This window comes from Myzus persicae, unplaced genomic scaffold (genome assembly GCF_001856785.1).
Source record: "Myzus persicae strain clone G006 unplaced genomic scaffold, MPER_G0061.0, whole genome shotgun sequence".
Lineage (NCBI taxonomy): Eukaryota > Metazoa > Arthropoda > Insecta > Hemiptera > Aphididae > Myzus > Myzus persicae.
Window position 1 is genome coordinate 162,176 of NW_019102974.1, and position 144,179 is coordinate 306,354.

General features: G+C 29.6%; 9 protein-coding genes across 22 annotated transcripts in view; 6 read left to right on the forward strand and 3 right to left on the reverse strand.

Moving 5' to 3' along the window:
* Positions 1-24,270: 24,270 nt before the first annotated feature.
* Positions 24,271-32,009, reverse strand: LOC111033510 (synaptogyrin). Of its 3 annotated transcripts, none has more exons than XM_022314274.1 (5): positions 31,485-32,009; positions 26,330-26,567; positions 25,479-25,618; positions 25,246-25,357; positions 24,271-24,416 (listed from the first exon to the last, which is right to left on the reverse strand). In XM_022314274.1, exons 1-5 carry the CDS (start codon positions 31,587-31,589, stop codon positions 24,391-24,393), a joined length of 621 nt encoding a protein of 206 aa, XP_022169966.1. In that variant the 5' UTR covers positions 31,590-32,009; the 3' UTR covers positions 24,271-24,390. The 3 variants fall into 3 exon arrangements, with proteins under 3 accessions (XP_022169966.1, XP_022169965.1, XP_022169964.1); XM_022314273.1 differs by having other exon boundaries at positions 25,234-25,357; XM_022314272.1 differs by having other exon boundaries at positions 25,210-25,357; positions 31,485-32,008.
* Positions 32,010-35,136: 3,127 nt separating this feature from the next.
* On the forward strand, positions 35,137-38,858 carry LOC111033508 (phosphoribosyl pyrophosphate synthase-associated protein 2). The gene is made up of 7 exons (XM_022314271.1): positions 35,137-35,363; positions 35,433-35,552; positions 36,948-37,057; positions 37,119-37,297; positions 37,559-37,837; positions 37,918-38,064; positions 38,125-38,858. The coding sequence occupies exons 1-7, from the start codon at positions 35,287-35,289 to the stop codon at positions 38,281-38,283; spliced, it is 1,071 nt and encodes a 356-aa protein (XP_022169963.1). The 5' UTR covers positions 35,137-35,286; the 3' UTR covers positions 38,284-38,858.
* Positions 38,859-43,583: 4,725 nt separating this feature from the next.
* Positions 43,584-68,792, forward strand: LOC111033511 (myosin heavy chain, non-muscle). Of its 6 annotated transcripts, none has more exons than XM_022314277.1 (31): positions 43,584-44,316; positions 51,218-51,374; positions 51,455-51,582; positions 59,669-59,692; positions 59,872-59,895; positions 59,957-60,049; positions 60,111-60,273; positions 60,395-60,538; positions 60,609-60,976; positions 61,060-61,230; positions 61,295-62,080; positions 62,159-62,418; positions 62,486-62,702; positions 62,770-63,099; positions 63,186-63,309; positions 63,370-63,578; positions 63,661-63,789; positions 63,865-63,997; positions 64,076-64,254; positions 64,328-64,561; positions 64,625-64,810; positions 64,896-65,090; positions 65,152-65,316; positions 65,802-66,229; positions 66,299-66,441; positions 66,504-66,693; positions 66,775-66,892; positions 66,953-67,116; positions 67,207-67,352; positions 67,456-67,528; positions 68,514-68,792. In XM_022314277.1, the coding sequence occupies exons 1-30, from the start codon at positions 43,969-43,971 to the stop codon at positions 67,479-67,481; spliced, it is 5,982 nt and encodes a 1,993-aa protein (XP_022169969.1). In that variant the 5' UTR covers positions 43,584-43,968; the 3' UTR covers positions 67,482-67,528; positions 68,514-68,792. The 6 variants fall into 6 exon arrangements, with proteins under 6 accessions (XP_022169969.1, XP_022169973.1, XP_022169967.1 ...); XM_022314275.1 differs by having other exon boundaries at positions 43,585-44,316; positions 66,296-66,441; XM_022314281.1 differs by lacking the exon at positions 59,872-59,895.
* A 567-nt stretch (positions 68,793-69,359) lies between these two features.
* Positions 69,360-84,975, reverse strand: LOC111033518 (intraflagellar transport protein 20 homolog). Of its 3 annotated transcripts, none has more exons than XM_022314293.1 (4): positions 84,787-84,975; positions 69,890-70,021; positions 69,670-69,824; positions 69,360-69,581 (listed from the first exon to the last, which is right to left on the reverse strand). In XM_022314293.1, exons 2-4 carry the CDS (start codon positions 70,014-70,016, stop codon positions 69,465-69,467), a joined length of 399 nt encoding a protein of 132 aa, XP_022169985.1. In that variant the 5' UTR covers positions 70,017-70,021; positions 84,787-84,975; the 3' UTR covers positions 69,360-69,464. The 3 variants fall into 3 exon arrangements, with proteins under 3 accessions (XP_022169985.1, XP_022169986.1, XP_022169984.1); XM_022314294.1 differs by lacking the exon at positions 84,787-84,975 and adding an exon at positions 72,300-72,719; XM_022314292.1 differs by lacking the exon at positions 84,787-84,975 and adding an exon at positions 72,264-72,719.
* On the forward strand, positions 72,826-74,330 carry LOC111033517 (28 kDa heat- and acid-stable phosphoprotein-like). Its single transcript, XM_022314291.1, has 5 exons — positions 72,826-73,006; positions 73,146-73,369; positions 73,440-73,570; positions 73,639-73,790; positions 74,085-74,330. Exons 1-5 carry the CDS (start codon positions 72,997-72,999, stop codon positions 74,141-74,143), a joined length of 576 nt encoding a protein of 191 aa, XP_022169983.1. The 5' UTR covers positions 72,826-72,996; the 3' UTR covers positions 74,144-74,330.
* LOC111033516 (tRNA (cytosine(38)-C(5))-methyltransferase) lies at positions 74,327-77,253 on the reverse strand. The gene is made up of 4 exons (XM_022314289.1): positions 76,969-77,253; positions 76,714-76,903; positions 76,347-76,641; positions 74,327-75,550 (listed from the first exon to the last, which is right to left on the reverse strand). Exons 1-4 carry the CDS (start codon positions 77,021-77,023, stop codon positions 75,104-75,106), a joined length of 987 nt encoding a protein of 328 aa, XP_022169981.1. The 5' UTR covers positions 77,024-77,253; the 3' UTR covers positions 74,327-75,103.
* LOC111033513 (fatty acyl-CoA reductase wat-like) lies at positions 83,692-97,471 on the forward strand. 4 transcript variants are annotated; one of them, XM_022314286.1, is made up of 11 exons: positions 83,692-83,733; positions 83,851-84,020; positions 84,085-84,178; positions 89,653-89,913; positions 90,479-90,624; positions 91,560-91,669; positions 93,828-94,020; positions 94,701-94,848; positions 94,980-95,104; positions 95,657-95,917; positions 97,143-97,471. In XM_022314286.1, exons 2-11 carry the CDS (start codon positions 83,869-83,871, stop codon positions 97,219-97,221), a joined length of 1,569 nt encoding a protein of 522 aa, XP_022169978.1. In that variant the 5' UTR covers positions 83,692-83,733; positions 83,851-83,868; the 3' UTR covers positions 97,222-97,471. The 4 variants fall into 4 exon arrangements, with proteins under 4 accessions (XP_022169978.1, XP_022169976.1, XP_022169977.1 ...); XM_022314285.1 differs by lacking the exon at positions 83,692-83,733 and adding an exon at positions 83,744-83,769; XM_022314284.1 differs by having other exon boundaries at positions 83,699-84,020.
* A 4,461-nt stretch (positions 97,472-101,932) lies between these two features.
* LOC111033515 (fatty acyl-CoA reductase wat-like) lies at positions 101,933-108,533 on the forward strand. Its single transcript, XM_022314288.1, has 10 exons — positions 101,933-102,213; positions 103,207-103,297; positions 103,375-103,623; positions 103,748-103,893; positions 104,023-104,132; positions 105,717-105,909; positions 106,588-106,714; positions 106,809-106,933; positions 108,046-108,300; positions 108,384-108,533. The coding sequence occupies exons 1-10, from the start codon at positions 102,101-102,103 to the stop codon at positions 108,478-108,480; spliced, it is 1,506 nt and encodes a 501-aa protein (XP_022169980.1). The 5' UTR covers positions 101,933-102,100; the 3' UTR covers positions 108,481-108,533.
* A 24,558-nt stretch (positions 108,534-133,091) lies between these two features.
* The window catches only part of LOC111033512 (fatty acyl-CoA reductase wat-like), a 14,759-nt gene continuing 3,671 nt past the window's right edge, over positions 133,092-144,179 (forward strand). The window contains exons 1-3 of one of the 2 annotated variants that reach the window (XM_022314283.1): positions 133,092-133,219; positions 141,328-141,486; positions 142,999-143,092. In XM_022314283.1, coding sequence (XP_022169975.1) covers positions 141,329-141,486; positions 142,999-143,092 — 252 coding nt within the window. In that variant the 5' untranslated portion in view covers positions 133,092-133,219; position 141,328. Of the gene's footprint in view, positions 133,220-137,421; positions 137,741-141,327; positions 141,487-142,998; positions 143,093-144,179 lie in introns of those variants that run through there. The other variant, XM_022314282.1, reaches the window with a different exon arrangement.

A 144,179-nucleotide genomic window follows, 5' to 3' on the forward strand; every position in this document is an offset into this window, starting at 1 on the left:
CGTTATTACGGTGCAGGCGAACAATGTACCCAAGTTGCCATTTCGTATGCTTAAAATTCCCAGTAGTATCGACTTATGGTAATCTACGACGTGGAGGAGTAAACCCGCATTATATAGGTTGTATCTACAACCGAAAACGCGGTATAGGCAATTATTTAACCATAGCAAATAAATACGCATTTTAGTGTATTGCGTTTTAAATGGTTTTTCAAACAACATTATACATAAAACGAAGCACGTATACGCGGGTTATAATCACAACGAGCCCGTAATGTATTTTATTTTTTATTATTATCATTATTATTATTATACCTCGCGCCTGTCCAATTAGCGGTTTCGGTATATTTTTTCGTTCCAATAATAAGAATAATAATATCGAAAACATGATTTTTTTAACCCCAAGTCGCAGCAGTATTCGTCAATTAAATAAAATAAACGAACAAATACTACTTTTGACACTCGTCGTACTTACTCAATGCGTATAAATAATAATAATAATACACTTCTGTGCCGCACATACCGTTTGTCGAATATATATATATATAAAGAGAGAGAGAGAGAGAGACGAGTAAAGTACGTCAACACGTGGATCGTTACACGTCACACAATTTGCTAAAACAAACGCGTCGAGTGGAAAACAGAAAAAGGAAAATCTCTCTGCTCCGACTCCTTCCAGTTTTCGATTACACGATGATATTATTATTACTATTATAAAGTCAAAGGCGACAATGGCCTCTTGGGCATTTTATCCCAAAAAAATGCGACACGTTTGGACGCTATTTTTTTTTCTGACGTCGCTCAACACGTCTTGGTGCACCATATTACTCATACTATAGTATATATAGTAATACACTATAAAAATAATAGTATAAATGTTTTCGTGTGCGCAAAGTAAATAACTTTTTTATGTGAATTTTATACAAACTTATGGTTTAGAAACTGCATATCATGAACATGAATTAAAATATTTTGAAAAAACTTTATTAATGTAAATCAAAAAACGCCCTTCGATACGCGTCACTGTGAAATGGGACTTGTACGATAATTTTATCGCAAAAAAACCCGATATCGCAGACAACGTCGACATTGTAATTTTGGAACATTTTTTAAGTTATTATTAATTTATTTCTAGAGTACCTATGCTATATGCTATAACGATGAGTAGTCGTGGTATGTCGTTCACAAAAACTTTTCGTGTAAAATAATGAAATATTTATTTAAATATTTTAGTATTCAGTCTTTTTTTTTTTGATTATAAACCTGCCTACCATATTGTAACCATTTTATATGAATAAGATTCGTAAATATAAAATGTTAAAATTATTTTTCAGGCTGATCTTTGGGAGGTCAGAAAACTTTTGGAGAGGCCAAGTCCCTCAATTCTCATCCAATGTATATTATATGCATTTCATTATTATGTTTATGCACCCCTTCTTGGATCGTCGGTTGACATTTACATCAAACCACTCCTTCATCACACTGAAACTTGTATCACAAACTTTCAGGTAAGATTTAAATGAATACGATGAATAGAAATAAAGATATTTTATTTTCACGCATGCGCTTTTATACTATTTTATAATTTTTCACAAATCACAGTTGACCACTCACCATTTGGTGTATTTTAGTTGTGCATAATTATTCAATGTATTTAATTATAATGTTCTTTTTAATTTGAAATGAGTAGCTGTTAATATTTTAATTAAAATAGAGTATACATAATTATAATTTCATAAAATTTAATTTATATCATATGTACAATGTACTTACTTACTTTATGTACGTGTATCCGTGTAAGCTTTCGGTAATACTAAAAAGGTACTCGGACATAAATATTAAACATAAAATAACAGCGCTGCAGACTTTATGGAATTTAATAAATTCACCGGTATTAAAATTCAAGTTTATTTTCAATCTTATATAACTCAATAAAAATGATGGTTTAAAATATTCCAACAACTACATGTCTAAAAATTAAATTTGAAAAATTCAGCTCCGTATAAATCTGTCTTTAGAAGCTCATTTACCTTAGTGATGTGAACAAACCCTTTATTTCATTTTGTTCACCTCGGTATGATGTGGTATTAAAATTAAAAAACAACGACAAATCAAAACACGTGATAAATGGTTCTGACCGCGTCTAAAAAACATACTCGCTACGATACTGAAAGTACAACATATTTTTTTCGACGGTTTTTGGTAAATGTTCTGTGTGATTGTCTGTGGAGACTACTGAACAATTCAAAATACCCTCTTTTAGTAGGTCATCTCGATGATAATTTCTTTGTATAAAGACACTACTGAAGCACAATACATTCCGAGCTCCTTATTTTTCCTGGAAGAAATATATAATAGATTAAAACGTAATAATGCTAAATATCACAATATACACTGAACACATTGTTTGTATTGTTGCGTCTTGGAATTTCTTTTTAAAAAAACTGTTTAATATAATAACCCTGTATGGCTGTTATATACAGCTAATGCGGTGTATTAAAATTAATCAAGTTTTGTACTTTCAATTACAAACATTCTAAACGCTCATAGGTTAAAACAATAACAATACTAATCGATACCATGAAATCAACATAGTTGATAGAAATGGTATCAAAGCATATTTCCCGTGATTATAACATACTGTACTCTATATAGTGTGCATAGTATAATTCATATTATATAATCAAAGTTACAGTAAGAAAATAGTTTGACTTAATATTATATTACCTCAGGTATTTTGTTACTTATTGTTTTTCAACCTAAACTGAGTGACAGAATCGTTCTGAAACTTTAAATTGCATTGAATAAATTGTCGTCAAGAAAACGCACGAATCGTATAATGTCATCGAGAACACCTGTGGTGCGCGATTCGGGGGGAGTGGTTGCCAATAATTTTAACACCAAATGAACAATTCATAATAATATATATACACTACGTATTTTATTTTATATTGCGTGCGTTCTACACGGTGCAACATTCGTGTCGTATTATTTAGTTTTTTTTTTTTTTAGTTTTCGACCATCAAATTAATCAAATTGCCTGAAATTTACGATTCAATTTATACGATTATATAAATATTGCATATATATATAATTTGCTGATGTCGGTGGGGTCGAATGGAGGTTTGTGGATCAAAAAATGTTGCCCGCCACTGACGACCTCCACTACATTGTACGGACGTACTACTCGCTGCTGGATCTGACCGTATACGGAGGATTTCCATTTTCTTCACACCGGCGAGATTAGACGGGTCGGCTGCAGGATTTCGACGACGCCGCCCAGTCTTTTTTCTAATTCGCGACGAGAACGCATCGAGTAACCGTTTTGCATTTAATACCAACGGCGACGTGTGAGAGGGACCGCCGCCGCCAACTATCCTCTATATTATATAGATTATACATGTATAGAGCTGTCCCTCGCATTGTGGTTGCGCGGAATCCCGAAACTTTTTCTCCGTTTTAGTATTCACACGCGGTTTTCCTGTTAAAGTATCTGAACCATTACGTACAGCTACGCAGTGTTTCCGGTCTGTTGGCCGTATTTAATTACTCCGCTGCGCGAGCCCCCGAGAATGATGTTAGAAAAATAAAAATGACTTTTAACAAAACTTTCACGTCTTTATAATATACACATGCATACATTATAGTACAGCGTGCCGGAGAAAAACGCGCGGTTGCCGTCGCCGTCATTCGTGATAATTATTCAAATTTCTGCCAATTTTCCGCCATCAATTTATGGTTTGCCATTTTCCTTTGTCGACGTGAAATGTAAATTTCACAGTGTTTGAAATCTAATTGTCCTTTGAGCGGTTGTCGTCGTCCTTGCCCATTTTATGTCAACTCAAACGCCAAAAGAAAAATTCAACAATATTTTCTTTCCCTCATTCGTATATTCACATAAACCTACACAGACGGCAGAATACATTTTGGCTAATAATATTATGTTATAAAATGTGCTTTGTACAAAGTGGTAGAAATGATCCTCGGGGAAAATAAAAACCAGGCTAGTTTATAATACGAGTCATTATATTATGTGAATCATCGTTGCAGCGTTCCCAGCCGAGTTGATAACTGCACTACCTACCAAAACAGTTTTTTTTTTAATATTCTAAAAACAAAGATAAGATTAAAATACAATATTATAATGTAATTTTTCTGGATGCATACAAAATACAACAAATATATTTTTTCTATATAATGAATAATAATATATTCATAAAATATCATTTTTTTTTTTTTTTGATAAAAATATTTTTTTTTTCATATAATAGCTAGAAAATTACATTTTGTATTTTGTCTATAATATACGCTTGAGATAACACAAGTCAAAACCAAAAACTAGCATGATTGAAAAAACACACGTTACACGTATATTCTTTACGTACACGTTAAAACTAGAATGTACTTAAAATAGTGTCATGAACAGTTTGGTTTTCTTCGAACAATAATCGTTCAAGAATATTACATTTTTCAAACAACCCACGCGTAGCTGGAAACCGAATATGACATTATTAAATTATTTCTAGATTTTTTTTAGAGATTTATGAAATTTATCAATATACTTCCGTCCTGTAGGAAAATTAATTTTAATTTAATGTTGGAAACAACTGTGCTAATATTTTATGTAGATAATTTGATTTCAAATAAATTAAAATACAAAAATGCTCAAAGAATTTTATAAATATGTCTTTCTTACGAAAAGCAAGAAGAACTACATAATACAATTATTAAACGTTAACTACTATTAATCTTTTCTGTATTTTTAAATGTTAATATTTAATGCTTGAAAACGATCAATAAATTCATATTAGTATAATATAGGTACATCTCGTGCAAGCATTAATAAAAAGCTACAAACTTAATAAACAGTTTTAATAATTAATTTTGAAATTTAAAATGAAATCCAGAGCAATGGTACATTTACAGATTTTAAATTGATTTTAAACCAAAAAAATTCAATTGTTCTTTTGAAAATGTTTTTATTTACGTTTTTTCATAAAACAAAATATACAATCGAACGTAAAACCTGCATACATTAGGTATTACTATATTATAATACTATTCACAATGTTTATAATAGGTTGTTGTTATGTCTATATTCTATGGTTTTTATACATTGTAGGACGTAGGTGTTTGTTTATTATTTCATAATTTAAATTTAGATTAATCTTTCCCTGTGTTATCACTACTACCGTGTGCAGGCGTCGATCCGGTTATCGGCCACTGCCAAATCATTCGTCGGGCAAACTAGAATAACTATCAAACAATAATAACCTTTACGGATTAAATGTACAATAGCCAATAGCTACCTATTGTAATACTTTAACATCTACGTTTTTAATATTTATATTAATATCTCCCGTCCAAATTAAAACATCATTTATTGTTAGTTAATATTATGAAAAATACAACAAGACGATAAAGCTTGAAGTTTTTGTGAAATAATTGTATCTATAATTTGTTTAACTCGAATGCATATTTTAAAATATAAGGTATAGGCAATAATAAGTATTGTGGTTGCACTAATAGTTTTGCTAATAGTCGTGGCGTAGATCACCCATTTAACAAATCAAGAGATGCACGAGGCACGAGCCTTAGTGGCTTTGTTACGGTTCGTAAATGTGTAGGCTTATTCTGGATAGTGAGCGTTCGTTATATTATATTACATTATTATCTTGTCGGAAAAGACCAAAATGGTTGTATGTAAACATTCACTACTGTACGTACGTCGAAATTCGATAATAGTATCGCTGGCAGCAGCAGGCGGTGTCAACATTCAAAACATTTTTTATTGGATAATGTTGAAAATAATCATGATGCCAACTTTCCATCACTATATTAGATACATTTTTATTATCGCCTAACCAACAGAACTTGTTTGCTGGGTTTCTTGATGTCACCGTCCGCAATAATAAAGACATACGACTAAATCTGATTATGTTGCCACGGCTAAAGTTGTCTTTAAATTGTGTGCTGAAAAATGGCTCGGAGTTCAAAACAAAAGTTTTCTCTGGCCAAAGCTTTGAAGATAATGCACGAGCAAGGATTCTAGATGTTGATCAAGATTATATTATGGATTCCAAAATTGTTTTAATGTTTTGGCAGTAGTACTAGAAAATGTAAACTTAACAAGTTGTAAAATCTTCTTAAAAGGTTCAAAAAAAAAAAATACATTTAATCAATAAATTCAATTTTTAAAAATGATGCTCATAATATTGTAGTTGAAAAAATAAAAAAATTCCATTTAATTCTAGGTGGTGGCAACATAATACTTTTGTGATGGCCCATCGGCTAATACTTTAATACTTTACCACAATGAATTGAATTCTAAATAACTTTTCAAACTCAACTAAAATCTCAATGAATTAAACTTGAATAACATAACAAATACCAAGTATACACTATTTATTTTTATTATTAATAGGTATTAATGAATACATAATAAGTATCATATATTCATATAAACATTATTAATTTATAATAATTATTCTGTAATTGTTCAATTAATCATCCTATGATAATTTATTATTGCATCATCTCACTTATAACAGTCGTCAAAGTATCTTTACCGGAAGATTTCTTAAATCCGTTATCCGCAAGCCATATAATCACTGTCATCATTTACACATCTTATTGTTCTTGTATGTAACAGATGTTGGCTTAAATTATGAAGAAGAAAAAATACAACATAATATAATCATAATAATAAACATTGTAATTTATTTTTTATAAAAACTCACGAGAAATATCTTGCTTAATATTATTTTGATAATTTCCGATTAATGAAAAAACTATAAGAAAACCTAAACGTTTAAGTTTAAATTCAAAAATTAACTTAGTAGATGTCAATAATCTATTTTCTGCGGTCCTTCGTGGACCGTAGTAAAATGTAAGCAGGTAATACAAATTTCTGAATATGATATGTCGTAATTAATATTCGTAAAGTGGTTGAGGGGGGATTCTCGGTAAATTATAATATTTTGTATACACGGAATCACTCCAAATTCAACTCAGTTATGGATTGCAAATTGCCAACTCGAGATTCACCATCATAATGACTATAATAGTCGTTTCATCAAACAATCTTCAGTAAATTCAGTGCAGTGCCAGTGAATATACGATTATTATTATAATTATAGTATGATCGTGTTTATCAATCTGTTACCAATTACATATTGAGGTAGACGAATATCATAAAAACAAATTATCTGATATCATTAGGTTACAGCTCAGGGAGTGCAGCAGTAATAAAGCACAATCATTTATAAGAATTGATATGTTTAGTATATACAAAGCATTTAAATTAATTTTTACCCCTCTATAATAATTTTTGTTTAAAATATACAGTAGCATTAACGTTAATAACAATTGGACAACATTTGAGCTAATGAGTTCCGATTCGTGTAAACGTTCTATGATTATTGAATAAACACAATATACATATTATAAATACAATTGTGTGTCACACAATTATACAACTGAGGTGTTTCTCGGTGAGGCCAATAGCGTTTCTCTGCAAGGAAATAAAATACAATTTCTAATTGAATACATAAATATGTAAACTATATAATTATAATATTCGAGGGTATAATACGAATTTTATTTATACATTTTCATAGGCAGTTCATAGAATTGAGTATTGTGACAACAATTGCGCACATACGCTTTTACTGCTCATAATGCGATTCCAAATAAAAAAATAAACTTGTTTCCGATTCTGCGAGAACGCGACGGCGAAAGCCTGAAATGACCGAGTTGTGCTACAAAACGTCTTTGTCGTACATTTCACCGATAACGTTTGTCGTCTTCAAACGGATGTAAGTTGACGACTCTGTCAATATTGAGCTACCTACCTACTAAAATGTAATGTATGTTTAAAAACTTTACTTTAGTTCTATATTTTCGAATATATTTTAGTAAAATACGAACTAAAAAAAACTAGTCTTACATTCACTGATTGCCCCAAATGGCGTTAAAGCAATAGTTTACTACCAGGTGTGGAGAAAAAAATCTCTTTCAAACTGTATCTAACTCTAAGTGACAAGTGCAGCTTATCACTCGTCACTGGGAGTGATAAGCACTTGTCCGAAAATGATAAGTGTGGTTATACGGTGGTTACCCTGTGACCAACCTGAGGTGGTGTTGCATAGCAAGTCGAAGGATATTTTCGTTTTTTTTTTGTCCGAGCGCAGTGCAGCGAGCGAGTGGCCACGTGGGTATCACTGTAATTAATTTCAAGTTTGGAGTCATTGATGACTCGTTGGTTTGGTATATACCACCTATATGGTGGTGTAAGTCGTGATAATATATAAACTTCATTTTTTATTTTCCGGACAACTGCATCCAACTCGGTGACCGGAGGCGAGACTCGGTAGCTCGGGATTATCACTAGGCGGAAAAGATAGTCGGTGGACCGCAATGCATCGCCATCCCGATACTCTCCGTGGTTTTCGACGTTAATGGTGGTTATTCTGGAAAATAAGTACTTAAATTTCCCGGCGGCGGCGCACGACGAAATCCGAATTTAGTTTACTCGCAGTTCTTATATTATAGTTCAGACTTCAAACACTAAATAAGAGCAAACGCGTCTACAAATCAAAGAGTGTCGACGAACGAAGAATATTATCAAAGATGACTGAAATGTTTCACTTACCGAAAATGACGGACATACTGCAAGTACCAACCCGGCGTATAATAATTATTGAAGTGAAGAACTCGTTTTGGGGATCTGTTCGATTGGCCTGCTTGTTCCGGGGGTACCACCTGAGCCGCGCGCAAAATTCCACTCAGCCGTCGGTGAATCCTTTCCATTTTCGGAGTTGTTGACAAACCGACGATTCCCAAACGGAGGCATTTGACAGTACTCTTTCGACAATATCGTCTACTATCTTGTTCATCTAATACCATGATGTATTAATTAATGAATACTTAATATCTTCGATGACCTCTCCAACAGTTCTAGGTTTCGATTTTGTCGGATTCGTAAACTGCCATCGTGTTTTCCTCGCGTAGTGTTTGTCGTCAGAACTATGAATTGCGAGTGAACTAAATTCGGATTTCCTTCTACGGTGTCACCAGAAAATTTAAGTATCTCCAGACGTCGAGCACAAAGTCATATTTTATGACTAGCCAGTGAGTACGATGATCGTTCTAATCGACCTGCATTAGAATTTCGGGAGGTACCATTTATTTGTCCAAAGATATTATGTACCTACTTAAGTATAATATTATGTGATAACATTTCAACGATAATTCGTGTTTTGGTTTGTATTATACTGTACTTTTACTTGTATTTTATACTTTTAGGTAAAGTATCTTTATATATGTATATATATACTATTTTACTTCATTCAATATCTAAAACTCAATAATCATATTTTTTCTAATGAAAAATTGTTTTTTTCTACCATTATGCTGTTGATTAAATATACATTATACATAGTATATATTATATATAGCATACTTAATCAATGATTATACTATATTTAATATGATAACGATCTGAAGCTGTACGCCTATACATATACAGTACTACATAACATCGCGTTCTACTATCATCACGATGAAAAATTATTATGATTTGTGTTCGCAGGTCGGACACGAATTCATAGATTGATCTCGACTGAGGGCCTTATAATAATGCATCTCGCCATGCGTGTCAGCGTGACTTTGTTCGTCTACAAAGGTCAGATAAGGCTTCTACGATGTGCCGATAATATGGATTCTCATAGTTCACGGGTCTTTAAACCCAAATTCGTAGAATGTACGAACGGCGACCACACGATATGCTATTATATCCTCGATTTACACATATTAAACCAATACGTTTAGTTTTCAATCTATCGACCTTTTAAGTTGTATAATATATTATTATTATTATAAATATATTAGAGTTTTACGTTTTAGACTGATACCAACTTAGGTAATTTGCGCCTCGCGTTGTACAACAGACTGCTTTAGGCTATCTCGAGTCGGCCGCCTAACCATAAATGATATGTATGTTATCGAACGTGTCCTGACAGACTGATCAACGTAGAGCCTAAACTCATATAATGGCCGAAACTTGAAATTTGCACGGCACCTCCCTACTACCGTGTAAGGGTGAGTTAAGAAAGGATTTTCTAAAATTCGCAATTTAACATAAATTATGATCCTTACATAATGATTTTGAAATTCACGATGGAAATCAAAATATTTTTTTGTTTAAAAATGGCTCCTGCTGTAGGTAACAGATGATAATAGCAGTAGTAGAAAATTAGTATTCTTTTTTGTATTTAAATGGTTATTGATTGCCATTGGACGGATGAAGTAAAAGCATGCATACAATCGTCGCATTATTTATTACTTTGAACAATAAAATTATAAGACCTATTATGGATGTAACTTAAAACAAATAAGAGAGTTGAATGTATATTTGTAGCTATTATATATTCAAAAACTACTGAACTAGTTTTAATAGACAATTTTAATTATTCTTAGAGATGGGTATCAAGATAATTTATAAAGAAGTTCGAACTACATTTGAAAATATACCAAGTGCTATATACAATCCGCCTCAAGCAATTTGTCCATTTCGGTCCAATTAGTTCACAAAGTGAGGTACAACGACGCCGATTTTCCCATGACTCGAAGTATAGGTACACTAAAATCAAGATACATATTACATCTAGTTGTACAGCTCTATATATACAACTACATTTTAAGTTTTTTCATTTCTTCACGGGTGAAGTCGGGTTGCCATTGGTAACAGTTAATACATATATATACAGTTATTATACACATAAATGTACGTTGATTTATCTGAAGTTGATAGACTCAAAAACTACTGGACCGTTTTCAATAAAAATTATATACATAGGTTCCTTGACATTTGAAGGGTGCTTATAGGTTATATTTTCAACCCCTATAGGTAACTTAAGGGTAGCTCACACATACGAATTGGTGTGTCTCACGAAAAAAGAATATATATTTTTGTATATTTAAATTGTAGTCAATGTTTATATATTATATATTAATACCCATATATTACTATTATAATCAGTAGAAATATGGCATTCAAATTTTTCATAAATATATTTATACGAAAAAAAAACAAATTTTTGGCACCGGCAACGTAGGGCGGTATACAGCTAGTATATTATAATAATTACGTCCGTAACGCAGAAGATTTTTGACGGTATTTTGTCAGCTGCAGCAGCGACTAGGTGTCGCCAAGTTCCAGAGCCAGCTCGATCGATCGTAAGTGCCCGTCAGGAATTTGACACGACGGCTGAATATATTCTCGAAAGTCTTTGGTGCACCAAAAGCAGACTTTGGAGATCCCCGAGGTCCTGTCATATTCGCACCGTCGGTCTTATATTATGTGAGGTTTCCGCACCATCGCCGCCATCTTCCGATTTCCTAGGTCAGTATACGTTGAGACATGGGTGACTCATGAGTCATGAGACTTACGTACGAATCCGGGAAAGTGCACGAAAGACCCAGCCCGTTACCTAAGTACTTAACCACTGATACCAACGGGACTTACTGTGGTAGCAAATTGGCGCAATGGTAAAACGTACCGAGCGAAGAGAATCTACTAAACAAATCTGAAAATAAAGAGTCTTTGGCCAGGTGTGTGCAGTAGCAGAACCTTGGCCGAATAACGGAATCAGTACTGACGCTAACTATACTATAGTAAATTTCAGACTTCTATATTGCAGCCTATACACCATGTAGAAATGTACACAGCCAAATCGAAAGCTACGACTTGACAGCAGTCAGCCGCCGCTCACCCAACCCACTGCAACAGTGGCGTGTACATGACGGGAGGCTATAACCGGTACCGACGTCACGGTATATGCAGACTTGCACCACCAGCTCACGTCGACCGGCGGGTTGGCGATGTTTGGCTGTATAAATTATGGTAAAATCCGGAAGCCAACGACAACGGATAAAATCGGCAAACGACTAGAGTGGATATGGAAAATAATGGACCCGACTGGTAACGGCGAAGTAATAAGGAACGAACCGCGATGGTTGTTTACGCGACGACCGTTGTTTTAATTTATAAATTGTAAATCAATAATAAATCATAACGCTTTTGAAAGTAGCTCGGCTTCTATATGATTCAATAAAGTACAAAAGATGTTTTTAACGCTTAGAGTTGCAAAAGCAAAAAGTATTCGAGAGTGTTAGATTTCTGTTTTTCTATATAATTATGCTAGGTATATTATTCTGTGTGACTATAATTGTATTCCTGCGTTATTTGTTAAGTGCGCGTCCTAACTTTTATACGACTTTGATAAAGTTAAGTCTGAGGCATATTTTAATGGCTTATGAGTGTTCAATTATTCATACGGCAAAAACCTTACCAAAAAAATCATTCAATCGGTATAATTATAAAACATCGAAACGAAACTGATGTTTAAATACCGATTTAGTTATCGATCGTTATTTTGGTAACCACACAAACGGATTACAAACGGACGAATGAACGGAAAGAGCGGTCGCATAAGAATTTCCTTTAAAATGTTAACAATATATATAGCGGTATAAAGTTGAAAACTCTGCGGTGAGACGTGAAGCTGTGATACGCTGGATACCACACGCGCGGCGATCATCGTTAGAAACAATAAGCTAGGTCACGGAACTTAGGTCTTCCAGAATGTTCGATTTATAGCTGACTTTGTTACGAAAGAAAATATTTTATAGTCATAAGACCATATCATATTATTATTATTATGGTAATAATTCATGATTCCAATTATACCTGAATAAAATACCTAAATAAAAAATATATATAATTTGGTATCCACGCCAACGAGTTATTGGCTAGACGGACTCACTGAAGTTGTATACTTGATCATTCCAAATCTATCACCAGAATAGCAATATCAAAGCCATAAAAAGAGATGCGAAAATCGCGTTGAATGTTCTGTGTATTCTCCTCTTAAAATGCGAAAAAAACCATATAAACCTTAGAAAATCGTTTCTGTGTATTTTTTATGTCTTCGTTTAAATTATACGTGCAATTTTTACAGTTTCACTCGAATTTTTTAGAAACCGTATAAATGAGCAAATGCATTTAGAGGAAACCATAAAACTAAAAAAAGTTACCGGCAGGCCATATAAATACATGGAAAAATTGAGTGGTGCATTTCTGTGGCTTCTCTATTAATACAAAGTGGTATATTTAATAATAAAAAAAGAAGACTTTTTAAATAGACATACAAACTCTGGAGTCTGAATAAACGCACTGTTTTGTACTAGCTGGAACTATATTACAGTTTATTTGTCAATAAAATACAAAGACAAGTAGAAATACATATAACACACAAAATAAATTCACAGTTCAATATTTGTTGACAAATAACAGCGTTTCAACTTATATTGAATAAGAAATTATGTTTTTTAATGGCCGATAACTGTAAGAGATTGTGACAAATATTTTACAGATATTTCAGTTACAAATAAGGCCAATTAATAATAATAATTGGACAATTTATTAGTAACTAACGAAAATTTTAGGTGCACTAAGTAAAAATTAATATTTGTTTTAGAAAAAAATGTATCAAAATCCAATTTTGCTTTTCTTTTCATTTCATTTCAATATTTAGAGCTGTATAAGAAGTTATTATTATATCTAAAAAAAACTGAGGAAGTACCTACATAAATTTTTATTACTATACATAATGAACTTACCTTTTTTATATGTATTTCAATTCTTATTATTATTTGGTGCACATTGATTTATTTAATTATATTTATTATATCAGTTATATTATTTAGTATGAAAAAGTAAAATCTATATAATATAAATATGTAATTAAAATCCCCATCAAAAACCTAACTTTTAAAGACCACTGGACCAAAATAGTCATCTTATATAGGAAGTGATATCTACATTGTGGCCAAGTCTATAAGCTTTTTATTTAGTCCATAACCACACTTCACTTCTACTTTCATGAGCAACAATGCACTTTTATTTTCATCAGTTTTACTAGGCCAGTTTTCGAATTGGCCACTTGAGCGTTTTGAACACCTGGCATTGATACCCAAGTACGATCTTTTCAGTGTCGACATTTTTTTAATGATGCATAAAACAGACTTGGTCACAATGAAGATATCCCTATACCCCTATACTCCCATATACCTATTTTGATAGGCTGACTCTTTTGGGAAGAGGTCTTCATTTTTTCATTTCTTCCGAGTTCTCTGCTTTCCATCGGCCACTTGTTAGATCGCTAGGAAACTGGCCAGGTTTTAAGCAATAAAAATAAAAGAGCACGCTTGAGCATTGTGCCCATGAAAGTAAAAATGAAGTGAGGTTATGCGCTAAAAAAAGAGAAAGTTTGGCCACAATGTAGATATCACTACGTCGATTGAGCTGCCTTTTTTTGTCAAGTGATTTTTAGCTAGGCCTTATATTAATTTTAAAGATTAGGTTTTTGATGGCGATATACTGATATGACTTTGTATTGGTTTTTAGCTGAACCGAAACGAAAAGATAGATTAATTTTAACACGGAGAAGTCAGTAATACAACTTTATAGTGGTATATCAAAACAACCTAGGCAATGTTTGAAATTCCATTTCACGACGTAACGAGCTGATACGTTTATTATTTGTTTTTTTTTTTTTGGTTTGTCATAGTAAATTATTATTTCACGCATTTAGAACTTCCCTCCCTAAAGTGGCACTAATTTTAAGAAAATCAGAATTTTTAAACTGTTTGCTTTTTTGTTCGACATTTCACGTTACTGCCTGTATGCAGGAAGTGCTTATAATTTTGATGAAGATTGAGTCAGTCAGTCAATCAGTCAGTCAGTAACACTAATGTTAACTTTGAAAGTCTTCCATGTTGAAATGGCCTAATATTATTGGCTCAATGTTTTAAATTATTTCATACCTTATCTATTTTAGCTTAACCAATGATTCAAATTTCAAAAGTCGAAACTAGAAAGCAGATATATGAGATATGAGAGTGGGAAAACCCGTCTGAATTGATTCATGCATAAAGATAAAGATACACAGCATGCTGGTTCAACTTGGCCGAATATTAATAACCAAGAAAAAAAAATTGAAATACAATATATTATAACTGTATTACAACTTACAAGACATGTGATTCACTGAGCCTGATGAATATCATGTAGAAATACATTATTTACATCGAATAACATTAACACAATGATAATAAAACGTTGGATACAACTAGAATTTCAGGTATTATTATTATTAGAATAGACACATTTAGAATGTCCTACTATATAGATTTCTACAAGTTACTATTCGTGACTCAAGATTTTAAATCATATAAAAGTATGTATCCTTTTAAAAACTACAATTATTTGGTACTAATTGGTAGTAGGTATGTTATGCAGAGCACAAAATTCTCGAAAGAAAAAGAAAAAGCCCAAAAAAGGTATAAAATGACTTAAATCAGCTGAAATTTATATATGCCTTTACTATACTACCTTTAAATCAAACGGTTTGAATTATAATATGCATTACTTACCTAAAGTCACGCGATAAACCAGGCTTTAAATTACGACAGAAAGCCACATCGATTCCATCTTAGAGAAAAAAATTAATAAACTAATAATTGTATAATTATATAACTTTTAAAACCATAAACACTGAATTATACGCAAATTCCAAACATCATAAAAATATGGGTACAACCAGAGGTTCATTTTACTATAGTGTCAACAACTAATAAGAAACTCCCAATTAGTATATAATATGGTACTTAGTGCTTTATTCGGCCGTTAGCACCAAAATTAGAAAAGGCGTAACGGTAGGCTAACCTAACCTACGAAATCATACTTAAAAAACATGTTCCAGCACTTACATCACAAGGATATATACTATACAGTATACACTATGCCGACGTCAATGGTTCTAAAAACGTTATTTGTTCACAAAAATGAACTTCAGAATATTGTTCTAGGTATCGTTACAATTATTGTGTATAGATTTTTTTAATATGTTTACATACTGCAAACTCAATTTCAAATTTTAATTCACAAAATATTGAATTTATATTTCATAAAAGCCGTTCGTTCAAGACTTCAAGCGCACACAAAATACTTTTATACGAGATGCTCATAAAAACATATACACAAACGTTTAGAGCAAATTTCCAAATTTGTTTTGGTGTGAACACTAATAACATATACGTTTCACAACCATTATGGCATTTATATACTGTCAGAAGTAAGATGCCATGATTTTGAACGAATTTCACGATCGTTGCAACAATCGCATGCGGTACACTATAACGTCGAGACTCGCGACCCACTTATATACGTTTCTTAACAAATGACATTTATAACGTTTTAAAATTATTTTATTATTTATTTTCCTTAACATTTTATTAAAATTGCTTTTGTCGAACCCTTTAGAAATGGTTTCTGTATAACAGTGTAACGCCCTCTCTGGTTTATATTATTGATTCATTTAAATATGCACTTATATAGTTGAGTGTACCAAGTATATTATTAGGAAACATATAAGCGAAAAATGGGGAATAACTTATTACAAAAAAAACTATGAACTATGGCCCAAATAATATACATCAGTTGATGTACAACTTCTACATTATAATGAACTTCCATTTAACAAAATGTTCTATTTAACTAAATATTTTTTCGAACCAAACCAGATTAGAATCAACTGTGTTTAATTATATTGAACAAATTCCTCTGTAATAATACGAATTTTTTTGTAACCTTTTAGACCTTGTAATTCGAAAGTTCCACTGCATTAAAATAAATTATGCATTCTTTAAGCGATGTTGTTCGTTGGATGGGTATTAGATTTAATCAAGCGCATATTATATTTGAATTTTGAGTTACGATTAAGATTTGTACAAAATCCGTTAACATCAGAACATTCCGAACATAATTTGTTTAAAACACTTCATTTGGAGACGACAATAATAATTACATCGCAGATAGTAAGACACCGAAAAAAAACCATTTACGATGATTTATTATGTATTTATTCGGTCAGTGAAATGTAAAAATATTGACTCGTCGCAATCGTTAGCTGCAACCGATAGGTAAATGTTTTGCTCGTGGGGTAATACGTTATACGGCTAACGAATGTCGACATGTGATGTGATTTATTCAGATCAGTATAAATTGTATATTGAACAGTATACTACTTTCTTTGCACATTACAAATGTTTGTTGTAACATGAAGTGATAACAAAACTCAATAAAGTCACTTCGTTAAACTTTGAGATGCTTTCGGAGGAAGAAAGAGAGTGCATACCTATTACCTATGCGGGCTACAACTTGTGAAATCTTAAAACTAATTACATAATAATATAATATTATTATTTTGAACAAAATTAATATTGTCATGATTGATATAGGTAGGCCAAGTGTGCGCAACATTTAACTTTCAGTAACTAGCCGAAGTAAATCATGCGTTGAGTTTCACAGGTATTTATAAATAATGTTCTTAAAAATGGTAAAAGTTAAGTGATATTCATATTTTTAAATTTTGTTTTTTTTTAAGCGTTATTTTATAGTACAAATTTGCATATCATTTAAACCTTCATGCACTAAGAATATATTTTATACAATATTATATTTTTAATATAGTAAATATTAATAAACGTTTAACGTAGTTTTATTACAAAGATTTTAAAACCAGGTAATCAATCAAAAATATTAAAAGGAATGATTGACAAAATAATTTAGTACCTACCTCTATACATACTTACTATAATATTATAACATAAAGGCTCGCGTTCCGGCAGTATCTACACAAAATAAAATACAGTGAACTTTCGAAAAGTTGACAAAACATCAAAATATTCTCTTATAAAGCGTACCTATATTAGAATATTATATTTTATGTATATATTGTATTCATTACCGTAGAGGGTCGAGCAAACAGAGCCACTGCTAATACTCTATATTTTTCGAATACATTATAACCTTTATAAAAGTTGCCGTTTAATGTCACAGCTTATAATGGGCAACTATGTATTATATATGATTATGAATGTCAATGGATCGATTAATTTAATCGTCAGACTGTCAAACATAATGTTTAGCAAAACAAATTGAATAGAAAATAATTTCGCGTTAATGTTATATACGAGCGGCATGTGCGCTTATTACCAATTGCAATTGTATAGTGTTCGGGCGTTAAGTTTATATAATTTATTTATTTTAATATTAATATCGGCCACTGCAGTGTACCTAATATTTAATCTTTGATTATATCGTACGGATGAATTTTCGAGTCAAATAATATCGCAGATTGTTATTGTTTTAAACGCCATCGCGGTATATTCGCATATAAATATTATTATTGTTTTAAACAAAATATTTCGTTCTCGGAGAAGTTACGATTGAAAGTCGAAACAATTATTATTATTATTATTATTATTATTATTATTATTATTATTATTATTATTATTATTATTATCACTAACACAGATATAATATTAAACACTACGGCTGCTTTGGATTATTATGATTCGATATGGTATTATAAAATAAGATTGTTGCGGATCAACAGACATTTCTAAGTGTAAAATGGAAATCATTTTAAATGTCACCGAATTTCAGTGAATTGAATTCAATCACACGACCATATATATAGTTTGCACGATAATAAAATATGGCTTCAACCGTTTAAGTGTTCAACAATTATTTTTTTTTAATTTGACATAAAATTATTACGAATCGAATATTTTTATGTACCTAACAATATAAAATATTAGAATTTGGTTTTTAATTTATATCTCGAATAAGTAAAAAACGTGAGGACTGCGTATTACAAACATATTATTGAACAATCATATATAGATGGAAATATATTAAAAATAAATTCATAATCAGTGAGTGAGTTAAACATCACTTTAAGGTTTTAATTTGTTTATAAAAAATATAAAACATCTGAAGTTATAAAATATATTTAATTTACTTTAAACAAATTTTAAAAGTAGTATACAAAACGAATGCGCCTATACCTATATTTGCTTTTAAACTCGATTGAATATATCAACTGGGTAGAAGTTTTGATTTAATTTCAATTAATTCAGTGTAGCTGCTCGCCCATATTACCCATACGTATTTCGAATTCACTGAAATAGTTTTTATAAGCCTGCTGCAGTTGATATTCGGTCAAAACCTCATAAAATTGGTTATTTTAAACCACAGCTGTATAAGACATATTATATTACAGTTTAGCGTATTACAAATATTTGAAATATTTTATTCATTTTTGTTATTATATACTGATATTGGTTCAAATATTTGCTATTTTTCGACCGCTGAACCCAAAGATGATTTGGAGTGTACTGCATTATGCATTACTCCAACTGTCGGATCAATATAGAAAGTGCTGTAGACAATATTCAAACTTATCGAAGCGGAACGACAGTGCGGTGTAATAATAATATTTTTGAAAACACATTATATACATTTTGTTTCCGATGCACACTCAGAAGTGGTAAAAATTTTCAATTGCTAGGTAATGGGTATTATCATATACTATAAGAATTCCTTATAAATCTTACCTAAAATGCTTAACATCGTCAATAATAATTTACAAAAGTAATGTAAAAATTATGATTTCAACATTTCATCTTAAGTTATATAAAATATGTACCTATGCCTAATTGTAATAAGAACTACCGTGAAGTATAAATAATTAGGTTAACTTCCAAATAAGCCACCTTTAGTATTCGTTTTAAATTTAAATTTCATCATTCTTGTAATAATTTTTTTTTATCGATAAAAAAGACCCTCGGTAGCATAACCCATTAGGTTTACAAATGATCTAATTAATTTCTTTGTAATCATTTTATTGTTGTACTTATTATTATGATAATTTATAAGTATAAAATATTATTATAAAATATAATATATCACCGATTTCTGAAAAGGCAAAACTATTGTTAAAATTAGAGTAGTTAAAAAGGTAATAATTATTTTATTATCATGGAATAATGTTGTAATTTATATTATAGGTATTGTATTATTATAAACGATAAAACTATTACAGAAGTTAAATATAGTAATAAAGGTTTTCAAAAAAAATTGATTTTAATTACATATTATATTATGTGTTCCTTCTTTCGTGTCGTTAAACATTGACAGTGATTTTGGCTTAGTGGTAATTGCACGTTTCGGATAGGTTGTTACAAGGACGGGTGTGTTAAAAGTGTGCTGTCATTTTAAATCTAAAAACGATTAATCATTACAGTCAAAAACCGATTCCGAACGGAGCTCTCCGTGCAGTTATGGGTTTTGACCGTAAACATATTACTATTATAACAGTTCTTTTACGATTTTCTCGAAAATTAATGAGAATTTTATAATTTTGACAGATTTGAAGTACGATCAACATCCAGTTTCCGAGCATATTGCATATGCTGTACATGAAACTTTAAAAACATGTTTCAAACTTCCTAAAATGTATTTACTCCTTTAACCTGCTAAAGCTACTCTCTCTCTCTCTCTCTCTCTCTCTCTCTCTCTCTCTCTCTCTCTCTCTTTCTCTCTCTTTCTCTCTCTTTCTCTCTCTATGTCTGTCTCTGTTTACTCGGAACTGATAAAAACTAGTAAACTACAGTAACACTAAAATAGTAATAGGAGTGTAGGACTGAGAGTAAAGGCCTAACACGTTTCCATCATATAAATGTATAATATATTGTACATTGTGTATTTTTTTTTAATTTTAAAATAATGATTACTCTAGATTCAGTGAAATATTGACGTTGTTTTAATATTATATAAAAAAAAAAATAAAAAAAATGATTAACTTTTTTCTCTTGACTATATTATTATACTACATCTGACAAACTCACGGTTTTATTATTCTTACAGTAAAAAAATGATTTTTATTTTATTTCATCTAGGTATATATTATATTGTATTTATTAAAATGTGCAATAAACTGTTTTTCAGTATTCTATTGTATTTTAAATAAGCTTTCTGACTTCTGTATAATAGCTTTTAAACTTTTTTTTTTATTTCCAGCGAAAATTTCTCAGAATCTAAAATAAACATTATTGTAAAATTAGAAAAATATAATACATATTATTTAAGAAATTTATGTAGAAACTGTTTTTGGCAGAAACACGGAATAATTAAATAGGTATTTAATTTGGTGGATGTAAGATGTAACATTTATGTATCATATACATTATACATATTTCCTACATAAATTATACTATGAATTACACTATGAAATTTACCGACACAAAATATTGCTTCTCGAAACTTTTCGACACCGTCCCAATTATTGCTCATTAAAATGTCACACAGCAGGCAGGTCAACATTCACCATCAACACGGGCAACCTCGAATATTATTCAGTTATTATAACATTCGTCTTTAAACATAATATATAGTAAAGTACTAAATAAAATATAATAATCATTTTATAATTGTAAACTAAACACGTGTTTACTTATTGATAAATGATAATAATCTCTTGCAAAAGTACTCAAACTCCCAATATCACGGAAAATCTAGTATTTTACTCGTATGTTGGTGGAATTGCCGAAAAGGGAATGGGACACTATTGGTACTTATCGCAACTAGAACCTTATTAATGAAATGCGGGTATATCAGGTATAAGGTTATATGGTTTATTATTTATTTATTCATACATATTATATAATATACCATAAATACGTCGTGATAATTATGACGCCAAGTGGCTTAAAAAAAAAAAAAATAATAAAACAATTTTAAATAATGTGTACAAATAAGAACAAGAAAATTGACAAAACTTTAATTGGACCAAAATAATCTTAATCGTAATTCATTGGAAAAACTCAACACGATTGAATCCAAACATGACGTGGAACATTTGGAAAAAGTATAAGGTAATATCATTATTGTTATTATTATCTATTATTATTAATATTGAGAAATGAATAAATAGAGTTATGGCTATAATAAATAAATAATAATTTAACAATATTATTTTTGAAACATTTTATGCATAAGGAGTATTTGACTAAATACATGGAAATTATACATTTTTGTGTTCAAGAAAATATGGTATTTTGATGAATTTATAATGTAAGCAGATTTGCTCAAAGTTATTCAAAGGACGTGTTAATGAATTAACTGCATATTTATGTAACTGCGATAACAACAAAAATATGGATTTCTTAAAAATCTATTCTTTTTGTTTATATAATATATTTTCAGATAAAAATAGAAAATTACATAAAAAAGACCAACAAATATAAATAAATATATACCACATAAAATGAAGATCAATCGATTTCCAACTATGAAAATACAAAATATTTAAACATGTACCTAACATACCGTAGATGAGAAAAACGAATTGTTAATACCATATTAAAACCAGAATATGTACTTCCCGGATGGTCCAGTTGAAGAAAATATAAATGCTTAGGTGAAACTGCGCTTTATAAATTTTTTTAATTTTTAAGATTTTTATATCAACTCTCGTATCAAACTGATACGTGATATGTGTAGGACCTATTCTGTAGGTACCTTGTTCCCACGGGATAACTCCTTTAAATGTTAAACGTCACGAAATATCAGACTTTATCGGTGTACATTTTTTAATGTGATCACAAACTTCTAAGTTGGAAACTATGTTCAGCTACAAGAACTAATGACTTAAAGGTTTCCATAGTATCCCGGGCAATGAGCCACAACCGTTTGAAAAATATTTTATCAATTATCCATGCACTAGATAACACTTAAATTCTATCAAATAATAAATATAGAGTTTGTAAACTACAATGAGTAATGTATTACGGAAGGCATGGAGGTTTAAACTTTTGTTTCTTTTTATTGTCACAAAATAAGACTCACTTACAATCTGCATTTATAGGAACACAATGAGCAAATTATGTAAAATGAGAACAAAAATAAATAGAAGGACAGGAGATAGAAAGAATCCCATGAGGAGGGGGGGCACCCCGGAAAAGTGTAAAAATTAAAAATGTTTGTGCAAAAAATCAACTCTAAAAAAACTAGCATATTTCAAATGAAATACCAATATAGTCTAAACGCCATTGCTATTAAAAAATACTCTGGGATTAAAAAATTAAAATTATTATTTATCAATACTTTTAATTGAACAAAAACATTTTAAAAGTCGAATTACTTATGTTTTTTACAATAGGTAATATTTTTTATTCATCACTTGTAATACACAATTTCTTTAGGCGTATATTGTGAGTTGTCCTCTAATGTTGAAAACAACGTTATTTTTGGGTTAAGAAAAATTACATAATCGGGTAGGTACAACCGTTTCCGTTATGCAGTAAACTCCTCAACTTTCGAGGGAAAAAAATCATGAATAAAAATATAAAAACTCATTATTCTTGATCAAGACATCGAACACATCGTTTTATTAGCTATAAAGAAACATATAGGTAATCAAAACCCACAACATAAATAATCCGTATGCATATATATTTCTCATCACTTCAAATATATTTTAAGAAAAAAAATATATAATATATATGCGCGTCAACACTTGTATGTAATAATAATAATATAGTAATTATGTTAATATTAATAGTTGATTAATAATTTATATAATAGTATAATATATATTATAATGTTAAGATAGGTAGGTATATAGGAGGTATCTACCGACAAAATACTGATACGGCAAAACAGAAATGCGTTCGAAATAATCGCACAGAATAATTATTATATTGATCATGATGATGTATCTACTACTATAATATGATTTCTATACCTAGAACTAAATTCTAATATTGCCTGCGACATTTTGATATGGGTAATAATTGCTTCTATATTTATTTCGAAAAAAAATGTTTGTCACTTATATTTTAGAAAGAGAACATTATTATTATAGAGATTGATTAGAATAATGTTTGTTTTTTTTTGTACGTTACTTATAACAGTATAATATACATACACATATCTATGCATATTATGTTATGGAGCTTATAACCCCTAAAAATTGTATCGTTAAACTTAGCGCCATGATGCATTATTCTTCGTTTTTATCTTTCATCGACGCATGTTATATTAATAATTGTATTTAAAGAAAAAAACTATTAACAATACCAATAATTATTTCACATTATTTTTTACTAAGATTTACTTATGTTTGTTTAAATGGACAACAACAATAATGTATAGAATATTAGTTGAAAAATGTAATGATATAATAAGTATATCAAGAAAAAAAAAATTACATATTATCATAATAATTATTAATCATTTTGTTACAGATTTCAAAAAAATTGATACTACTCGCAACTATAACTATTCAATAAGATACGTTGTTTAGTTATTGTGAAGTAATAAAACCAGTAATACCATCGGCGATAAGTAATTTGGTATGTTTGGTAAAAACACAATCTGCTGGCATGTTCAGTATCATCGTTGAAAAACTGATTGTGTACTTAGTAAGCTTGAGTTTGATATTCACCTAGATTATAAGACAAATAAATAAATACAATAATTTACTATAGTAATAATAAGTATTTTTAAGTTGAGTATAACTTAATATGATATCTTGTAAGCTAATATAATATTCTCTCTTCTTTACATTTGACATAAATACCTCATACATATATACCTATTATAAGGCTGGGTAGGCCTATGTGAATGGGGATTTTCTCACTTTGGAATTGGGCCCTAACTATTGGTGGCCTCGAGGCCCAAGAAGGAACTACGTTCTTTTTTCGATGAATTGTATTTGAAATATTATACAATATATATTTTATGTATAAACATTTTATATAGGCAATTGTATTTTTATATAATAAATATTAAGTTAAAACTAAAAATTATAATTTTATTATATTGTTAATTTGTATATGCGAATAAGTAATAAAAAATGTTTGCGGAGAGTAACTAAATTATTTAAATAGATAAATGTCATAAAATTAAAAATATATATGTTCAACGAATTAGTTACTGCTATTTGTGATGTGGCATTTGAGCAATATTCGTCCATGGCCTTTCAAACATTTTCCACTTATAGCAAAAAATGGCTATCCGCCCCTGTCATATATTAACTCTGTCATATATTAACTAATAACTAGATTCAAGACAAAAAAAATATGAACTAGCATTACTCATTAACGGTTTCGAATCGTTATGAAGACGTATTAACACATAAGCCATGTAGGGTAATATGTATGTATGTATGGTGGTGTAAACAAAAATAATATTTATAATATCTAAATTTTGAATCTCGAAATTATATTAACTCATACCCGACATCTGTTTATTAAACGGACATTCATTGTTACTGTTATTTTGCGTTTCGTCGTATGCTCCAAACTGATCGGCTTCAAAAGATGATATAAATGCTGGATCGACACCCATATTATATCTTTGGTATGAGAAGTATGCAGAAGTCCCCTATAACAAAATTTAATCAAACACGTAAGTGATAAATGACTATACTGTGATGTGCTATACTATTATATTATTTTAATCAGTTGTAACACATACATGAAACACAAAATAATTTTGTACTTACCCAAGAAAAAGTAGCGAATAATGCAAAATAAATGGCAGTGGTTGGATTGGCAGTGCTAATTGAATCAGGGAAATCAGGTGTATTACCCCATGTATCAGCTAGATAAATGAAAAGTAAAAAATTCCAAAACGACCATAGACCTGAAATGCAATAACATATGTTAATAGAAGGTACGGATGTGATGCGAATATTTTGCCTACTTTCGCCTAAAAATAAACATGTTATTTATTTAGATACAATTAAAAGAGGTGATAAATTAAAATTAAAATATTAAATTGATCATTACTAAACGATATCTAACGTTTGACTTAGTATAATGTTCAATAGAGGATTTTTTAACTTTAACCACTTATTGAAATAATTGAATCTAGTTCTGCAAGTTTATGTAGAAGCAACTTGAATATTATAAAATGTTACTATATATAGGTGTATAATCTTAAGCGTCAATACTGAACTAAAATTACTTTCACCTTTCGAAAACAAAAATTAAAATAGTTAATCCATACTTTGTTAAATGATCACATTTGGTCATAGTAAAAACCTTAGGTGATAATGTCGCTCATAAAAATTTGATCTTTTTTTTTACATATTTATATGACTTACATAATTGTCAGATCTTATTGCTAACAATGTTATCTACCTACATCAATAGGAACCAGCGTAAAAACACATTTTTAATGTAACAAAATGGCGTATAGATAAAACGCAACAACAATTGTTGAGTTATTTTTAAATCTATTTAACGTTTATAAAATACTAAAAATAAATTATAGTAACTAAACTCTACGTAAGTTAATGATACGTGTCAAGAGTTTAGTTTTATAATATATTCGCTTATCGATTGTTCTTACACGAGAATCCAAGGTCGATGAGCACGTAATGTTTGCGGCTTTTTACCGACGGCACGTTTTCGAAATAATACTCGCCGCCGACAAATACAGCTGCTCCGATAACTGACGTAAAGCCCACCACGCCACCAATGTGACATCCAAAACTCTTAAGCTTGAACATGCATACTTCCTCGTTGGTTTTTGTGTCTGTAGTCCATGAGCCAGATGATGCACAAAAATAAACGATCAAACCAAACAACTAAAACAATTATATGACACAAAATAATTATTTAAAGATAAGAAAATATATAATATATAATTGATAAACATTAGTGTCGAGACAATAATATTATAATATACTTTGACAGTTTTTGGTAAAACTTAAGTTCTTCTCACAGAAAGTTCATCGCAGACCAAGTTGGTCACCGAAAACATGTATCTAACTGTTTAGTTTTGTTCAATTGTTTTAACCTACGTCTATACCTACCTAGGTACTAGTTATAGTAACTTAATTTGATGATTCGTAACAAAGGTTAATACTATTAATATTCCTAAAAAGGTAAAAATTTACTGTAGAGTCCCTCGGCCCTCAGTAAAATGGGTCAATAACAAATAAATTAAACTCAAAAAAGAGCACTTAATGAAATCAAAATAATTGTTGTATGTATTTAAATGTCTGTTTAGTATTAAAAACGTATACATTAGAATTGTTTCGTCCAAAATAAGATAGTAATATGTATTGATAAAAACTTCCCTAAACATCTAACTGAATAACTCATGATCATTTTGAAGATAAATGTAACTATTAAACTATGTAATATTTTACATACTTTCACCACTTTACTTTTCAAACTTAAAAGGTGTAACGTACTTAACTCGCGACTTTTATTATAACAAATATTATTTTAGAAAAAGCATGTAAGTGGATGTCGCTCTGCTGTACAATAAGTTACAAGTGGGTCACTATAGTGAATGGTGTTAAATTTGAATTCAATGATATAAAATCATTGTATGCGAAAAACAATTCTGAGCGAAGACTGTCAGTCAGTCTATAATATTACTTAGTAATTTAATATATATTTTGATGATATTGTTATTGTGATCAAAGTAATTTATTTTACTAGTAAGCATTAGTACTACGCAGTAGATTAAATTCATTTTTGCCGAAAAAACATTTGAAAAGTCATTGTGTGTATAAAATATAATAATATACTTTAAAAGTTTCAAGTACTTACGAATAATATTTTTAATTTACAACAAAATAACACAAATCATTATTCTTGGTAATTTAATATGTAAATTTCGTCCACATTAACACATAAAAAAACTAAAAAAAAAAACTATGCTTATATATTTTTAGACTTTTTGTTTACAGAATAGCTTACTTGTGTGGAACTTTGTTTTAAATGTTCAACTCTTAGCTAAACTAGTAAATTTTTTTTTGAAAATTGAAAATTCCGTAAACAGCTCAAAACTAGTTGATTTTTAAAATTGTATAAAGTATAGGAATTGATAATATAAACATATGGTGTAAATTTCAAGTATCTGTAGTTATTGGTTTTTAAATTACAAAAAAATAAAAAAATCGCTGTATGAGAAATGGAGTGAATATCCAATGTTGTAAAAATGTCAACTTCAAACGCTCATAAAAATTTAATTTGACTTTCCGGTAGAATTATTTATTTGTGATAAAGATAGATAAACTTATGAGGAATCTTGTATAACATTTTTAAATCTTAGATATAAAAAGAAAAATTTTTATGATTTCTAACTCAAAATAATTTACAAATTTTCGTGATTCTTACGAATTTTTTCAGCATTCTGAATTCAAACGCAAAATTATTGTGGATTTAAGCTCAACTTTTTTTTTAATTTCCACTAACAACAACTTACGAGAAACCTTGTATTAAATTTTCAAATTTTTGGATAGAGCGAACAATTATTTATCGACATTAGTTTAAAAAAAGTAAATAATCGAAAATTTCATATGATTATAAATAGTTCAACATGAGTCGAAATATTTAAAACAATTTATAGTGTATACTGTATAGTAAATGCTAACACAAACATTTAGTGAAAATTGCATGTGTCTATAGTCATTTTTTTAGAGTTACATTAAAAACTAAAATTCTCGGTATTCCTTATTTTTTTGTTTTTTTTCCTTTCGCTTTTGACAACTATTGTAAATTTTAAATTTTGACCTCCCGAATACACCAACTAAATTCACTTTCCTATGAGGAAAGTTGCTGTTTAAAAAAAATCGATCCCCCAAACTGTGATGACAGACACAAAAAAAAAATGAAAAAAAAAACTCACATCATTGTAACATCAATGCATTCATCGCTCCGCTCAGAATCAGCAGATAGTTCAATAGTTGAGATACATATTTTTTATTTTGCCAAAGAAAAATAATAATAATCATAAATATAATTCATATTTATTTTGTTTATCACAAAAAGTAGGGAAAACATAATATACATATTTCGAAATTCCGTTCATCATTATTTATTATATTTTATAAAATATATATATTATATACATTACATTTCGTACTTATATTATCCCTTTACTTTACTTAAATGTATTATCATTATTTTTTTTTAATTTCAGTTTACTATATTTACGATAACAAAGAAATTACGTCATAATGATAAGTAAAAACTGACCATATCCGCTCTCGCTCTTAACTATTCAATTTTTAATAGGTAGTGGTTATTTATACCAAACTTGCCTTATCGTGCTTTTAATCGTACCGTTTAGGTCAATACTTATATAAACAATACCTTTTTTTTTAAACTGAGAACCGGGGACGGATAACTACTTTCGCATTACTCCAACCAGGTAATCTATACCTCCTTGATAAGTTTTTTCTAACTATACATTATTGAATTAAAAAAATATATTACAAAGTGAATTTAAATATGCACGCTTTTTCAGTGTCTTGAATGCAATCCTCAAACCATTTGGTAAGTATTCATATATTTTACATTTCACCTATACAAAATATAATAATATACTGCCGTATTGAAATATTGTAATGATTTTTCATATATTTGGAGGACTATACGTCTATTATACTGTGGTTTGAAGTGATGATGGAGCAGTTGAAGGATATGATGCTCTTCACTTTTTTTTTTAAACTGCACGTCAATACTCTGCCGTTCACCTCCTACGACATTTGCACATCGATTCATAGAAGCTTTTGCAGCACACTCTTTTTCTGATAATATGTAGCTTAACATATTTAGTTTTATTTAATATTATGGTTTTAGAGGAGTAAGTTAGTATACCCGTGTGTGTATATATATACTATAATATTGTCTCCGACCATCTAACAAAATATGCTACAGTACTTATACAGAAAACTCCATCAATCAAAATCTAAATTAAATATAATTAAAATAGCGCTGTAAGCTATTTTTTTGATTATGACGTAAGCGTCTAAAGTCATATTATACAATAGCATAAATTATAACAACTATAACTGTAACTCCTTCGTATGATGCATTACATCTCGAAAATATTATCCTTTTTGAGTTGAACGACTGCTTCAGGAGTTAACATTTCAAGCTCCGATATCAATCGGAGCCACGATTTTGACTTTGCGTAGGCGCAGTGAAATTTCGCGCTATTATATGTTTCCCGTGTCGGATGCAAAGACATTCTATATACGGCATTATTACAACACTGCTGGTAATGTTATAAATCCGATTCCCCGCCCACTTATACATTTTATATTATTCTAATGGGCAGCCACATACTAACCTTATACGGTTATAAATGTTATAATAACGCGTGACGACAGCGACAAGCATCTGCGGATCATGATCGTACATGGGTCGACGGAGACGGAAAAAATATAATACGCGCGCTATAGTATATATCATATGTGTTTAGTATGCATATATTATTATTAATTATGAAGGCCCGATTTACCAATCCACGGTTCCAGAATAATGGATGGGCCCTTAATGGCCTTATAATATTTATATATAATATATATATGTATACCTAATCACTTCAGTATATTAATATGCTATGAGTAAAAAGTCGGGATTTATATATAAATCACGGAATGTGTTCTTAAAAATATGCGTTTATGCACCAAAAATGGCCGTGTTGCAGTGATAATATTATAATATGCCCGTTAAAACCATGTTTTTAAAAAATAAAGTTATTATTTTGGTCTTGAATGAAAATTAAACACGTTTCAGCTGCAATATATATTTTATTGATTTGTTGTTGATTAATGTATAACCTACCGTATCATTTCCATAAAAATAGTAAACCTGCCCATAGGGCATAGGTACTTGGTAAAATACAGAAAAAAAAAATAATTGCAGAGGAAGTATAGGTACTAGGGGGAGTTTATGTTTTGTGCTACAACTGAATTGACAGTCTTTGTTAAAATCTTTGTTTTCATTTTTTCGAATTTGCACGTCAAGTAACAAACCAGTGCAATATTCTATAAAAAAACCAATTGATATGACCTTGAAGATCTTGAAGTATGCACAATTAATAATATGCTGTAAAAGAATTCGCATTTTTAATCACTCTTTCATGAAACATGTTTTGTGCTTACTTGGCACACAATATGTGATCGAACGGTAAAAATATGTAAATGCACAATACAAATAACCCGAGCAGTAACCTAATGACGATTTTGCACAACACATTAAAAAATGTATATACTCTCGCGTACTTATGTACCTACTCGCTTATAAAATTATTCGTGGTTAAATCACGTAATAAAATATTAGTATTGAAATTTGAAATCTTCGTTGTTCGATAAAAAAGAACGTCGTATTATTAACACTATGTATACTGCATAGTGATAATTGCGTTTATTTCACTCACAAATCATAAAATATTTATATTTTTTTAAACTATTCGTACTTCGGCGAATATTAAAATATGGGCCCCCCTCCCACGTCAGACTGCAATAGTGTTTAAAAGTCGTGTAACGCTGAACGTCCCCACTCGATATCGGGCCCAGAGCAATGTCCCATATGGTCACGTCCTTGCAGCAGCAGCAGCAGCACAAGACATAACATATACTTGGCCCTGTGCTTGTATTGCACTGATTCACGTATATAACGTACGGTACACGTGTGCGCCTGTATACAGGCTAAATATTGTCAAAATATTATATTTTTAATATTCACATCGTACGTACCAACGACAGCAGCCTGACGAACACGTGCGGCTTGCGGACAAAGTTTTGGACGTTGAACTCGCCACCGACTTTGCCGGCCCCGTAGGCTTGCGGACCAGCATCCATCTTTGCAACGATCGACGACGACGGTTTACGATCTGTATACTATTATAATATCGTGGACGACGGCGAACCGAAACGTTCCCGGCGAGACGGACACGATACGCGGGACGGCCGACTTTTGCGCGATATTATTTGTAATAATTATTAATGAGGTCGCGGCGGCCAATATATTAGATATGATTGATAGACAATATTTAACTGTATAATAATATCACTATAGCAGCTGTGCGTACCTATATATTGTTATGATATTGCTCCGTCCCGTGTATAGTGTGCGGCCAGCGGAGGGTTTCGTTTCGTTTTGTTCCTTTGTTTTGGTATTTTTGCAGCTTGTGTACAAAACTCGCGTATTATCAAACGCGCGACGAGGCGACGGCGGCGGCGGCGGCGGCCAGGAGAGAGCTTTTGCCGAGATAACGGCGCTCATTGATTTTTCGACGACGCCGCCGCTCGTCTCGCAACGGCTCCGCGGGGGTGATGTTGGGGGGGGGGGGGGGGTGCAGGCGTGCTAGGCCACCGCTATCGTCGTTGTGTCCCGCCCGGCGCGACCACCCACCCCGCCGCTCGCTGTTCAATATATATATGTATAAATATACGTTGAAAATATATATTATTATATGTATCGTGTCAACGCGAGAGGGTTGCGCCTTAACGATTTGGGGTGGGCGTTCGCCGAAGCGCTCGGACGGCGGCGTCGTTGTCGTAGTCGTACCAACTTGCGGCCTCGCGGGTCCCTCTGCTGGCTGCCAACGGTTTATAACATAAGGCCAGCAGTTTTTTATCTGCGCTGCAGCTGTATGATCATCGCGCTGTGTTATCTAACTTGTACATATATATATATATACAATATACAAATCATTGGCGGATCTGAAGCTCGTTTATGACCGTATATAGATAGTCCTTGTTCAGGGGTGTCCGAACTACGCTGCACCCCCTCTCCCCCCGCACACAATCGGTTTCAGCCTGCAGATGGTATCTAGTTGTTCTATTTGATTCTAAGATTATATAATTAGTTATACACGTCGAAATGGAACTATAAGTTCAACTTTAAACTTTTAAATAATAAGTCTCCTCAATCTCCTCACAACGTTTTCTCAATAATGTATATAGGTATCGAACTGAGCATAAAATGTAAATAATTTTACCAAATTATGCTGAAACTGAATGTTTGCAAATGTTAATAAAGACAACAATTAAGGATGATGTACGTTAGGTTAGGTTAGGTTAGGTTAGTATAGTATCGGAAAATTGTTAATCAGTGGAATGAAAGGAAAAATATAAACTAAAAAGGCTAAATAAATCTTGAAAAAATGCAAAATATAGCACCAAATTTGGGTTTGTTGGTGTCTAATTAAATTGTGGGTTCAGGAGACTCAATCTCGTGTGTGTTTCTACTAATTTTTTTTAATTTCCGTGTGGCACGTTATCGACAATATTTGCAGCGTGCACGTGCAAGAGCGCTCCGATATTTATTTTACTCAGTCATTCAGACTTATACAATATAATGGTTATTTACAACTCATCTATGTACACGATCTGCACGCACACACTTAGGGAATTGCCTATTTTAAACTCCTTAAAAATGGTCGGTATCGAATCCCCTAAAATAAAATTATGTTGTACAAAAATAAACTCAACTCTTAAATTCACAACGTTGGTCATTAAACACTCGTTTAAAACACTTTCCGACCCTAATTTCCGGACTCTGGTTAAAACTCAGCGTATAGGTCGTAAAGCGTATATTAATTATAAACCACGCCAGAAATGTGCAGGATTGCACGAACGCTGCTCGGCTCGCATAATATTATTATAGGGCCGCAACACGTTTATGTAACTGAACTGTTTCTGTAAACATTCACTTTAATATAATAATTGTAAAAAAATTATTATATTATTATATTTAATACGTTCTCTAACAAAATGTGTGTTGTCTCCGTCTAGTTATCGCATAACATATACACGCTATACCTATGCAAATGCTGGATTTAAACCTTTAGTTTTTACTCACTTCAATTGAGTCCGAGGACTTCCCCGACCGGTTATAAAAGTATTATGAGTACTTAGGTATTTAAAATGTTGATTAATGTAGTACTACATGTAGTATTTCACATGGAGTGGCATCCCTAACCCTGCCAAATATCCGGCACTATACTGTGATCACTGGATATACTTCAAAAATACTTATGGACTAATTAATTTTATACTCGTTCAAAATGTAATATTGAATTTCGAAATTCTCAAAGAAAATATTCCGCTCCGTAGTCTGAAATTAAAAATAAATGCAGTCTTTTAAAAAAGTAAAAATATTGATTTTGTAAATATGATGATTATTATTTAGTGGTGGTTTTAAATCGTCTAAAAAAAAAAATATTTCCTAATATAAAGTAGGGTATTTTGAGATAATTGGTGTTTACCTCTAAAACATTTTGACTGCTTTGCGACCGCTCACGGTCAAATGAGTGTTTTTCCTACAGGACCACGTTCTTTTTTCGATGCCATGCATTTTGAATAAATTAAGTTTTCCGATTCATTATGTTTAAAAATAGTATGATTTGACAAAATATTGAGTGTATAGTTTTGAATATGTCTAAGGCAACTTATAAATCGTTCGATGCAAAATGTTTTCCTCGGATCATCATAAAAAAATATTCATTATTAGTCAAACGCCAAGAAAAATATTCCATTGACAAATATGCGTGCTGCAGATGAGAGCCCGCGGTCATACAGTATGGCAGTCAATGTGATTTATCTTATGCAATATCTCGTGTCAAAAATATAAAATAAGATACTTTGATAATTTTTGATAGTTACAATAATTTTTCAATTTAAGTAGCTACTTACTCGAGTCAGAAATATTTACATTGTGCGAAATCAATCTCTATGCGAATATCATTGTTTTAATGTTTTACCTTCAATGTCTGTTCAGTTTTTCCATATTATTATTGAATTCGTATGCACGACGCACGGTGACCCATATTATTTAGGTATAAATATAGTAAGTACTAAGTACCTACCTATAATTATAAATTAAAAATAATACCTAACAATTATGCAATTAAACCGATAACATGGCAGACCGTTCGACTTTTAATTATTGCGAAAAACAATTTTAGATAGGTAATGATTTTAATGTTATAAGTTATAACCATTTATCCTGTTATATAACTATAATATTTATAATTAATATCTACAGTCACGGATGCAATTCGTGATCGTATGAGTTAAGTTCAGTAACGTTCAGTATACCATGTACCGCGCCAAAGACAGTACTAAAATCTAAAAAGATGCACAATAAAAAAAAATAAAGCGGCGAATAATATAACAAATTGCCAACAATAAAGTACATTGCAGTATTATATCATTTTTATACACGACAATAAACGAAGGTCAAAAAACATAAAATATATTGTTTTGATTTTGATTTTTAAACAATTCATTTACAATCAACAAGTGCGCCGCCTCTGCTATCGCCATAACAATACAACGTCTTTGATCCCCGACGTTGCTGATAAAAAATAAAAATTAGGCTTATCAAGTTCATTTATTTTCAAATCGATCAAACCTCGATGTTTAATATTATTCTATAATTCTACACATGAGCCATTGGGTGTTTGCAAGTATTTCCGTCTAGTTGTCGATTTTTTTAAACAATTTGGAAATATTTAATACTTTTCGAAGGCGGCCAAACGTATTAATCATCATGGACATTGCTACATCGACGGATATCATGATAATTAGCGGAAATTCGCACCTCGAATTAGCCAATTTGGTCGCTCGGTAATTATAATTTATACACTTTTTTTATTTTCACAAGAAATGGTGTTATTTAAAATATTATATTCACAGTCGACTTGGTGTAAAACCGGCTCGTTGCGCCGTTTCTTATACCACAAACCGAGAAACATCTGTCCAAATAAGTGATTCTGTACGTGGAAAAGACATATACATTATTCAAACTGGTTCAAAGTATGTATTAATAATTGAATTATAATTAATTTGATACTAGAAGTCTTTTGTAACCATTAAATAGGAGGCAGGCATTGTGATGTAAATGTATTTGCCATTTACAATTATAAAAACAAACATAAATTCTCATAATACCTGTTGTACAACTTAGATTTTCCTTAGTTAATATAATATATAATATTCTATATTATTATATTATATATTATCACTGGGATTTTCTGGATTGTAAACAGCAGTTTGTTCTCATTTGAAAACACACGAGATATAAAATATCTGTTAAAATGTTGTGAAACCATCCATTCTGTATGATTGTTTGTTTTATTAACTGTTAGTTTTCTTGGCAATTTTATTAAAATTTGCTAAAAATAAGTTATATTAGTTGGCTGCTTAACAAATGTATTAACTAGGTGTTGACTGTTGATACTATAACAGTTTAAGGAAGCAAAAAATATTTTTCAAACTTACCATTGGTTTTATATAAAACTGAATAAATAAATTTACAAACAAATATTAGATATTAATACATAACACATATTTTTCCTAAGTAATGTTTTTTTAAATAACCGCTTAAAACATATTGTTAAGTACTATATAATCATTTATGAAATCTCTGATTTAAATGCTATGCAAATTCTTTAAACTACTTAAAACTATTGTTTTTTTACTTCACTATTGAAAATACTAAGGTGGATAGCTTCTATACTTGCCATTGACTTTGTTTAAAATGCTTATGTTCAAATTTGCTATAAAAAATATACTATTCAGTTATACTACTAATTGTTTTAATTTTGTAATACTTATTAATTAGTCAAATATTAACAATTCTTATGAACAAATGAAGCATTCTTAGAACATTAAATATTTATGTATTATAAGTCATATAAGTTATAATATTTATAATTATTTTATGATTGATTTTAAATATTTTTATTGGCTGATTCTCTGTATGATTATTATTGGTTCATTTCTAAGTTGATTACTTGAACCTATTAAAGTAAACTAGTACCTAGTATCGTTAAATATAATAATATTTGTATCATATATGCATAAAAAAAAGTAATAATAATTAAAATTTAAATGTCATAACGATGTAGTCACATTATTATTATAAAGATAGTACACAAATCATCAAACATTGACACTTGGCTCTGAATACAATTTTAATGTACACTGAATTATAAAAATATTTAATTATATCTCTTAATATCTTAGAGTATTTATTTATTTGTATTTTTAAATGATTACATTTTTACATCATAACTTTTAACCTTTATTTTGTCATTTCTCTTGCATATTATATGCCTTTTTAGTAATTACTAATTACCTATATTTAGCTATAAGATAATAATTATTTAAACCTTGTTGTATGGATTAAATTCTATGGAATTGTTTTAGAGATGTAAATAATAATATAATGGAACTCTTGATCATGGCATATGCATGCAAAACTTCTTCTGCCAAAAGCATTGTTGGAGTTATTCCTTATCTACCCTACAGTAAACAATGTACTAAAATAAAAACACTGAAAAAACGTTCATGATTAATTTATAATTGATTTTACTTTAGGTAAAATGCGAAAACGTGGTTCTATTGTATCCAAACTTTTGGCAAAGATGTTGTGTTCGTCAGGCTTAACTCATGTGATTACAATGGATCTTCACCAGAAAGAAATTCAAGGTTTTTTTGAATGTCCAGTCGACAATTTGAGAGCATCACCATTTCTTTTACAGTATATTCAAGAATGTGTAGGTTTCCAATATTCCAAATGCTAGTTTTAAAACATATTAACATACCAAATTGTATTACTAAACAACATACTAAATAATATTTTTAAATACAAGGTTGTTACTGTACATTCATAGTTCTATACTAAATCAAACTCAAGAACATAATACACCCTTTATGTTAAAAATATAATTTTATTATAAATTATAGTTATATATTTTTTTTTATTGAAAGAAGAATTAAGAATTTTTGTTAATGAACTGTTTTAAAAATTTAAATAGATCCCTGATTATCGTAATGCAGTGATTGTTGCAAGAAATCCCGGATCAGCAAAAAAAGCTACATCATATGCTGAACGTTTACGTTTAGGAATTGCTGTTATTCACGGAGAACAGAAAGAATCTGATTCCGATATGGTTGATGGAAGAAATTCTCCACCACCATCATCGTCTCGTTCAAGAACGATGGATGTTGGAGTAGGAGTACCACAGCATCCAGCCAAAGAAAAACCTCCTATTAATGTAGTGGGAGATGTTGGTGGCCGAATAGCTATTATGGTGGTCAGTGCAAAAAAAAAATATGTATTTTCAACAACATGATTCATGATGATTTCTTAAAAAAATATAAATGTTTTTTTCAGGATGATATGGTAGATGATGTTGCATCGTTTGTAGCTGCTGCTGAAGTATTGAAAGAACGTGGTGCATATAAAATTTATGTTCTAGCTACTCATGGTCTTTTATCTTCTGATGCTCCAAGACTTATTGAATCTTCGCCAATTGATGAAGTAAATTAATAATAAGCATGTTTAAATTTGTAATTAATACATTATGTTTATTTATTATAGGTGGTTGTGACAAATACAATTCCTCATGAAATTCAAAAAATGCAATGCCACAAAATCAAAACGGTGGATATAAGTATTTTATTATCAGAAGCTATTCGCAGAATTCATAATAAAGAATCCATGTCATATTTATTTAAAAATGTCACATTAGAAGACTAAAATATTTTGAATTGTTAATACATTACTTAATTGTGGTAAAATGAAGAACATAACAAATTAAATATTAAACTAATAGAATTCCAAACACTGATTTATTAACTTGAGTATAATATTTTGGATATAAGTATCAATTAAGTATATTTCAAATGAGTATATCAAATATCGCCTTTTCTTAAATACACCTTTTGTTTATAACCCTTATTTACTAAATGAATATGAAGAAAATACATTATTATTTAAAACAACTTACACATTAAGAATGTTAATAATTTCATAATTATTCAGATGGATTTTTGTGCCATTATATTTTTAAATATTCATATCCAATGATAAGATGTAATTACTTAAATTTATTTTAGGAATGTCCTCAACATTTTCATAAATTTAAGAGAAGATCAACATCAATTTGACATTAATGTTAAATACTTAAAAATATCAGTATGTTTACAAGTTTGGTGATTAATATTGAATGTATTTCAGCTCTATTGAGTATTCTCAAGTAGTTATTAGTCACAGTTTATAAATGTATGTGTTGATAATTATTACTAAGCATTAAATACCAATTTTATAAATTATATAAACTACAAATGTTTGCTTTATTGTGATTTTGATTTTTACAGTCATATTAAGATTATATTATTGGTGTACTTGAAAATTGATTGCAATTTGTAACATTTTGAAAAAAAATATCAGAAATGATTTGTTTATTTATTGAAATGCTTACCTTAAAGGTCTCTCTCATCATAGCATTTACACGTTGCAAGTACTTAAGTTAGGTTATATTGTTATATTATATAGTTCAACTTGTGTAATGTATTTAACACATTCACGGTCCTATATCATTGTACTTGGAAAAATGACTACAGAAAAAAAACAAAAAAAAGGAACATTTCAGTTAAATAACCAAAACCCACAGAAATAAAATTCAATATGAGTGCCACATAGTTGTACCATAATATAATATTTTGTTATATTGTTGGGTCTTGGGTACTTACTTACATACATTAATTATTGAATGGATGTACAATATATCTCAATAAATTTCATTTATACTACCTACCCAACTATTGACCTACCGCCTTGTATCTTAGCCATTACAAAAGATTAAACTTGAAAAATAATAAAGAAATTTAAAGCTCAAATCATTTGATTTTTGAAGCCCATATGGAGGAAGAAATGGAAAATTATATTATTATAATTTTTAAAGAATTAATTTAGTTGATTTATAATTTTGCTTTCAGATAGAGTTATAGGTTATTATAAAGAGTTCTTCATTTATATTTTTATTCTACGGGTATATATTTTAAAATACATTCAAATGTTTAGTATTTAACACTAGCCGGGTACATGTAAAATTGACTTCCAATGGCTGAAGTGTCTTATTACTTATCAGGTACTTATTATTTAATACTTTTATAGCGTTATTATTATAGTATCTATGCAGGCCTGGTTTGTGCTGGTGTAGTGATGTTTACAGAAAATTGGATGAACATGAAAACAGAAAAAATTGATACAGAACATTCAATCCACAAGTGGTTCTACTTCGTAAATTTTTTTCGTGTCATCACATGTGCATTAAGAAATATTTTTTTAACTTTATTTCTCGGTTGCATGTGTCCGGCTCATTCTTAATACAAGTATATGTCTTGCGACTCTCCGGGGTAAATCGAATCATTTAATAAATATTGCAATAATATATAAAACAATAATATTGTTGGGGGACGAGGTGACCGAGTGGTCTGACTCTTCCGCTGCGACGCAGCCGGTCGCGGTTCGATCCTCGGCCACCGGGCGGCATTTTTCTCCGGACAATTCGCGGTGACCGGAGAACAAGTGCTGCCATCCCCCACCCCCGGGGCATGGCAGAAACCTACGGGTGCCCCATTCGAAATTCTGCCAAAACAAACACACACGTGTTCCCCCTACCGTTCCAAAAACCTACAAACCATCAATACAAAAAAACCTACAGTACCTACTAATAGCTAATGGCCTCAGTTGCCGGGCTCAGGATCAATTAAAAAAAAAAAAAAAAAAAATAATATTGTTAGGAATACTTGCAGGTTTAGATGATTAGATTGTCATGGCCCATGGTCCATGGATTGGAACCGTCCTGGTAATTACCTACTTACTGTTCCTGTATCCTGGAACTGAAACCCTTTGAAAATGTAGGTGGAATCTGTTGGAACCCTTTTTAAAATATTCTAGAAAACTCGGGTAATTTTTTCAGTTGATGGCTGGTCGTTTTGATTTGTTAAATTTATATTTTGAGTACAGCGTGTCTGAAAACCCCTCGTATCAAATAAAATGATTCAATATTGAGAATGGTTTCTGGTAGAAAATTAAATCTATATAGTTTAAACATTTTTTTGTTTTTTGTTGGGGAGGAAGGGGCGTCCAAATTCTCAACACGAAAAAAAACTGTACTATTTACGTAATAATAGTTCTTGGAAAATCAAAAATATTCAAATTCATAAACAAATAATTGTAGATACCTACTTGATATTTTTCAATATAGGTATTTATATTGGTATATTATTTAGACATAACATAAATTTAAAAATATTATCAGCTCCTTTTGAGTTATTTATAGACATTACATTTTTTTTCTTCGTCAAAATTATTATAAAATATAAATTGAGTACAAGATTCTTCATAGGTTTTGCTTATTCAAAAATTTAAAATTATCTAAACTAAACTATACATTATAGACATCACAATTGTTTTTGTTTACTAAGCCTTTGAAGTACAACTTTTGGAAAAACTCTATAGATATTTAAACAAAAATTTACAATGAATACCTACCTAGATATTTTGTTGCATTTTGTATAAGTAACATTAAAACTGGTTATAATTTGAATTAACTGTAACAGAATTTTTTTTAAAAAGGAATCAATATTTTTTTGTTTACTAAAGTTAAAATTTAATTAAAATCTTAAAATTTCTAGAAAGTAGGAATTAGTGTTATAGGGTTTGGTACGTTTCATGTACACAAAAATGAGTTAGTTCTTTTAGAAATAAAATTAATCATTAATAAATCGATTCTGTTCTATGTGCTTTTTTTCTTAAATAAATATTAAGTTTCCGTTCCTTTAGAGTTCAGAAAATTAATGAGTTTCATTTTTAGTTCCAAATTGTAAAAAAAAATATTATGATGAAATGAATTAATGAAAATTATTTTATCATTAATTTTGAGTAAAATTATTTAATTAAATAACATAGGTCGTACTTTATACTTTCAAATTTCTTATGAGCACTAATGATGCCTAATTATTATAGAAATATAGAATAATGAGTTCATTTACTGACATGACTTCTATTCCTATAACAAAATATTTAAAAACATATTGATTTTAAAACTATGTATCTGCGATTTGCTGAACTTGCGAAATGTTTAAATTCTAAGTGAAATATAGGGAGAACAAAAAATGTTGGTTTGTTTTCCTTCACATAAAAACCTTTGCTCCGTCCTCGTTAAAAATATAAATACAGCTAGTAAGTACAGTAATGTTTTGATTGACGAAATGTTATCATTGAAAATACTATAATTTATAAAAAAATAATATTTCAAGGTATGACCAAAAAAGTGGGAATGCTGGTCAAAATCTGTTGACACCAGCCATGGGCGTCCGGTTACTCGTGTCAACTATACTTGTTACTACGTGTTGACATCGGCGTTCCACATGTTAAATAACGAATGACTGTTTAATACTCATTATTTTTTTTTTTGAAAATGTGTTATTATTTAAACATATTTTATGTCCATGACTTTTATTTATTTTTTCCTAAATTTAAGAGCGGCCTTATATCAACAGGCAGCAGCACCTGGGATACCCCCTACATTCATTGGCTACCATTTACCAATGTCAAAACCAGTACCTATAACTGTTAAAAATAAAAAAGACTATCAAAGTTTCTTAAGTTCTTTACAAATTACTAATTAGTTTATTGTTTCAATATTTATACGATATATTGCAGTAGGTATACCAATTTAGTCTAAAATGTATAGATTAACAGATCATCGAGTGTTTTCATTTAAATAAAATATTAGAGAGTTTTTGCACTTTTTTTCATTTATTTAATTTTAAAATGTTTCAGCACACTGGGTGCTATTACAAGTATTGTTTTTTAACAAGTATTATTATTAACAATGGGTTGGGTTATACAGAGTACATGATTTTTTACATTGATGCAGTTAAGTAAAATTATAGATATATATAGTGTAAGTGTGTTCTTAATGTTTTATTCTTCTGATGATGAGTCTTCGCTATCCGTTTGTAGAATGTCCTGGGGGAGTCGAGGTCGCAGACGTCTGTTTTGTGTTTTTTAGTTGTGTTTTTTTTTACTTATACCTACCAGTAAGTTGATCAGTTTTGATTTCGTGATTTATAATACGCTCCATACGCCCGACTATTTCCATACTTACCTCTGTCAGTTTATAAGTTATAACATTAAGATTAAAATGTCTAATATAGTAATAATTTGTACTATTGTACCATTTGTACCACAATTGATGGTACTAAATTTTCTTTGCAGGCGAAGACCGGCTCTTATGTAGAGTTGATCGGCAGTTAGATTGGCGGGCGATGAGTGAAAAACACCGGGCGCGGGGAATTACAGCGTTCCGTTGGTGGCCGAACTGATCGTCGGCTTATTGTCGTGCGCGCACGCGCGACTATTTTCGCGCCGGTCATGCCGCCGCGTATGATATATTTTTATTACTATTATGATATTCATTATTCGTATTCGGCTTTCGGCCTACCGGGTATTGCCGACTCACGAGCGTTGGGATATTTTATGGTCGTAATACTCGTATATAAACCTTATTGACATCATACTATTATGGTCGCAATGATTTCATTAATAGTATTATACACAGGTAAAATATGGTAGTTGTACACCACGTATAGAGCTGCTGCTGCACGTCCTTATTGTTAAACGACATACGTCATCGCGCCCGTTGGGCAAATGTATTTTATTATCAGCGGGTGTGCGGATCGTCGTCGTCCCACCGCGTGCGAAAACCCATAGAGGACTATTATAATAGTGAACAGTCTCTCCCGGGTGGTACACAGACGGTACGCTGGTACGGCACACGGACGCGCCACCATACCTTCCGAACGAAGACACGGTCGCAGAAGTCCGGTACCGAATACCGATAGTGTTGCAACCGTAAAAACTCGGCGGCGGCACACCACCAGTCACCACCACCACGACGACGACCGCACCGCGCGAACCGTCGTCATCACCAGTCGCCACCGCCACCGCGCATCGTCTTCGGTGTAGTTGTTGTTCGGCGGAGGAGGAGGAGGAACGCGAGACTTGACCGTTTTTTCTCTCTGTCGCTCCCTCTCGACCGTAATCGCGTTATTCGTATCGCGCGCGCCCGACGAACGCGACAACATTACCGCACAGACCCGGCACAGGCCACAGATGCGTTGCAGCAACCCGGACGCGTCCGCCGCCGACTTTTGACAACGACTGATATTATATTTTATATTACCTTCTGTGTAAATTCATAATCTCGAGACACGTTTTTTTTTTTTAAACGCGTCCGCAATATTGTTTTTGATAATTTCGACCGGTTTTTGGTTTTTTTTTTTTTTTTAAACATAACACACCCATAATATCAATTGTATCCATCGCGCCCGTGGACGACGTACGCGAGTGCGCCGAACCCTCGTAGCCATGGACATGGACGCCGACCGATCGGACCCGTTCATGAAGTACCTGGCCGTCGATCGCAATCAGCTCAACGATCAGCCCACACAGGCGGAATGGACCCAGAAACGTCTGGTGTGGGTGCCCCACGAGAGCCAGGGCTTCGTGTCGGCCGGCATCAAAGGCGAACGAGGCGACGAAGTCGAGGTGGAAATCGCCGAGACCGGCAAGCGGGTGCTCGTCGACAAAGATAGCATACAGAAGATGAATCCGCCCAAGTTCGACAAGAGTGAAGACATGGCCGAGTTAACGTGCCTGAACGAGGCCTGTGTGCTTCACAACATCAAGGACCGCTACTATTCGGGACTGATATACGTAAGTCAATAGCATTGGGGGTTTTTTTTCTTGTCAGAGCCATCCGATTGCCTCCTTGTACCTTCTGTGTGATTCAAGATTTCTAACAGCCAGCAACCGGTTTATAACAAGTGAATTGACGCTGAACCTTAAAGTCTGGTTGCCTGCGCTTGTGGTAGAATATATTCTAACTATTTGTGTTTTTCCCAACTATCTAATCTACATAATTATTTCTGTGTGCTTATAGTAATAGATATTATGCATGTGATAAAGTCTCAAAATTTGCGTTTAACGATTATTAGGTAAAGGTCCCAGAAATAAACTGAAGTTTGCATACCTCCATTTTCATTGCCCGGTTGTCTACCAACTACAATACGTTGAACATTTTAGATAGTTGGCAGTTATAAACTGTATAGAATGAATGACGTTCATAAGACATTGAGTAAGACATACAAGTAGTGAATTATTTAGAATTTTGAAAGTTACCTATTTATCAATTTGTCTTCTTATTGAAGCTTAGACATTATATTTAGTCAAACATTTACCCCCATATTTACCCTTCTTAAATATATCATAATGATATAGTTTAAACAACAATCTTATTTAAGTTTGATTAATTAAACACAGTTCATTAAATAGCAAGAAGTGCCTATTATAATTCATAGTTATTTATTAATTAAAGCAGTTTTTTGCTATGAACAATAAATGTAGTCTGATGATAATATACCTAATTTAACTGTTCATGAAAAATAATTTATCATACATATTCATCATATTATGTGGATTATCCATAACAAATAGTTTGGTACCTACCTAGGTTAAATATAAACTAATAGAAGTTATAAAATATGATAATCTTAAAATATTTATATATCTACAGGCTACAACTATTTTAAAAGAATGATATTTTGGTGTCTAATCATTTTTACTTATTTATGTAAATATGCTTATAATTAATCATCTACCTAGTTGTTTTGTCATATTTTATTTTTTAATTTGTATAATGAAACTCTTGAGGAAATTAATTAGGTCTACCTATCTACTAAAAATAAAAACTGCTATTAAGCATTGTATTAACCTCAGTATTAACCAAATAGGTGAAGAAGAGTTACAATTTTAAAAAAGTATTTAATGTAAGTATAGTCAAAGTCAGCTTTAAGGTGGAGTGAGGTCCGTGCAGTTTGTTTTAGGCGATGCCTCAGAAAATATAATTTTTTACGACACGAAGCCCAAAATGTCATACAATTGAGTGATGGCAAGGGCCCTGCAAGCTCCTGCCTAAGGCCAGCTCTGTTAATAGTCTTTTTAAAAAAAGTTATAATACTAGGTAGATATTTAGGTAGATACTTATTGATTTATAGAACTTAAATTTAATATCGGGTATAATTAAAAATTAGCACAATTACAATTAGAATAATTATTGTTATATTTACTTATAATACTCCTCTAATCTTTACTCATTCCTCATTCCAACATCAGTTCAATACTTACCAAAAAAATATTAAACTATTTTTTAGATGCCTATCGTAGTATATTGATATGCCTACAACTTAATTTAAAATAAAGAATTACCTTATATAAAAAATTTAAAATTAAATATTCCATGGTGTCAGACATTTTTTTAAGCCCTTAGGTACTTTTAACTGAATATGTGTCCTCGATTTTGTTTGAATTAACTTTTGCTATACACTTGTTGTACCCATTAAGTAGTTAAAGTATTCCTTTAATTCAAATGAAAATAAATATTAATATTAGGTTACTTCTACTATTAATAATTCATACATTGTAAGAAATCCTTATAAGTACTTAGGTGTAATATAGGTAATTGTGTAGGTATTTATTTAGACAAATAATGGTTTAATGTCAGTAGATTAAATAGCAACTGTTTTAATGTGAAAGTTTGAGACGGTTTTAAATTAGGTACTAGTAAACCATATTTGGCTTCAAAATTATACAAGTAGTCAATGGGACAAGGTTGTCAACAACCCTTTACATTTTTACCCATATAAATTTAATTATTCAAAATGTTATAATGATCAATCATTTGTTGTAATATTATGGGTTGGTACTCTATTTTAATACATACTTATAAGTTATAGTAGGTTTTTAAAGTACCTACTATAGTTGAGTTGTATCAGAAGTTATTTAGATATGGATAGTAATTATACTAATGTATATTGAAATGTATACGTATTATAATAATATAATTACTAACACTATTAATTAAATACATTCAACTTTTGGACTTGGCATAACTGTTAATATATTTCCTTTCGTAATGAGTATCATAAAGTACTAATAATTTTTTTGTTAAATACCAATAACTATTTATAGTATGATGTATATATTTATAAAAACATAAAATAGAGTATTCCTGATATATAAGAATTTTAAATTTGTTAAATCATTTTTATTCCGTTGAAACTTAAAATTGTACCTATGAACCTTACATCTGAAAAAAACTTATTTTACATTTTTATCTATTGTTTGATAAGTCTAAAGAAAATACCATTCAAATAAGTTCATACAGTATTTTACAATAATCATAACAGACTTAAAAAACAAAAATAATAGTCTGTATATATTAGATAGGTAGGAATAATTTCCGGTATAATTCATGTTAATAGGTTTAATCATAAAAAATCTATAAAACTATGAGGGTATTAAAAAAAAATATAAAGTAATCTGACCATCAGTATTATTATAGTAGTTGTATACCAAGCTTATTAAATATAGTACTATTAACATAGTTTATGCCAACGGTTTGAAAAATATTAAAAGTAATTTTTAATTCAGCATTTGATGGTTAAAAAAAGGTATATAATAGGTACCATATAGAATTATAGATTAGCTACCATAGGCAACTCAACAAAAACTGACTTTTTAATCAAATATTTGAGTATATACAAATATTGTTGTTATAAAATTACCTGCATATTTTATTTTGTTTGTTAGGTAGGTAGTTATAATATTTCAGATAATGAATTAATATTATGAATTCTAAAATTTTATTTACATTATTTATATTTACTTCATGCCGTAATTGTAAATTGCATTTAATTGTATTAAAAACGTTGAATGATTAATACAAATAGTAAAAAAAAAATTTTAATAGAATATTTACGTACATTATAATAATAATAATAATAATGTAATAGTCGTCATAGTACCAGTTGGTATTTTTAGATTGTTGCTTCTGTTTTTCAACTGAAACTCGCAAAAATCTATATAGTGCTACTAGTTGCATATTATGACTATCAGTGATTTATATTAATATGAATTTTACTTCTCAAATGTGTTTAAGCACCGTTAATCAGTAATGCTCATATTTGTGTTTCGAAATGAACCCAAATACCTACTAAAAATCTTTAGTATTATTATTATTATTATTATTATTATTATTAAGCACTTTGGAATGCAGACTACAGGTCATTTCAGGTCAGACAGTGTGACATAATCTTGTCTGGACAACTCACCCTCGTAGAAACCTCTATTGTAGAAACATACTTAGCGTATTTATTTGATGTGTTCATAAATCGTAATATTATATCACATGTAATAAACATATTACTAAGCGAAAAGAAATTATTAAGACTTGATTACTCAGACACAGTATAATATACTGGATAGTGTCTGTTTCGTTCAATATTCAATCCTAGATTTAGTTGTTGATCATCACTTGCGGTTGTCTGCTGTATATTATGTTAGGTACATTAAAAGATTAAAACACAATTAAAAAATAATGCTCGTTAAAAAGAAAACCAAGATTAAATAACTATGTGTCGCTCTGTCATTCCATTTGTCTAATATACGTTCGTTTAGTATAGATGCTCATTTTTATTTTGTCTACCCAATTACCATTATTAGTATAATGCACAAAATAAAATTGAAATGTTTTACATCAATTATTTTTATTGGGCTCAAAATAATGATTGATTTTTTGACTCGAATAAAACGGTTGTTATCTAATATTAATGAATATACCTAATCCAATTTAAAATCATTAAAAAGAAATGGAAATACAATTTAGTATTTACCTATATTAGAGAAAACGTATTTTGTAAAATGTACTAATACATAATAAACTTAATACAAATATTCAATAGGATCTAAATTCATTATTACGATATTATTGAGATAACTTAAAAAACTAACTAAAAAAATGATTGTCAATAACGAACACTGCACTAAAATTGTATTTTCTATTAAGCTGAGAATTGTTATAACTTATAATATAATTTCTTTAAGTTAAAATAAAAGGCTGTCAATAGACATTTTATTCGGTTTTTTAAATGGTATATTTTAAGTATAATGTGTTATCTATAGTTAATGATTTCGTCATATACTTCAATTTGAGTTTAATCATTTAGTTAAATGTTAATATATATTTTATAATTATGATATTTTACGGTGTTTTCTTACTTTTATGATTTATATTATTACGGTTGCCTGTACTATGTTTTATAATATACGCATACATTAATTTAACTCTTACCTATATTGATATTTTTATTGGAAAAATTCGCCAAATGTTTCGAACAAAGCATCTGTATAGAATAGTTACGTAACACGTCTAACCTATCTGCCTATCTATGGTTATGAACGATATCAAATTTAGTGAGCTCAGTATATTGCTTTAACTACGTTTTCATTTTTTCGAGCTGATGGATCTTTGAGAATAGTCGAAATGTTTCTGTCAAATATTATAATTAATATTTACTGTGCATACTGTATAGAGCTCGAACGCGTATTCTCGAAAACAGGAGTGGTTATATTATGTGTATGTCCAAGGAATGAGTAAAGCCTCAACCCATGAGTCATAGTCAACATACTCGTACGACTCTTTTCCAACAAATATGCGTTTTTTTTTTTTAAATCATATTTTCTCCTTGGCTATTCATTTTTGTGTAGCATATATAATTATTACGTTTGTATAATTTTTAATTAATTATGTTTCTCCGCTTGTTTGGTTGCTTCCATAAGAAATTAAATACTATATAGTTTTATAGAATTTCTTCATTTTATTTTTATTTATCTATTTAAGAGGCCATTCCCGCTAATATTCATTGTACAAAATATGTCATTTATTTTGTCGTAACCGATTAGTAATCGCAACAATAATGCTGTATGTTGGAATCCTGGTCCATTTTAAAAATTAATTCTATTACGAAACGCAGGAGAAACCTTGTCGGTGTATTGAATCATTCACGGAATTCGTTGTAAATTAGCACCATTTAATCAGATTTAACGGCCATTCGAAAATTCCTTGTAGAAATCAATTAGGTCAAATGGTTTACCAGTAATAATGTAATAATTTTTGAAATAAATGTACTTATAATTTATTTATTTTCTTTTATGAAAACAGAAAACTAAGTTCCATAATACTTTATTATTAAATATTAGTAGTTATACATTTCATACTAATAAGCCATAAAAAAAAAATATTGATGTAAAATGTGTTATGTTTACATGGGTACACATTTAGTATTAAAAGTTTTTTTTAGAAATAATTGAATCTCTATTTTTATCGTTCATAGTATTCATACCTATTTTTAAATTTCAAATTCCAACTTTCATCTAATCTAAAAAATATAAAAACTAAATTAAATATTTAAAAATTTTCCAAACCCTTTAAAGATTAATTTAAAGTCAATTTTATTTTTATACGTAAAAATGTATATTCTATAAGAGTTTTTATCATAAATTATAATGCATATTTATTTATCATTTCTTTGCCAAAAAAATAAAAATGGAAAATTCAAGGCCACTCGTAAAAATGATTGAAGGTAATTAATTTAAATAAAAATATCTTATATTCATTTGGTATTGAATCGGGTAGAACTAGGTAGGTATATCTAAAATTTGTTGCTGAGACAATATGTTATAAATTCATCAGCCAGCTAATTTTATATGATAAAGTATAAAAGTGTTCCCTTATTATTTTTAATAAAAAGTATAAATTATGATGGTTCATAATTTAAAATAGAAGTCATCGTGTTATTGAATTGTTAGTTGAGTACCAATGAGATATAGATTAATATTTATTGTACCTTTGTAATATATTGACTAGGTACCTATAAAATATTTAACTGACGAACTTTAAAATCATACTATCATAGGTACCTGATATCCATTAATTAATATAAAACAAAAATGATAATTTTCGTAAAAGTTTAAATAGTAGGTAATTATTATATTAACGTAGAAGTTAACCTACACAATATAACGTGAAAATAAATGTTAAATATATTCTTTAGGACAATAACGGATGTTGTTTTTATGAAACTGGTTTTTATTTGTTGTGTCTTGGATTAGGAGGTACTCTGTTTAAATTATCAAGAGAACAGCTAGGACATGTGAAATTTAACACTTACTTTTTATTCTAAAAAAAACATTAAAAATGTATAACTATTTTTAATAATTGTATGATGATAATTTAGTATTTACTCACAAGTTACAAATATTTGAAGTATGAATTTTACATTGTTATCAATGATAACTAACTAATCATTCAATGTAATCTTGTTTTATGAAAAATATAGGTAGGTATTACTTACCCCATATCTTACTGTCAAAGATCAATATTTTTTGTGCTTGGCAATTTTTTACTTTTTATACATTGGGTTATATTTCATTTATGGTTTTATGAAAAATAAAAAACTACATCAAAATGCCTTCAAAAATAGTTTTTTAGTGTAAATATATCGAAGTAATTACGGCAATGTCATCAATACTATAGAACAAATGTGTAAATATTTATATTGAACACTCATCCTTAAATGTAATGCAACGGGTTAGAGGAAAATGAGCTTTATAGGTATGTTTCTAGTTTCCTGAATCACACTAGGGCCAGGGTTGACTAGGGTTGTTTATTATTTTTTGTTTTTATACATTTTATACATCTTCCTTTTTATACTTTTAGACATATTCAGGACTCTTTTGTGTGGTGGTTAATCCGTACAAAAGGTTACCTATCTACACAGAAAACATAATGGAACGTTACAAAGGTAACAAACGACATGAAGTACCACCACACGTATTCGCGGTAACTGATACTGCATACAGATCGATGTTACAAGGTTAATTATACATTATATTCATATTTTTAGAGGTGTAAAAAAAATAGAAACACATTTTTTATTTTTATATTGCATTTTAGATCGAGAAGATCAGTCAATACTGTGTACTGGAGAATCAGGTGCTGGAAAAACCGAGAACACGAAAAAAGTTATTCAATACCTGGCTTACGTGGCTGCGTCTAAACCCAAAGGAGTGATTCAACATGCTGTGAGTAACCACATATCTGTCATATAATCATTTTTATACATTTCGACTTCGACCCACTTATCATTCAATCGAAATCCATCGCCATTCTAACAAACAATTAATCAAATAAAAAAATTTCTTTACAAAAATCACTAAATAAACATTTGATATTGTGACATTTCCATAACATTAATTAATAATTATTTAACATATAATAAAAAGCATATTAACAGTTTCTTATTCAGAAATTATATTTATCTACTTTATTAATGTCATTAATTCAAATTTGGATAAAATATAATAATTATTTTAATTTTTGCCTAGTTGGTTTTATCAATTAATTTCAATAAGTAGTTTAAGCAAATTAAGTATTAAAATGTCTGAATTATTTAAATTGATGAAACATAAAAGCAAGGGGACTGCGTATTATGTAGTTGTTGCAAATTAATATTATACGTGTATATTTTGTACTTTTAGCATTTCTGTAGGTTTGAAATGAAGGCGTAATGTTGATTTAACTTAAAACCACTCCCACTTCTATATTAGGCTCTTAGATGGATATCTGAAAAGTAATTCATGTAATACGCCGTGATTTTTAACCTGCCTGCATTAATAGATCTCACGTTTACTGTTGTTTTATTCATTACGCCGACGGACGCGTGCAAAACTCGACTGTAATAATGCACATATACCGCATGAAGTCTTCCATTTTTAATCTGTAGGGGTTTACGTGAAAGCTGGTATACTATGAAAACCAGAATGGAGTTGACCTTAGTTATAGATTTGCAATATTTCTTTCCATATTTGTTCTATTATTTATGTCCATATGTTTCCTTTACTCATATCACAGAAATACATAAGTATTATACCCTATAGTGATTTGTACTCGTTCTAATTGATAGGCGTATGTTATTACTTGGCCTATACTTTATTTATACATTGCTGCTGTACATGATTGACGCTTATCGTGTGAGTAATGAGTATATTATTATATACATGTATTTTTGCACCGCCCGTTGAATATTAATATTTGCCTTAAACTGCAGCAGCGTGGCGTGTGCACTGTGCACGAATCATTACTTGGTTGCAAACACGGTGAAAGCTATTATCTTTATTGGCTCGAACAATACATAATCTGTCCTTATTTTGTTTGGAATAATAGCGAAACTCGTCATTGTTGTGTAGATACTGCAGCTAAACACCCATGAATGGTGGGCCCTAAGACGGTAAAATATTCATGTCTAACTATCATGCAGTTATAATCGTCAATGTCTGTGTATCGTCAGCAGTCGATTCCAATTTAGGCAGTTTCCGTTGAATGCCTAATTATAATAATTTTCTTACTGTTCTGGCGACCTTACACGCTGATTTTCGAATCAAATAATAGAAGATAAAAGATCAAACCCAATTCGGTTAGGACGTTTGTTTTAGACTGATATGTTTACTGGTCGCTGGTGACTCGTGTTATTTTTTTAAATAATATATATAGGTATCCGAATAAGCTATCGTTTCGATGTCATGTACTCGTGTCACATAATTAATATTCATTATGTTGAATGATTTTGTCCAAAGAGAACAAAATGCCAATATATTCTATATTGCAGAGAATAAATGTTTATAGTTGAGTACAGTGAAAGTAATGTTGAGATTTATCGGACTCCCGTGCAGCTACAAGGATGATGTTGAAGTTTGCTGCCTTATTTGGCGCCAAACTGATCAGTCCCACATATGGTCACAATTTTTCTTTTCTTAACCGTGTCATGTGCAAATTCTCATTATATAAGACATCCGCGTGGTTACCCAAATTCACATACGGTTATCATATGCATTAGTCTATTTTTGGGCATATGAATAGGTACTAACGATCCATTATCACGTACTATATTTACTATATGTATATTGTATATCTATCATAGAACTGTCATTGATCAAAAAGTGATATGGCCGTAGACAACAACTATTGATATGAAAAATAAAATACCGTAATTTGTTCATATTAGGTTCTTCAGTTAGAAAAATATTTTACTAGAACGAACCAAGAGAATTTTAATTTCATGAATATTTAAAAATAATTTGATTGACTTTTTAAATAATATATAGCGTACCTAATAACATAACATATAAAATGTAGAAATTTGAGTTTTACTTTGCCAGAGCAACTGAGAATATTTAAACTTCTAGAAAAATAAATTCTTTAGTTTTGAGATTCTGCGAAGTTGCTTTTTATTTCAAAGCGTTTGTTTAGCAAACAGTCACGTCTGATTTAACACTATATAGGTATGTACGAACAGGATACAATGACGAGTTTTTAATCAGTTACTCGACACGTGCTATTGCCTAGTGTAGAATGTTTGTATTATTTTAACATTGATAGCAATGATAAATCAATTGCTCAATGTCTCAATCTGCCTATAGTCTAAAATATGACATATTATTAATTTCGTTGTTTTAAAAATGTAAAATAAATAATTAGAACGAATCGGTCCAAATAATTGATCAAATTTATACTAACTTTTATTTTAATTATTTAATTTTTTTATCTGTCATTACAATATTGGCAAACGGTGGTATTTATTCTGTAGTACTGAGTAATGAGCCAATTACGACAATGATCAATTATTTCTAATGAAAATCAATGATTGTATCTTAAAGCTTAGACAGTTATTACATCGATATTAGATGGATGGATAATAAAACACCTCGTCAAAGACATCAGTTTCCTCAAAACCAGTGTTTATCAAAAGTTCAACCAATGGTATAGCGCAAGGGTTCTCAAACTTGTATAGACACTGTACCCCATTTTATCAATAGAATTTTTTAGGGACCCCTTCTAGGTTACTAAAATTTATAAAAAAATCTTTTCTCTCTTTAAATTTAATGATTTGTTGCCCAGAATCGTACCCCTACAAAATGTTGAGTACCCCCAAAGGGTACGAGTACCACAGTTTGAGAACCTCTAGTATAGCGTGTGACACAGTACTCGGTTAATATTTTGATTAGTTTATGAAAATAATATTTTTTTCAATCTTAAAAATTAAGTTATTATTTCTAAAGATTCCTATTTTCTTAACAACTTCCCTAATGACAAAGATCATAAATTGTGTATCGTATATTTATTACAATTTCTGGTAGCATCAGTAGTTTAGGTTGGGCCTCCTTCCAGTTTAAATGATAATTCGTTTAAATGTATTTTGTATTATTGTGATTATTAAACTTGTTGGTTGATTTAATTTTAAATTATATTTTGGTAAATAGGTACTGATAAATAATATGTTTGTGTTGTAACAAATTATATAATTCATTAATGTGATGAATACTTTCTTATTATTTACTAGTGTCTTTACTTACACAGTGCACTAGTAAATATAATATTGCTTTGTGTTTCTAAATTTTCCTTTTTTATATCGTATTCTTCTACATTTGGAAAAATCTTATTTGAATTTTGTCTGCCTTAAAGGATTTTTTTCTTTCTCGTTAGTTTTTTCAAATTATGATAACATTATTTACGATTATGTGGTTTTAACCAATAAACGTGGTCGATAAAAGCTTGGAGTCTAGGTTTTCAGCATTGTGTTCTAGTTTGCAGACAGCACCCGACAGTCATCGTTTAATACAGAATGTTTAATAATTGTGTGAGTAATAACAATGTTTATGCCGATTTGCATAAAAATTGATTAATGGTATACTAAAATGTTATGGACTAATTATGGTCCACTAAATCGTGTGTAAGGGACCATTAGCTTACTATTAGTTCATTCAATGTTTAGGGATTGATTATGCGACCCAGCACTAGTGTCTGCATAACAGTATAGTTGCTTCGTTGTTTTTTGTCGCGTACGACGTATATTATTAATACGGGTTATGACTTGGAACACCGTTGGATGGATCGGCGTGGCCTTCTTTCTGTTGTTTTTATTTTTCTGTCATATTGAGGCAACGACCTGCCCGATAATGCTGCGCCGAGAACCTATTATGGAATTGACGAGGTGTAAAAATCACTCCTAAAACCAACATTGGAATAGTGTATTTTGTAATTTACCCGTCTGCATGAAGCACACATAAAATGTATATACGTACCGCCGCGCCGCCTAGAGTCGATTTCGAAGCTACTTCCCAAAACTCACGTGCGTGTTACCATAAATAGCTTCTTGTGCTTATCACGACGTCCGTGAGGTACTCTCTAAACATATTAGCTAGTGGCCTTGTCCGCGGCGACTTAAATGTAAAAAAAATGTACAAATATGTATAAATGTAATTTATAATATCAAAACCGCGTATGTGAAATTTCTTCTTGTTCGCTGTATAGGTGTTCTGCGTACGATTCCGTTTTTTTAATCGAACGCTCGTTATCGTTGTTGGCATTAATATGTATGCGTATATGACTCACACGTTTGGCCACGTAGGGTCCCCCTTGCGATTTCTACCAGATAAGTTAGCTTAATCGTCTTATTATTATAATTTAGAAAACGCTCGAGAAATATCGTTTCATTAAATTAAATACTTGCAGCCTAATCGTAAAATAAATATTGAGTAATTATTTTTAAAACTCTAGTAAAGCGTAATTAATTCATAGTACTATCGAAAACCGCTATAACATCATCTTCAGATATCTAAATCTTAAGGTTATCTTAAGGTAATCTTATAATAATCGAGTACAATTCCTAATTTAGACGGTTCAGGATATTTTAATCAAACGTATAGTCATAGCTTTGCATGTGTACAGAGTAATCATTTTTTAAAAATATTGACATATAGAAAAAAGTAGTCGACGGTGACACTGTATAATATTATGAACCAATAAAGCGTTTCCAAACGCGGACAGCTATTAATGTTTGCAATTGTTGTTTACGAATCATTGCGGTTTGTTTAAAAACCATCGACGACAACGATGATGATTTAATAATAATAACAATAATACACGCGTTCAATAGCATATACTGTAGACGTGTGATTTTGATGTTGAATAACGATGATAATAATTCTTTTTATTGCAATGCAACCTACGTCGGCCCGACATCGCGACGTCCGGCAATATCATAATAATATTATGTTAAATGATAACGCTGGATCCATCAAGACTAAAGAGGTATACGAATAACAGAAAATCTCAAACTTGTAGTATAAAGGCATTATACATCTTAGGGTACCTATCGAGTAATTTTTTTAATACTTATTTGTGGTATTAAATATTAGATGTACATTTTTTTTTCTAGTGGAACCAATAATTCGTGTTTTTTATTCTTTATTAATGATCATTTTATTATTAGTTTCTCGTTATTACGCTGGACGCCTTGAATCATCGTTTTTATTTTATTCGTAAAAATTAGTCTTATACGTTTTTCATTTTAGTAAATTATACAAAATTTGTAATTTAAATTACGACATCACGTTTTGAGTATAAAATTAAATAGTTCAGTAGCCGTTAGGTATGTAGTTACTAATTAGTCAATATATTATATCGATAATTTTTAAATTATAATTCTGAACCATTCACACTACGTATATAATTTTATACACATGCATACGAGTATGATAAATTATGGCTGTTAGAAACAAACAATAGCTGCTGACATCTTTTTATGTAAAATCGAATACATGAAAAGGCCGCTTTTATTTTCCATGTAGGAGGTACCCGTTTGAAGATCATCCCAAATACTATTAAAAGACGTAAAAATGTGTGAGGAATTGAACAAAAAAGGCGCTCGCGTCCGCAAGACAACACGACTTTTTGATTTATACTCGTGCACACAGAGCATACACGTACCTATAGAATATTATAACATACCCACGAGTCGCATAATACCTATTCGGCGATAAAAAGAACTTGGCTCATTAGTCGTGTTTCTTGGGGACGTGTATGTGTGTACGCGTTGGATATATATTATAATATTATTATACTTGTGGTGTCCTATAATACCTCTGTATCGTGTAAGGCGATGTTTTTTTCTATTGCGCAACGTAAAACGCGACCCGAGTCGTCTAAAAACGCACAGCGCCTCTTCTTTGTTTCGCGCGCGCGTTTATGTTAATCGTCACGTTCTCCACCGCGCGAATTTGAACGGAGAAAAGAAATCGCGGCACCTTCCAACGGATATAAATAACATGCGTGGTATATTATAATATTATTAAGTTCCAATAATAACGATGTAAAATAATAATAAATATAAATAACAATTTTTTTTTTTAAAAATCAAGTCTGTAAGAATGTATGGCGCACCCGACTTGGAGCAAAACAATAGTATTACTATAACATTGTAAGCACGCGTTAAACGCAGTGTCCGAAAATGAAAAATATGTTATATGTATTTGTATTCGCAATGCCTTGTGTTAAAATAAAAATATATATTTAGCTTTTCGTGTGTTGGTGGATATGTTTGTTTTTTGGTATTCTTGCCTCGTACACGAACGCAAGTATCGAAACGATGACAATTTATTGTTTATGACGCGCTTGTGCGTAATAATATGATATTATAATGTAATATTTGTTTAAAAAAATACCCAAACATACAATTATTAGTTGAACTGATATTAATATATTATGTACCTGAGCAGTGATATCTTCAACAATTATCACGATAATGTTATTGCAAAAAAATAAAAATTTAAACTAAAACTCCTTGCAAACATTTTTAAAATTTCCTTTCGATTTATTATAATTGTATATTGATCGAAATTTATCTACTGATTTGGCCATAAGTAAAACGTTTTCAAATTCTTTTTATTTCTATAGTAGCAACTAGCAATGTAGCTTAGGCATGTGTAACGTTAATACGTTAATAATTATATTATATAATGCGTGAGATACAAAAATTCTTTTAAAAATAATTTTAAAACCATGAAATTTCTTGTTAAAAATCAACAAATGATTTGTTCATTAGTCATCGGTCGTTGTAATTTATTGACATTAGGGAACGTGTCTCATAGATTATTAATGAGTGTTTGACCAAAGTTTTACAGATAGCAGTTGTACGCTTACAAACGGGTTCTTTAGTTGATGTGTTTTATCATTAATAATTTAGCTTATTGTCAGTAGTTGGTATTTACACAAGTAAACGAAGTGGTTTTTTCTCCTAAAGTTATGCGCGCTTGCTTATCATAAAATTTTTTTAAAATTATTATTTCACGTCATAATAAGTAAATAATTATTATTGATAAACTATAGGAAGGTACCGACCTGAACAAAAATGTGTGTTTGTCAACAATTTTTCAACTAACAATTGATTAAAAATAATTTCCTAAAAGCTTAGGGCTAAACTTATTTTTCACGATACACTTTAAAGCACTTATTATAGTATAAACCTAATTGATTTGATTGTATGTATTTTTATGTATGCGTTTGACATTTTAGGCACTTAATTATTTTTTCAAACCCTCACGATCACTCTTTAAATTATAATATAACATGTACTTCTTATAGTATTAAAAAACTAGAACACTAATTTATAACGCTAACTCATCCATCTTGTATTATTGTTACCAGTTTCAACATTATAGGCTATAGAAAAATTTACAATACGTATCTTTTCAATTGAGGTGTTTATTCTTTAGATTTGTGTATTTTTTATGCATTTAAATGGAGTGTTAAAAAAATATACAACCTAACAGAACAAACAATAAGTATATTTTATTGTTGACATTTTTAATTTTTGATTTGTCTAAAATATTTTAAAATAGACATTAGTTAATTTACCTGTGTTCAATAAAACCAATATTATAATTTATAATATTAGATAAGAACCTCTTATTCATATTACACAAATAGAACCTGTACAACATTCGTTGTGTAAATTGTTATTTAAAAAAAAAACAACAACATTACGTAATTTACTTATTTTATATTTAAAATACTACCTTTTTATACAATAATACGGAAAAAATCAATGTGTATTTTGCTAACAATTTACAAAATATAAAAAAAATTTTTTGATGTTTTTCGACTTAAAAACTTAAACAATTTTTATCTATTTAACCTTGAAAATGTATGAATTTGATTATAAAATAATCGATATTCTTTTTATTTAAAATCAAAAAATGCATTTATTATACTTATTTACTTATTTATTTGTTTTCTTTTTCCATGTTTATTTTGGTTCTTTGAAAATCACAGTCACCTGGTCCAGCTTTAGTTGTTGTAAGTATATACAATTATTTGCATATAAATTTATTTAGTATATTTATCTATTTATAATATTCAATGTTTTACTAATCTATGTTATACATACAATATATTGTGTATTAAAATATTTACATTGCTTTACTAAAATGTTTGCACGCTTTCCATTTGGATTGATGATGTACTTATTTAACTAGTGTAATACTAATGTTAGTTATGAGGTGAGTGGCAAAATATTTTCCAGTTCAATAAAAAAATACATATGTATGTTTTTTTGTTTAGGGTGAACTAGAACAACAGCTGTTGCAAGCTAATCCCATTTTAGAAGCATTTGGTAATGCGAAAACTGTGAAAAATGACAACTCTTCTAGATTTGTGAGTTTTGTATAAAATTAATATGTTGATGACTCTAAATCAATCTTAAATTTGTTTACAGGGTAAATTTATTCGTATTAATTTTGATGCTTCTGGTTTCATTGCTGGTGCTAATATTGAAACTTACTTATTGGAAAAATCAAGAGCTATACGTCAAGCAAAAGATGAACGTACATTCCATATTTTCTACCAATTGCTATGTGGAGCAACTACTGAACAAAAATGTAAATTAATATACAACATAATTAATATTATTTATCATTTTTTTTTTATAAAATTGAATTTAGTTTATTTATTTATGTTAATAGTTAAATTTAAATTTATATTTTGTTATCTTGTTTTTAGCCGAATTTATACTCGAGGACCCTAAAACTTATAGTTTCCTTACAAATGGTAATCTCCGTGTACCCGGTGTAGATGATGCTGCTGAGTTTAGAGAAACTGTTAATGCTATGAATATCATGGGAATGACCACAGAAGATTATTCTGGTATGTTAATTTACAATTTTTTGTTTGATCCATTTAAACCTAATATGCATACATACATTTTTTTTCTTAGCTATTTTCCGAATTGTGAGTGCCGTTATGTTGTTTGGAAACATGCAGTTTAAACAAGAGCGCAATAGTGACCAAGCCACATTACCTGATAATACAGTAGCACAAAAAGTAGCTCATCTATTGGGTTTGTCTATAACTGAAATGACTAAAGCCTTCCTTAGACCCCGTATCAAAGTAGGCAGAGATTATGTGTCCAAAGCCCAGACCAAAGAACAAGTGGAGTTTGCTGTAGAAGCAATTTCTAAAGCTTGTTATGAACGTATGTTCCGTTGGTTGGTTAACCGCATTAATCGATCTCTGGATAGATCTAAAAGACAAGGGGCATCATTCATTGGAATCTTGGATATGGCTGGATTTGAAATATTTGAAGTAAATTCTTTAATAACTATTTTGTTATATTTTAGTCCAATTATTAAATATTTGTATTTATGTATTTGTATTATTTTTATTAGTTAAACTCATTTGAACAACTGTGTATAAATTACACAAATGAAAAACTGCAACAGCTCTTCAATCATACCATGTTTATTTTAGAACAAGAAGAATATCAAAGAGAAGGTATTGAATGGAAATTTATCGATTTTGGATTGGATTTGCAACCCACCATTGATTTAATTGACAAAGTATGTATTGCAATACAATTAAAAATTGTTTTAAGTATAGACTAATTTTTTTTGTATTTCATAGCCTATGGGTGTTATGGCTTTGTTAGATGAAGAATGTTGGTTCCCAAAAGCTACTGACAAATCATTTGTAGAAAAACTAATGTCTGCCCAAAGTGTTCATCCCAAATTCCATAAAACAGACTTTAGAGGTGTTGCTGATTTCTCAATAATCCATTATGCTGGAAAAGTTGATTATTCTGCTCATAAGTGGCTTATGAAGAACATGGATCCATTGAATGAAAACATTGTTCAACTCCTTCAATCATCTCAAGATCCGTTTGTAGCTCATATCTGGAAAGATGCAGAAATTGTGGGTATAGCTCATCAAGCCCTTACTGATACGCAGTTTGGGGCACGAACAAGAAAAGGAATGTTCCGTACAGTTTCACAATTATATAAAGAACAATTGAACAAGTTGATGATCACTTTGAGAAACACTAATCCTAATTTTGTAAGATGTATTATCCCAAATCACGAGAAAAGAGCAGGTAAAATTGATGCCCAACTTGTGCTGGACCAACTGCGATGTAATGGAGTTTTGGAAGGAATTAGGATTTGTAGACAGGGTTTCCCCAATCGTATTCCATTCCAGGAATTCAGACAACGATATGAACTTCTTACATCAAATGCCATACCCAAAGGTTTCATGGACGGTAAAAAGGCTTGTGAAAAAATGATTAAAGCTCTTGAGCTTGATACAAATCTCTATCGTGTTGGTCAATCCAAAATATTCTTCAGAGCTGGCGTTCTTGCCCATTTAGAAGAAGAACGAGACTTCAAAATTTCCGACCTCATTGTCAACTTCCAAGTACAAATTTTTAAATTAATATTATCATGTTTTAACCCAAAAATGAATTTGCTGACTACAAATTATACTTGATTTTAGGCTTTCTGCAGAGGATACTTAGCAAGACGAAATTATCAAAAACGTCTACAACAATTGAATGCCATTCGTATCATTCAGCGCAATTGTTCAGCATATTTAAAACTGAGGAACTGGCAATGGTGGCGTTTGTATACTAAAGTTAAGCCACTTTTAGAAGTTACCAAACAAGAAGAAGTATTATCCATTAAAGAAGAAGAATTGAAATTAGTCAAGGAAAAATTAGACTCTCAACTGCGTGGTGTTCTTGAACTCGATAAGAAGTATTATATTTAAAATTGTATTTGATAATTAATATTTCAGAATTTAAAATATTATTTTTACTGATAGATATCAAACAGCAGTGGATGAGAAAAATGCTTTGGCTGAACAACTGCAGGCCGAAGTTGAATTATGTGCTGAAGCTGAAGAAATGAGAGCTAGACTTGCTGCCAGAAAATTAGAACTAGAAGAAATATTACACGATTTAGAAGCTAGAATTGAAGAAGAAGAAGAAAGATCTAGTTCATTAGCTCAAGATAAAAAGAAGCTACAAATAAATATAAATGTAAGTACCATTAACTAATTAATTCATTTTATATATTTTTTTATTTTTTTCGTTTGAATAATTTTAGGATTTGGAAGAACAATTAGAAGAAGAAGAGGGAGCAAGGCAGAAACTTCAATTAGAACGTGTACAGACAGACGCCAAACTTAAGAAATTGGAAGAAGACCTTGCACTTGCTGAAGATACCAATATGAAACAAGTTAAAGAGAAAAAAGTCTTGGAAGATAGAGCTGCAGATTTGGCTCAAGCATTAGCTGAAGAAGAAGAAAAAGCTAAACATCTAGCTAAACTAAAAGCAAAACATGAAGCATCCATTGCAGAATTAGAAGAACGCTTATTAAAAGATAATCAACAAAGACAGGAGATGGACCGTACTAAACGCAAAGTTGAGACTGAGGTAAGCAAGCATCTAGAATTTAGCATAATTATATCGTCTATAATTGACTAGAAATTGTTGTTTATGCATAATATCAATATTTTTAGGTAAATGATTTAAAAGAACAACTAAACGAAAAGAAAGCTCAGGTAGAAGATTTACAATTACAACTTGGCAAACGAGAAGAAGAATTAACACAAGCATTCATGAGGATTGATGAAGAAGCTGCTAGTATGTTTTTTAAAATTTTCTTGTATGGTTCATTATTTATATGAATAACATTTTTAATAGGCAAAGCCCAATCTCAAAAGGCTCTCAGGGAACTGGAATCGCAACTTGGAGAACTCCAAGAAGATCTTGAAGCTGAACGTACCGCTAGAAGTAAAGCAGAGAAACAAAAACGTGACCTTAATGAAGAACTTGAAGCTTTAAAACATGAGCTTTTGGATTCTTTGGACATAACTGCAGCTCAACATGAACTTAGAGCTAAACGAGAACAGGTATAAATAAAAATAATTTATCAGTTGACACGCTTGACCTTTATAATACCTTTTAATATCCATAAATGTTGTTTCCTATTAGGAATTAGCAACCCTTAAGAAATCATTAGAAGAAGATACACAATCGCACGAAATCATTATTACTGAAATGAGACACAAACACAGCCAAGAAATATCCGTTATAAATGAACAGATAGAATCCTTGAAAAAAGTATTATTTTGAAATTTAAAACATCTGTGTCATTGGATTATCTTATTTTTCTTTTTTTCTTTTATAATTTTCTAGTCTAAAAGTCAATTGGAAAAATCCAAGCAAACTCTTGAAGCCGAAAATGCTGATCTCGCTGCTGAACTTAAGTCTTCCGTATCTTCTAAATCTGAATTAGAAAGGAAACGTAAAATTATTGAATCTCAGCTTAGTAAGTACTATCTTTTGTTAATCAAATTTTGTTTACATTATATTTATAGATTCAATTTAATAATTTCATATTTTGCAGGCGAGATTCAAAGTAAATTTGCTGAATCTGAACGTTCTAGAATTGAATTAAATGATAGACTTTCTAAACTTAGCAATGAAAATGAATCCATTGTTAGTCAGTTGGAAGCGGCTGAACTCAAAGCTTCTGCTGCTGAAAAATCAGCAGGAACAATGGAAACTCAGTTGCAAGAAACACAGGTATTTAAAAACAAAAATTATTTGATTTTTTGTTCTAGGTTAATTATACTTTGTTATTTTGATTTTGTTTTAGACACTTCTAGAAGAAGAAACCAAGTTTAAATTATCATTGAACTCAAAACTGAAACAAATCGAAAGTGAAAAAGAAATTTTACAAGAACAATTGGAGGAAGAAGAAGAGTCCAAGAAAAACATGGAAAAACAAATAGTTGCTCTTAATTTACAAATAACTGAAATCAGGAAAAAAATGGAAGATGATGCTGAATCAACTGCTGCAATGGAAGCTGCTTATAAGAAAACCTTTAAGGTAAATTATATGATTACTAAGTTATATTAGTTAAACAATTATATTTACATATATTTGGTTTAGGACGTGGAATTGTTACAACGACAAATTGAAGAATTGCAAGCAACAAATGATAAATTGGAAAAGTCTAAGAAGAAACTTCAATCAGAACTAGATGATATTAATATTGATTTAGAAGCCCAGCGTTCCAAGGTTATCGAACTTGAAAAGAAACAAAGAATATTTGATAAAACCCTTGCTGAAGAAAAGGTAACAATATAACTAGATTTACTCTCATTTATTACCTTTTATAAAAAAGTATTTAAAATAATGTTTGTAAATACTAAAAATTTAGGCGGTTTCTGAACAAATGGCTATTGAACGTGACACTGCTGAACGAGAAGCTCGTGAAAAGGAAACACGTGTGCTTTCTTTAACCAGAGAGCTAGATGAAATGATGGTAAAAGTTGAAGAATTGGAAAGAGGAAAGAGAACGCTTCAAAATGAGTTGGATGAATTGATAAATAGCCAAGGAACAGCTGACAAAAATGTTTGTGTACACTTATTATTCAAATATTTGAAAAAAATAATAAATAACAATATTTTTCTAGGTTCATGAATTGGAAAAAGCTAAAAGAATATTAGAATCACAATTGGCTGAAATACGTGTACAGAATGAAGATTTGGAAGATGAACTTCAAATAACTGAAGATGCTAAATTAAGACTTGAAGTGAACATGCAAGCATTGAGGGCTCAGTTTGAACGTGATCTTGTTGTAAGTGATTTATGAAAATACTATAAATAAATATCCATTTATGTAAATTTAGCCTAAAACTACCATTGGCCAGTATTACAACACCTATTTTTCCTTTTGTTTAATGCTTATAGCTTATATTTGATCATTGTTACTATAAATCAATAAACGTTTTTAATTAGTTTAGTCCCTGGTAATATCCGTGACAAAGATTTTTTACATACCACTAGGCCTAGCAATTTAAAAAAAAAAGAAGCCCCTATCAAATCCGTATTTAATAACTACCAATAATTTTTTACCTAGACACTTATTATTTTTGTTCATATTTTTAACACATACATTTGTATTATTATTGTATTTTTAATTGTATCTTAAATATTTTGTTTTGTTAAAATACTTTTGTCAATACTGTTATAAATGTCTATTGGTGTCAACTAATATAAATAAAAAATAAAAAAAATTGTATGGATATAATTGAGTTAATCAAATTAATTATAAACTTTTAGGCCAAAGAAGAGCAAAGTGAAGAAAAACGTAGAGGACTTCTGAAGCAAATTCGTGACATTGAAGCTGAACTGGAAGATGAACGTAAACAAAGATCTACTGCAATGGCTGCTCGCAAGAAAATCGAAGCCGATTACAAAGATCTAGAACAACAGTTGGACATGCACAACAAATTGAAGGAAGATGCCTTGAAACAACTTAAAAAATTACAAGTTCAATTGAAGGATGCTACCCGTGACGCTGAAGAGGCTAGAGCTTCTCGCGATGAGCTTTCGGCCACGTCTAAAGAAACTGAGCGTAAATTGAAATCGGTTGAAGCTGAATTACTGTTGTTGACAGAAGAGTTGTCTGCATCTGAAAGAGCCAGACGTGTTGCAGAAAGTGAACGTGATGATCTGCTTGAAGAAATGAATAGCAATTCCAACAAAGGGTTTGTCTTATTACTTTTGAAACCAAATTGAATGATTTTTAATAGGTATTTTATTTTGTTTGTTAGCAGTACATTAATGGTTGATGAAAAGCGTCGCATGGAAGCAAGGATATCTACATTGGAAGAAGAATTGGAAGAAGAACAGACAATGTCAGAAGCGTTGAATGAACGAATTAGAAAAGCTCTAATTCAGATTGAACAGATGAATTCAGGTAAATTAATTATACATTTTGTATTTTACCAAAAAATTTTATTTGATAATAATTTTTGTAAGATTTGGCAAATGAACGAGCAACAACACAGAAGTTGGAGACCAATAAAATGTTATTTGACAGACAAAACAAAGAACTAAAGGCCAAATTGGCAGAAATTGAAACCAATCAACGAGTAAAAACTAAAACTGCCATTGCCAACTTGGAATCTAAGATTGCCAATCTCGATGAACAACTGGAAACTGAAGCCAAGTATGTGTACAAAAATAACCTGATTGATTAAAAGGATTTTTCATTGTATCTCTTGTCATTACTAATGTTTTCAATGATTAGGGAAAGACAATTGCAACAGAAAGCTAACCGTAAATTAGAGAAGAAAATGAAAGAAGTCGTGATGCAATTAGAAGATGAGAGAAGAACAATTGAACAGTACAAGGAACAAGTCGAAAAGGTATGTATGTCAAACCCTATCAAGAATATTGCTACAACGTAAAAATGTGTCTTATTTTAGAGCAATGCCAGAGTTAAATCCTTAAAAAGGCAAATCGAAGAAGCGGAAGAAGAAATCAGCAGAGAGAAACACCAGAAACGAAAAATTCAGCGCGATCTCGATGAATTATTGGAATCCAATGAATCAATATCCAGGGAGAACAATAATTTGAGAAGCAAACTCAGGTTCTTAATAATACATTTTATAATATTTGCTCATTGTTTGAAGAAGCTCAATAGTATATAATATGTATGATTATTTTATTTTGTTTACAGGAGAACTGGAGTGACCACAACTTCCAGAATAGGCGCTACCGGTAGTAAACGAGGCTCAACAATTGATGATTTATCGACAGTCCATGGAAGTTCTCTAGATGATTCGCTAGAGTCAAACAATGGATCAAATGATACAAATTCTCTTGGTAAGCAAAAACAATAAAAGTATGAATACAATTAGAATAAACTATACCATTGTATTCTTCTTATGATCAAGTGGATGGCGTGAATTAATATTACAATATTTAGGTGCCGAAGACATGTGGTCTCGCTAAATTTTCAAGATTATTTCTTTTCAATTCAAAAAAATAAATAAATAATGGTATGTAGGGAATGCACATGAACAACCACCTCTTAGTTCCCGACTCACTAATTTAACTCCTTTCTGATAAAAACTTGGCTTATTTATGTACAATGTTGAAAATTGAAATTGTAATTTTTCCAACCCTCTCAATGTTAAGCAAATATTTTTAATTTGTACATAAGCCACTGTTTTTTTCCAACATTAAATGCATGGGAAAATGTAGTAATTAATCCGTGCCCTTGCACTATCTTTAACAACAGCTATGTTCAAAATTTTTTTTTTTAATTAATCTGTTCTTCAATTGTATATTTTTGGGTTAGATAAAAATATATTTTTACTTTTGGTTTTTGTTTAACCAACATCAAGGTATGATGAAAGCTTACAAAATGTTTTGAACATAGCTGTTCATTTCAGTTTAAAATAATAACCCAAAATCAATATTTTATTCTATTGTATTTAATTTATACTGATAATTATTATTTTAAAATATAATCTAATATTAACAATGAATGTATTAGCATAATATTATCTAATAAAGGTTTAATTTTTAATTCCAGACTAATTACATATGTATATTTATTTATATTAATTAATATCTAGTCTTACCGATTTGTTTAGTTATTTGTATAACTACTGTCTCATTTAAAATTTAAATTGGGATTTTTTGATTTATAACTCTTGAACAACAACAAAAAAAATGGGCAGTAAAATATTGCGTTGATATTATGGTATATTTTTAATTCTTCGCTGAAAAAAGAAAACAAACCATGAGACATAAGTGATAACTTATAATGAGTAACTCATAAATACTTTTTACGAGTATTGAATAATTGTAAGAACTATAATATTTGAATAATAGCATGTACAAACAAATAAAATACTATTTTTAATCCTCAATAACGAAAATAAATATGTAGTTTTTTGACCGATCGTATTTGTTTAATCTCGCCATTTAATCATTGATTACAACTAGTATTATTATAATACCTTGTTTATTTTTCAGGTCCGTGAAAACGAAAATAAGGCTCAAAAAAGAAACCGAATTTTTTTAAATTATAGTTTTAACCAGAAACATTTCCCCCCCCCCCCTTTAAAACACCCTCAATTATTGTATTGTACTTATATAAACTGTATACTTAAAAATTTTGATTTGTCACCAAATAAAAATTGTCACTTCTGACATTTTGAAAAATATTCTGGAAAGCATTAAGTATTATTACAACACCCATTGTTTTTCCAAGAACGGGAAACTGTTATTATTTATTATTTATTTATAATTATTCTATGTTTTTTTTTTAAAAATTTTTGTGTTTGTACAAAATAATTTCTTATCTAACAACAATAATTATTTATACATATTAATCATTAACCATATAAAAATAAAAACATTAATGCCATTTACATTTTTATATTTATATTCAAATTACATATTATTACTCGTCAGTAATGTAATATGCTACACATTCCTTATTATTATTATTATTACTATTTTATTTTATTTTAATTTTTTTTTTGTATTTGTTACATTTTATACAGAATCTTGGACGTGTAGATAAAATTAAAAACGAATTATTTTTTTTTTATTTTACCTATATATTGATGATAATTTGTATTTTCAAGTTTGTTATGTGAAAATCAGGTACTGATGAAAAAAATATTCATATATATTTTATACATAAAATACTTATTATACACAGATTATTCTTTTTTATACTATACAATAATTATGATATTATTTATTATATATTATGAAAAACGCATTTACCATAATTATTTTTATGCTTAAGCATTATTTTATAGTTAAGGAATAATTTGATTAATCATTAAACAATAAAAAACATAAAAATAATATTGATGTATTGCTGTTTATATTTGTATCATTATGCCTTTGAAATGTTAATTATTATAAATGATTCGCACAGGTCTAGTGTCATAAAACGTAATCAAAAACCATTTAGTTTTGAAACGATAACCGATTTATTAAATCTGTTTGATCGGATTCGATTTTTTGCAGCGACCTGTGCTCGATCTTGTAACGTTCGAGCTCCGTGGTTTTTTGTTCGATTTGTGTCTGCAATAGAATACAAATTGAAAAGATTAAACACAGCAAATCAATGTTGACCCTCCCCCCTCCCAGGAATGTCCGACCACACGGTTACTTGTAATGTAGCGATTTCTTCTTCGGCCTTGTTGGGCAACGACGCCAGCTTGTTCGACGCGACGATTGCTTCCCGCTTTTCTCGCTCCACCTGTTTGGCCAAATGGTCCATGACGCCGATAAAGGTGTCCACCGCCTCGCGGTACAGCTCTATATCTGTTTAAAAAACGAAGGATTACTTTTCCTTTTTCCGGCCACCACGCCGTCCGTCCAGCGGTTACCGCTCATGAATTCCGTGCATTGGTCCCTCAAACCGGCCACCTTGTCCGCCAACACGGGTTCCATGACTCTGGCCTTGCCCATGTCGTCGACGCAAACAACATCCGATACGGGCACGCTGTCGGCCATTCTCTCTGCAAAAGTAAAGACACCGTTTTAAATAATTATGCATTTTTTACGATATTGTCGGAAATCTGAAGGAAAATTAGACAGGTGTAACTACAAATTTGCGTGGTTTTGGTGTCTTGTAAAAGGACTGAGTGAAATATGTACTTCAGGAAAATTAATTGTTGACAATTCAGATTATTTAATATTGTAATTCAAATAACAAACGTCAAGATTTTACTTTAAAAAGTTATTTCTTTACAATTGTGCTAATTTAAATAAAATATAACTAAGTTACTAAAGCATTACTACTAAAGTAATTTCGTTACAGGAATATGTAATTTGTATTACGTATTTACGTAGCAATACCCAACACTGGAGTTCGCTATACATTTTGTCTATATCATTGTAACAAATTACAAACATATTCTTCTCATTCTTTCGTGACTTCGGCCTTCAAGTAAATCAAGACCATGTCGTTCAGGAAATTTAATGTACTATTATTTTATATTAAAATTGTTCAGAGTATCTTATTTACTTAGAAATCCAGGCCCTAGGCTTATCCGTTCAGGGGTACGTTTTTTTATGACGCTATTAACAATAATAACAACACGCATTATTAACCGTTATTATAAGTTGTAACAATCAACATTCCATTTTAATATCTACATATACATATTATTAAATGGTTGCACGACTTTCAATAGCACAAAATAATAAATAATCAGCTGGAATTTCTGTAGGTACATATATTTACATATCGTTGTTCGTATTATCGCGTCGTTTTTACGCAACTGCTTAACTGTTTGAAATATTTAAAATAGCAAATTCTTAATATCAACTCCATGACGTAATTTGATTAACATTTTTTTCAATTGCCAATGACTAAAATTAATTAATTTAGTCACGCTTCCGCCGTCCACCACCAAAATCTACTTCGTTTTTCCTTAATAGCTTTGGAATTCCTCGGGATCTACGGATCGTGTTTATTTCCCATTCATAAATACCGTTAAAAACAACTGTCTACTTAACTACAAAACAATTCCTTAAGATCAATTTTAATTTTTATAGGTCAGTCGTTTTCCCCAAACCTATTTCTACCTATATTATTGAGATAGAACCACTGATAGTTTGTTTATTCGCCTTTCAATCGAAATTTTTTTCGCTTAGGATGAAACAAAAATCAAATTTGTTGACGAAAACGATGACCACCCCAAATTAAACATGAGATACTTATTGGTGTAGGTATTGAAAACATAAAATGGCTCAAGGTAAATACACACGAGGAGGATTTCCCTCAGTTTTTCAGTCACTGTTTATGATGGCATCGACGTTAAACGACGATATATCGGCCATCATATGTTTAAAAAATTGCATCAAAAAGCACAAAAAAAATATATTGGTCAAAAACCTAATGGTTTTTGAAAAGTAGTTAATATTCCCAAATACATCGGGAGAACAATTATAAGGAAAGAAAAGTTGAAAAAAAACTGGAAAACTGACTGACCGATCAACGTAGAGCCTTAAACTATGATAGCTGGAAACATTTTCATGGTACCTACCTCCGTACCACCATGAGGGGATGGGGATGCACTAATAAAGGATAAAAACTCATATTTTTGTTTGTTTAAACGGTTGTCACTAGTTATCTACATTCTATCATATTACTATTATAATTTATAATTAGTGTTTAGTAAAAATATGGCACACATATTTAAAAAAAAACAATGTTTAGCGTACGGGAAATAGTTACAGTGGACAGCTAGTATACTAAATAAACTACAATTTTAAAATGTGCTATACAGACGTGTATTATTCTATTATTATTGAATTATTATTATAATCACAGTCGTGCTAAGCCCCCCTCCCCGGAATTGGGGAAAGTGCTCTAGGGTGTTAAAAGTTGTAACATTTTTAAGGGTGCAAATGTTTAAATAATGTATTTATAGGGGCTCCAATGAAAGTTACCACGGCACTGACTATTTTTACCTATATGAATGCATACATTATTTGCCAGTGGCGCAACAGTGGTGGTGGCGGTGGGGGGAGGGGGGGGGTGTTATACCCCTCCCCCAATCTTGTTTTTTCGCTGCGAGCATGTTATTCCTTATGTTTATATATATTGAAACAATGTAACACCCCCGCCCCCCAAAAATTGTTTTCTAGTTGCGCCACCGTTATTAGCAATTTATAATATCGTGCAAATATTTGAAAATCAAAATGCTACGGAAAATCGGTACTCCAACACGTCCAACGCTACAAAATTATTACCTATATTACAGTAGGTATAGTCGTACAAAATATTACATAAAAATAATTATGATGAAACTCGAGTTTTTTGAATATTTTTCTTGTAGTCGTCGACGCCGTCTACTCGTCGCACACGCGCGATATAACAGATTTACGTGCCTGTTTGGCAGACAACGTGAGATTCGGCTGGTGATAATATTTTTTTTTTTTTTGTTAATAACGTGAACGGTTGCACTATAATCTTTGACGGTTGAAAATATTATTCAATACTATAACGCGGGCCACAAACACGAAATAATAATTTTTAGTACTTATAGTATAATGTAAATCAAATAAAAATAAAAATCGTTTGTGGTTCGTGTTGGCAAAGTGCGCCAAACACGCGGATGCCGTGGCAACGGTATCGCAGTATCGCGCCACTTTCGTGCTTATACAACCTCTTTGCCACGAACGTTTTTCCAAGACGGCGGCGGCGAGCCTGATGCAATAATATAATATAAATATATATATATATATAATAAGTATATAATACAGCGCCGTAGAACAGTGAATTTTATCATCGACGTCAATGTTTTGATAAATAATATTTGATACAAACAGTGTCGTCTCGTCCCTCAGAACGATTTTGAAATCCAAAATTCGAAAATAGATCGTGCCTACTGCCCGCAGCCTAGTTGTGTATTTTGTGTTCGATAAACTTTACTAGATCGTTACTGATTTCTTTGTCGCCGAACGAAAGCCTTAAGTTTCCAAAATGCCAAGAGGTACGTCAACCGCGATAGTTTCTTCGGACGAACGTCCCCGTCGAGATTCTTTTGTTCCGAGTCGATCTTGAGACAATGCGTTTTTTTTTTTTAAATAATTAATTTACGATTGATCGGTTTTGATTTTTGGCGTCCACAGGAAAATGGACCAACCACAAAGGAAGGAGTCGCAGGTTTACAAATCCCGAAGAACTAGAAGAACAGAGAAAACGCGAAGAACAGGAAAGAAGGTGGAAAAAAAATAACAGAGGCGATGACGAATCGTCGAGTGAGGAAGAAGAAAAACCCGTGACCAAAGGTGACAAGAGCAATAGTGAGGACGAAACGGAAAGTGAAAGCGAATCTGAAGAAGAATCGGACGATGTAATTATAATTTGTTGTTATAATATTTATGGTGGGGCTATGAAAATTTTAATTTTTTGTTTTTGCCCAGAATAAAAAAGGTGTTGCGGGTCTGATACAAATTGAAAATCCCAATAGGAGACAGTTAAAAGCAAAGAAATTAGCTACGCTTAACGAAACCTTAGACACTGCAGAACCAGCCCAATTATCTAGACGTGAAAGGTTGATTAAGTTTATTTTTATTGTTTTTGATTAAATTTTACATTATACATGATCGATATTGTCCACAGAGAAGAAGTTGAAAGACAACGGAAAAAACTGCATTATCAAAAGCTGCAAGCTGAAGGTAAGACAGATGAAGCAAGAGCAGATTTAGCTAGATTAGCAATCATTAAACAACAACGTGCAGAAGCTGCGAAAAAGAGAGAAGACGAGAAAAAAGGTTGGTTTTTGTTAGTCTTTAGGTATTATTATTATGAATTCTCATTAAATAAGTCATTATTGATATTTACCCATACTCAGATCAGTGAGAGAACACGCTGCTAACCGTAAAAAATCAGTTCTTCTTGAGCACACTATCGTAGGTGAACTGGTTTTGATGGTAGCGTGCTGCAGGGAAATTCGCAGAATTGACATTTTCTCTCACTCAACAGAGTATAAAAATATATTTAACTACTTTTGTTTTTATAATAATTACCTATTATGCATTTAATAATATTATTATTTTTTTTTATAGAAAAAGAGATGGCCAAGATTCAAAAATCTGCCGATATGCAAAAAGCACTCGGAAAATAAAGAAATTTATATTATGGACTGATATGTAATGTAAGAATTAAATTACTATTATGTTCAATTATTATATTAGGCAGCCATTTTCAATATGCTACTATAATATATGCTTTCAGTTTTAATAGTTTCTTTAATTATCATGATATACAGACATCCATCTGAAATATATACCTAAAAAATGTTGTTTACATTATTTTAAAGTTTTCTTTTTTTTTTTGTAACAATAAATACTCAATTAATAATATTCACTTCATTAATTTTAGCCATTTTCACAGATGATAAAATTTATAAAAATTATCATGTATCATTATTTATATATGTACATTATATATTAAACTTTTGTTTATCCATTTTATATTGTGTACTCGTGTTTGTATGGCAATTAAATTATACCTAGGTTTATCTTAAGAGGATCCACATGTGTAATACATAGCAAAAACTATTTTACTTGAGAAAGAACTAAGGAGGCTACAGTCATAACTATGAAACAAAATTTTTACCACATAAAAAAGGTAACTGGCTTTGAAATATAATTTTTAATTTTTTCGATATCGGAACTACAAAAAAAAGTTATTCAAGTTTGAAAAACACAAAAATAACGAATTTTGAAACAAAAAGAACTTTTTTTGTGTAAGTGATATAAAAAAACTAAAAAAATGATATTTCACAGATAATGTTCTTAAATATATTTTATGTTAATTTGGAGTCTTAACTGTCACTATATTCTGAGTGGTTCTATCCTGCGCAAAACAGTTTTTACTATGTTGTACATTAGTAAGACAGAGACAATACATGTGGGTGTAGGGTCTTCTTAAGAATATTCAAATAGTTATTATATAGTAAGAAATACAGTATTGGGTTCCAAAACTTACTTTATTCACAACAAATATTTGAAAAATGTATTGTAGTTTACATTCAACATATATAAATAGAATTATGTACATCATATTAATATAGTTAAAGGCTTTAAGGCAATAATAAACATAATAATCGAGATACAACATAAACATTTATACTGTTGCCTAGAAGTTGGTATGCTTTTTTTTTGCTGACCGGAAAATCTGATACAGGAAAACACATAAACTTTGCAACTTCTGCTGGTGTAAAAAATCTTAATTTTAAGCTTTTCAGCACTTCTAAATTATTGTTATTGTCATTAATAATTTCTTTGATATTTTCTTCGCACAAACTGGAATACACAGAACCAGTGCCGCATAAGTATGAACTGTATGAACGAGTGAAACAACATGATCTTTTACTGTGTTTGGTAACAATGTCCAAGGCTTTGCCGCCTTTCAATAGTTGTTTGTCATTAACAAAATATTCTTCTAATTCTGTGTCAGATTCGCTCAATACATCTGAAACTTGTTGAACGCGGTCGCACAATTTGTCGTCCCAATTATTTTCAGTTATCTATTTAAAAAATGATAAAGTCTGATATATTAAATATTTTCATAGTCATTAAAATCAAAATTATGTAAAATATTTTAGCATGAATTTAAATTTTATATTCAACATATTATTTTGTTGATCCAAATGGGAATTATTAGTGAATATACTTAATTTAAATTTTTTAATTCAACTATAGTTAATAATTTTGTCTAGATCTCGGGTAAAAATATTTAACTGTAGATTTTTTGTTGCAATATAGGTACATGGCAATACTTAATGTAATGCGAAATATTTAAAAACATTTGTGAGGATGAAGAAATCTTACAGAAATATATTTGTTAATACTAAAAAAAGAAGAACATGTTTGTGATTGTACCAGCTGATCATTTATAATAATAATTTGTATACATTGTCCTAACCTAACCTAACTGGTCATCTACAACAAATTAATGAATATTAACTTGTAACAATTCAACTATAATAATTAACAGGTTAACATAAATTTCAATATTAGTGTGAAAAATAAAAAAATAAAAAGTGCTTAAAAATTGTAAGTGATGCAGAAAAAACTGAGAATAATGCAAAATTTAAATGTTGACATTCAGTTAGGGATTTGGTCTTAAATGTGGGTATTCAGCTTACATTAGTATGGCTTATGATGATATTTTTGATTTTAGATGACAAAATACTCAAGATCAGTAAATTAATTTCCTTTGAGAAAAGTCAGATGGACACAAATCACAATTATTAGCACAAGATAGGCAATTTTGCTACATAATAATATATATTTAGTTAGAATGATTCCTGAGTAACTTACGATATCATTTTGTAAGGATATTGCAAAATCTAATGGTTTCTTTTTGGCTAATAAATAATACCTCAATCTTGAATTGCAAATGCCAAAATGTACGGGACTAAGTAGAAATTCTTTAAATGTAAAACCTGACCGACTCAATGCGGTAACTAATTTGTCTCTAGCCAAAGAACTTTCAAATCCTTTAACATTTTCCACTAAAATATATTTAAGTGATTCTGATTTCGGGATTATATTTTCAATAATGTGCAGCAGTGGCTTTGTCCTTTCATCATTAATATCCTTGACAAGGCCATTTCTATAAATTAAATTAAAATATGATAAATAAACTGTATGAGAGTGTATTAACAATAATAAATTTAAAGCTTACCTCGTGAAAGGTTGACAAGGTGGACTCATCAATAATATGTCTGGATGGTATGCATCAAACTGTTCTGAGCTAAGTGAAAGAATGTTCAAATCTCTGAGGTTAGTCGATGGAAAAAAATGTCTGTATACTGCATTTGCTACTGTATTTATATCTACAGCAAGGACAACTTCAAAATTTTCCAAGTTACATTCTGAAAAAATTTGACATTTACAACTACATTCTCATGTAATGTTTTAAGTACAACTCTTGTTATACCTTTCAGGGCGAAATGCATTCCACCAATACCACTGAAAAATTCGATGACCCTCATACTTAGATTACAAAAATCATTCGTTTTGAAAAGAATTATGAAATAAATAGTAAATAGAATTTTTTTATTTCAAACGATAAATAAATAATAAATAATAATATAAATGAAAATAAATATCGTCGAATAACCAGGATAGCTGATGCAGTTTTTTTTTAATAACAAATAAAAATGTATCAACTTAAAATCAACTATCAACTAGGTATTTCAACTTCAAAAGATTATTGTAAAATACTAAAATGTAAATATTATTGTTGATAAGAAAACAACGTGGGCAATAAGATAAATAGCATTGTGACCAACTTCAAACGACAATCATGGGAAGCACCTGTGAATAAATTTCAGCACGATATGGATTTTAAATTATTTTCTATTTTAATGACGTGTGGACGTGTGGTGTGACCCCAGACTATTTTCATTTTTCATGCAGTCTATGCCCTATGGGTATTGGGTGGTGCGACCATAATAACTCCTGTTAGGTAGAGTATGAGTCAATATGAAACTGCAAATAGAAATCAGACGTATCAAAGATGGACACGATGATGATCTATTTGAAAAGTTAAGCTATAATCTGGTCTGCAATTGTACATGACGTATATGTATTATTTTGATAAGTACTACTTCCTAGTTCCTACTTCAAGAAATATCACTGGTTAAGTACTTAACAATACTTGGACTTAATGTGTAAAATTACAATTATTTTTTTTTAATTTGACAAATTTTTAAAAAGCCAATTAACCAACATGGACCAAGACGTGGAACCGTGTAAGCTAATCTTTTTTAAAGTTTACATAATATGGATAATATTATATTGACAATAGTTTGTTAAACCTACACTTACACAGTTACACTGCTTAAGCCTTAATTATGGCACGTACTCGCACGGTTAGCTTCCGCCAAAATTGTACCTTTTTATTTTCCACCAAATGAAAAAAATAGGACATCGTAAAAGGATAATATATTTATATAACCATGGTAAGTTATAAAAATGTAAATTATAAAATATTACCTATATGAATAAAATTACATTTATATTTTATATGAAATAATAATTAAAAATTATTTTAATTTCATATGTAAATTATGACTTTTATAATTTGCAATAAAAATAAATATATAGTTTTAATTTTAATTTCGTATGTAAATTATAATATGACATTTATGTAAAATAAAAATAGTATTATTCGATAAGGTACTCTGCTGACAATTTTGTCACCTATATATACATATAGATTGCGACTTGCGTTACAAATATGAAATAATTATACAATTGCCAATTGTTCATTTTCTCGATGACGATTGATCTCACAATAATAATACCGACAACGATGCTGTTATTGCCAATGGAACATCATTTTTTCAAATAGTGTAAATGATTATTGAATTATGGAAACATGAAACGATACAATTTAAATAATCAAAATTTGATATAGTGCCCTTCTCTCTAAAATGTAAATTAATAACAATACGTTGTCCTTGCAATATACCTTTAAATTTAAAATTTTGACGCTTTTTACCCTTGTCTTTTTTACTAGACTTTTTCCTTTTACTGGTTATCCCTACGTTTAAAAAAAAAAAATTTGGAATGTATTTTTTATTTTGTATGTAACTTGAATAGGTAGTAACAATTTTTTTTAACACATATTTTCTCGAGATTTAGTGTTTTGTTTGTTTGGCAGATAATAATTGTAGAGGATACAATTTTGAGCCAATATTATAGTACAGTCGTACAGATGAACAAAAGAAGTAGTATTTGCGTAAAAATCACATAACGACAACAACAACAAGAAATTGCAACTGCCTACGTCACTGCAGTAATAACATAATGCATTGGGCAATCAGAATAAAAGCGCAAAATAATTATCATAATAAATTAATAACAATATTATAATTTATAATAATCATATTATGTTGTATATAACATAGTCGTGTCGCGCTTTCTGTTAAATTATTCTAGAGATCATAGCGTTCGGCGGTGACGTGGTGTTATTATACGCTTAACGTCATTTGGGGAAATTACTGATACGTCCTCTCAAAGCAATATTCAAGTAATTCTTAGCTCCCATCGCGTCACATGAACATAATAATTAATAATTATACGGAATATTATTTATCGCCCGCCATAACAACCTGTAGGATTTACGAGAACTGCATGCTAGGAATGTCGCTGCAGATAAATATTTGCAACAGTTAGCCGGGGCGAGGGAAGTGGTTTGCTACATCGACGGGTTTTTTCTATACTCGTTTTTCTGGACTCGTTTGTTACCGATATACATCGCGATCATCATATTATACTCTATAGTCTATGGGTATACCACGGGAGAAATCCCTTGATTTGATTTTTTTTTCACGAATACAATACAGATATTATTATGCAGTCGTGTGTAACGAACTCGTTTATGGTAATAATAGTATAAATCGCGGGTTGGAGGTGGTACATATAGACATATAGGTAGGTTACCTACTTACCGCTTAAGTACGAGTCTCAATAATAATAAAGTAATTGTAGCATATCTATATCTATATGCCGTTATACACTATTTATACAACAATAATTATCACTAGATGGTCAATCGTGATTTACCGATTATGTCATATTATAATATAAGTTGGTAGGGGTGAAAGGGTGAATACCGGCATATACCGGTTACACAGATAATCTCAAAGACTAAGATTGATAAAAATCCGTTTTATCAGGCGATTGTTAACTCCGGCAGAATACCAGTTAGATAAAAAGGTAATAAAAAGGTCTAATGTAAACTTCGACATTTTTATTTTCTTACCTGTAATGGATATATGGAAACTCCGCCAGTGCTTATGTACCTAAAACTTAATAATATATCTCAACTAAAGAAGCTCAAAAATCCAAAATAATGGTGTTAGAGAACGTTATAAATAGTTATGAATTTATGATATTGAATTTAAATCAGACTGAGAAGTCAGAATATCTATAAATTGTATCATTTAAGATCACAGTTCAACATATTTTAACATAACATACCTAGGTTGCTGGGTACATATTTTATGATTATTAAAATTATTTATTATGATAATACACATCACAATTTGGATGATTTGTTCTGACAATTATTAATTAATAATTATTAATATTATTATTATTATTTATTATCTTATTAATTTTTGTATATTTGTTGGGATAATATAATAATGTACACAACACCTGTCCTATATATAAATTTTAAACTGTGACGACTTGATTTTCTTCATTGCCGAAGTTTACACTAAAAATTAATACTTGTGGCGGAGTTTACATGCGCCTGTTTTATCATTCAGCCAATTTCTTATTGTATTAAAATTAAACTCTACATTTTAACGCCATATCATGTTAACAAATGATAACAGAATTGTTTGTTGTCCTTTTTTTCGAAGATGGCGTTGTTACATTTTGCCCTTCGAAAAGAAATTATGGCAAGTGTTTATTTCATCTTATTAAGTTAATTATTAATCTATTATATGCTATGTGTTATGTATCTAGTTTAAGGTGCTTGTAGCTATAAAACGCTTGATTTATTATTTATTTATTGTGATACAATATAATTAAAAATCATTTTTATTATATTCGGCCAGTAACTGTCAAAATTGATGGGGCAATAAAGATCACTTTCAGTTGTACATAGGTGCCCGGTATTGACAGTTAAAAAAAAATTAAAAGTTTAAAGGTGTATTTTTTTCCTTTTGTTATTTCTGAAATAAAATGTCTTATTAATTCAAAAATATTTTATTTGTAATAACTACCAGTCATTTGCAGTTTAAAAAAAAAATTATAATAAAATATAAAAAATACTTTAAGAAATCTCAAACACAAATATGTTGTAGCCCATAAGTAATAAGTATATAAATCAATATAGAGGATTGACTTAAGTTTCGGAGTTATGGTTAGTAAGTTGTTATTAGAGATTTCCCTTATAGATGACCGCCATTCACCCTCTCTCCGCGATTTATACCTCTATGACCATAAATATATATTATATCGTGTGTGCGGCGTATATTATAAATATGAATGGGTAAACACACGTTATAACCGGTTCTTTATACAATTTTGTACAATGCTGTGTAATTATATCACCTGCAAATTTAGTCTAGAAAGATTAAGTCCTGGGTTTTTTCTACCACTTCCACCCATAGACCGACATACACAATTACACAATTTATTGAAACACGGTGGAATGCACTGTCTACACGGACACAGATAGCATCCAAACGGCAAAAGGGATGATCGATGAAAATTGTTGATTGTGACTAAATTTAGAACGGGAAAGATTTTTACTAATGTGGAAATGATTTATATTATTGTCGTCCGAATCCATCGCAGGCGCAAGGAATCGCGGGAAAAAAATCAGATTTAATTTGTTGTTATAATACCTGCAGTATAACCACCTAATAGAAGGAAAGGTAGATAGCAAGACAAAGTGTATTAGAAGTTAAGGAAATAGAGAAAGAAAAATAATTCTTTATTATTGGTAAGTTAAAATAAAATATAAAAAAATATTTAAAATGAAATACTCAATATTATGTAGCCAGGTAATATTATGCGAAATGTATGGCACAATAAAGTATAAAAATAAGAAACCCAGTCGTTGTTCAATCCTAATTATTTAATCCTTATTCGCAACTAAATGAAAGTATAGTGATTTCGAAATTGAGAAAAAACAATTTTTTAATGGTTTTGAATAGATGCATACATTATAATTATATGTTATTACTTATTAATAACAAATTATCTTTCAATATTTTTAATTTTTAATCATTTCACATCATATCTTTCATTATTTATAACTATTAATAAGCCAAAACTTATTTTTCTGAAATAAAATGTATTCGGAATTGTTACTCTTTATATATTTTATGGTCGGACATTTTTTCCATGCGCTTCTCCAGTCCAGGTGAAATACCTATATTTAGCTATTTTAGATTTAGGAGGGGTCGAACATATATTGTATAGAAAATGTATTAATTAAATCATTGGTTTCACAATTATGTGGTTTTTTGTTTTTTTCAATCAGTTTAAACTTTAAACTTTAAACTTTAATACTCCCGGATGAGGGTGGTTAGTAGAAAATTGCATCTCGTTGGTACTTAAAAGTAAAAAGTAAATAAACTACCAGTCCTCATCAAAAAAATCGGGAAAATTTGACGAAATACTCTAGTTATTAATTGCTCAACATATTAGTTTTTGAGCAAATTGATTTTATTTGTATGAAGTAATTAAAAAATGAATAACTGTAGACACTTCAAATTTTCATAAAATATTTATACCAACATTTTCTGAATATGATTTAATTTTCAATATGTTTTTATTTGTTGTGTTATTTATAGACATTTGAAAAGTTTGTTAGTAATTCAAAAAAATTGAAGATTGTAAAGTCTTCATGAGTCTTTCGTCTTATATATAGAAATAAACAAATATCGAAAGTATATAGGCGCAATATTATTTTTATAAGCGTTTGAAGTTTATATTTTTACCAAATTCGTATGATTTTTAATTTTAAGTCTTGAAGAGACTTGACAATTCTACACAAGGTTCTTCATCAGTTTTTCTGACTAGAGTTTAAAAAAAGGATTAGGTAAGAGCCACATCACATTTTACGACTTCCTTCACGCCTAAGCTGTATAGACATTATGAATTATTGCACATTGACACATTGTGATTTTGGCAAGTCATCTCTTCTCTTTATTCCTTAACAGTAAGTTGTATTCGAATATAATATTATGAATTATGATAGGCATCTATATAGATGGCCGATGGCATAGTGAATAATAATAATAATGTCATCATTCATTGTTGACTGTTTCACTTGAACAATTGTTATTTCACATGATATAGGTGTCGTATATTTAATTTTTAATTTTAATACAATATTATATTGTATTTATGCTTTTGGGGTTTTCCCAAGAAGTTGTTGTAGCCAGTAAGTAGGTTAGTACAGTAGGTACCTATACACATATTAACATATAGCTTGTGTTAAAATTAAACTAAATATGTAGCTACATAGAGTATAGTAGTGGTTTCCAATCTAGGGGCCGCGGGCCGGGGCAGAGGATGCTGGTCGGGAGTCTAAGCAAAGGGTCGGTAAATAATTGGCACCAGCATCGAGATTTTTATATGATTTTATACACGTCTTTATTTCTTTTTAGATTAGCTGATTTTTAATCAACAATAATTAATAGCCCTCCTTATTTATTCGTCATACGAGTACTTATAGGTGTTTATATTTTATACCTTTTAAGTAAACCGTCCATAAAGGTTTTTTTACATAATTGGTGGTCAGTAAAACTAAGAAGGTCGGGAACCTATATGGCATATATAGGTAAGTACCTACCTTTTATTTTATGTAAATGTAAAACGTCGATCTCGCAATAGCTGATGATCATTGATCTTTGATATATACTCAAGAGATCATTCCGCCCTTTGCCATAGTTTTGTGGCTATAGTTTTATACCGGCGCAGTACCTAATTAATTGTTCACGATGTTAAATATCATACGATATTATTGCGATGTATAGGTAATCGTCATAACAGTCAGGCCTAAATAGTAGTAGATAATATCAACACGCTGTATAATATTGTTGGCCTTATAGTTTTTAATTAAACATTAATATTATCCGTTATACATTTAAACCTATATATGCAGTATATAATGAGGCGGTGGAAATATTGATGTGTTGTACGAAATGATAATTATAGTCAGTAGGTAGGTAGTTGTAATATTAGCATACATCGAGTTATTGTGAGTTATTATGTACAGACTGCTCATAATTATTGTTTACAGTAACACATATTTAGATATGAACTGAGGTTTTTTGATTAGATACCTATCTGTATTGCAATGGAAGGCGGTGATATTTTCATACAAGATTTTATAAACGATCTCCAAGAATCTCCTGAGAGCCAAATTCAAAAATGTTTTCGTGGTTCTTGTATTCTCATTACTGGCGGAACGGGTTTTGTCGGGAAAGTCTTAATTGAAAAACTTTTAAGGTAAGACATGTTAAAAATATAATATTTGTTGTTAACCAATATTAGTATTGAATTTATTCTTCAGATCATGTCGTGATTTGAATACAATTTATTTGGTCGTGAGACCACTGAATGGTCGAAATCCGAATGAAAGGGTCAAAGAAATGTTTGTTAGTCCGGTAATTAATTGATTATAATTGTTTGCTTAATGGATAATATGAGCATGTGATTTAAATGAAAACTAATTTTTAAAACGATTTAACTATAAGAATATATTTTTTGAATGCTTGATTTGTTTCATTCATATTTGTATTACTTTAACAGATTCATCTATTTTTCCAAAGGGAAATCTTTAATTTCAAAATTGCATTCGTAGCACTTTAGGCACAATGACAAAACAATATTGTTTTGATACCTAAATAATGATAGTTAATATTATTTGTTAATTATGAGATATATGCACTCTTGAAAATATATTATGAATTGTATTTTAAATTATTATAGTACTATTAGGAGCTCTATTAATTTTTTGCTTAAAATTGGTTAGGTTAACCTATGATTGATTTATAGTTAATTTTATATAACTTTTAAATATACTATTGGCCTATTTTATAGTAAAATAAATTTAAAAAAAATTCAGGATACTGCGACTGAAAAATATAAATTATCAAATATCTCTCTAACAAGTATGGTTTAATAATGAACAATTAACATTGCCGTAGAAATATAAAAAAAAAATGAAAGCTTTTTAGCTATTATATAATTTATATTTCATTAAAAAAGTTACCTCTTGGAGTAGGTACAATATGTTTTCCATTCCCAATCTATACAAAAGTTTTTGATCACTTCGCTGTCCCAAAAAGATTGTTTTGAAATGACATAGCCCTCGAAAAAACCAACAATCCTCCCTTGTGCTACGTTTAAGTTTGATAGTAGAAACTGATTCGCAATCTAGTAAATTAGTTTATTAATATCTCGTTTGAAATTTTATTTTTTTGTGTATATGCAAAAATGAATAATCATTATTTGTATTCGTATCATCGTTGATGTATAACTTATAAATATTTATTCAAATTAATACATCAGAACCAACATTATTTATGCATTCATTATTAATGTGATAATATTATAATATCATTAATGCTAGTATACCTACTATCTTTTTTATTTATCAATGTAGGTCAAACAAAAATGTCAATGTAGGTTAGACAAAGACTTAGTTTTTGTGTAAAAACAACAATAAATTATAGTGGTTCGTACAATTTGTACCTATTCATAATATATTAATATGTTATGTTCATTAATGTTACAATGTTGTTAGGAAACTAAAAAAAATTAGTTTTTTTAAACAGCAAATCCTCCATTAACACAATTAAAACTGCAGACGATCGCGGTGTGGACATAATTTATAGATAGTTACTGTATATTATTATGTATAACTTTAAAAATCGACATCGAATAGAAAACAGTCACACCATCGAACCATATGAAAGGTCAAGAAAATGTATGGCACGGTTTCCCACCAAATTACATAATATTATAATGTATATACATTGGCGTAGACTGTAAACATCATCTACACTATACGGTTTTTTTTAAATAATAATGACCTGTTTAAAATTCCATATTCATCAATTAGATGAATATTAATAGGATAAGCACCTAGGTATGAGATATGTATATTTTTAGGTGGCTCTACTATTTTATTCACGTTCATGTACCTTAATCTGCATATGAATATTCTGACAATACGCTCCAGAGCAGTACAGAACGCTGCTTTCGAACAGGAAATCGTAGAAAAAGGTCACCTTTCGACTAAAATGAGTGTAAAACAAATAAATTATAAACTATTTGTTATTGCCGGGAGCGAATAGTTACCAATAAATATATTTTTTTTTATAGAACCTTACGTGAAATATAAACTTCAATAAAATGACATTTTATCCTCAATATATTTGAGTTCACAAGCCCTAAAATATTTTGCAACAAATAATTTACGCCACATATAATTATTCAAAGTACCCAATAATAATAAATATTAAAGTTTGAATTTTTAATCAGTGGCCGTCATGAAATTATTGAACAAAATTAAATACGATAATATTAAGAGATTTTTGAAATTCATATTTTAATCATTTAGTTTCGCCAGTTTCGGGAAAAATTCTTGTGCATTTTTTGGGTGACATCCCTGGATCGAAATACAGTAGAAACCGTTTATAATGGCATTCAAAAATTAGTCATAATATCGATTTTTATTATAACCAAAATGATAAAATAAAATTTAAAACTTAATTATAAAACTACAACCGGTGTCATTATAAATGATTTCTACTGTACCTACATGCAATAAAAACTTGCAATACACTCGCTGAAGTACAATTATAAAAATAAACTATTCGTATCAGACAATAATATACTATATAAGAAATTTGCATTTTATTATAATATAGCTAGTACATGTTTATTTCCATATTATGGTGCAAGTTCACATCAGTCCAACGAAGTGCCACATTTTTATAAAATATTCAAAAACACACAATATAGTGTAGTTACAACTTAAATGTATATTAATGACGGTATTTCATTTTAATTTGTTTACAATGATTAAGTAAAATTATTTGATCTATAATTAATATGTAACAAAAAAAAATTACACAAACTATTAAAAAATATATCAACGACGTAAAAATAAATTAGATCTACTCACAATAATTGTCCTCATAAAATGTTGAAATAGTTTTTCTTTCATCTAGAGTGCTGCCGTTACATGAGACACGTTAGCAGAAGTATCAAATTGTGTCCAGAAATTAATTTATATTTTATTACCAAGTCATTAACGATTTACGTTTCTAATGTGATTTGAATGCGATGAAATCTGATGTTCGACTTATGTCCTTGCAGTATACACTGTACACGTATAGACATAAATTAGTGATTGTTGAAAACACTCATTTTCTCAAAAAGTTTTAATGTTCTTCTAATATTTTTTTAGATAACTCAAAGTCCTTAGACAAAGAATATTTAAGAAAAATGTGTTTTTCGATTGACAGTATACGTAGGTATTTTTAGAGTTGAGGAGAGAACAACATTTTATGGTAATCCCTTTATCATTTAACTACCTGCTTGTCGACACATAAAACTTCTCTTCAAAAATCACACTGTACGTATTTAAATTCTCAAACAAATATTGTTCTTCTGAAAACAAAATTAAAATGTATTTTTTCATTAAAAATAGTAAAAAACTGAAAATGATAGTTATAAAAAAATAAAATAGATACGTTTATAGTTATTTTTCTCAAAAATGTTGTTCTGTAACGATTCAAAATTATTAAAAAAAAATAAATGTTTTTTGAGAAATTGAATATTTACTAGAAAGTAAGCACTCATATGTGTATAATATAATAAATATAATATGGTGTATGTAGGTTACAATATAGTATGCACAAGTATCCCGAGCCGTATTAAATCACTCTTAATAGTATACTCACATTTTTACCGAATAAAAATGTAAAGGCCATCGATTTACTACAAGGACCTTTCAACTGTTTTAAAAATAAATTAACATAAAATATTATAACCATTATTTTAACCAAAATATTGTTCAGCATCGAGGGTGACTATTCCTCCCTCCCCCTATTGGTTTATTATTTTCACATACAATATATGATAAAACAATGAATGTATACTACATAACGTGGTCTGAGAATAGTCAAAAAGTCATATCCCACCCTCTTTCAAAAAAGCTAAGAACGCCACTGACTTACCCTTACTTAGATATCTCCAGTGATAAGACATTATTTAGAAGATGGCTCTCTAAGAAGAGCTATGTTTTTTGTTAATAATCAATTAAGTTAGGATGACTCTCGTTTAGTTTTTTTAGTTTTTGTTGTATTTAGTAAGTCTTGGAAGTTTTGAAAGTTTAGTAATTTATGTTTGTTCTTCTCATTATTAATACCAACGATAGCGATTAAGAGCTATAATGTGTAGATTTATTTGTTAGTTAATTATTTAATTATTTATTCAACAACACATTATTTATTAGTTCACATGATTTATTATAATGTATGTCTACTAAGTAGTGACAATAGGTGACATACAACTGTATTATGAAACTAACATCTAACGCACTCTTATCAACTAATTATGTTATCATTACACTATGCGATATTATTATTTCATATGATATTTTAATTTATAAGATATTCGCTGTTTGTATTATATAATATATATTTATATGCTAAAGTTAAAACCCTGAAATCCGCCAAAACGAGTTCTATAGAGTCTGCAAGGCAGATTTAACTAGTCGAAACTAGTTTCCACCAATTCCTCTAGTCAAATCTGATTTTGCTTTGTTAAAATAGTTTATCTATTAATGTATTCCTATCATTACTGTATATATAACCATTAATTATATATTATTAAAAGGCGTATCTCGTATATGAGTAAAAAATTAATAACTTTAAGGTTTTTTACACTTGATTATATGCAATATAATCTGTACCTGGTAGACACAATGTAGAATGATGAATAAAACATTTTTAAAAAAAGATTATATAATATTAAATACTAGCTATTTACAATCTAAATTTTATAGATTCTGAGCTGAGTGATGAATGCATTGATTTTACAATGATTTGTGTTTATTTATTTATTTTTTGTCTGTCTTCGTGGTTTGGTGCAGTAAAAGTGCTTCGATTTTTTTCAACAGCAACTTTTCTGGTAGGAAAGTGAATCAAGTTGGTATATTCGGGAAGTCAAAATTTAAAACTCCTGATTGTTTTGAAAAACGTCAGGAAAAACGGCACTCAAGCAAAACCAGATTTCAAAAAAATCGATTTTGGTTTTTAGTGTAATTCATAGTTACATGATTTTTTCAATGAATGTTTGTGTTACCATTTTCTATACACTATAGAATTAAAAAAATATTTTGACTCATGTTAAACTAATTAGAGCCATATGAAATTTTCGATTATTATTCGTTTTTTTTCAAACTAATGTCGATAAAAAAATATTAGCTTGGTCAAAAAACTTGAAAATATAATACAAGGTTCCTCATAAGTTCTTGTTAGTCGAAATTAAAAAACAAAATGAGCGTAAATCAACAAGAAATGTACTTTTTTTAATCAAAGATCGTATAACTTAACACACGATTCCTCATAAGTTTGTCTACCTTTATCAAAAAAAAAAAATTCTTCAGGGAAGTCAAATCAAATTTTGATGATCCTTTGAAGTTTTAATTTTTACAACATTGGATATCCACTCAATTTCTCGTATAGCGATTTTCTTATTTTATAGTAATTTAAATACGAATAACTACTGCTAGATACTTGAAATGTACATCATATGTTAATGTTATTATCATTTAGTGACACCCACTCACCAGCTTTCTTGCCTTTATTAATGCCATAATTTTTGTTTGTTTTAAATGTTCTGATATACCTATGGTATAAAAGAATAATTTAGTGGCAATGTATAATATCGTAAGAACTGATTATTAGTAATAAAAAAACATTATCATTTTAGTTATAAAAAATAAAAACCTTATATTATAATTATTGAATAAATTAGAATACGTTTTATTTAATTTTCAGTCCACATAGACTTCCGTCTCTGTGTTCCAATCTGGGTGTTTTAATTTGTTTTCCGTTTATAGTTTTTCGATCGCATGAAAATTGAAAATCCAACATATCGTAGCCAAGTGCAAGTGGTGAGGGGTGACTGTTTTCAGCCGAACATTGGCGTGGACGAGGCTGTCTTGAACAGGATCGCGCCCAAAATAAATGCTGTCATACACCTTGCGGCGGCGACTACGGCCGAAAATCACCTCTACTGCATGTTGCAAACGGCTGTCTTTACCAACGTTCGGGCTACCAGAGACTTGGTTGTTCTGACGAAGAGTTTTAAAAATCTCAAGGTTAGGTCGTGAGAGGGGTTAAAGGTCGCGGAGAGTAGATGGTTTTTAAGTATTTTACATTGTACAAATTGCATATTCTAATTTCGTGTCGTCAATATCTTGAAATATTCAAATCTTGCCTATCATACAATTTTGATTGCTATTATTTCGTTTTCAGTTATTCAGTTTCTTGTCAGTAGTACTACTACGTTCCCAAATTAAATCTTCTTATCCACCAGAAAATAACAGTTTAACTTCCGGAGAAATAACACTTTCCTCTACAGTGCATTGATTGCCAGGGAATCACACCAATAATTACTGTCATAGTTTCCCCCGAAGTTGAGTTAAATGCAAGGGGAGGGTCATTTCTCAAGTGAAAGCACGAAAAATATCAAAAACCATACGCTAACAATTCAAACGTCTACTACATTTCCATTCCAAAATAAAACCTTTTATCATTTTTTATCTACGAATTTTCACGTACCTACTATAATAATATGTACTAAAATAATGATGTGTACTTATTTTGTATTTCCGTCTTCGCTTGTTTAATTTTTGTTTTATGTTTTCCACCCCTTTTCTGCAGGCCTTTGTTTACTTGTCGTCCGTGTTCGCCAATCCCTCAGTTTTGGACGTGTATGAACAATTTTACAACTCCCCGATACCCACGTCCACCGTCATCCAGATGGCCGAAACCTTTCCCGATTACATCCTGAACCGAATGACTTCGGGGTAAGTTCACAATCACACCCATGACCGGAAATACGATTCTTTTGACGACGAAATTTTAAGAAGAGTCCGTTTCTGAGATTTAATTAACCACTATAGACTTTGATTAATTATCGACTTACAATTTTTAAACTCAAACAAAATATGTTTTACAATTTTCCAATATAAAGCAGAATATTTTTATGAATATTTCGATTGTGTTAATTGTTATAGATGAATACTGAACTAACTGTTTTTAAGTTTAAACAAGTTGCTGTGTGGTATTCCATGATACAAATTTGAATAGTATATACTGTACATCAATTTAACTTAATTGCTTTTTTTCTCGTATAGACAATATTTAAATCCTTAAAAGGCAAATAAAATAAAAATAGTTTAATCAATAATCGGTAGGTACGGAATTAGATTAGATATTGATAAGGTATTAGACATCAAATACTAAACTATAAAAGTATAACAATAAAAATCTGCTTTCGATAATGAAATTAAAAAAATTTAGTGTTTTCAAGTATAATAAAATTGTTATTTAATAGTAAAAGTTTTGCCGATTAACTTACCAGGGAACGTTAGATTTACTATGTATCTTGAATTTTTCCGAAAAGATCATATCGAAATAATATTAATATTTTTAATAGTTTATGTGAGGTAATCTCGATTATTCACAGTTCTTATGTTTTTATTTATTTATAAGCTCTCGAAAGTTCGGAGCATCACAATAATGAAAAAGTACATGTAGGTTTACTAATCAAAAGTAAGTGCAAAACAAACAAACAAAAAAATAATTAAAAAATAACATCTCAATATATACGAGAAATAATATCTCAATAATATTTAATCATATAGAAATAATAATACAGACAAGACGAACATTTGTTACAAAAGCTGTTTCCAATGCCTATACGTAATATCAAAATATGATGTAAACTGTTCTATTATAGACTCGTGTCCGAATGGCCGGACGTGGTTACGTTTACCAAAGCTTTGTCAGAGCAGATCATTCAGTCGGCCGGGCCAGAGCTACCCGCGTGTGTCATACGACCAGGGTTTGGTAAAGTTTTATATTTTTTTCACTATAATATTACATACATTAATTTCATGTTATCGGTTGTCCTTGAATTTTCGGATAGTTGTTAAATAACCTATGCCAAATCTAACTCTGTATATATATATAGGTGTTAAAGAGTTTAGATATGAATAGAAAACGTCCTATTTAGTTACAGAATAAATAAACAATATAGGTAGACAAGTCATCGGGAGAGAAAATGAAATTTATTATTGAAATTAAATTGAATGTTTTTAATTTAATTTAAGATCAAATGAAACATGTCTATATAACCAGGTCGATGACTTGTGTGTTATAATGGAAGTTGTATTATTGAAAAAATATAGTAATAGTCAATGAATAAAAGTAAGTTTAACATAATAATATTATAATGTTTTGACGTGTTTAATTCTGAAAATATTTACAAACTAGTTTTTCTTTTAATATAATAGCGTATGCCATATAAGGCTTTACATAGGTCATGGTCACGAGCCACGTGGTCACGAGTTATGACTTATGACTAATATAAAATAATTATTAAAATACATAAAATGTATAGTTTTACCCATGTTTCGTTTGTGTGCGTAGATTCCTAGTCATGTACCTACAACATACAATTAAAACATTTAAATGAAATAAAAATAAAATATAATAATAGTATCTGCATCACCTTTTCACCTTAAATTAGTAAGTTAGAAATGTTAAATTATGAGTAATGTACCTAATTATAATATGCTTGTTAACAGTATCATAGAGTATATTATAGAAAATGTTCAATGAGCAATTACCAGAAGCTAATAATTTCGTCGGTTATTTTTTTTAGAAATCCAACGGATGAAAAATACCGGTATAGTTCTGGTAATATTAGCTATCAGAAGGTTGTACCTAATAAATATTAAAATACTGGCTAAAGCACAGTGACAAATTAAAAAAATGATATACCTGCAAGTTGCCAATAACTGACTTCAGAACTCGCACGGTATCTATAATATTAGTGTGATCTATTTTAAGAACTCAATTTTTCTTATAAATCATGTCCACAAATGACCACACATAATAGTTTGATATCTTTTCATCATTTTCCGATCTTTTTATCGAGTTTCCTTTAGCTGCAATATTTGAATTGTAATCGTTGCTAAAATTTAGTAAGTATCTAACCTAGAAACTACTAATTATTTAAAATACAGTGATATGCAGCTATTCATGGTCTCCGTTCATGACTGCGGTGTAATTAAGTACCATAGGCACGGTTATAAAAAATATTCTTATTATAACAGGTTTATTGAATAACACGTTAATATTATTACAAAAATAAAATAAAAGGTGTACCTAATGTACCTATGCCTGTTATTAAAATACATTTCGTACAAAGCGTCATCGTGTTCGTGTATATATTATTATAATCGTTGGATCGCTTAGTATTGTATATGTTAGCGGAAATATGTATATTATACGATTTATATAAGCGCACGAATGGACGAATTATGACGATGACGACGTGACAGACGACAGTACAGTGACGTAGCTAGTATTATGTTATTGAGAAAGGGGGGAGGTAAAGAATAAATTAAACAAAGTTTTTTAAAAAATTTTCATAATTAAATAATACATTTATTAGAGAAAAAAGACTATGTGGTCAGGGTTTAAACACCCAACCTTCTCTTGGCTACGCCACAGTGTGACACTATAAGTACATAATGCGTATTTTAGGCTGATATGGTGACTTATGTCACTAATGTAAAAATAATAAAGTTTAAAGGGTAGGTACATAATACAATCTACATTGTCATCGAAATAGTGTGTTACTAAAAAAGTGTCTTAAAATCGCCAAGTTAAGTTCAATAATTATTAACAGACCTTTTTAACATAAATGCGGTATCTGTAATCTATTGTTCACAGGCCATTTGCTATTAAAATATGGAATCACAACTTTTAGAGCTGGTTTTTTTTATACTTGGTGTTTTTTTACATGGAGGGTGTTTGTTGGGTTATTACAATTATTGATATTATATATGCCAACACAGTGTGTATATTATACGATTTATAATATACCTACACGCACGAGTGGACGACGTATGACGATGCGACGCCAAGTGTAGAAACAACTGTAAATTCACATATAGATTTCAAATATTATTAGACTTTTTTGTTTGATTTCCTGCAGTCTTGGGCACTGCTTACGAACCCATTGCTGGTTGGACGAACGATTTGAACAACTTGACGGGTTGTGCTCTGGGTTCCGGTCTCGGCCTGGTAAGGGTTTTTCACGGGCCCAGCTGCGTCAACGCCGAAATCGTACCCGTCGACATGTTGGTCAATCTTATGCTGGTGGCATGCTGGGATTCAATTGGCAACAGGTGTGTGCGTATCTGTTCGATTTGAGTTGAAAATCAATCATGACCTAGTCACTATTTTTTTTAAAAATATTATCAGTACTACAAATTATTTTTGTACATTGATATTATAAGATTGACGTTGTGGTGGGGCTTTACCCCGACTCCCCTTTTGTACCATATTTTATAATTAATCATTTAAAAAAGTTGACTAGATAGTATTTAGTTATAAATTCTTTTATTTTTTATGTAACATTTCAGTTTGGTGGTTACTTAGTTTTTTTCTGCAAAATCAAAAAAATATACTAAGTCTTATAATATGAAATACAAAACAAATAACAAACTTACTTGATTTTATTTAGGGTATTTGATCAACACATTTATTGATCCAAGACTTGATTCATCATTATAATTATTGCTCTGATTTTCTACAGGGAAAACACCTTCATAGTTCATACCATTGTTGTTTTATTGCGAACGGATAAACTTTATTGCGCCTGATTTTTATTTATACTTAGTCTCTACCCAGTATACATTGCTACAAACTTCCCAATTCCGTACTACACACTTTCAATTTGGAACTATACACTTCCTAACGGTGTTCAACGTAAAATAAGAGCTGGTCTATTGATTGAAACTTAAAATAAACAATATCATAATTAATATGAAATAGATAAATAAATCAATAAACGTATAATTGACAGGACGGACGTTGTCAATGAGGAAGTTCCCAAAGACGCAGTCAACACTTTGATTTACAATTACGCTTCGTCTAATTTTAAACCTTGCTCTTGGAATCAGTTGGGAGAAAAGTTTTTTAAGAACGAAAAAAACGTTTCATCGCCAAACTTTGTAATTATGACAATATACTTTAATTATTATAAATTACTGTTTCCGATATAAAATATCAATTCCTAGTCAATAACCATTCATTCAAATACTACACATTTCAACAGTCTGTATTGTACCATTGTCTTTTTCAGTTTTGGATGCCGTTTTATTATGTTACCAATAGCATATTTATCTATTGGATAATGACATTTTACTTACACACTGTGCCGGCGAAAGTTGTGGATCTGTTCATTTGGCTTATAGGAAAAGAACCCAGGCAAGTAGTTGCACATTGAAATTCACAAAATTTGTGTACGATCATTTGGGTCTCGATCCGTATAATACTCAAGCCTAGGCATACATGAGTTAAAAAGTTACAGTTAAGTTAATTTTAACTTTTTAAAATTCAATTTTCATTAAATTAACTCATTTTTATTGATATGTACTTAATAAGTAATGAGTTACTTTTTATCAAATCCAATTTCGTTGATTTTTAAATAATTAATAATACCTAATAATAATATATTTATTTGGCAAACACTCCAAGAAAATAAAAATTTAAAAACGAATCATTAATAACAGGTTTGCAAGCTCATCTAATAAGCATACTGCATATCTGCATAGGTATAAATGTAATAAAAGTTAATAAGTTAGTTGTACGTTTCCATATTATAAATTAACTTAACTGAGTTATACAAAAATTAGGATAATATTATTAACTTTAAACTTTTTAAAATGTATATTTTCTTCTATCAACTTAATTTAACTCAATTAAAAATGTTCATAAACTTGTCCAGGCTTGAACTAACACCTACATTATTTTATTCAGACTGAACGAGTTTTATAAACGAGTGCACGCAGCAGCTAACCATTTGAGTTCGTATCAACAGATGCACGTCAGGTACCACAATCACAACGTGATAAATTTAATGAACAAATTGTCGCCGAGGGACAAAATATTATTTGATTTCGACATGGGCACGCTGTCGTGGGACGACTATTTCGATAAGTATCTGAAGGGCCTTCGGGTATATTTGATGGGAAATCCTTTGCACATGCCCGAAACGAAATATAATAGCACACTGAACAGGTAACTATGTTATTCACTTTTAATAATCGTATAGACAAGTAACAACAATAAACTATGGCCGCGGTAAAATTTCAATTCAACAAAATAAATACCAATGGCATTATATTGATCCAGTAATGTCATTATATAATCGTATTGTGTTACTCGTGACTGCTCGCAAGAGATTTATATAATTCGGGTTAGATTGACTGGTCGATCAACTGTATCGATTAAAAGTTGTTCTAGAGCATAACATTGTTATAATAATATTATATTTGTTATTTTTTTTTGTCACTTAATATAGTTCATTCGTTACTTTATCTTACCTTGCCTGCTAGCTCAGACGTAATCAAAATTACTTTTCGTACGACCGACATCGCTGATTAATGATAAATGATAATATATAAAACAATAACGGACACACCTAAGTACGATCATCATTATCGTATCGTGTAATCACTTTATAGTTTAGCGTAGTGACATAACAACGAAGTGATCAAGTACTCCACACAATAATGATGATCGATGTGTCCGTCCATGGAGGGTTTTTATTCCAAGGATGCTGCTCGTTTCCCGCTTTCGACGAACTGGTCGCTGCTTCTTATTTTTTAAAAATATTAATCTAATAATATGATATAATGATACTATAATATGCATTGATATTTACATAAAAATATTTTAATTATGTTAATCACCCCATTATAAAACGATTAAAATGGTTTGGTCCAAAATATGATAATATTGACATTTATAGTAGGACCTTTATACCACGTATGGCGCAATAGAGTAGATTCCTTTCGATTTTCAGTGGTACATAAACATTAAACATGGTTTTAATTATTGTTTATCATATGAAATATATTAGAATGTATTCCGTAATATAACTAAAAAAAATCTATACTAACCACCAAACGTCGCTCCGAAATCATAGAAGCGTGTTTTTCTATTAGATATTCGGTAGTTGTATTGACTCAATCTGATATTGACCCACAGCCCACGGTGTTGGCATTCCTACAAAAAGCAAATTCGCTTTGTTGCTCGTTCCACAAGGATATAGCGACGGTAAAAAAACCTATGATTCGACGTGTCACCCTGCAGCTATAGTCACTAAATAAAATTATTATTAATTATTATTATTATTGCAGAGCACGAGTTTTTTGTATAATATTTTGTATTTTTATCAGTTAAATTCATTCTTAAAATACGGTTTAATGCCTGAATGTAATAATTGTAATTTTTGTTTCAGGTTGATAACCATTCATTACAATTTTATAATATCTATATGTGTCGTCGTTGTATTGTACTCAATATTTTTTTATTATTAAATAAATGTATGTACACTGTAGGTGGAACATATTAAAATATGTATGGTTTCAATATATCTAATAATACGAAAAGAAGCATTCTATATACACCTAAACTGTTGATGTATAACTTTAGTGTAATATATTATAAATCATTTGTTATTATAGTCACTATATTATAATATGCAAGCTACACATTTGTTCACTTAAGTTAACTATTATCAACACTTATGTTATACGTGTAAGTAATATAATGTATACAATAATATTATGTTATGTCGTTGTCGTGTGATTTATTTGTTATACAGTCCATAGCCTGATACTCAACTTGTAGAATAATAGAATGCCTTTAAGCTGACGACTAAAAAGACAATATTTTTATTTATTGTTTTAATGAAAATATATACGCCAATCGTATTTATTAAATTCATAATAATTTAATATAATATCGCAGTTTATATATGTGATTATTTGTTTGACTACTTCCGGTTGCCAATAACAAGTCTTATTTTTCATGTATTATTATAGGTCGAAGGTAAATACCGCAGATGATATTTAAATTTAAAATATCTTATTGATTTTAGAAACTAGAAAGACAAAAACTAATGTGAAAAAAATCGTAGCTTTAGATGGCTGCAGCTCTAATTATCAATTCGAAGGATACAGGTACATCTGATATAGACATATAGTTACAAAAATGAGAATAATTTTTGTTTTAACAAGATTTGGAAATGGATACATAATGATATATTGATTTCAGCGTATCATCAAGTATAAAATCAAAATGGAGTATACGGGTATAAAGTTAGGTGAATTTATCAAATTTATCTTATATGTATGTTCATATTATATTAATAATATATTTGTAAATGTTTATTTGTAAATATTATCTCAATAATGTGTTTGGATTGAAAAGTGTAATGTGTGAGTGTGTCATACATTGTGGTTTTGATACAAAATCAACATAATATAATGCGCACCTACATTACAAGCGGATATTGGGTGGCAGGATAAAAGACAGTTTAACCTTCATTGGACCATATTCATTATGATTCATCGGTAACATTTTATGTAATACTTTTTTTTGGAATATAAAGCTGGGCGTCCATTAGACCGAAAAGCCAGCGCGGCTCGACGCGACGCCGACCTCGAAAAGTCGCAGGAGCTCCCGAGAGCGGTGCCGCGTCGCGTCGCGCCGGGTCGACCTTCTTGTGGACGAAACTATATTAGTTTACAGGCATTTTATTATGGTTCCGCTCCGCGTTGCGTCGCGCCGCACCGACCTCTCAGACCCAGTGGACGCCCAGATTAAGAAAGCTTTAAGCTATATAAAGCTATACTGGTTAAAACCATAAATAATTAATGCTAGAGAGAACAAATTCGATAAAAAAACTGCGTGTCACTGTTCATTTTGTAGCTTAATCATCTATCAACAATACATTGCAACAAAAATATTATGACGATGGAGAGGGAGATAACTTTTCAATATATAAGTTATAACTATATGGGTAAATACGTATATTGTATATTGAACCACGAGGTATTGCCCGAGAAGAAAAAATTCAAGTGCTCACAAAAAAAAAAAATGAAAATTTACTGAAATTGTTTATTTACATAATATAGTTGCGCCCCGAGGTGTAGGCCGCTAAAGACACATTACAATACTTTTGCCAAATATAAAATCAAAAACCTTCTACATTTATTATAATATGAATGTATTAACGTCGTCGTAATTAAAGCATGCAATTACAATTTAAAAAGTCCACTAGATTTGTTTATATTTTTATTAAAACATTTCGTTTTTTCTATTTTCATTTGTATGTTTTAATAATCACCCTTACCAATGAACCAAAAGAGCTGATTATAAAAATGTTGGATATGCATTTATTGAAATTTCCATAGTAATTTAAAAACGTTTTAATTTGTTTTATGCAAATTAATAGTTTTTATCTTGCTACGTCGAAACACATGATATGAAAAAAAAAATATTGGGGAACTTTTTTCCGATTACTACTAAAACAACAGGTAAAATAATTGTTGATAGCCAACATCTGCGACTCAACATTTTTTGAGAATTAGTAGGTATACTCAATTATAGTTTGTAATCAAAAATGCTAGAATACTTAGAAATTTATATATATGTTTGATAATTGATAATAATTATCGTTTTACCTGGGATGAATATAGTTACCGACGATTTGTATTCCAATTACAGTATTTTTGAAATCGGTTTCCTGTAAATATTCAATGTTGCTATACTTGGATGGCCGTGAATTATTTATTTTTTACGTTATATTTAACCAGGGCGCACACGAATCACCTCCCATCTGACTCTCAAATAACCTTCCGCGGTTTATTTTTTAAATAGGTTATATTTGAATTGCTTCTATCGATTTCAATAATATAACTCCTATTTTGAGTTGTATTGTAACCGCCTAAGATAGATAATGTAATAAATAAATATATGACTAATCGATTTCTATTTCAAATCTCAAACATAGATTTTTTTAAAAATGAAAACCAATAATTATGAACGCATGGACGACAATTATTGACGACTATGATGATTGATTTAATTTAAATTTAAGTTAATAAATAACATTATAAATATCTTAATACATCTAGATGTACAATCGAGTCTCAATAACCCGAATTGCAAAGAAAATACAAGTGAATTCAGCTGATGTAGTTGTCGAGTTGTATATACTTCAAACAAAACATAAAAACACTTAAAGGGGGCAAGAAAAAAATCCAGCTATCTATAGGTGCGAATCATCGAGACTCGACCGTATAAATTATTATTTACAAAATAAAAATAACAAACTATGCTATATGGGACGCGATTCGAGTGAAAAAATTTCACCCATCTATAGATTTGGGAGGCAATTTGAGAGTGCCTATACAGCAAGTATCGTGTAAGTACGTATGAATATATCGTGTGATAGTAAATAATTATGTCGAACCAGGAAATCATTGGGTGTACCATTCGTGCATTAGTTATATTGCGATCTAAACCGCGGAAGGGAGTCGTATAATATTTTATTGCAACGTCGCATTACTGAACGAAAGACACCATTGAAATCAAAAACCTATAAGACAACGAGTCTCTGTAAACATTACAGGGTATTTTGAATATTATTTATAGATCATAGGACGTAGTTGGTCACGATTTGTTTTGTTTTTATTGTTCGGCGGTACTTACGTCTAATGCTCCGACGGAAGAGCACGATAAGTAATGGACATCAACACCCACCCACCCACACATTTATAGCTAGCTTAAGCTAGCCATCCTCACGATAGTACTAGCACGTTTTTTTCATCTCTATATGTATTATTTTATGATTTAAATTATGTAAATCTAATTTTTGTTTTCAACATACTAGGTTACTTACTATACTAACATAATACGATTTGTACATCTATATGTACAATTTATTGGCACGTTAAATATTACGATCGCCTTTGGTAGAAAAAAATTTTTTGTCAAAAAATAGCTTGTTAACTGCTGTCGATGTTGTTTTAATCGTTTTACTTAGGTCAGTTCGTTATAGTTTTAATATAGTTAAATCATATTTTATCGTTTCGTACAAAAGCACCAAAATCACAGGTATTGAAGCTTCGTTTTAAATATTAAAATTTAGAACTTTCTTTTTTAAATTAAAAGTAAGGCTTCTTCATTATTGGTTATTAGCTTACAACATTATTTTAGAACTATATTGTTCAAAAACGTGAAACATATTATAATCTCGATCGACAAATGTATTATCTGATTACAATTTAGACTAATAGAGTTTTTGTGTTAAAACATTTTACGAACACAATGAAACAAATAAAGGTATTTCATGCACATTATTAATGAACAAAAATACAGATATTAAGAGAAATTGCCCGTGCAGGTTAGGTCTATGTGTCATTTAGGTGTTCTAAAAAATAATCTTCCGCAAGAACAGTAAATGAATACATCTATGACTATAATAATTATTCTTGTTAGTGACGAGCATTAATACAGTTATAATAAACTACCGTGGGTCATGAATGTTGTAAATTATTATTATGTAAATCTATTTTTATTTATTATATTATCTTATTTTTACGATTATATAATTTTACTTGATAGTTGATACTGATTATTGACTGTTTTAAATATTTTTAAATGTTTATATTAATACCTATTGGTGCAAATCATAATATTCCTTCGTTATATCTTTGGCATCTTTGTCATCATATTATATTGTCGCTTAGGTGCTACCTACTTGATAATATACACGTTTTTACACTTTGAGCGCTTATATTACAATAATATAACTGTTCCAATGACTATAATACATATGTTACGAAGACTAATAATGGGTACATATTTTTGTTTGTTATATATAGCTATAGTATTGGGAACAACCTAGACCATAGTTAACAAATTAAAACATAAATGTATGTGGATATGCATATACATAGAGGAAGTTCATGCACACAGTACTTAATTACACGTGATCAAATTAAAGTAGTAAATTAAATTTGAATATTTGTATTATGAACAACCTTTGATGGTGTCATGTGTAATCGTATACTAATATGTACTTCAAAAGTCTATTATATATATATGATGTGACGACCAACCGATAATGAAATTCTAAAATTCAAGGTTAAAGAGAAATATTAAAATCGATCAAAGCGGAATAAATCATCATAATATTATACACTATTAATTATGACATTATTTTCAGAATGAGGTTTTTAATTCATAATTGACTATACATAATAGCCACTATTTCACTATTTCTTCCGAGGGTTAGGCACCCATACATTTTTTTAAAAATTCAAGTCAGTGATATTCTCTTTTGATTTGTGTGTAAAAGTTAAGTTTTTAAGTTTATATCAATAATTGGTGATAAAAAAAAAAACGATGAGTGGTGACGAGTCGATTAGTGAAATACAAAAATTTTTTAAGGGTTCTAATGTTTTCGTAACTGGTGCTACTGGATTCATCGGACACGTTCTAGTCGAAAAACTTCTCAGGTAGGTACCTATAGTCTATACTGTATTATTATACTTACATTTTTATTTTGTGATGCATTTCAAAAATAAATGGAATTTATCCAAACGTTAGTTGAACCGTGGTATTGGATTTATAGATATCGTACGGGAATATAATATTATAGGGAATATAGACCATAAACCATTAGTAACTGGAGTGTAAACATTTAGTCAACGTTTAAAAGATCTTCAACTTTCTATGTATTGATGACAATAGTATCTAATAATCTATCATAATTATTTTATGTGGTTTCAATGCTCGGACTTGGGTTTACATGTGGGCTGAGGCAGTGGCGGACCCAGGGTTGCATGTTGAGAGGCCTCGTAAAAAATTAGATACTTCTAAGCCATACATACATTATAATGTTCTATAGTTCACGTTTTCCTAAAAATAATAAAAGAAATGGTTATTGAGGGAATGTTATTATATAATTGTATAATGGTTGGATTAGGAATCGTACATGTTAATTGGGTACCTATAATAATTATTAATTTTACTATGATATATTTTTATTATTGTATTTTAAAATAACTGTTGAAGGGGTCTGGGGCTGCAAGGCCCCGAGCCCTCCTCCCTGTATCCGCCACTGTGCTGTGGCGAAAGGGTGTCGCAAAAATGGGCGTTTGATATTAGATGCCTGCTTTATAATAGTGTCAACATGTACGCAGATTATCATTTATCGCAGACCCAATTTACCTAGGCCACTGTCAACCTAACGATTGCTACAAGAACGAAAAGATATTGATATGGGATGCACGCATTCAATTTGTCCTTAAACTATCGACCATAACTATTGTAGGCGATCGAAATAAAATATTATACAAACTTTATTCACAACATTTCATCCCGAAATACTGTTTTCGTATAGTTATAACTTTATATATGTACCTGCAGTAAATACATTTTTGCTGCTCACGTTGTACCGTATGCGTCCATAGCTTTATTAGATTCGTCTTGTTATTACTTTTTTTCAGAACATGTTTGGTGAGCAAGTTGTACCTCTTAGTCAGGCCGAAGAAAAATAAAGACCCTCAGACTCGGATGCGCGAAATGTTCAGTGCCACTGTGAGTTATTCGCGTGATTTCGTTTAATACACAACGCGAAGTTCAAAAATCGCAATAATAATAATCGAACTTTCCAGCTGTTCACTCGACTGTGGGACGAGCAACCGGACTTCATCGACAAAGTATTTCTCATTGCCGGCGATTGCGCTGAACCGAATTTGGGTCTATCGGCTGCCGACGAAGAGTTCATGGTCGCCAACATGGATATCGTCATTCACTGCGCTGCCACGATCAATCTCAACGGACCGTTGAAGCACACGAGTTTCATCAACGTCAGGTCCACCAGAGATTTGCTGTTGATCGCTCGGCGTATGCACAGACTTAAGGTAATTATACATAATACGACGACTTTGGGGGGCAATGAAAATGATTTCAATCGATTATTATGCTCGTCGTTGTACAATGTCAAGTGTAATGAGATCGAATACGATGTTTATGTATATGTTATAGTCATTCGTATATGTGTCCACTGCGTTCGTGAACCCTAATCAACCGATCACCGAAGAAATAATTTACGATTGTCACATGAAAGGGGACGCTTTGATCAATTTGGTCGAAAACATGTCTGACTCGGTCTTGAACTCTATAACACCCGAGTAAGTCCTTTATCTTTTATATATTATTATTAACTCTATTAACTTCAACGGTATATATATGCATTGATCGGTACAATAATATTTGGCATGTTTCGATATCGTTTTAATCCGCATTATCTGTGTTGTAAGATGTTTAGGATCGTGGCCGAACACTTACACGTTGTCAAAGTGCATCGCGGAGAATCTCGTAAAGGAATATGGTCAAAACATGCCGATATGTGTGGCTAGACCGTGCATTGGTAACTATATATTATAATACTAATATGGGGGATCCTTATACATCCTCTAACTCTATCCGATTTGAGCAAGTTCAGCGTAAGTTAATTAATCTCGCCTCCTTTTGTCTTAAGGTTTATATCTAGATAACATCAACACGATTATTTGACACGATTGTTAGCACCCGTCTTATACCACTTAAAACTTAGTAGTCTCCCAGCACAAGTAAATTTTATAATTCCGAGCAGATCCTCCAGGCCATCTTATTACGTCTATCGACGTAACACAAGTTATGGCCAAAATCACCCTGTCAACCAAATGGTTAGTACCCAAACGAGAACCTCTCTAGCCTTTAAAGCTTTTATATATATAATATTTAATGCATGACTGTTATATTGTTCCAATATCTTTTCAAAACTGTACTTCGGGCATTAGTCCGTAATGTAACGTACCTAATTTAAAATAAAATAAAATAAAATATTATATATCATACGTAAACGCATAAAAACACCATACTAGAAAATATCGTATTAAGTGCAGTTTGTAGGTCCATATTTTTATTAGCAACAGTTTAATAGGTAACTATATGTTTACTGTTCGATGAGTTTTATTTAATCGATCAACTACGGTAGGTACAAATTTATAATGCAGATGATGAATTAAATTAATTATGCGGTTTGTAATATACTAATATTCAATGAATCAAATAAAAATTTATCGATTCTCAAGAATTGAAATATTAATAAGCATATAATACATAATATGTCACCCAGCATATTTGCATAGGTATATACCGACAAGTTTTTGCATTTCATCACACGCGTTAGTGGTTTTTTAATAAAAGGTCGCGAGAGCGCTGCAAGGCTTCACACCTTAGAGAATCACTGAAATCAATCAGTTTTAAAATAAGCTCAAAAATCTATTGTGAGATCAGTGATAGTACTCAGTAGTCAGTACGTGGAGTTAGTTGTATATGTGATGATAAACCCATTGAATTACGGTAATAATAACATAACTGAATTACTGATAATGAGTCTAAAGTGAAGTAAAAAATCTCAAACTTTTATTCTGCGAGGAGTATAATTATTATGCATGAACGAATACATAAAATTTAATAAAAAAATATTATTGATATTAAAAACAAATAATATATTAAACAAAATATTTGAAGACATTTTCAGCATACTACATTATCCCGAAATTAAAAAATATAGATATTCATACCTACTTGGTAAAGTTGATTTATATTATTATAGGTACATCCGACTAGTAGTGCTTGATTTTTTTCCAGTTATTGTGTCAGCATAAAAACGATTCAATATAATATATATATTTATTTATTTATATTTTATATATTTAAGCAGGCGAAGCCCTTTACAACAATTTAACACAAAACAATTAAAATTTAGATACAATATAAAAGTTTAAACATGATAATGATTCAATAATAATAATAATAATAATATTAATAATAAAAATAATAGGTAATATAAAATAATAATAATTCAATAGTAGACCAAAAATTTTCTAAATTATAATATATGATGATAAATGGTGTATAAATAATATATATATATATAATTATTTTCTGATTTTGATTTCAACAGTCACGTTTACGAATGAAGAACCGATATCTGGATGGGTAAACACAATGAAAAGTGTACCCGGTTTATGTTTAGGTGTTGGTTTAGGAGCTATACACGTGGTGCATGTGGATCCGAATGTTGGGGCAATAATCATGCCGGCCGATAATGTAGCGAATATGATTATTACTGCAGCTCATCATGCATCTAAGACACGGTAAATTTGATAAACAAAAATACTCATTGTAAAAATATTATATAATATTTAACCAAAACTGAGTTTGGTGTTTTGAAAGTTAAACAGATAAACTACAGGAAAGATGTCATGAATCACAACGGTATTATAATATTTACAACACTATTTTTTTTAGGATTTTATACATTAATTCAACTTGATAACATTCGTCATTTTTGGAGCTGTTATATGAACTTTTTTTTTAATAGAAAAAAATACATATTGAAATCTCGACGCAACATTTTTCATAAATACATAAATGAAATTCCCAACGATTAATTCATCGACTTTTATTTACTCTTAAAATGTACAAATAAACAAATATTTAACTTTAAAAAAGACGTATCCAACCCCCATCACTTTAGTTGTTTGTTTTTAATTTTATAAATGGATATATTTTTCGGTATTAAATTGTTCAAAACTAAGAAATTTCAATCTATTAATTTTTAATAAGTCTCAATATTAAAGAAAACCATTAACATTAGATATACTTTCTAGATTTTCTCGATACGCAAACCTATTTAGAATTATTTATGTCCAGTTTAATTTAAAATGGACCTATATGTACTGTTTGACCGATAAAATATTGTAATAATTTAATTATTCATCATTATTATATTACATACTAAATTTTAAATATCTGTGTTTTTATTTTATCAGTTCAAAACCTACAATTCCAGTATTCAATTACGTTCCAAACCATATGGCACCACCATTGACATACGGTCAGAGTGTACAGTATGTCATAGACTTATTAATGAGAAATCAATTAAATTCGGAAAAACAGGTAAACATTTTAATAGATAATAACGGAATAGTACAATAATTAAATTAAAATGTTTGATTATTTTTGTAATTATTAAATTCGTTTTATGCTGCAGATTTGGAAACTAAGTGTGTATATAACAGGTTCAAAAGTATTATTTCCTATACTTTTTTTTATATACCATTATTTACCAGCATATCTCGTTGATAGTTGTTTGTGGATTTCAGGGAAAAAACCAAGGTAAATAGTATATTTTTAATTAATACTTATACAAATACGTATTCTAGTTTAAAAAAGTGATAGGTTCCTATAAAAAAATAAATTGTATTTGATTATAATGTATCCATAATTTGTTAACGTAATAAACTATATTTTATACACCATAAGAATGAAATTTTCAGTGTACCTTTCGATGTTATAATATGTACTAAAATATCTTAGGTATTTTTTTTTGTTGTTATTCTATAGGTATATTATATACATTGGACTTCTTGACCATTAGTATTTTTACAATTAATGTGACTTGGGGGAGGGGTTGAGGGTTGATGAATCCTCCTAACTTTTTTTGCAATACCTACAGTCGTCAAAAATATTTATTATCACCTTTTTATTTTCCATAAAATATGTATAATATTTGATATACCTAAGTAATAACTAATAAGTATACTGGAATAGGAATGTGATGTAAGAATATTCTTAGATCATAATTATATATTTCCAGTAACAACTTAATATTAAAAATTACAATAATGTAATTTAAGTATATAGTTTTTACTGACGATTTCAACTTTTTTTTAACCTTAATATGATATAAAAATATTTAGTTATTTAATTCCTAATAAAGAGGGAGAGAAATAAAACGAGTCATGAGACCTCCCCCCAAAGTGCGATGGTTTCGTTGGCCTCGTGTCAGGAAAATCATATTGCAATCACAAGTCCATATCCCTATGATGTCAAGATTAGGACATGCGGGAGGAAAAAATAAGATCTGTTGATTATTATATTCAATCTAAAAACAATAATAAAATATATCATCTAATTTAAGTAAGCATCCTTTTTAGAACACTACCTGTGTACATAATACACATACGTTGAAAAATCGTGAGAGATACTGTGTAAATAAATAATTATGAGGTTTAAGCCCTTCGTCCGTCTATTGTAATTCATGGAAATTAGAGTTTATATATTATTATAATATAATATAACCTTAAAGTCAATAATTAACATTTTACACAATGTTTCGAATGAGTGAAAACATTTAACTACCTATCAATATATCACTCGACTTTTGATTACTTATACTATGTATTTTAATGTTTAACCTGTAACAAAGCCATAATATTTTTATGTAGGGTAACACAAATTTATAACAAAATGAACGTTATGATGAAAGATATGAGATATTTTGGTGTCATCGATTTTAAATTTGATGACAGACAATTACAAGCTCTCATATCGTCACAGAGTGATAAGGATAAAAAACTATTTAACATGGACATAACAAATATAAAATGGGAAAAATATTTTTTGAACACCATACTTGGAATCAAAAAATACATCTTAAAAGACTCTGAAGATCGAGCAGTCGGCCAAAAACGACATCAAAAGTAATATTTAATACATAATCAGTATATGATAAAAGTGTGTTGTAGTTTTTTAACTCATATATTATTTTATGTTTGTTTTGCAGAATTATGGTTGCTTATTATGTCTTATCAACAATTATTTATGGATGTCTTTTGTATTTATCTTATGTGTTATTGAAAATGATATTTCCTATAAACTAAAATGTGTTTACAACATTATAAATTATATATTTAGTATTAAATTAAACGTAAAATAAATTTACAAAAATATCTTCACCTATAATATAATATTAAATTGTAATTGTATTTTATATTTTAGTAATTTATTAAATGTTGAGTTTCATTATATTTTTAGGTTGTGAGTTTTTTTATAGGCAAAACTCATTATAAATTGGAAAGATACATCAATTCATTACATTCAGGTATTTTACTTCCCTATAATAATAATTTGAATATATTAAAAACATACATATAGGTAAATACTCGTAGATCATATAATATTCATAGACCACCAAATATTATGTAACACCCACACATCATTTTGATTCTTCCGGTTCACGGACTAGTGTAGCTGGCGAACATCGTAATCGCCTATACTTGTGTGTATTTTATCCCTGTTCCTAGAGTCGTGACAGGGATCGGCTACAGAAATAAGAAGTTTAACTTATTATTATTTTTATTTCTATTATTTCATCCCATGTATTTACTATCATCCTTAAAATTGTATGTCTTTTAAGAAACCGAAAACCAGTCATTTTTCCCTCTATAAGAGTATATTTTTGTTCTGGTGTACTGTGTTATAATTATATAGTGTTCGATTGGTCAATGCTTAAGTATCGAATCCGAAACCTATGAGCATAATTTTAAATTTCTCATACTATATTGCGGTGTTTACTATTAATGAGAGCAGGAATGATTTCAAATCGTTTATGTGCAATGTGCATATATAAATATATTATGGTAGTCATGATTTTCGATTTATTTACAAAATTGGTAGAACAATCCGCACTCACGGATTGATCTTGAATATATATTTTGGTTGTAAAATGTAATCAAAATAAACCTAAAAATGAATAAAAGCGATTCTGTGAAATGAATATAAGTGCATACGTTTATATATATATTTGATAATTGATATGTATGCATTAAGTTTACAGATATTTAGGTATACATATAAATTATATAGTAAATTATATTTTTTTACTAACTGAAACTTAAAACTCGGCAAAAAAACTAAAAACAGAATCGAAATTTAATATATTTTAAATGTAAGTAGGTAGAATAGTCGAAAACAAATTATTATATCAATTTACCTTGAAATAGAAAGACGACGATATCGTGTTTGAAATTAAGATTGAAAATTGTTTTTCATACGTTGCGTCAGAGTAACCACTATTTAGAAATTAACAGATATTTATTTACGGGTATTTTATTTTACAATCTATGAATTGCATACAAATGGATTTACACGGTTAAGAAGTGTAAACATTATGTAACAAGAAATAAACGTCTTGTCTTAATGAACAGTTGACAGATACTAATTTATTTTTGTTCAATTTGTTGATTAAATTGGAAGCAATGACGAACTTGAATACTTGATGGCGGCGGAGATAGAGTTCGGCATCCTGATTGGCTGACACGGCTAAAGCTACCAGAAAAGGTAACAAATATTTGCTGTCCTGAGCTTACGGCAGTCAGTGAAAATATATTTGGTGATGATAAAACCCTGAGGTGCATGTTGGGGCGTCTTAAATTTCGAGTTGTACAAATGAATAAATACTAAGTGGGTAGATAGTGAAAAACAAACAATGTTTTTTGAGGCTGTCTATAAAATGGTGAGTTTAAAAAAAAAATTCGCAGTGTTTATAAAACGCTAAGATAATAAATGTAATGTCGTTAACATCGAAACTTTAATGTGATAGAACCTTCTATAATAAGTAATAATTAAGCGATTTGTGGGGAACTAAATTATTTTAAGGTATCTTGTGAGATCTTCACCATTACCCCTCATCTGCAGGAAGCTATTCCTTCCTTTGCCTCCATAACTTCCAATCTTAAACCTAACATTCTATACTCAAACACACACACACACACATTAAATTGTGAATTCCACGTAATATTAGTACTATCAATACAATTAAACATTAAACACTGACACACGGCCTATGAAAATGCCAAAAAAGAAACTAACACACGGGCAACGCCGTGTCGGGTCAGCTAGTCCAATAATAATCAAATCTTCATGCCTGCCTACCTTATATAATATATCCGGTAAATAGTAGGTTAGGTATATGTAGTAATACGGGTACGTACTGTAAAAACACTGTCAGTCCGACTCCGTGTTCCGTGCGTAAACCGTGTGGTTATTACCAACGTATTACCACAATATACCAAATAGTTGAAAACATTTAACTACTCGACGTGGGTTAAGTAATAGGTAGGTAATAGTAATAATTTACTTATTTATGACAGATATTATTATCTAAATATATTATTTATTTTGGTAAATAACAAGAAAATTCTGAACACGGACCACATCGCGGTTACTCGGAATCACGGACTTAATATGCGTCTATGCTCGGAATACAGAGACAGTGTAGGTACTTTAATAAGTACCGGGATACCGAAAACCTAGATAGGGTTGATGGTGTTGAAATCGAAAGCCAATTGTTTATGTCTTAGAACCGATACACAGAAAACACTTAAACCAACCGTATCTCTTGTACTAAGTTTTTCGTGGTTTTGGTAATCTACACGGGTATGGTAACCTACCGATTGTTATTATGTTTAATATCGGTTGACATTAAACATAATATGATAGGTTTGATACCAGTTAATTTACAAAATATTATGGGCCATTGGTAAACGTTGTGTCCACGCGTCGAGCGCGGTTTGAAAATATGTTCAACTTTGCGGTGACCTGCGGTATCGGATGGTCGATGACGTTAAAGGCGGGTTTCCGCTCTAGACTTTCGATTAAAATCCTTTACTGCGATTGGTTGGTTAGCATAGGTTAACATTCGGTTAACGACGTTACCGTGTTGTTGGACATATAGCTGAATATTTTTCGTATGTACCTACGTACGGCACACGAGTATAGTGCCGAAAATTCACCTTAATAATAATTTTGAGTATCGTTGCACACGGCTTTAGAGCGAACAAGGAAGAAGCGGAATTTGGAACACCTTTATACCATTTTATTGCCGAAAACCTCGAACCTTATTAGTTATTATCGCACGCGTATGATTATGATGGTGCCTATGTACTATGCCTAGGAATGAATCAATTAAATGGAATGTGGAACTGTGTAATGTAAAGATTTTCGACTTATCCGCACGCAGTAAGTATACCTATCTAGCTGTAGGTTACTGAAGTGCTTAATAATAACGTCCGTACATAAATATAGATATATTATATAATGTATATATATTATAAAAAAATACAATACGCGGCGATGATGCTATCTGAACATAAATGTCCTTGGTATGAGCACCTTGCACCATAGGAAATATTTTTCCCGACTTCTGTTGTATTGTGAGATCGAATTTTATTTGCATATAATATATTATATGTTAGGCATGAGATTATTACGGCGTAAACGTAAAATAATATTGTTCCATAATAGCCGTGCGAATTAATAATAGTCTAACCTTGTAAGGCCGGCAGTCGCCATCTTTGTCCGATTTATACGCTGTGATGACTATTTATTGTTATATTATTATTATTAACATTTTCTAATAGATAGTCGTGTTTCCACGAATGTCTCTCAGTTTAATGAACGTAAACCAGGCTAAACTCCTAATTTATTATATTTATAGTATGTAGGTAATAGATATATTATACATAACTATATAATACTTATCTAATGCAGTACTACTATTATTGCCAGTTACTACTACTGTCTACTAACTACCATTTTTTATTTATTTATTTTTATCCTGGATCGTTGACCCGGCGGAGGACTTCCTATGCTTTGCTTTTCCGCCGGGCCACTATCATTTATTTATACATAACCTCATTAATTAAATTTACACAAACAACAAGCACAATAATTACAATTACAGTTTGCAAAATTACAGATATTTTAATTAGAATATTTTTTATTGAAGTGGTTGTGTTCATTACCGGTCGGTTCATTATCGATTCGCGTACTGTGGTTGCCCCCATAATGTTGCTTTCTTTGCTTCAACAGCTGTTCCTTCTTTTCCTTGGAGTCCTAAGCCCTTTATCGGCATAATGTTCTGATCTACTGCATACCAAGGTTAGGTTAGGTTAGGTGTCTAACTGTCCTGGCTCGAGAGCCTAGCTAATAGCTTATAATACACATATATACCATCTAGGTAGGTAACTTAAAATATATAAGTTATATTTATTTTAGAGTTTATAATTATGTTTTTAAGTGCTATAAGTCCTGAATCCTGTAACTTATAACTAACTACAAAATATGAATACGGTCATAAAATAACTATGCAACAAAACCATGTAAATAATAAATAATAACACATAAGTTAATTTTAATAGTTACATAATACTAATAAAACTAAATTTTAGTGTAAGACAATTGACATTTAATCTATTTATAATACTAGTTAATATACAAATTAGGCGTCCAATAAAAACATGTCTTACAGGAAAAACTCTCACGCATCGTAGAGTGATTCGATTCGATTTCGATATTTTTTTTTTTTTGGAAAACGAAACATTTCTTATATTCAGCATTGAACTTTAATTTTTTAAATTCTATTCCTATACCATATAAAATGATTTTGAATATGACCAATTTTTCTCAAGCTTTTGTTCTTTTTACTATGTTTGTTTTAAGCAACGAAATTAATAATCGAAGTCCAATGAGCCCTGTAGAAAATATCTCATTTCTAACTAAAAAAAAATAACCAAATCAGACCCCTCTCCAATGCGTGAGAGTTTTTCCTGTAAAGAGTGTTTTGAGAAAAAATTACGCTTTTAATTTTTGGTCAGCGGCGCCATTGACATGCAACGAGAAGGTAAATAGACCGGTACTCGCATACAATCGCACTCACACTAATCATCATTGACGACTAACACCAATGCCATAGGTGTCAGCCCCAAAACACATCTATGTTAGTTTTCAAAACCTAGAGTCGAACATAATCTAACCTAACCTAACCTAAAAAAAAAAAATGACTAAAACTGATCAAAAAGTTTAGAATGCAAAATACGTAATTCAATGAAATTCAAATATTTTGTAAATAAATTTTCCAAATATTTTGGATTTTTCTGTAATGAGTTATTCGAAATGAAAGCAAATGTGTATATTATTTTTGTTACACTAAAAATCAGCAAGATAAAAATAATTTATAAATATTATTATTGAAATAGATCGGAAATGTTAAATGTTTTTTCTTCTATACACTGTACGAGTATATTCAATATTGTAACGTATAGTATATGTACCTAACCCTTGATGTACCTAATTTATGTGGGAGCTAACTCAGACTTGCCCAAATCACTCGTTCGCATTTTACTATACTTACCCATTCAAATATCTTAACATAATATTATTGAGATGTGATTTATTATACTATAGTGTTTGTATGTTGTATTAATGTGGTGTATGATTTTGATTCAATGCTAAATTATCACCCAATAATAACACGGATAATATAATTATCGATAAAAAATGGTGTATCTAGTTACTTATATTATAATCATTATTTATCTATAGGTTATAATAGGTATTATTATTTTGATAAAATTATATTAACTACTTTTAAAAATTAAAATAGAATTCAAAGTCACTGTGAGTAGTAACGAAGTGTGTCTGATATTTACATACATTTTTAACTTGATTATATATACGCTATAATACTATACTATAAATATAACTATAATTGTACAATGCGCAGGTAAAGTACCTATATAATTATCGACATTCGACGGCCGACAAAATCGGAATTAGGGCCAATTTTGTAATTTACCTATGTTTTTGCGAGTTTATTAAATTTAATATTTTTGTTTTAGATCATGAAAAGCATACTAATAGGCAACAGCATTACTATAAATTGTAACTACCTGTTAATTTATTAGTTACTTCTAACTTATAACATTCTACAATTCTACTTCCTTTCAGCAGCATTATTTTAGATTCTACCCAGAGCGATGAATGTATTTATTTTACAATGATGTGTGTTTATTTATTTATTATTTTCCATTGTGTCTGTGTACATGATAACTGATGAGTATTCGAAATAATGCTTAGGTTTTCAACTTCTGTATCTTTTACGGCGAGAACGCAAATGAGTTGGTGCATTCGGGAGATCAATATTTAAAAATCCCAGTATTTTTCAAAAGCGCCGTAAAGAACAAATCGTTCTATCGTGTAAAGTTAAAATCGAAAAAAAAAATTTTTCTCAGTTAAAAAAAACTTGAAAATGTAATACAAGGTTCCTTGTAAGTTGTTGTTGGTGGAAATCTAAAAAAAAAGGTGATAGTGAATACAAAATAATTTTTAATGAGCGTCTGAATTTAAAATGTTCACGAATTCCGTAAAAATCACGAACATTTGCAAAATTATTATGAGTTTCTAACTCATAAACTTTTTTCTTTTTCAATTTTATATTCGAAAATGTAATTCAAGATTCCTCATAAGTTTGTCTACCTTTATCAAAAAAAAAAAATAATATCTACCGGAACTTCAAATTCAATTTTTACGAGCGTTTGAAGTTCAAAATTTTGCAACATTAGATTAGTTTTCCCTCGATTTTTCATTGAACGATTATCTTATTTTGTTGTAATAAGAAAACGAATAACCGTAGATATTTGAAATGTCTATAAAATATTTGTTTATTATTTCCTATACTTGAAAACATTTTAAAAAAATTTTGACTCGTTTCGAGATGTTTACGGATATTTTCAATTTTCAATTATTTTCGTTTTTTTTTCTATATGTATCAATGCAATTTTGTTAGTTAGGTCAGAAAGCTTGTAAATATCATACAACGGTATTGATATATTGTTACAATAGAAGTTGGAAAACATTAAAAATATATACGTAGGCACTATTTTTTTTTAAGCATTTAAAATTCAAATGTTGACAACATTTATTAAATTTAAAATGTACAAATTATTTTGTAGTTTAAAATTTTTTAAATGTTCAACTTTTCACCTAAGGATTTAAAAATTTAAAACAAGATTGCATGTGAGTAATTAATTCTGTAGAAAAAAAATATACTAGCATAGTTTATTTTTATAGTTACTTTTAGAGTTTATTATTTATATCTTAAACATACGTGTGTACAATTACTTTTGAAATGTAATTTTCTTGACAAAAATGAATTTAACCTACTGTAATACTAATGCCTAATAGTAAAATAAATAACTTTAATCACAATAATATCATAAAGTATACTAAGTAATATTATAGACTCCAACCGTTTTAGCTCAGAATCGTTTTTGTGTATAATAATTTTAAATCATTGAATTCAAATTTAACACTATTCATTACAGTGACCCATTAGTTACTTACTGTACAGTTGAGGGACATCCACTTACCCGCTTCTAAATTTTTTTTAAAATGCGTTCCGTAAACGTTTTGAAGAATTCGCACTCATTTATAGAAACAAAATTTTTAAAACTTCTATAATACGACCGAGTAATCATCATAATCACATTTACAATTTATACGAATTTAACATACAACAAAAATCATTTTAACTCCAGATATTCCGTCTGTTGCAGATTTTAAAGTTGCTGTTTTTACAGAAAAATGAGTATATCAATACCAACTTTAATTTATTTAATTTACGGTGTATGATTTAAGAAAATAATTGCTATAATTAATTTCAGTGGCCTTAAAAATAAACTTATTATTGTCTACTGCAATTATGCGGCTACGGCGTAATACGTAAATTGACTTACTCGATCACTTCTATACAGGTTTACTCTACACACCTATTTCATGTACGTATTATGAATTATGACAAATTAAATGTGCTGTATAGTTTGTGATCAAGTTTGTGTCAGAGCTAAAGAATTAAAGAAAACGAAAATGAAAAGAAACAAAATATTTTTACAAATTCAATACTTAAATAAAATATAACTTATGAAAAATTCCGATCGAATGTGTAATTTATCGTTTGTTTTTGTTATTACTTATTATTATTATTATTATTATATAAAAACAATCTGTGATATAGAACAAAACAAGAAGCCCTAGGGTATTACGAAAGTAATTTATACTTGACATAATATACTGTACTCCTTTGTTTTGTCCTACCATATAATATTTTGCAACATTCTAATATGATTGATCGATACAGTTATTTACTTATGCCATATGCCATATTCTATACATTTTTTTTGACGCAAGGGCTTGAGCCTTGTCTTGTCATTGGGAAAATCACTGTAAAGGGTAAGTTAAATTTGAATTCAATGATAATTAATTGTAGACGAAAAAGGATTTTGGGCGAAGACTATATTCCTAAGGATTTATTTGTTTATATTATATACTTATATTATTACTATTATACTAATTAAGTAGTATGGTATAATATGTTGAACCTAGTTTATTCCAAAAATATCTCATTCATATTATTGAACAATAATAGTTATAAATTTATTAGTTGTTGCAATGTTCATAACACTTTGTTACAAGCAAAGATTTAAAGCTTCCCATCAACTTTCTGCTCGAGCCTGTTTCTTTAAATATGTATAATAGTATTTTCCCCCGACTGAATTATTAATTTGAAATTGTTTGCCAACAGTATTTACAGTTATTCTATAAATACTTTACATAGTTAAAAATTTGATTTGGATAAAGTTTAATCGTCACCGCTATCAACTGGGAGAGAATTACTATTGGTAGATGCGCCGGTCCAGACGACAAGTGTGCAGTAGTCAGTAGACCGCAAACCGCAAGAATACCGGAAGTTATTTATTGCGGACTTATCATAGTTGTATAAACAAAAGTCCAACTCAATATAATATTTTAGCCTTGACACGCTGTGGTTCACAGTGGAGATATTCTAACAAAAATATACTAGTGGATTATGAAAATGGGAAGTCATCCTGATTCTTAAATTTTATTATTAGGCGCACGCATATTCACCCAATTACTCAAATAATTATGGCCTATAGACCTTGTTATACTATATTTATGTACAGCGCTTTCATTTATTTTAAATTATTATTCTTCAGAGTAATTCAGCCCATTAAAAATTAATCATAACAAATGTATTATATATTCTTAAGTCTTTCGTTTTTAGATTATTTCCAACACAGCAAGAATATAATTAGTTTATAATGGAGTCTGTTTTTTGTTGATGTTATGTTTGTAAATACATACCTACTTTTAATGGTGTAGCTAGGAATTATAAAATATGTATAGAACGCCTATACCAGTGAGTGATGTTCATGGAATTGGTAATTTTAAAATTTGAATTTTTGCTGATCTGGTAATAAACCGATGATATATGTACCTATTGTTAGTAAGTTATTTATACAATTTTGCGAACACAAGTTTGAAATTTTTAATTCACAAACTGATGTCGAAGGTTTAGCTTATTTTTTTCTTGTAAGATCTAGCTTTCACATTGGTAGGAGGTTAAATCAAAATTCATTATAATGTCGAATATAATAAAATGAGTGTATTGTATATTCACTATTGAATATTCTATAATCTATAATTCTATAATATGTTGAATATTGTAACATAATATTGTAATATGTTAATCGTAACAGAGAATCGAAACGAAAACATATTTTTTAAATTGAAACTGTTGTGACTTCTAATATAACTTCAATATTGTTAAAAATGCAACGTTGCAATCCTATCTCGGGTTAAGCTCCTTAATCGTTACTGATTCTGCAGCAGCGACCTGTCATAATGCATTTAATATATGTTGTTATTTTTCTTAGATCATATATTTTGGATTTAGCTCCACACGTATATTTTTGCTATTGTACAGGATTATGTCCAATATTATCCCCATTACCTTCAAAGTTTCTTGGTACACGACATAAATGAGCATGTCCAGAATCATCTGGTGGTTCATGACGACTGTCGACTGATAACGTTGAGGTGATATATCTGATGTCCTAATAACTAATTTGCATTCGCATTTGTGATGATCAATGAAATGTTGAAAGTGGTGGGGATGATTTTGATACAGTTCAGTATAGGTTCACATTACTATATCCATAATATTATATGATCTAAGTATTTTAAGTTATTTATATTGAATTTTAAAAACTTTGATTATTTTTTTTTTTAACAATTTAAAGTGCAGATTCTAGCGAGATTTTGGGTATTTATATAGGAATTACTTCTAAAATCGTCTATAATGTCGATAATATCGCGTCTATTTAAAGAAGTCGGGCCAACGTCCGACCCCAGACAGCTATAGGGTTCGTCACCACTTGGTTAATTATCATAATATGAAACTGTGCCAAGAACACGATTTGCATTACAAATTTTAATTGCGAAATATTTTGTCACGTCGACATTTTTGGTAATATGCGCTGTACGAATGTAGGTAAATTGTACACGGGTATGGACGATGCGCCGGTGCATCTTAGGTAATAACTTGCAACATGATTGATCGTTACAATTTTTATTTACATCAATCGATATAAATGTAATAATAATTGTTTTTCATTTATTCAACTTATATAATATCATATAACCTGTTAAGACGTGTATATGGGTATATTATTTTGGTATCATAGTTAGATTTTTTCATTATATCCTAACCGTTATTTGTCTTAGTATAAAGATTTAAAAAAAATAAAACACAAAAGATAGTAAGTAACATTGGATACAACCCTAGATTACAAGACTCGTATAATAACAAAGAAAAATGTGGCAGTGAGGGAAAATAGTAAATACCCCATTATTAAAACTTTTCGTCAGAATTGACAAAAGAACATGTTTATTATTTAAAAAAATAAAAAAATAGCTTTAATCGTTCAAAATATATTTTATTAATTGCTTAAAACGGGTTTTTTCAGGTTTCCAATCGTTTTTTATACTGTTTAGTACCCGACTTCATTAAATAAAAAAGTTAGTATGGTTTTACTTTTTGATTGATTTATAATAATATAATATGACGTAATAGTAGTATAATTAGATATCATACAGTACATAATTACGTATGATAATTACCATATAACTTCCGACTAGAAAAAAAAATATAACTATATTATATAATAGAAGTATTCGAAATGTTTCAGATTTAAAAATTACAATTTATTTAATTTGTAAGCATTGGTGGCATATGTAGATTACTGTAGACTTAATCTTGACTAGATACTAGTTTAATAGTATTTAAATTAGTATTAATTTCATCAATAAATATATCTACTATCCAAATAACATTATAACTAATAGGTATGCGGATAATAATGATAGATCACACTATCACAGAAAAGAGAAACCCGAATTGAGAATAATATTGCAATATATTTACTCTATACAGTTATTTCGTTGTTGCCAGAATAGATGGTAGTTAAAAGTAATAGGTACTATTTTAAACTTACTTCAACAGTATCAAATAGTCCATTTGGACTTCTATAAAATCATTCTCTAATTTCCATAATATAGAAACAAAGTGTAGTTTAAAAGTTGAAATGTATTTCATTCAATTATCAATTAACTATCAAACAATAATAAAAAAATTAAATATTGAAAAAATATTTAGTCTACCTACCTGATACTAATAGTAGACCAAAATTTATAACAACTAATTTTTTTCTGTTATAAACAACTGTTTTTTTTTTTTAAATTGTTTAAATCTTAAACAAAAGCATGTTTGACTAATTTCGGTGTTTAAAGAATGTATTAAATCGTGTAATAAACATCTCAATTTTGCTTTTTGTCGAATAACAACAGTAACATTTCCTAAAAATGATTTTATAAAAAAATTAACATTATCTTACGATAATAGTATGTCGAAATTAATGCCACACAAATAAATTCAATTTTATGAGCTCGTGAGAATATGATATATATCACTTATTATTATTTAATAGATACTTCCTTGTACTTACCGTTAATTGATTATTATAGTATATTATAGGTTGTTTTTTCATATAAATATATTTGAACTTTGAAAAATCAGAATACTTAATATAGAACATTCACTATAGGTGCATGGTATATTCATTAATTACCAATTTGTAACCTGTATATACTGTTTTCTGTTATTATCCATAATATAGCCTTCTAAGCATTCACTTTAAAATTATGTGGTTTACTGCACTTTTCCAATAGTTTCATAGGCACACAATGTGTAATTTAAAATCACATTTATTTCTTACTTCCTATAATACTTAATAATGGCTAGATACTAGATACCTATAGTTTGAAATGTTTTATGTTAAATATTGGTATACATTGTTTTTAATTATAATACACTACAGCCGACTTCCTATTAAATCACTTGAAGGTTATTACAAAGTATAATATGTTTATAATATATTAAATAATTAACTTAGCTACTTAAAATAATACACGCAATGGAAAGAAATAGAAAACTTTCAATTGCACTTAACTTAATAATTCAAATATTAACATACATAAATAACTGACTAGGTTAAAAAAAATGTTATAGGTACTCTTACAATATCAATTACAATAATCCACACCTATCATATCATTGCAGATATCGAATCAAACTACGTGTAGTTTAAAAAGTCGTATTTAATGGTTTTTAAAGGCATAATAATATTAGCCATGTACCTACGATATACCTAGTATTCACAGCAGTGAGAACATAATATATAAAGTTTTCCGTTTTGATACACTATGTAATTTTTTTTTTAAATTCGTTTTACTATTATAGCAGCAACTACTATATTCATAAATAATAATTAACATTTATAAACTACCGAAAATCTGTTTGAATGAATTCTAATTGTACTGAAAGACAGATTTTAGTCCAAGGTTGCAAAATTTTTAATTTCCAAAACTAGAAAAAAAAATGTGTATACTATCTAGTTTATGTTAAATGTTAAGACTCTTAACATTTTTTTGAAGGTATACCTTGAGTTATACTGTTATATTTTAGCATCGCCATTATTTCGGTGAAGAGCGTAGTTAGTTTTGATATTGGGTTTCTCAAATATTATAAATTATACCAAAACAACATAGCAACGTCAAAAAAACATATTATTCTAGGTATTAAGTATAAATATTTAATACTACAACATACTACATATTAATAGTATTACTTAAACAAGTTATTTTAAATTGCAGTCACAGTCCCAATAAATTCTGCAATATGTGAACTCAGTTTTTCAAATATGCAATGAATTAGGGAGGACAAGTATGATGTTACAGAAATGGTTCTTGTCTATTTTGCACTAAATAGGTACAAAAATTAATTTGACAACTTCAACCCGCAATGCATCAGAGGGATATTTTCGAGCTACGTGTGTGACCTTTTCCAAAGTATATTTGTTCCAGGTTTGATCAAAATTGGTGCCATTTGAACGTCTGAAAAGAACACACGATAAACAAACTAAACTAGCAGGTATACTGATTTTTATATTTTTTTTATGTAGTAGATTTGTATTATGTCAAATGTCAATATCTCGAATTTGTTTCCATTTCCCTCGAGTTTCGACGCAGGGTTAACTGTACTTCGAGATATAGTGAGTACGATTGTTTTGTAATAATATATTTTTATACACTAACTAAAGAGTTAACTGTTCTTGCAGTTGAATAAAATACTTTAAAAAAAATCTTCGTTTAACTTGCAGAAATATTTAATTTTACTCATCGGGGTTTAGTCGCCGAGAACGGGATTACGTAACAGGAAATGCCCAATCTGAATATGTACTATGTTTATTGTTACGTGTGTCAGTGATTTAATTAGATAATTTTTAAATATCAAAATATAATGTAATTGTATGCAAATGTATAGGATGGATAAGCTTAACTGCACCCCATGTGTTATAACTTATAATACAATAAAATAATGATTGAAAAGTCGACAAAAAAAGTTCGCTTATGGCTAATCGTGATGCGTGTAATGAGGGCAAAAAAAAGTTGCACAGTTGCCTCATCCACCATAAAAAAATACATGTTTTATGAAATCGTTTTACATATTATTTAAATTATAGAGGTAAATAAAAGTACGTCATATATAATATAATATAATACCTACATGCCCATGTGGAGTTTGTTTTGTTGTAAATCCGTTTCACGTAATGTGTTATTACTTATTATAATATTTTAATATCCATGAGATTCACGATTGCATTATAATAATGTTCGAATTTGTATTGTATTTTTTAAAAATAATATCGCCCGGCATTACGTATATTATTATATTATGGTACCATTGTTTTTCTTATTATTACAATTGTTCTGAATGTTAATAATGTGCACCAACATTAGACATTAGTTGTATTGCATAATTGTATAGTTAACTATGTGTATAGCTTCGAGCAATGATACATTTAAAATAGTTTAAATCCTAACAAATCAATACGAATTATACATATACTATAATAATGAAAAAAGAAAGATAAAATTGATAGTAATAATTGCATAACAAGATATAATTTATTATATTTGACACGCCCATGTCGCACAATATAATATAAGCAATCACAAACTGAGACATTAATATCTTTATTAGATTGAAATCTAAGAACTATAGCATTAGGCATTATTGATATATTTGTATATTATTAGACCTTCCGTAGCTTTGACCGCCATAATAGTTATGAGTAGTGTTCCACACATTGTGTATCCTAACATATAGGTACGGTCACGTACACCCATCGATATTACTATTAATTCTCTTTTGACACTCAACCGCGTTTTAAATTTCGACGAAAACCAACGTTTGATGAAATATTTATTAGATATTTTTTGGTATTCCCTTATTGTATAATGTATAATATATTGTTAGGTTAAGAAGTTAATAATTCCAACCAAATAGTATAGATTTATTTTGGACATACAATTTTAGATTACAATTGCAGACTATATCTTAATCAATATTACATTGTCAAAGGTAGATTTGGACTTAGTGGCAAGGTGTGAGTATTCAAGCTACGGAGATGTTTAAAAAATAAACTAGCATATTGACAATATAATTGATAGGTACTCGAAATATATTTTAGACAATACCGCACAAGAAATAAACAAACAATAAATTAAAAAACAACCATGATTACGAGTTGGCCGCGGTCAATGACACGACGGTGATGATTATACTGGTGGATAGTGAAAAATAAAGTAAAACAAAAATATGTGCTGCGACAAGCATCTCATGGGGCAACGATAATCCCCATTCACTTTTCAATTCTCAGGGGCAGGGGCACACCGTGCACGGAAAAATGAGACTCTCATATTAAGTTTTATATTGAATTTATACTGTATTTTGATGTTAACTGGAATGACCGGCCACGCCGGGTGCCACGATGGTTGACCAGACGAATGATTTTGACAAATATAGTAATATATTATATAAATATAATATAAATGTTATTTAAATAATATATTATTATGACGTTTGAATTTGTAAAATAAATATTTTATTAATTGTATGTATTAATCGCTTCTGTAACGAATTGTTTTATAATATTCTCAACAACATTACTAACAAACATAATATGTCTTAAACATTCTGTCGTAAACAAAATTATCCGAAATGCTTATCCTATGAATTAAATAAGTTCTTAAAGGATAAAAAATGACTACTCGGCATCCTTTAATTTGTGTTTCTGCCTTTTGGTGTAAAAACTGAGTAAGAAACTAGGTATGCTACATAGGTCAGCAACCGTTGGCAACTGACTCGGTTAACAATTATATACCTAACAATTAACATATTACGCTCAACCAGTCACTGAAATATCTTGCATGTTAATACACCACCTACTCGACCCATGAATTGTATGTGTATATGAGGTATATCGTATATGTGCTGCTAATATACGCTATACAGTTACACAAAATCTAATTACTACTACATTTAAAAAATATTATAAAAATAATTCACGAATGATAGATAATGTGTATGTATTAATTTGTGTATGAATTAAGTAGCTGGTGGTGAATTTAATTTAAAACCATCGACCTATACACTACGTTGCTTTGGTACTTGGTAGGCGATGGCGTGAGGGGTAAATTAAAACGATAATATTCTGATTTTTGTGAACGGCGTTATCACCATGCCAATTATTCAACTTTCACACAAAATTCTAATAACGTAAGTGTCCGTTATTTTAGGAAATGTACATACAATTTTAAGAGAAAAGATGGTTTACCGGTGTGGAAGTATCTATGTGCCATGAAATTGGCATCATTTCAGTTTTCAATATATAGGTGGTGAAAGTTTTAACTAGTCCATGAAGGGCTTTTTATATCAAATTATCATGATCATCTTACATATTTTATAATTTGGATATTTTTGTTTGCCTAATCTTTAAAACTAAACATTTTTTGTCAGCTAACAAAGTAGGTTACTAACAAACTTTTATTTTAAAATAATTTAAAATTTGTAAATTTAGGAATATTTTAATGAAATATAAAAAAAATTAAGATGTAAGTGCATAGAGCATACTTTATTTTTATTTTTTAAAAATATATAAATTGCTTCATCTATATATATTTTACCTGAAATATCACCATCCACTGAAATAGCTATAGCAAATCATTCAGCTGTTAATTTCCTATTGTTAGGAGGAGTTTTTACTTATATAAGAGTAGAAAATATTAACGTAATAATATTATTTAGCTATAATAATATGTTAATTGTTATTGCTTGCTTACTGGTTCAAACTTTGTCAGTATTTAAAAAAAAGTTTGAATGTGTTTTTGAACCTTGATCGGCATGTAATAATTAAATTTTTTTCTATGTCTGCATTGAGCCGCACCACCCATAAATTTTTTTTTTTTGGATAATTGTCCATCCATTGAAACACACCGAACAAATTTAGTTATAATTCATTGAATTAGTTCTATAACACAATAGATAATAGTACCTACATGACTTCAAAATAGCCCATAACTCACAAGTTAAATTAATGGTATATAGGAGTGCATTGTGGGTGTTGATTTTAGAGTTTAGAAATAGCACAACATACATGGGAATTTAATTATGATATTATTATTGTTGTAAGTACAAGACTTATGTTCCTTTTCCTTCACACAACTTACACACACACACACACACACACACACACACACACACACACACACACACACACACACACACACACACACACACTAGTTTATATGTCCTGATGCACATCCCCATAAGCTTATAATATTATATAAACATATTCAAACTATTAATTATTAGGTAATTACCAATTTATCATTGTGACAGTAATTTCCCAGTTCACAAAATAAATACCCAATTTAATAACTCTTCAAAATATTATACAAAATACAAATAGGCATGTTTTTTATCAATAGGTTAGATGGTTGCTTATGGTTAAACTGCAACGATCGTACACCCAGCCCATCGAGCTGCTTTTAAAATTTGCAGACAGGAGCAAATGCTCATCTTATCCACCCACCCCCTCCCCACAAATGATGCCCCTGTCAATTGAAAAATAGTTTTCTTCTATTTACCAGGACCCACTAAAATTGTATGTTAAATGACAGCGAAATTTAAATTTAACTGCAATAAACATATTAAACGTGTATGAATTTACTTTAGTTGACTTTTGTGAATGCCATATACGCCCATAGGCGTAGCCAGAAGTTTTTTTCGGAGTATGCAAGAACCCTGTGTACCAAAGTAAGCAATAATGGACTTCGGCCCCAATATCTTTTTCAGCGTGATTTACACTCATAAGGAAACAATTATATATTTAAAGAAATTTTTTAAAAATAATATATAGAAAATAATACAATAAGGTAACTATTTACTAGATCACAACTTTATTTTAAAAAAAAACAAGCAAAAAGGCTCTACGACAGAGATGTTATTTTATTTTATTAATTGGTAAACAATAATATGATGTCTATATTGTACATCCTTTGTCTAGAAACTATCAATTAAACTACACATTAATTCGAGTGATGAGGTCATGCAATACCCACTGTTTCTAGTTTGGATTTTATTTTCGACTCACTACAAACATTGGACAATTATTTAGTTGATAACTAGTGATGTTCCAATCATAAGAATTATTGTTATTAGGTATTTATTATATTTCGTATATTGTATTGAAGTTAAACTTAAGTAATTCATCGACGTTGTAATGATTACTAATTATCTGTACGTTTACTCTTCGTTGAGTGTTATATTCTAAATAAAATACATATATACATACCAAATTTTAATACGTGCATCAGACGTCAGTGGTCAGTACATTTTAGCAGAAACACTTATTATCGCCGTCACATGGGTGGCAGAATAATAGTAAGTTTTTATTTATTTATAAAAAAACATTTACGAGATATTTTGCAATTGTTTTGTAAAATACATATTTAGATAATTAAATATATATTTTTAAAAACATAAAAAAATATGCCTATTTCGTGTTGGCACGACTTATTGCATAATTTTCAAACTTTTTAATGACCTCCACGAAGGTTCAACACTAGGTACGTAGCCACGTAGGTACGATTAAGCGGAGTGTTGCTTTATCTTTTATACGAGTGATTCAATATTCGTTCACAATAAGTTTTAGCACCAACATCATAGATTAATACTTTTTTGTGAATTTATGTTTCAATGCAAATGAGTTCTATCGCACTAGAGCGGATAAGTAAGAGTATACATTATACACCTATACATATAATCTATTTTATTTTTTTATACGGTTTATGAATGTATATAATTAATATTTCTTGGAATTTTTGTATCGGCTTCGACAGCACTTAATATTTATTAAGGAATTGATGGAAAACATGATTTTTATAAAAAAAAATTTTTTTTTAATAGTTCAAAACGTGTTTTTTTCCAATTGTTATTAATTGCTTAAAAAATTATGTGATATAATCAATTAAAAAAAAAAATACAATTTGTATGGTTTTACTTTTTTATTAATTTATTATATACATAATAATATATTAAGAAACTAGAGGAGCATAATTAAGTAAGATATAGACACATAGTAGTTATGTATAACTACTATAGCTATAATATAGTAGAAAATTATAATAGAAGTATTCAAGTATATGTTTGGAAATATGTCGTAAAATAAAAATTATACTTTAGATTATTTTATAAAACAATTATTGGTTGCTGATACGGTTGTAAATCGAGATTACTGCAGACTCGATAATAGTCAATAATATTAGGTATATATTCAAGGGGCAGGGCGGCTCCAGTGAAATGGTTGGAGGAGGGGGAGGGGTGTAGTCATAATTTTTAAAAAACTTTGGATATTATTATAGGTTTATTTTGTAATTTTGTTTTTAACAATTTAACATTTTTTTTTTAACCCTTTGGAATCACCTCTATATATATTATAGTTATATAATTCGTTTACCAATAAATATTAATTTCATCAATAAATAACTTTTCTCTTGAAATAAGTAATAACATAATAACTAACAATTAATATTACATTATTACATAGATAACACAGAAGTGAGAAATCCAAATTGAGAATAATATTGCAATATACCTATTTATATTTAATGGTTAGTTTATTGTTATCAGATAAGATGGGATTTAAAAGTATTACGTATTTAACAATATAAAATTGAATGCTTAAACCAATAACCATTATGGTGTTATCTGATTTACTCATAGATATAAAGTGTATCTTAAAAGATAAAAATGTATTACAATAGATTCTCAATTAGCTACCTATTAAACAATAAAAAAAAATTAAACACCTATTCCAAACAGTTAAAAAAAGTTGAAATAACTGGTACCTGCAATTAATAGACATCAAATCATATTTTTTTTGTTCTAAACAAATGTTTATTTTTCATTATTTAAATAATTATTTGTTTTAAATATTTTTAAAGACAGACTGTTCTTGCTCAGAATCGTTTTTCGTATAAAATGATATAATATCATTGAATTTCAAATGTAATATGCATCCAATACTCCAGTGACCCAAACGAATCCCCTTGTACAGCAGAGTGGTACACACTTGTCCACTTTTTAGCTTTATATTTTTACACATGAAAATACAATTTTTAATTTATCACTGACCAATAATATAGGTATAATTAATTAGTTTACCATTTTAATTTTTAAGTAAAAACATATATAGTTTTACATTAAGTATACAGATTACAGTAGATGCAGTGAACTGTGATCAATAAGTTGTACTTCCCTAAATTCAAAAATCTGCTAGAGTGGCATTAGTTTTGATTCCCGTGAACATGGGAATGAGCTATAGTAATAAATTAATATGATATAAAACGATTTGGTTTTATATACGTCACTGGCGTACCTGCATCATCCATTTTGTCTTCAAATAATTGTTTTTCACGTGGTTTGCTCAAAGATGTTTATATCATGATGTTCGTTTACACACAACGACAGCGGTTTTTTAACGAGGTTGTGGAAGGTTTTGAATTCCCCATTAACCACTAATTGCATGTATTATATTTATATAGGTGCACCGCCGCAGACGTCAGCAAGAGTATATTCACATTGAAGCACTGCAGGCTTGGCTAAGCCACCAGCTATGAATTCCCAGACTGCAGCTATTCGAATGGTTGTATAATATTTTTGGTACATGATGATAATGATGTTGTTGTTGTTGTTGTTGTTGTTGTTGTGTTGCTGGTAAGATGCAAATTGAGGTTGCCGTTGTGATGTAAATAATATTATATTAAAAATTGCACTCGAACCAAACCAACGCCCACGGAATATATTAATATCCCGTTATATATTATAATACAAACTATAATATTTACTATGGTTCCGAATTCACTCTCGTCATCATTCAACCAGAACCTTAACTCAATTTCCACTTAAATCAACATCATAATAGCCACCAATCTTCTCGAAAAAACATAACTTTACCCACTTAATGTATTTTCAGCTAGTATTTAAATTGACTCTAATTATAATTTATATATTGTCACCTACCACACACATTATGCAGTTTAAAACATACAAATATCAAACAACGGATTTGTTTACGGGTTATTTATGTACATAAAATATAATATGTTTACCCCTTAATACACCTTTTTGTTTTTCTGACAGTTTTTTTCGTAAGATTTTCATTGTTATGGTTACTTATTATTTAATTAACAAACACATATGTATGGTTCATAGATGATTTGTTGAGGAAAAATATCGAGTAGTGTGCTACTTTTTTGTGTCTATCGTCACTTTTTGGGGGCAGGAAAAATACTTTGATTTTATACATCAGCATCTTTTATGGTAAAAAAGTGAATGTAGTTAGTACTTTGAGGGGTCAATGGTAAAATATTCTCAGTAGTTTTAAACAAGTAGGAAAAAAACAAAAAAATTTTAAGAAAAAACAGGAAATTTTACTCAAAAACCAGTTTTTGACAAAATGTATACATCGTTTTTTGTGCGCCGAAACAAAAACGAATAACCATACATATTTTTTCCGAACGTTCACATGACCATTTTCCATATCATTAAAATGAGCTTTTTTGATACAGAATGAGAAATTTTCGATTTATTTTTTAGTTTTTTTTTTTAAAATATCGATAAAAAAATGTTTGCTGGTTCAAGAGGCTTGAAAATTTAATACGAGGTTTCTCATAATTTTTCATAATTTGACTGTGGCACTTCGATGATTCAAAAATCTATAAGTCAAATTTTCGATAACTTTAAGGAATATGTCCTTATGGCCTTGGTCACACATTTCAAATTTTCGAATATGTTTGTACGATTTTTTTTATAACTTCAATTTTTCTTTGTTCCCTGCCGATTCAAGTTATCGAGGTTCCGCAGAACCTAGTTAAAAACTATTAAAGATACTAGGCACGGTTTTTTACAAGAATGTAAAGTTCAAATTTGAAAAAAATGAATCGAAATCACGATTATTTTGTAGTTGAAAATTAAATATTTAAACTAAGAATAATAATTTTAGTTTTTTGTTGTAATTCAAAAATATTATTATTATGGCACCCATTTGAAACGTATAAAGTATATTTATAATATTTTATAAGCAATGACATTTTCAAATGCAATGTTTTCTCTAGAAATGTATACAACCAACTATGACACTAATAGTAAAATGAGTATAAAATATTATCACATTAATTACCTAATTACTTAAGATTTTTAAATAATATAATCCTATATGTCTTACTGCAAGAGTACAAATAATAATAAATTCAATTCATTTTTTATATATTTTTTTCTATTCTTGTAAACTCCAATTTTTGTGTTGGCACTGTAATGGGAAATTATATTTCAAATTTCCATCCAATGGAAGACCCGGAGCCTATTTGAATGCTGATTTGTTGCTAATAAATTATGTAACTAATCAATTATTCGTAAAAATGCATTGCGATAGTAATCGAATAATCGAAAACAATTGATCAGAATTTAACGCCATATTCTACATAAGTAGAAAACGTATAGTATAATATAATAAATATTTTTGTACCTACCTGTTGAATATTGGAAAGTTGTTTGAATTATTACTATGAATTTTTTCTGTATAGTACATTACTACCTAATGGAAACAATAATAATTTGTCAATGTTTGTGTTCTAGAAACGCACGTCCGCCACCCCGTTTCATATTGTAGTGTATCATGTTAAGTCTATCAATTTATATAGATTTAATGTATATTATTATAATAGCGATAAAAGTTATTTCGTAACAATTTCCTCATAACGCAGTTACGTTATATTATTATTATTATTGTATTATTACCTGTGTATACCATTGAACGACCTTGGTCATCGAAGGCTATTCGAAGATATTTTAGGAGTTACGAAGCTTTTAGATTAATAACATATAAAATACCGAAACTTGGCACATAACGTGTATACCTATGTACTTATAAATGCCTACAGGTTGACATAACGAATAATGGAAAACAGATGACAGCTTCTTAAGAAAACACAATAAAGAGTCCATAATAATATTATATGCAGGTATTTTCAACTCTAATATCGATGGTGAATAATTATTTCTATTCGTCTTGCATACTATGCAATAGTAGTATACTATATTACTCTGCTGTATAGTACCTATGTGAATACTTCTGTTACATAAAATTACTATGTTAGGTTAGGTATGATTATGCGTTAATAGTATTGTTGTAAATTTCTGAGTACCGACGAAAAAAAAAGGAAATTGCGTAATTTTATATTATACAGTATGATTCATCAAAGCGATAGGACACCCTCATCCCCTCCTTGAACACATTCTTGTCAAGTACGCTCATCCTTCAATTTTCTTTAAATTGTGATTATTAGTATTTGAATCCCCCTGTAAATTTTATGTGAGTTAAACCATAATATGAAAAAAACATAATTAACAACATCGATCAACGGGGTTAGTCATTTTATTTTTTGCACAGTAATTATTTATACACTTGAATAATTAATTAAAATTGTTTACAATAATACCTAGAATCTAGGGTCACCAATTAATATTTTTGAGAGGTCACATTAGAAACCAAGAAATTGTTCGCTGGCCATCAAAATTTCTAAAATCGGTAGAAAATAATAAACAAAAATCATAAACTATAACACTAGAACTTATAATATTATCAGTTTTACTTCATTTCCTTATTTGTTGTCCGGATGAGGTTTGTCCACAGGCCTGATTATACGAATCGTGGACGTTTTGTCCCGGTCAGTAATTAAGATATGACGTTTCTTACGAAAAAAAACACATATAGTACCTTCAAGTTTCCTACAAGAAAATAAATGAAAACTTGCACTTACAACTCGTTTGTTTTTGTGTTGCATAAAAAAAGTATAGTTAAATGTTCATATAATATGTGGACTAATATTATTATACGTTATATGCTGTACAGGATTAAATTACCTAAAATTGGAATAATCTATCCTAACCTAACCTGGCTAACCTCACCAATATTCAACACAAAAACAAACCACACCAACTACGTCTAAGTTGTCAGCTCTAAGTCTGAATAAAGAAAAAGGACATTTGTATTTGTTATAATTTTTTTCGTATGAGAACTTACGCATGCATACCCGTGGGTGTTTTTGACTTGCTATGTATCGAGTGCGAACTTATATTCAACCATAAATTCCATGATCATTTGTAGATCTCCAACAAAGCAAAAAAATAAAAAAAAACAACTCACTTCAACAAATTCTGGAAATTCTGGTCTCAAATGACTCTCGACAATTATAGAGGACAAGTAAGTATTCAATTTCAGAATTTTTTGAATACTTTTAAGTATAAGGTTAAGTTAGGAAATATTTTTGTTTGAATAACTAATTGAAATCAATTTAGCAAATATGACTATGGTCAACTAATGACAAATTTTTTTTTTTAAGAATTATATCAACTAGCTAAGTATAAAATATTTAATATAAGTATGACATTTACGGGAACACCAATTACTTCAAGAAATTACGTTTTAAAATAAATACATTTAAATTTAAAAACAAATTACACAGAAACTGTCAATGGTTTTATGAACGACTACCTCCAGCGGTGTCTATATCCGGGGGTGATGAGTGAGATATACCCCACCTCATTCATTATATACTAATAATTATAAATAACCTTATTGAAGTTATAATATACTGCGGCCGTGTTTAATTCCATTCGTTTATTTATTTTATTTTCCTACACGCGAACGAATACGAGATGATGCGAAATGATTAGATTTTTATGGTCTGCTGCCTCGACCAAAACTCAATCGCAAATTATATCGTATAAATAATATGGTTTCCTAGTTGGTTTTAGAACATTCGCAGTTACGCGACACAACAGCAGACAGCTGCAGTGAAGATCGTGGGCGTCAGTCGATTGGCCGTTTCACACCATCAAAGCCGTCATCGTCATCGTCAGTGTTATTCGACTGAAGTCCTGCGGCATAACAATCGGTAAGTTATTCGATTTCTTATTATTAGGTACAACTTATTACAAAATTAAATAATCATATACATATTTTGTATCCATCGAGTTTTAATTGCATTTCGAAAGTTTTCTTACACAAACACGTCATTATCATAGTTACTATTAGTTAGCTATACCTACATAAAAATGTTCTATTATAGACATTGAGACGGTCGAGTATACCTACACACATAATAAATTAATAAACCTTATATTTGATTTATGAACTATGATGCGTCTATTTTACTCTTAGACTCTTATATAAAATTAATGTTTAAAAAAATCTTGGAAAAGACTTTTAAAATATGTAAACATACCTAAGCAGTAAGCAGTGTTATGAGTATGTTATAATGTGAACTAATCTATATTATGTAACAAATAATTATTATAATTAAAGTAATATTTACATTGGTTAATTTTAATTGAACGTACTTAGTAAGATTAGGTTTTGTGCGGTAAATGGGACTGTTAAGAGACCATAATTTCAAGGATTGCCAAAACATAATTTAATTTTCATAAACTAATATTGAAAAAAAATGTATACCAATTACAAATTAAACTCTGTAAATGTATTTGAGTTCAGCAATCAAAGTCATATTAAAAGTTTTTTTAAGCTAAAAATAAAAACTAAGTATTCGAGTTAAGTTATCCCAATGTGACATGTGTTATTAGCATAATATATATTAACTAACCTATATTATTATTATATAGTGTTAAATTAACACGAAAATAATTAGATACTTTGAACCTCAACTGCTCTGACACTTTTAGACTCATTTCTGACCCCAGCCTTGGGATAAATGTTTACAACGCTGGGTCAGTAGCGGGAGGGGACGGCTAAGGAGTCGATTGAAACTTCTTGGCCTTGATATTTAGTAATCATACGAACGTTAAAATTTTGCGCCTTCTTCCTCGAATCATCGAATTCCGTGTAATGGTGGGCCAAGGGAGCCACGGTCAATTTTACAACTGCAGTTGATGCCGAGTGTAAACACTTTTTATGCTCGCGTGGGAATAATATTTGTGGATTATAACAATAATATAATAATATGGCTAATATTTTAGACACATTGTTCTATAGTTATAGTAGCCAAGATTCATTGTAAAACGTTTATAAATGGTCTCCACGGGCATTCCAATCTTCTGGTTGCGAACCCGGCTTCCAATAATGTCCCTGAAATTTACTCGTCGACTAAAACGGAAATGGTGCAGAGACCTCCCTCCTTCCCGATTTTGATGTGATTTGCCATGTTGCTCGAAATTGCGTTAAGTACACTAAAGAGGGGACTTTTTTATGGAAACTGTTCATACTGTTCATACTTCAACTATAAGATAATATCCGTTAAGTGTCGAAAAATGTAAACAATCATATTATATTTATAGAAATAGTTGTTTTGTTTTTAATGGTTTAATACTTTTAATCCACTTCAAGTCAATACACATGGTCGTACAATTTTTCTTCTTGCTATTCTCTGTCAAGTCGACTTGATTATCTGTGGAAAATTTTTTAATTGTTATCGACATACCTTCTTCAAATTCTCATTTAGTTATGTTATGCTACTGCCACGTCGTGTCGTACGCGCGCGCCTAAATATGCTCACATTCACGCACTCGTAGTAACACAGTTGTACGTATAACAATAACTGTAGCAGTACGTTTTAAATCGTATATTATGGGTTGACGTGATTAAATTCGTCAAGGTTCGACGTCCAGAAATTAAAAATAACATGACATCATATTACAGCCTATATATTCTTATATATATTTATAGTAGCAAAAAAAAATTACATAGATCATTACACTTATATGTACGGGGCGATTCACCGAACACTCACCTTCACCTCCAAGCTTTATCATCATCTAATAAATCATCACGCAAATTCTGATTTTTAGAAAAACTTTATACTTGGGCTAACAAAATAGGTACTTATTAGACTCCGAGCTGGGCGATGAATGTATTTATTAATTTTACAATGATGTGTGTTGTGTATATGTTTGTCATCACTTTTTGGAGCAGTGAATCTTCGCAAGAGTGGTTTCTGGAATTGGATTTAGTTGGTACTTAATCGCTTAATATTCTGAAAAATATATACAACAAAATGTATACGAAAAAACTCGACAATTTTTTAACTAATTAATAAACCAAGCACCCCAAAGTAAGACCTCAGCAACGGTGGCAATATGTAAAGTTCGACGACATCAAACCTAGAAACTGTTAATGACCAGTGAACCTAACAGGAAATCTTAACAGAAGCTTCAAAAGCCAACAATTTTCTTGTAATTTTTTTTTTTTAAACTAATATATCCGAGTATATTAGCATTTTTAGTCATAGTAATATGGTATAATTTTCAAATTATTTTGGCTCAAAGATGATAAAAATATTATGCTGGGAAAAACTTGAAAATTTAATGCAACAGGTATCACTCGTATTAAGTTGTTCTAATATAGAAAAATAAAAATTACCTAAATCATACACTATAATATATATTATGCACCATTTGTTTTATTAACTTTTGAAGAATTAATTTACATTTTGAAAAAATTGGGTATGTTAACAAAAAATAACGATTTTAGTTATTTTATAAAATTTAAAAATATTATTTGTAGTGAATTAAAACTTTTCGAAATTTCTAACCTTAGTATACATAATAATATTTTCAATAATGTACATCAATATTGTATAACCGATGTAAAGGTATCACAGAATTATTCGCAGCATTCAACTGTATATGATAGGCACGTGAAAAAAAAATCAAATCGTTTATAAATACGACGCATCAATTACCGCTCAAGCACTACCCAATAGCGGACACTAATAAGCCAATAAAATAAAAAGGCAAAAGTACATAAAATTGCATAGATTGTGTAAATTTAACTTACTACACTAGTGTGTAGTAAATTAATGGAGATTATTTTTTTTCAAATCATCGTAAATCGTTTGTATTAAATATTCATTCAAATAACTTAAGTACAGTTGTAGGAGTCGAGTGTTTCTCGTCATTAAATAGGCACTGTAGGATATGTTAGATTTGAATTTAATGGTAAATCATTTTATAAGTACCATAAAAACAGATTCTGAGCGAAGACAGTCTAAAATGTTTTCTACCAAGGTTACCGAACAATAAATTTAACAATAATATTAACATTTGAACAAAATATGTTTGTTTTTTTTTAGTTTTTTACCAAATATTTTAAAAAGTGCTGAGAATCTTTAATTTTTGACTTCACAAAAATACCAACTAGATCCGATTTCCTACAAGGATCCTCCAAATTTGATAATCAGAGCATTTTTTTTCTACTGGAAAAAATGTCTTCAGATTAAAAAAACCACACATCGTTGTAAAAACAATGAATTCTTTTTACTTTATAAAATATTTGTATTTATGTTTCCTGGAGAGGAATTTGTTTGGTGGTATGGCCTCAATGACCGAGACACCCCCTCCCCCCTAAAAAAAAATAATCGTATAGATGTTTCACTTAGAATTTAGATGATTGAAAGTTAACTATATTTATGGAATATATTATATCATAATTTTATATACTGGATTGTGGTTTGTCAATAAGTCGAAACATTGAATAAATAACCGATATAGTGAGATCTAGACTATCGATAACTAGGTACAAAACGATAATATTTAAAAATTCGATAAACTTTATAGGTATTTAAACCAAATATATGGGTGAAGCGGTAAAATATAGGCTATCGCTGTAATCGGTAACTCAATACAATACTTGTGGGGTTTTGTCCCACGTGAGTTTTTCGATAGGTTGCCTAATGGGTGATAACTTCAACAATATTGTCTTTATGAAAAGTACCAGCTACACATAAATATTTAAAAATTTGAATTTGAATATAGAATTTGCATTTGCAAAGCGTTCTTTAACGACCTCCCCCGCAGTAGCGTTAGAACCATGCTTGGAGAATCATCCTGTACCTACGTTTGTCTAATGTTTTGTACTTTGAAAGACTTCAAGATTTTCCGATGCAATAATATGCAGCGTACATCAGCGTATTATATCGAAAGAAAATTATACCCAACACCGGTTATTAAAACAGGTATAATTTGTGATTCCTCGGGTATGAGTATAGGATGTGCGTTTCACCTGTGTCATGGGGAATTTCCCCTGTTTCGCGCGTGACCTAGACCGTCAAATAGTATTTAAGTATATCGGCGTGGTGTTGATGCGGATTCACCGTATATAGTCAGTTCCACCAAAGCGACCGGACTGTGCACCGGCGGCTCAGACCTCACGATTTTCTGTTTTGATTATTTATTTATTTATTTTCACTCAAATATTGTACTTTTGTTTGTTGCTTGGATAGATTTTTGTCTAATTTTTTTCCGAGCAAACACTAAACAGTATATTATTTAGTTTTACATAAGATAAAATAAATTTTTTTATTAAGCAATATTATAATATAACAAACAGTAACGTTGCAAATAACGAGGGTTTCAGCACCGATTCAAAGAGTCCCGAACACTATTATAGAACCAGAATTGTACAGGTAATTCATTTTTTAAATGTATTCATAAATATGACGGTTGTTATGAAAATAAATCAAACAGTCTTAGAAATTGTATGTTTAGAACATGTCGCCATGTCGGTATTATTCGTTGAAGCATTTTGTACGATATTTATTTCTTGTTTTAGTTTTTTTGTTTATTCTGGTTTTATTTCAACTCGCGTTATGAAATATCTTACTAAATATAAATGTATAAAAATAAGTAATTATTGATTTAGGCAAATATTTATTGTATGACGTACAGCATAATTGATTAGTTTAAATTAAACATAAGTATACGTTTTAAAATGTATTGCCGATCAAAAATAAGATATTGGCTACAATATTTTGAAAATACTCGTTTATATTATTATACCTGCATATTCTATAAATTAATTAATTTCGATAATTTTCATTTCTTTTTATTTAATAAAATAATAATTACAATTTGTGTTCAATTCATCCCAATAAAAGAATAAGGTATAGTTTTTACTTTTAAAGTGACATTATTATTAAAAAATATTTATTTCCGACAATTTTTGATTTAACAGGTGTTTGGTTCAATACTTTAATACAATAATACCTGAATCATTTAAAAGCATGACATTTTTAAGGAGTTGTATCTCAATTTATTAAATACGTTTTTAACGTTTTGATTTATTTTTCAGTATACCATCCCTCTTGAATTTGACAAATAAAGAGTTGTAGGGCTCAAAGTTCAACTTGATTCAATTTGTTGTCTGAAGAATTTATGAATCCATGTACCTACTGTACTTACTATATGATATGATTCATGAACTCACAAAAGAATGTATAAAATACGATTTAATCTAAGTTCTGTAGGTAGTTGTTTTAGTTTTCGTTAAGTATTATTCATGTATTTTTACTCAAATAGTAAAATCTGAAAAATATAATTTCATAGTTATTAGTCGCTAGACGTTGCTTTGAATCTATAATACAAACTTATGAGTCATTGTCATTTTAAATTATAATGCATTAAGTAGTAAGCCCAATACCTCGCTCACTTCATAAAACAAATTATATTATTGTTCTAAGATCAAAGGTCTTGATATACTATACTCATTATACATTCATTTTGTTGTTTGTCGAGATGGGTTTGTAATTTGTATAACACATATTTTATACGTCTGGTTAGTGTAAACACAATTAAAGAGAAAGACTTCAATGATTATTATAGTATTATGTAGGTAACTATATTAACCTTTTATTATATTTTCAAGTACAAATTCATGAATACCGGCTTTTGTTAAAATAATATCTATATCAACATAATATTATAGAAAGAAAGGTCGTTTTAATAATAATACAATCACCGTAGAAATAATCTAACTTTATTAAAGTTTCCCGATAAATATACATACTTATTATACCTACTCCTGAAATTGAACTATTTCTATTATTTACCTATGCATACATATCTGTATACTATGATATTATCGAATCTAAAATAATATAACTATCATAGTATATTTTGTGTTTTGGTGTAAAATTAAAAAAATATTTTTATAACATCTTAGATACCTACGTGTCCGTGTATTGTGATAAATATAAATAAATATACATATAATACATTAACTATAGATATATACTGGGTACAGCGTCTATCGACGGCTACCAACAATAAATTACATTTTATTTCGCTATTAAAATCTTAAATCCTTCTCTGATTCTACCAACGTACTACGCGTATATATCAGCTTATAGGTCTGGCAAGGTTTCGATATGTATACCTTATGTTACCTATTAACGTTAAGAATATTGCTGTGTATTATGGCCTGGAATTCGCATTAGAAGTTACATCGTCAGACGAATATTTTAAAGGTGTATAAAAATAATTAATACTTATATATTATAATAACAACATTTTCAGGCTTGGTATTTAAAGTTATTTATGGATATTTTATGATTGATATATATATAGAATATCTATGATACCTCATACAGTCACACCAATATAAATATTAAGCTACAAAGACAATATTCAAAATATATCAGAAAAAAACATAATACTTCCACATAGTATTATAGGAATCACATTAACTAAAGTTACTGATATTGCTTTCGAAACAAATCCCCTGTCGTGTCACGTGTAAAGTGTAACATTTTTCTTCGTAAAAATCTTAATCTTATTTCTCAATTCATTAAGTTGTGGTTGCTCAATCGTCAATCATAATAATAGTAATAACAATATCACAATATTAATAATAATTTATTTACATATATCGAATTTTCCTACGAACTTATAACATAATTATTTATCATCTACATGCTCAATTCGATAATATTTTTATAATTTATTATCATTAATAATTGTAATATCGTCATTTATCATGTGAATTTATCTTCTTAGAAGAAATATTTAAATTGTGTGCATTTATATAACAATATCGGTATAATTCGAATATTTTTTCGTTTAATAATTTAATATATTAATTGATAGTTATACATGATTACTTACTCTATCGTTCTTCATTCCATTGAGTATTGACTTAAATATTTAGCTGATAGAACAATAGAAGGGTTGATAGTAACCTAGTGTTTTTGTCAAAAATTATTAATTTGATTTATCATTATTACATCTATCAATGCTACCTCCGGTGATATTTAAATTATTTTATTGTAATTTTTACTATTTTTATTTCTATTTGGGTACTTCGATAATTTTTGTTTGTCTGTTATAGGTTTTAAGTTTTGAATTGGGTTCAATCCGATTTTATCTTAAAATAAATAAATAAAATAAGTTATCTAGTATAAATTATATTAATATTTATTGTGAAATGTGCTGATACTTTTTTACAATATTGTACTATTATTATTTGTACTACGTAGATAATCAGAGATTACGATTTTCAATCGTATCTTCGCTTTAGTGCTTTACGTTTAAACGTATTATCTGTTAAAGTTATTACAGTCAATTGTAATAATTTATAGTTATCTGCGGAAATCGACTCAATAATAGTGTGCGTTTCCATGTTTTAAATGTTTACAATGACAAATTACAATTATGTAGTCATAAAGTAATCGTATTATTAAAGCGTCATTATTAATAATATTAACACTGGATACTAAATCGATACACAGCTAGGTCATTGCGTTATTATTTTTTTCCTTCAATACTATTTTTTATACGAATTAGCGTACCTAATAATTATAATATGGTAGATATTTATTAAAAATTAACACACTAGTACAAAAAGCCAAATATTCATAGAACAACTACCTAATTTCCATAAAATCGTATATATAATATTCGTAGATACACCTTATGGCTTATACCTATGTCCTTTACAATGTGTTATATAATATTATAAGGAAGCGATGGTATAATTATTTTATTATTTCCCCGCGCTGCACTTCATTAATTAACTGTAAAGTATTAAAAACGTATTTGATCAGTGGAAAGTCATGCACAGTCACAAATGTTGAGCTACCTATATATCCAAGGATAATAATATTATAATGTAGCTTAATATACATTACAAGCCAATACAACAACAACAACAACAACATTGTTCATTATTAGTGATTCCTATATTTTTTCACACTTATGTATTGTTTTGAATTTTTAGGATGCCTGCCGATATTAAAGTCATGGATAATTTCGACTCGAACAACCAGAGCACAACTCATGACCTTTCGGAAATTCAATCTTTTTACAATGGCACGACAGTTTTTTTGACTGGCGCCACTGGATTTGTGGGCAATTTAATACTGGAAAAATTAATCAGGTAATAACTATTCATTTCGAAACTTTTATATTATGTATTACGCGATTGCCCATTGTTTAATCGCATTTAAATTGTCTTTTGTTAATGACGTGCATATTTGGTGAGTTTACAACACAATATTTATTAAATATATTCAGACACACAATGATATATGAATGTATTATGTATAGTAATTAATAATATATTATGACGTATTAATAAATTCAACACGGTCGTTTAATTTTAAACTTAAATAGTTTTTTGACATTAGTTGACAGGGTTTTAAAACTTAATAATTTTTAGCCATACACCTAGTTTAGCATAATTTGTTATAAAATATAAGAATTAGGTATCATATTTTTTTTACTCTTAATTTTAATTTTTTATAAATAAAACGACACAAGCCTCAATACTCCCACTATTTTATAGTAAATCCGATGAAATATGTCAATGTTAAATAAACATTGCAAAAGTATCTCCACAAGAATTAACGAATTTTGATAATATTGAATATTTATAGTAATAAGTCACGATTTTAATTTTGATCCAAAATTGTATGTACGTTGTAAATAACCTTTCGTATATCTAATATTTGTTATACACCGAAACCGTTGAAATTCGAAACTATTTATGCTATATTCGATGCACTGGTGGCGAACTTACAGCACGTTTTACATAAATTTATTAAAAATGATTTCAAAATATTATTTATTACGGAAACAGTGGACGAAAACAATATTACTTACCTATCTACTCTACAATTCTATGGTATTTTAAATTAAAATTCATACTCAAGATTGTTTATTCCGAATGTAAATATATCCCCATGTTCGTATATTATAATAGCCTATCACGACATTAGAATACTTGAGTACTTAACTGTATACTCAGTTTATTATGATTTATGAATAATAACAAAACACGGGAAACAAATCACATACAATATAATGTACTGTGTTGCAGGTATACGCAGAATATTTAATTAGCTTACGCAACTGGCTTGGTTTTTACCTTATTTTTATACAAATTTTGATTCCAAATTTTGGACTTACTTCTTAGTTAGATTCTTATTTAACCACGCATATAGTATTATGATTTCATATATCAAGGTTCTGTATAAAGTGCTTCTATAAAAGTAAATACTATTACTGTAATATTAACCAAGCTTTACTATATTTTAATTTATTTATAGATATAACGATTTATAACACATTAGCATTTCAACATACATTGGGTGCTTATTATATTCTGATTTTCTATAGGTAACGTACGACCTAATGACATTCCATTATACATTTTTGGTTTATACAATTTACAAAATGCAATAAATTATAAAACCTCTAATGTTATAATAATATGTTTGTTTCATAAATAATTCCAATACTGAAAAATAAAAATATTTAAATATGTTATTGAAAAATCACTTTTACATTTTAACCAACTTAATAATTAAGAACACTTAAACTTTGGTCCAATGGTTCTAGATATGTTATTAAATTAATTTAAAAAAAAATGTTTTGTTTTTTATTTCAGAACTTGTTCTGGAGTTAAACAAATTTATGTCTTGATCAGAGAGAAAAAAGGAAAAACTACAGAAGATAGGTTCAAAGAACTCTTCAATGACCCAGTGAGTAAATATTTTTTTCCTCACATTAAGATAATATAAATATAATATAATATAATATTAAGATAATTTAGGTAGTATTACAAATTTAACTTTTATTGTGTGTAGATAATAAATTAAGTTTAGATTTGATGTATGTATAATTTTACGACTAGAGTATGTTACATTAAAATAATATTTTATATTTAAAGCATTTGAATATATAATTTTTATCAAATATGATTATTTCAGTTTACTAAATCATAATCATAAAATTAAAAAAAATGTTTGTCTAATACTATTTAAAATCTAAATTACCATATAAATACTAAAATTTGAATTAAACTTATGAACTTTCTAATTTTAAATTACAAATTTTTGTTTAATATTATAAAAACATCCGGTTGTATTATTTTTAAACATCATATTCATGAACGCAAGATGAATAATACATTTTCAAATGTATTTTTACCAAGTCATATTTATGTTGTTTCTTTGAATCAAATGTGTGTATAAAAGTGGCAGGCAAAAGAACAATAATATTTATAAATAAAGAGCGTAAAATAAAAACATATAAAGCGAACAGTAAAATACATGCTATCTTAATGAAAAAAATTTGATGAAAAAGTGTTATCGACCTCTAAAATAGACGATTAATGCTAGAAATTTAAATGTATAATGCATTAATATTCATAACTACAAATACATACTCATATATATTTACTCTTTAGTTAAAAAATATATTTTTAGATAAAATCTGGCTATCGTAATTACAATTACTTAGTAAAAGTGAATATGGAGTATATTATGTTAAATTTAAATATTTAATATAATCAATATTTGACTATACATTTTTCTTTTAACTTCCGCATCTATATATTATATAACCGACGCGCATTTTTCCATCTAATCATAGGAATATCTATGCATATTTGTTAATTTGTGTATATTATTAATGTAAATTAGTGCACTAACGATTTATCAATAGTAAATAGCAAGACAATCAACTTAAAATCACCAAGGTATCAATATATACAAAATCATGGCCATGTAGTCAAAGAGTAATAAAAATCAATACCCAATAAAAATTAAATAAATACCGATTATACAT

Bases quoted from the DNA above. Each gene is read 5' to 3' on its own strand.
- LOC111033510 (XM_022314272.1), bottom strand. From the start codon at position 31,589: ATGGATGCTGGTCCGCAAGCCTACGGGGCCGGCAAAGTCGGTGGCGAG. The intron at 26,568-31,484 runs GTACGTACGATG...TAATTGTTTTAG, and splicing joins TCGTCAGGCTGCTGTCGTTG to TTGTTTGGTTTGATCGTTTA. The intron at 24,417-25,209 runs GTATGAGTTAAT...CTTATAATCTAG, and splicing joins GTTTAATAAACAGATGTCGG to GTGAATATCAAACTCAAGCT.
- LOC111033508 (XM_022314271.1), top strand. From the start codon at position 35,287: ATGGACATTGCTACATCGACGGATATCATGATAATTAGCGGAAATTCG. The intron at 35,364-35,432 runs GTAATTATAATT...TTATATTCACAG, and splicing joins TTAGCCAATTTGGTCGCTCG to TCGACTTGGTGTAAAACCGG. The intron at 38,065-38,124 runs GTAAATTAATAA...TATTTATTATAG, and splicing joins AATCTTCGCCAATTGATGAA to GTGGTTGTGACAAATACAAT.
- LOC111033511 (XM_022314275.1), top strand. From the start codon at position 43,969: ATGGACATGGACGCCGACCGATCGGACCCGTTCATGAAGTACCTGGCC. The intron at 59,896-59,956 runs GTGAGTGGCAAA...TTTTTTGTTTAG, and splicing joins ATACTAATGTTAGTTATGAG to GGTGAACTAGAACAACAGCT. The intron at 63,790-63,864 runs GTATTATTTTGA...ATAATTTTCTAG, and splicing joins AGATAGAATCCTTGAAAAAA to TCTAAAAGTCAATTGGAAAA.
- LOC111033518 (XM_022314293.1), bottom strand. From the start codon at position 70,016: ATGGCCGACAGCGTGCCCGTATCGGATGTTGTTTGCGTCGACGACATG. The intron at 69,825-69,889 runs GTAACCGCTGGA...TTTTTTAAACAG, and splicing joins ATGCACGGAATTCATGAGCG to ATATAGAGCTGTACCGCGAG. The intron at 69,582-69,669 runs GTAACCGTGTGG...ATTCTATTGCAG, and splicing joins AAGAAATCGCTACATTACAA to ACACAAATCGAACAAAAAAC.
- LOC111033517 (XM_022314291.1), top strand. The intron at 73,370-73,439 runs GTAATTATAATT...GTTTTTGCCCAG, and splicing joins CTGAAGAAGAATCGGACGAT to AATAAAAAAGGTGTTGCGGG. The intron at 73,571-73,638 runs GTTGATTAAGTT...TATTGTCCACAG, and splicing joins CAATTATCTAGACGTGAAAG to AGAAGAAGTTGAAAGACAAC.
- LOC111033516 (XM_022314289.1), bottom strand. From the start codon at position 77,023: ATGAGGGTCATCGAATTTTTCAGTGGTATTGGTGGAATGCATTTCGCC. The intron at 76,642-76,713 runs GTAAGCTTTAAA...TTTAATTTATAG, and splicing joins CCTTGTCAACCTTTCACGAG to AAATGGCCTTGTCAAGGATA. The intron at 75,551-76,346 runs GTAAGTTACTCA...TTTTTTAAATAG, and splicing joins TATCCTTACAAAATGATATC to ATAACTGAAAATAATTGGGA.
- LOC111033513 (XM_022314286.1), top strand. From the start codon at position 83,869: ATGGAAGGCGGTGATATTTTCATACAAGATTTTATAAACGATCTCCAA. The intron at 94,849-94,979 runs GTAATTATGACA...TGTCTTTTTCAG, and splicing joins ACGTTTCATCGCCAAACTTT to TTTTGGATGCCGTTTTATTA. The intron at 95,918-97,142 runs GTAACTATGTTA...TTTTTGTTTCAG, and splicing joins TATAATAGCACACTGAACAG to GTTGATAACCATTCATTACA.
- LOC111033515 (XM_022314288.1), top strand. From the start codon at position 102,101: ATGAGTGGTGACGAGTCGATTAGTGAAATACAAAAATTTTTTAAGGGT. The intron at 103,894-104,022 runs GTAAGTCCTTTA...CTGTGTTGTAAG, and splicing joins TTGAACTCTATAACACCCGA to ATGTTTAGGATCGTGGCCGA. The intron at 105,910-106,587 runs GTAAATTTGATA...TTATTTTATCAG, and splicing joins CATCATGCATCTAAGACACG to TTCAAAACCTACAATTCCAG.